Source organism: Barbus barbus (assembly GCF_936440315.1).
Source record: "Barbus barbus genome assembly, chromosome: 28".
Taxonomy (NCBI): Eukaryota; Metazoa; Chordata; class Actinopteri; order Cypriniformes; family Cyprinidae; genus Barbus; species Barbus barbus.
In genome coordinates this window covers 18681136-18788379 of record NC_136756.1, presented here as the reverse complement: position 1 = coordinate 18788379, position 107244 = coordinate 18681136, and the positions used below count along the sequence as shown (strand labels likewise).

Below are 107244 nucleotides of genomic sequence, written 5' to 3'. Positions count from 1 at the left end.
AATATGGTTTATAACACTACACCTGCTGTCATTGGACACATCTATTCTACATGTGGCAGCAAGAAACTGAAGCTGTTGTTTTTCCATCTGGGAGAATTCAATTTTAGAAACCAGCTAACTGCAACATGTTCATACAGAACTTGAAGGTGTTAGTCGCAAAAAAAAATGAGTTTTTTTTGCACACTTCTAATGCCCCCCCCCCCCCCCCCCATTTCTGTTGCGAATCACAGAAATGTTGCGTAGATTTAATAGGAGATTTTTGGTCAAAAATAAATTTGTTTTAGAAACCGTGACCTATATCAAACACAATTTAAACAATTATCCAAACCAGTTTTGAAGGGCAGTTTGTTAGAAAATAATTTGTAATACTTGCTGTATTAGCTATATGTCGAAAGCCTCTGTATTAGGCCTACTTCTGAAGACTGAATTTGATATAACGTTACATTGACCAGACCTCCATGTCACAACATGCTGATGCTTATGTAAAATGTGTATTCAGATATGACAATTGGCTGGAAGCAATAGTTTATAATTAAAATATGACATATTAAATATATATTTTTTCATATATATAATTTTACTTAGGCCTACATATAATTTCACTTTAGAAGACATTGATTTATCCACTGGGGTTATGGGTTATACTTGCATTATGGACTGACAGAGACTGATTACTTTTCTAAAGTTTTTTTTTTTTATCTAAACAAAGAAATGTACATATCTGGTAGAACATGGGGATGCGTAAACGAGGGGAGATGTTTTTTGAGTATCGTTTTAACTTTGAACAACTTTTAACTTTAACATTCTAGGCTGCTCAAAAATGCAAGCATAATTGGGAATAGATATAGGGTGCATAGGTAGGCTATATTAAGATTAATTTCCAAAAGCACAGACATAAATCAACATTTGAAAAGTTAAAATTATTTTAAAATAAAAAGCAAACAAAAAGTGTCCCCAGTTTTTGCAACTGAGATTTCAATGATATTTTGAACACTGAAATAGGATATTTCCCGGTTTCCATTATACAAAATCTGGTCACCTGTATTTTTTGGTAAGTGACTTTATTAAACTTTACACAACGCGTTTTGGTATGATGCGGAAGCACACAAATTTGAAAACTACATTAAAAGGTAAGAATTTCAGTGAGAAGATATCGCTTAAGGGATCGTGTGCGCGCGTTCTGACTGGTGCTGCCTTTCGCTTAATGTTATTTATTTGGGTGAATCTTATACAGTCTATGGTTCCCATTATTGCCTTTCGTCTATAAGAATATTTCGGGGCCGTAGACTTTGCTCACTAACCCCACATTTGTTTCTAAACAGAAACACGAGCTAAAAACAGCAAACAGTCTCCGCTGCAAGAGCTTCATGAGCGCTGCTCTAGTCTCACCCGCGCGACAAGGTTACTCCGCACAAAGGTGAACACGTGCACACACAAGTTTGGGTACAGGCTCGTTCTTGGAAGCGTTTCAAGCTGTTCTGTTTGTTTCGGTATTCCCAGAGTGTTTGGAAACAGTAAAATAGGAACAGAGTTTCCAGTTAGCATGATTAGCAATCCCATATGTAATCCTCTTTATCATTTCAAAATTTTTCTTTCTTTCTTTTTTATTTTGACACTTATTTGTAATATGCGTATTTATACTGATAACATGCTATTTTGTCCTTTCTATTATTTTATCTGCTGACATGTTTGCTTATACTGCCCTTGTTGTTACATTCATGAATGAACGCACACCTCATATGTGGATAAATATCACCATGCAAATATTTACTGCGGTCAGGCCAGCCTGCACTTTGAAAAACACGGTCATTCTAGCCGCCACGTTATTTTGTGGTCCGCGCATATATTACGCGTTACGGTAATAGCGTGTAAATAAATAAATAAATAGACCAATTAATGTGAAAAAACTGTCTGATGAGAAATAAAAAAATAAAAGCCATTTACAACGTGCATATAACTATTTTGTATCTGTAAATTCACATAGTTATACAAAAAAAAAAACTGTCTCCACAAAAAAACTCCCTGTTTCCACACAACACTTTTAATTCAGATTAGTAGTTCACAACCCCAGGGTGTCACTCAGACAGTTTTAGGACTGTCTGATGTAGCATTACATAATAAAAGCCCTACAAAATCCTCATATATGACCAGGTTGTCTTTAAATTTAGATATTTCTAGAAAATAAACTCCCTGTTTCCACAGAACAGTTTTAATTCAGACTGACAGCCCACTACCCCAGGGTTTTACTTAGCCAATTTCAGGATGGTCTGGTGTAGCATTGCATAATAAAAGCCCTCCCACCAGTTTTGTCTTTAAATTAAGATAGCTCTAAAAAAAGGAAACTCCCTGTTTTCACAGACCAGTTTAAATTAAGATTAATAGTCCACTGCCCCAGGGTGTCACTCAACCAATTTCAAGACGATCTGATGTTGCATTACAAAATAAAAGCCCAGTTTACTTAGCTAATCATATAAATCAACTGGTAATTTTGTATGGGCATATTTTTTTTAAAACCTATTTTGTATCCAGAAAAATGTACTACAAGCCTACTTAATAACAGTATTTTATAATACAGATTTCTGAAGCAAAGTAAAATAAATGGCACAATAAATGCAACCAAATAACATTGTGACACTGTTTTGTAAAACAAGACTGTAATGATATTTCAACACATTCAAAGCTGAGATGAAAACTGAAAAGCAGATGAATTACTTAAAAGAAAACAGACGGCATGAAAGTATGCAAGGCCTAGATTATAACAGTTTTTAACTCCTCCTTTCTGATTTGTAGCCCCGCTGCTGAAGACTGAATGATTGGGTGTCTGATTGCAGACCACACTCCAGAGATGTCAATCATCAAGCAGCTGTCACCTCCCTGAATGTCCTGAACACTGTCAGTTTTCCGATTAGTCTGGCCAGGCAAGTCTAGAGTGTTCTCAATTCTATTTCTGCTCACCACGCACGCACCCATAACATGAACACGTTGTGGCAACACTCGTGTTACTGAGTTTGAATGTTTCAGCAGTAGCAACAATTAGCTGGGTGTGTTGCATCTTCATGTGTGTTTTTGTACATACAATATAAATAGTCCATAGTCATCTAACCCATGAATGTCAATTTAATTTTTTTCATGAAATGCACATTCTGTCTGGTGTAATGACTAGTGTATTTCTGTGGTTTTAAAGCATTTGGAGGATCAGTTAGCTTCTACTTATGAATCAACTGCATTGTGCCAACTGAGAACTGCAGTGGAAAGTTTTTAGATATTGTGAAATGACCTGCGTCCACAAGAACTGGTCAAACTCGTTCTGTTCCAGATGTTGTGTACTCTCTCTCTTACATTCAAGAATTTGTTTGCAGTAGAGAGATTTAAATGGGTCATATCATTATAAATCCTTGATTTCACTGTACTATAAAAAAACACTAACTTTCAAAGCTCACCTTCCAGTCCCTACTAAAAAACAGATCATTTATTGAAATTATTATCATTTCTCATGCAAAAATGAATTTATTATATTATATACATACCATTAATTTAAAATTCAGAGTGCAGATCTAGTGAAAGGAAGTTATTTTTGTAGTACAAGGGTAAAACCTGTTTATAATGAACATAAAACTGATTTTATTAAGTCCATGTGATCCATTCGGAAACTTATCCTTCTCCAAAAAATAATCTTCAGTATCAGCTGGTATTATCCAAGTAGATTTGAGGAAGGCTTGATTACATTAAATGTGAATAATTCACACATGAAATTAGAAAATAAGCACACAAAAAGTGAAAGTGCGTGAATACTGTAAAAAGGGGTGAAATGAGTGGAATGGTGTTTAGATGCATGAACAACTATCCCATTCATTTGTCTTTGCATGGCACTGTTAACTGATGCCTTCTGCTGGATCTGATGTGCTATTGCAGCTCTCAAAGGTCAACTCCATAAATCGCTCACTGGAGTTCTCGAGGAGCCTTTTCAGTTCATTGAAATCTGGTCTTTGGTGAGCTGAGTCTTTCCAACACATCAGCATTATGTCATAGATGTGTGGCGGGCACTTAGGGGGGGAAGGCATTCTGTACCCAGAGGTGATCATATTGTACACCTCTTGATTTGAGAAAGCTGTAAGAATATACACAAAAGAGATGTACTTTAACCTTTCTCAGATCGGCATGAAAAAGAAGATACATAAGTGGTGTACAAACCTGGATACGGGACTCCGCCATAAGTGAACATTTCGTATAGGAGGACCCCAAATGACCAAACATCAGATTTGTTGGAGAACCTTCCATGGCTAATGGCTTCAGGAGCACACCACTTATATGGAATTGTTTTATCTTCAGATGAATAAAACGGGTCCTGTGAAACACATATTGTATCTTAAGCAAATTTTAAGAGTGAATATTTTACACACGTCTTTGATTTACTTGAAGGTAATCCTCACCTTGACGATGCGAGCTAGACCGAAGTCGGCCACTTTACAGATGTAATTGGGCCCCACTAGAACATTCCGGGCTGCCAGGTCTCTGTGGATGCTGTTCTGCTCCTCAAGGTACGCCATCCCATCAGCCACATGACTCGCCATTTCTATCAGTTCCTGCGGTTTCAGGGTCTGCCCCTCCTCACCTGTGAAGGGAAAACTGAAGGAATCATGTCTGTCTGCTTTAAGACTTTGGTTTTTGTACAAAAACAAAACTAGACTCATTTTAAGGAGAGGTATTATTGTATATGTGAGTTGCAGTAATTTCTGAAAAATGTGATTCTAAGCAAAAAAAGAAACAAACTTGAATTTGAATTTTTTTAAATTACTGAAATATATCTGTAAAACAGCTTGTAAAGATGTCACGTAAAGCTACATTTACCTCAGTAAAGTCATTCATATCCTTAGCTCATTACCAATACATAGCTAAAAAAAGAACTTTGTAGAAGAGCATATCGCTAACATTTTAAATAAACTGTTTTTTATAAACTGTGCGCACTAATATATTTTAAAAGCATTACATTTCTTACCTAACATTGATTTCTCATTTAATGTATGTTTGAATAAATCTCGTAATTCTGAAAATCATTTGGCATCTTTAGAGGCCCTTATCTTGAAAACAAGTTTTTGTTATATATCTTATATCAACAACTGTTTAGAGTAAAAACAATAATATCGTTAGAAAATACCAAGGATGATTTTAATTATATGAGAATAGGGAACTCCACCTAAAAGCTATTACGATAACAACTATAAAAAGATACATTTGGAAGCACTTTCAAAATGTTTTTTTTTTTTCAGCTGATATGACAAAAAAACAAAAAAACTTTAAGAGCCAATCAGAATCAATACAACTGTACAGAGCAGGTCACAGAACTGCAGTGTGCACATGCGTTGGTGTGGACAAATTAATTATGGTTATCGTTATAGTTATTGCTTTTGGTGTGACCAGGTCTTTAGATTTTACTTTTTCATTCAGTGAGACATACAACTCAAGAAAATGTTTGTGGTCAAAACAGCTCAAAATGACGCACTAGGTCACATTACCCTTATCGACAGATTACAGTATTACAGTAAATATGCTGATGTCGAAAAAAACTATTATATTTACTGTGTTGATGTCAGATAATAAAGAGGTTGTGACCTCGGAGGAAACTGAGCAGGTTGCCTTTTTCCATAAGCTCAGTGATGATGTAGAAGGGGGTGGAGCTTGTGCAGATAGCAAAGAGTGTGATAAGATGTCTGTGTCTCAGCTTTTTCAGTATTTGAGTCTCCATTAGGAAGTCCCTGTGATTGAGAGATTCTAGAGGAAGAGCAGGAAACACAGTAGAGCACTTATCAGCTAAGCATCAGTATAACAGTGTGTTGGAGCAATAGAGTATGTATTAATACATCAGTCAAAATATAAAAATGTACTATTCACACGGTATCAGGAAAAGAAAACAAATAGGCGACAAGGAAGTAGCCCATTCTATATAAAATATCCATCAGACTCATTCCATCATTTAGCCTTCAGATGTTTCTTTCCTATTTACATGCACCAACCCTACCGTTGTTTTTGAGGATCTTGATGGCCACATTGACCATGCCTTTCCATTTTCCACGGTAAACATCAGCAAAGTATCCTTTACCAAGCTGCTCTTCCAGAGTGAATTCCTCCTTAGGTAACTCCCAGTCATCTACTGTTTGATGGGAAAGATCCTGTGGTTTTGGTTCTGGCTGTTAGTATAAGAAGAAACAGAGAGAAACTCTGTAGGGGAAGTATGCAGTAATACAGACAATTGCATTTTGTTACATATACATATTGTAGATTCAGTTGCGGTAATAACTCAGTTTGCTGATATAGGGGAATCTCTCTCTATATATATAATAAATAGGCAGAATATGTAGGGGTTGCACAAAGTAATTTGACCATGTAGGCCTTAAACATCCTCCAACCTTCTTAGAATAGATTCATACAACTTTTGAATAGTCTTCGGTTGTATGAATCTATAAAAATATCTGCCAGTTGATAAATAAGGCAATCTTAGTTTTTTCCCACTGTAGTCTACACAAATTAGATTAACCCCGTAATAATGGGGTTGACATTATCTTGTCCAACCCCTGTATGTGTGAAATATTACCTGCGAGGAAATTCAACATCACTAGTTATTTAATCTAACTGACAAAATCTCTTCTATGTCAAAAGACAATTTGCATCAGATTAGTATGATAATTGGCTGAGATCCTGTCTTTCTTTTGACCGTCTTTTTATAGTTTACCCATATAGTTCACTCAAAACCGATTTTACATACCCTCATGTCAAATCAAATCCGGTAACAAAAGCTTTCAAGTTTCAAAATGGATGCAAAAGCATCATAGTGTGAAAGAATCATTCAAACCAGTTTTGTGAATCAGATGATTCATTGATTAGAATGAAAAAAGGGATTTGTCCATGAATTGAATTGAAGAGAACTGCCCTTATGAACTTGCGAATGACAGGATGGCCTTTTGGAAGACTTGAAATATAGTACGGAGATCATGTGGCTCACTTTTATAATACTTTATTTTGTCATTTTGAAGCTTGATAGCATCAATCCTACTATAACTTTCGTTCAAGAGTGGCCAGTATATTCTTCAGAAAATGATGTTTGAAAAGACATGACGTATGTAAACAATGTCAAAATTTACTTTATGGGTTTTTCTTTCACTCACCCGTGCACATGGCCGTGTGAGACAGATACCACAGCTCATGATGTTCCTCTTGTAGTACTCCACCAGATTCTCCAGGCTCTGAAATGCCGGAGTCTGATTCAAATAGAAACTTACGTTCTGATTCTGATGGACCTTAATGTGTTTCACTTCCTTGTCACTGATTAACACTGATGGAATGACACACAAAGAGAAAGGATACAGATAGTAGAGGAGCACTGTTAACAGATTATCTGATTAACTGCATGCAGCATGAATTAACCCAGTGTTTCCCAACCCTGTTCCTTGAGGCACACCAACACTATACATTATTGAACTTTTCCCAATAACACACACTTTAATCATCTCATTACGTGAAACTCCAAAACCTGAAATAGATTGGTCAGATAAGGGAAACATCCAAAATATGTACTGTTGGTGAGCCTACAGGAACAGGGTTGGAAAACAGTGAATAAATCGAACAGGAGAGAAGAACATGTTTGGACTAAATAAGCAAGTCTAATTATGACCTGATTGACTACATTTGCAGTGTAACAAAAAGCAAATGTCTCACAGATTAATCTACTACATTATAACAATGATGTTGGGAATGTTGTGTTACTTGTATATGGCGGAACTGGATGTAAAATGCTCAATAGACACAACAATTACATACCTGATAATACACAACCTATCTGATCTCTTTCACTGTCACGCAACAAGAAAGCACCAACTCCATTCCCTGGAGCCAAGAGCAAATTCTGGGCCTCAAATCGGTTCAGCGTCCCAAAAGACCAGCTAAAGAAGAGCACATTGTTCAGATGTTGCACACACGTCTCAAACCACATTCATGTGCACCAGAGTTGGGACAGGAATGAATTTGTCTAAACCTGGATGAATGCATTTAATTAAGTGACAATAATTTGACTCTTATTGAAAAGTATTTGCACTCTGTAGGCTACTCTGAACAGGCATTGTTTTTAGTCATAAAGGTGTTCATAATTTTGTTATTAGGTAAGTACAGAGAAAACTTGTTTATTTGTATTTTAATTATTTATCAGATGTTATTTTTAAAGCCAACCCAGAGTGTCTGTGGATTATTTTTGCTGACAGAGCAAGTGGATTATTAAAAAAAGGTAGCCTACTCACGGTTGCTCTTTCGCCGTCATCTTTCTCGCTAGGTAGTTTTGAGGAACGACGCCCTTGGCTGTCACCCTACCGTTTCTGTCCAGCTTAAAGGCAGTCCACCAGTCACCCTGACACTCAAAGATTTGGAACTGCTCGCCCTCCTGGAAGGACAGTTCCTCGTCCGCGCGAGCCTGGAAGGGCCACAACGCCGTGTAGATTTCACCGGCGGGCTCAGAAGAGGGCGGATTCGGGGCATTTTGTGTCTGAAGTTTGCTGGTATTCGCTGGTTTTTCAACTTCGGTCTTAGACGACCTGAACAGTCTCTCACAAAGCGCTCCGAAACCGGGGCACGAGCAGCGCCCGTCCTTGGACATTTCATTTGAATGTGAATCGATGACTATAACAGGTTCCGGACTGATGGGACGTGGAAGCTGAGTCCTCCACCGGTAAATGACTAAACTCGAGTGAAAGAGCTGGGAGGAGCACACACAAAGGTTGTGCCTCAACTGCCGTCAACCTGGACAGCATTTCTGACAGCGCCTGTACCCAAGAATGCGGTTTAGGTGTTATGAAACACATTCAGATTTGAGACACGACCACGGTTTAAACAGGTACGAAACTCAGCGAGCTATACACTTGAACTTCAGATCCAGAGCAGTATGTACTAGCCTATGCATATATGACAGAAACAATTCATTTCCTACATTAATCAAAAAGTGAGCAAGATTAGACAGATATTTGTAGATTTTTATAATATGTGACCCTGGACCACAAAACTAGTCTTAAGTCGCTGGGGTATATTTGTAGCAATAGCCAAAAATACATTGTATGGGTCAAAATTATTGATTTTTCTTTTACGCCAAAAATCATTAGGACATTAAGTAGGCAGATCATGTTTCATGAAGATATTTTGTAAATTTCTTACTGTAAATAAATCAAAACTTAATTTTTGATTAGTAGCTAATATGCATGGCTAAGAACTTCATTTTGACAACTTTAAAGGCGATTTTCTCAATATTTTGATTTGGCACCCTCAGCTTCCAGATTTTCAAATAGTTATCTCAGCCAAATATTGTCCTATCCTAACAAATCATACATCAATGGAAAGCTTATTTTTTCAGCTTTCAAATGATATATAAATCTCAATTTCGAAAAATTGAATTGATTGGTTTTGTGGTCCTGGGTCATATATGTAGAATGAATTTAGGTAAATTGGGATATTGCTCTAGTTTGCCTTTGAGATGACATTATCTTTGCCATAATGTAATGCATTTTGTACACTTGCATGCAGTATAGTATGAGGCCTCTTTTCATTGCATAATAATAAAGGCTGCAGTTTTTAACACTTTGCGGAAAAAAAAAAAAAGATATGCGAGCCAGCATATGGGGTTTCACAGATTTGAGACGCTGCCCTAACCCTCTGCAGAATTTCTAGGCTCTTTTCAAAAAGGGCAGTTTTCAAAACAGTGAAAGTTCCTGCAAAAACTCTAAAGACTGACCACAGTTCTTCCAGTAATGCCATCATAAAAAAAAAAAAAAGTTTTAGGCTCCAATTAAACGGCCTAGAGTTTCTCCAATGGTAGCACCACTGTGGCAATAAACTCCAAATAGTGCTTCAATTTTTACATTGCATACTGCTTAGGAAAAAAAAAAACAGACTAAGCTACAAAAACACCTGCTCTTCATGCCACTGACATAGGATTCACAAGTTTATCCTTACATCTAATCTGATAGCAAATAGTACACTGTAAAAAATGGAATGGGCTATTTGCTTAAAAAAATTATGGTAACAATATTACACTTAATATTTTTTAGTAGTTTTTACAACTTGATTTTTTAATGGAATCTACCTGAAAAAATCATGTAAAATCTCCTAAATTAATTAATCTATGACACAATGAATTTATTATAATTAGTGAAATGTGCTCATTTATTTTAAGTTGATTCTCAAAATTTGAGTTATTGTTGACTGAGTTATTTTGTACATTTAAAAGACTGTATACAGCCAAACAGCTCAAGTAGGAAAATACTTGAGAAATACTGGAAAGTACTGCGCTAGCACTAGCAAAGCTACTGCTCATTGAACGAGGTCTGATGCCCTAGAGGTGTAGTATCCAGAACCATATGCGCTACTCTTCTGCACAATGGTAACTATTGCACTGTACAATGGAATCTTCAATCAGAAACTCTTTCAAATGTCAAACATAACTGAACATTAAACATTAATAGATGTTTCCCTTCACTCAAAAACACATAAAATAGCATTTAATTTCAAAATTCACTCTCCATCCAGCTATATGCAAAGCATGCTGGGAACTAACAATCACCTCTAAAATAAAACTGCAAAATTGAGCTAATTCTCTTAAAATAAACAGGTAGCCTTTCCTTTTTTTTTTAGTTTAATCAGTTCCTCAATTGAAGCCTCAAAACGGCTGAAGATTCCTTTAAAAAAATGAGGAAAACACATCTCTTGGTTTTATTAGTAAAAAGTCCTCAATATTTTCTACACAACACTGAATCACAATTTCTTTAATGAAATATACACACTATTTTAAAGTATCACCTTAATTTTTTTAATGAAAATTACAAGACCCATGATTAATTTTTTACAGTGTAAGCATATTTTGGCGTCCTGTTCTGGGGGAAGGCTCCGAGCCCAGAATATGGCCCGAACCCAGAGAACTCCCCCTATCCCTAATATGTGATAAAATAGATTAGGGGTGAGGAGTTGGGGTGGAGGAGGGATGCCGGAAAAATGTCCTTGGACAGAGATAGGCAGGCTGCATATTTATACGCATTGTGCTCGTTAGGATAGTCAGCTAAATGAGTTGCACCAAATTAGTTGATTATCTGATCGTGCTCCTCCCGAACCTTGTTAATAAAACATCATCAAGAATTTAGTGATCATAGCCACTGAAAGAAAGGCAGACTGCAATGTGACTTCAGTTCACAGATTTTATTCAGACAGCTCTGGAGGAAAGAGCAACTCGGGTTGCAGGTGTTTTCTCTGTCCACAGCGATGACACCACACCGAAAACTTTAAAATGTCTTAGAATGAGTCTCTCGGCAAAGTGATATGTAAAAGGCAGGAAATTCACCCACCTGTGCTTTTTTATTTTTTTTTTCTTTTCTTTGTTTTTACATTAAACAAACAGAAATGAATTTCACCTGCCATATTCTCCATCTTTTAGGCGCTTCACATATATTTATATATATATATTTATGTTTATCAACACTTTTCTAAAGAATTCAAATATTCAGCCACATGTACTGGATTCAAAATCACAATAAATATATATATATATATAAAAACAAACAAAACACATACATAGCAAATCCAATATAATTGGGTTGATATTGGAGAGAGGGAGGACTCGTCAGCACAGACGCACAGACCTGGTTAAAAAAAAGTAACACAGATCCAAAGGGTTCCTGAGGTTTGCATGTTTCCCGTACATAAGAACAGTGTAAAGGGAATGGCTTTCTGACTCACTGAGAGGCTTCTGACTGAGGTCAAAGAGCACAGGTCAGTTGGTTTATGAGTTGGGTGGATCTGCCCCGTCCCAAACACGATGCCCCTATCTATATTCCCAATAATATAAAAAAGAAAATGACATGACATCAAGAGTTTTGTCTTTTGCTTTTTCTTTAGAACAAGCATAGATAACTAAGGGACTACTGTAAGGGGGCAATTTACTCCCACATTTGTGGAGAAGAAAATTAGTGGTGCCCTTTGAGCTGATGATAAGTCCCACCTCTCTCTCGTCCTCGGCATCTACCATCAGTAGTGACAACCATGTCTAAAGGCCCTTACACAGACAACGTTTTGCACTGGATGTGAAACTGAAGCTTGACAAAGGAAAATACAAAAACATAGCTAATAACTCACAATTCACACAATGTCTTAAAAATTAAAGGATTAAAGCAACAACTTGAGAAAATAAATATACAAAGATTGATGCACAAGAGTGTGCAAAGGCCTTTACTGTGGTTTAAGTTCAGCATGTCCATGTTCTCCTCCATTCAGATTTGATTTAAAGTAAAAAGTACATTGTGGGGTCACGACAGGACGATAGGCGGGGCTTTACTAGGACAAACAAAATCAACAAGAGCAATTAAAGAAACAACAATTTTTTTTTAAAATTCTGTACATGTAAACATCACACACTTCCACTGAGTCAAAAAACCAGAAAGAAATCATACAAAGCTTCACATTGGTATACAAAGAGAAACTGAGCTTCAGCTTACAGTTTCTAGTAAGTACAGGAGTAAAAACAAATAAAATACCATAATCATAATAATATTACAAAGCACCACAAAATTAAAATATATCACAGGCAATGGTTGTTACCACATTTGATTGCAGAGTTTAGCTGCATGGTTTAAAAAAAATAAAAAGCTGTAGAATTTCTTGCCTTTTCCTTTTCCTGTGTCGTGTGTTCACCAACCTCAGATGTCCAGACAGCTTCCTAAAAATCTTACACTTCTAATGTCATTTAGAAACAAAATCCAGGCCAAATCAATGGCCTGGTACAACTTTTGAACTCTCAATACACCAACATATTTATGGTGTAGGTAAATTCAAATGCTCGCTTTCTTGCAATCACCATATACTTTTTATACACCGTATTTTTCTTTTCTCAACTTAAAGCCCAATGCTTGACGGGTTCACATTCTCCTGCATGGTGTAAGGGAACAAATGATTACAATGCAGAGCAAATAAAGACAGAACATTATGGCTTGAGAATGATCAGCTGCATTTCATAATTTAGGATCATTTAGGTGGTTTTAAGGCTCCATCCCATAAACATTTTTTCCTTCACGGATTGTAAAGTGCTACTATGTTAACCAATTTAATCCTTTATAAAGTGTGACATCTGAATATAAATTAACTATTGATCCTGCACATATCATTTTATCTGTTCATCAATGAATCTATGTCAATGAGTAACAAGAGGTAATAAGCAGGCTTTGAGCCTAAGTTGAAGACAACTTAGAGTTTTTTCTCTTTAGAAGTTGTGTCATTTGGATGTCGTATTCAGTCATTTGGAGACCAATCTGAGATGCATGTTTTACAGTAGGAATGTTGAGTCTCGCAACATTGATTCCCTTCAGACTGTCAGTGTCCTACAACCAGTTTTTAAAGAAAAAATGAAAAAAAATATATATATTTAATTTACTAAATTAAAACGTTAACACAAAACAACAAAGCACAACTGGAATGGCAAGACAGAAATAAATATATCCAGATAATAAAAAAAGATGTTTGCAGCTAAACAGAGGAAAATGCTCTGTTGCGCATAATCATGTTGCAGAGTGAGGACACGGTTCAAGCTATGGCTACAAGACTTGAAGGCCCTGTATTGTCACCACTCCACTAAAGGCTAGAGAGTCAGAGTGAGATCTCACACAACGCTATGCCGTTTTCCGAGGGATCAAGTCACAATTGTTTAGGATTGTCTTTTGCTTTTTTTTTTTAAATACAGTTTTTTAACAATGGCATTTGTGAACATGAGAAAATGCAGGCAGGAGGAAGAGTGGCAATGCATCGTCAATGTTCTACACACGGTTCCTGTGGATGATGCTACCTTAGTCCACCAATCAATGCCTCTCAAGCTCTTGTGTTGCTGACTGAAAGGAAAGGATGTCACCATTGTTTCCCTTCTGCTAATATTAGGTCCTTTCTCTCAAACTCAGTATGCATATACAGTATGTGTGCCAATAGGATGTTAAGTCCCTCTGTTTTGACTGGTCCCCGTGAAGATGAAAGTGTTTCAGTCATGAGGTTAGAAAAAAAGAGCAGCATTCACAACTTAACAGAATGTGTTTGCGACGCAATGCAGCATGGGAAATGCAGTCCTTGTTCTTTTTTTTTTATTTATTTTGAATTTTTTTAACAAGTCCATCTACGGCCCTCCGGTCTGGGAGGTCGATGTCGCTCGTGTTCCTGTGAGACATTTTCCTACAGTGCATGGATGTACTGAGGATGGAGGTTTGCCAAGGCAATTGAGCATGTAGGAAAGGGTTCAAAGCGTTCCACTCAGCACAGCTTCATTTGCATAATGTCCAACATTCCCAGCCAATAGAATTTCAGCATCTTCTTTTTTGCACTCACTAATCACGGTTTCTTTTCATAGATTTTTAAGTGTGCATGTGTAAGCTAGGATGAAATGTATTATACTTAAATGAGGAATATATATATATATGTACAAAAGACATCTGGTAATGCGTTTATAATTGAAAATGATAGATTTTCAGACACTGACACACTATAACGATTATCATCTACATTGCACCTTCTCCCCAAACCTCATTAGCATTGAACAGAAGAAGAAAGATCTTACAAAAACCCTTTTCTCTTAGATCTGTTCTATATCTAAAATGGCTAAATCTGGAGCAAAGCTGCTGCATGGTAAGAGATATGTCTATGGTAAGAAAACAACTTAAACATCTGAGGAATTTTCAAATTCTATAAAAAAAGATGCCGTTGACATAGGAATCTAATCTGACAGTAATATTTTCTGCCATAGCGTAAACTTTAGGCAGGAGAGGACATCATTTTGTGTATGTTTTGGGCATCACTCCTAAAATAAAATTACAGCTATTTTTGTGTGTGTGTGTGTGTGTGTGTGTGTCTCAAAAGTCTGGACTCTCTGGGGTGGACTGATAGCTCTCACTGTGTGATTGTGCTCTGTGCAAGGTGCTTGCAATGCTGCTGTGAGTACAGACACCTTTTGCTTTGTGTTCTGATCATCTCATCATAAAACAACGTTTAACAAGTCATCTCAGCCCTCCGAGAAGGATTAAGGTAAGGAAATTTGATAAAGACACTATCATGGACATAAAGCTGTCATGAGCAATGTGTGATAGGTAGGTTTATAGAAAGAGCATAGGCAGAGTTTGGGGGGGGGGGGGGGGGTGTTGGGGGGTGTTTCGAGTGTCTGAAACTTTGCTTTTGTAAAGCTAAATTATAGAAAATGGTTTTTAAAAATTGTATTAACAAATATATGATCTTTTTATTAATTATATTGTTGTGGGCAAAATGAGCTTTTTCTTGTTCTGTGTCAATAAATTTAGCTTGCTTTGTGCACAAGAATCAACAAGATACTTCAAGTGTCTTAAACATTGATTCTAGTGACTCCAATTTCTGTTTGAGTTTATTTATTCCCTCTATGTGCATTAACAAGTCTGTGTAAAGCACCTTATATATTATCAGCCAAAAAATAATACTTTAAATGTTAAATAAAGTTAAATTTGGCTGGTAATTTTATTTAGAATGGTAACATAATGCATGGTTCTTATTTTAATATTTTATTGCACTGTAGTAAAATGTTAAAATAAAATCCATGTATTATGTTGCCATTCCGAATGAACTTACCAGTTATTCATGGTTAAACTGCAAGAAAGACCTCAAGGTTTTTATCTAAGAACCCCATAATTACTTTAAAGTTTTTATGAGAGGTAGCGTTTCATATAAAAGTTGGCCAATATATGGTGCAGCAAGGGAAACTGACCTGTGCTTTGCTTTTTACTAAAAATATACAATAGTAATAATAATAAATAATGTACATTTAAATAAAATGTTATGTTATGTTTAAAAAAAATATGCAAAATACAGGTTCATGGCTGGTGAACCTGAGATTATTATGGCTGGTAAATGTTCTCAATTTTGTACCCTGTATGTGCGCTTCAGATACAACTTCTTCTTATCCCCCATTTTACTCCCCCTAAGTGGTGTCAAACTCCGCCTACGGGCTTTAGGTGTATATGTTTGTAACTGCGCATAGCTACATGTATCTTTCCTGTCATAGTGTGCATTTATGTGTGTGCTAATGAGAGAGACGGGCAGTACCAGCCTGTGTGCAGTTCTCAGTTCTGCTGCAGTATGAGGTTCTCAAGCTCGTCAGCAGAGCGAAGCAGGAAGGCCGCAGACTCACGGTAACCTGCAATCAGTTGCCGAACAGCCGTGACCTCAGGAGGGCTGAGCTGGGCAGATGCCCCTCCGCCCCCTCCACCCTGACCATGACTGTTTGAACTAGAGGAGGAAGTGCTGTTGGATGCCAAAGATTTCATACTGAGATCAGTGGGACCTAAAAAAAAAAGAAAAAGACATTTATGTAAAATAATTATCTAGTAGATCTACAGAAAAGACTAGAATAGGGTTACTACAATATGCATTTCACCCACCATTGGTTTGTGATGTGCCATTGTTTTGGAGGCTGTTTCCAATGGTCCCGTATCCACGGAAACTGTAATTAAGTCCACCATTGGTGTAGAGTTGGTCCTGGGAGTAGGCCGAGGCGGCCAGTGTGAAGCCTGAGTGCGCCAGAGCAGCCGGATCTCTGGAGTTAGGCTTGTCTGCTGCAACTGACTCATCCTGTATGGACAAAATGGAAGGATAAAGGGATGTGATAAGGCAAAGGAAGACACGGATATCTCACTAAGTAATCTAAAAACCAATCAACATTTTCTGGAATGCATTCGATTTGATTAAAGATCTAGAGATCAATGCGCACATGCACTCACATGGGCCTGATATATGTCAAGGCGCATCCTCTTAGCAGCATTCCGTGTTTCGCTCTCACATGCTGCTGCAAGGATGTTCTCAGCCATGGCGGAGGTGAGGTGAGGGGGGGTGGGCCGTGTCTGACACCATCGGAAAGGGCAGAAAAATGTCAAAGTCAACCTTATGAATTTCTTACAATATTCTAATCTTGGAGGATGGTGTTTTTAAGCCATATATAATTTAAACTGTTACCAATTACTGTAGTAAAAACCTGTATTATTTTAGCCTTTCTCTGGAACTGAACTCATTGAAATGGATATTCTATTAAAGAGTAAACAAAAGATCCGTTAAAAGGGGAAAATAACAGTATACATAAACCCTTCTGGTTGCAACTGCTCATATACATTCAAGTTTGATTTCTGTAGTTTCTAGAAATGCCTGTCTGACTACATTTAATTCCACTGAGATGCAGAAAATAAAATATGGATTGGCTAAACATTGAACCCTTCTTTAAGAGCAGTAATTCTCAATCATGTTTTTTTTCAATCATGACAGCACAACACACTCTCAGAAAAAAGATACAAACTGTTACGGGGGCACATTTTGGAACTTTTTTACCCCTAGATCGTAAAAATTCGTAACATAAAGGTGCATATTAATACTTTAAAAGTACATATTAGTACCTAAATATGTACCTAAATATCCACCCTCAATACCACGACTGAGGTGAGACCCTTGAGCAAGGCACCGAACCGCCAACTGCCCGGGCGCTGCAGCATTGGCTGCCCACTGCTCCGGGTGTATGTTCACTACTGTGTGTACACTTGCATGGGTTAAATGCAGAGCACAAATTCCAAGTATGGGTCACCATACTTGGCCACACACCACTTCCCTTTCCTTTTCCTTTCCTAAAGTGTATGAGTAACTTATGTAAGGGTACCACCTAACTGACATTTATGTGTCTTTTTTTCTGAGAGTGCACATTTTGGATGTTTCTCCCATCTAGCACACTAAGTTGAGGTCATGGAGCTAATAAGTTGAATTAGGCTTGTTAAATAATAAAGTTCAGTACTGTGATCCTCAAGTACCAGGGTTCAAAATTGACTGGCTGTGACCGTATCAGCCACTAGAGGGCAGTAGTTTGCCTTCGAATGGTGTGTAGCACAAAAATGTTTAAGCTTGAATTTCATGTGGTATTTGGATTTTCTGTGGTATTGTCATTGCACAGATAATTACGGCAGATGTGCATGTTTGTTTGTCAGTACATGTGCAAATTCCCATGTTTTCCTACCTCAAAGCCACCCTTCTTCATGCGGCGACAGGATTTGAGGTAGGTTCGGATACGTTTGCGAGCACGTTCTTGAAACTCTGGGAACTGGCGGCTGCAAGACTCAATGATGGCCTGGATTTTCTCTTTGGGCTGCTTTGAGATTGGAACCATCCGGTCTAAGTTCTCATCCACAAACAACCGCACAAACATCTGAAAACATAAAGAAATATTAGAGCAGTCCAAAAAAGGAAATGGAAAAGGATAGAGCATATAACAAGAAAAGGAAAATTGTATATAACTGAATCTGATGTTGTCATTAAGATGTAAGCATGAAGGGGGAAGAGAAATGTAACTGGAGAAACTTCTGCTTTAGCATTGAGAGGAAAATAATCATTAGGGTTCAGCAGGTCACTAAAATGCTTCTATTTTTATTAAAATTAGTTTTTTTCCTCAGTATCATTTATATGACCAGCATAACAATTTAAGAGAAAGGTGGAAATTAAAAAGTCAATATGAATTTCCGTATGTCTTCATACTTGCTTTCTCAAGCTGCATGTACTCCACCAGTCTGTGTAAAACCTGACAATCATATTAATTAGACCAGATTAGAATATTAGAATATATATATGTGTGTGTGTGTACTGTATATTTATATATATATATATACAGTAGTCAACAACATTTGAAGTGGATAAAAAAAGTGTTAATCAAGAACACATTTTGGTTTTAGGACAACTTTGACGAAAGGTTTTGATTCACTTCAAATGTTGACTACTATATGTGTGTGTGTGTGTGTGACCCTGGACCACAAAACCAGTCATAACAAAATCCTCCGAAAGCTGAATAAATAAGCTTTCCATTGATGTATGGTTTGATAGGACAGGACAGCATTTGGCCGAGATGCGTTATTCTGTCTCTCACTGTTCAAATAAACCTAACCTACCATTAGAATTATATACTGATCATTTCTTTCAGTTGGCAAACATACAAAATCAGCAGAGGATCAAATATTTTTTTTTCCCCCTGTATGTCAAGGTTCTGTCACTTTGGTCTAGTTTATTCATGGTTTTGTGACGGAGCCCTGACACTCCCTTCTTGTCTTGTTTTCTCTCTTGTGCTCTGTTTCAGCTCGTTGGGGCGTGGTGTTCGGGTCCCGGCACTCCTGTCTTGTTCAGGCTTGGTTCTGGTTTTGTGTCGGGGTTCGGACACTCACTCTCCAGGTTTGTTCTCGCTGTTGGAGCGTGCGATTTCGAGTTCGCTCGGGCCGTGCGCTCCTCTGTCCTCTGTGTGTGTGTTTTGTTCGGCACGCGGTTCGATTTCGGCCGCGTGCTTTTTTTCTCTTGTATTTTGTCTTGTTCTGTGTGGCACGCAGCTTGTGTTTTTTCACTGGATGCGAGCTTTCATGTTTGTCATGTTTTGTGAACGCGCGGCTTATAAGTCTCCTCAATAGCTGTGTGTTCGTGTCCTGTTTTGCACATGGCTAGTGATTTTGTTTTGCTGGCCATGTGCTTGTGTTTTTGTTTTGTGTGAGCACATGGCTTGTCTTGTTTGGTTCTATGTGCCATGTGCTCTCATGTCAATTGTCTTGACCCCACCCACCTTGTTTCCTGATTATTGGTTAATTTGCCCCACCTGTCACCTCATTACCCTCCTCATTTGCTCCCTTTATAATCTCCTTGTGTTTGCAGTCCTGTGCTGGTTCGTTGTCGATTTTACACTGTGTGAAGTCTTGTCCTGCCTTGTCTTGTTGACTATATATATATATATATATATATAAATAATATTGCTAATTAGGTTTAAATTAGTTTTTCTGTTTTAAGTCCTTACTTATTTCCAGTAAGTAATTTTAGTACTTCAACCCAAACATATGTCAGTTAGTTGCCACAGCAACATTTAAAACTTTTTTTCATCAAATATTTGTATTTTATTTTATTTGTGATTAATTTCAATTAACAAAAATGTTTTAAATAGTTTTAGCTTCAGTCCCAATCCAGACCACCATGATTTAAGAATAGCTCAAAATAAATTAATAATTCTTATTCATTTTACGTAAATTACATTTCTTTGATTTACATTTTCAAAAAGATTACTCTACTACACTGTACCTCCAAACATAAGCAATGTAGGTAATTGAAGCAAGAAAATACAAAATCTAATGTCCATCTATGAAATATGAGTGACAAAGTGGCTAAGGAACTCACATTAAAAGCTTTAAGTCGTTCAGGGTCCAGTCCCTCAGCATCATTTATCTTGTCGCTGTCGTCATGGTCATCGTGATCGTCGTCATCATCGTCTATGACCTGTGAGCGGCCTGGGGTCATGTCCTCCCCGCATGTGCTCAGCTCCGTCTTCACAGAGTCATAGCTTCCTGAGCTGTACTGAGGGGACTGTATAACATAGTGTGTCAAAATCTGAACACCATTTTGCATACTATTACTTTACATTTTAACATATAAAAATTCTTAGAATAATGTGGAAAAATTTAGTCTTCATACCTTGTTACCATACTCAGTTTTGACAGGGAATTTTCTGTTGGGGTCAGATGCGTAGGATCCGAGCGCGAGTCTGTCGCTCAGGTTGACAGGCTGCTGTCCCTCCTGCGAGGAAGAGGATGATGAAGTGGTGCTGAAGTCTAGCGGCGCTGCGGCACCATTACCGTTCACCTCACCGTATGGAACCACCCCCTCAGATGCAGGAACTCCTCCTGTCGCCATGGCAGCACCGCTAGGCGGAGTCAGTGCAGGCAGACCGTTAGCTGTGCTGCCATTCTCTGAAGAGGAATCATCTGAGATACAAACACAGAAAGAAGTGTTTGAACGCGTGTTCATAAAGTCAGACACGTGCGGATGTAGGGTCTAGCTGTATGTGTGTCAGTGTGTGTCTAACGGAGAAAGGAGAGTGTGCTGTGTGAAGGTGTTTGTGTGAACATTGTCAAAGCAACTGTCAAAGCAGTGGAAGGAGGCAGAGGTGAAGAGAGAGACGGCTGGGATGAGGGGAATGAGATGGGTGTGGGGTTCTGCCAGAGTGTCAGACTGGACAAGAGGAATTATTCAGAAAAACAGAGCTTCCATGGTTTGGGGTTGGTTAAGATTTTTAATGTTTATGAAACAAGCCGTTTATGCTCACCAAGGCTGCATTTATTTATTAAAAATAAAGTAATACAGTTTAAAATAACTCTTGTTCTGCATATCTTTGTGGAAACTGGTACATTTTTGTCAGGATTTGTTTGATGAACAGAAGAAAAGCAATTATTTAAATCTTTTGTAACATTATAAAGTCTTTAATGTCACTTTGCATTCTGAATAGAAGTATTAATTTATTACAAATCTTACTCACCCAAAAGTTTTGAACAGTAGAATAAACATTCCTAAACAAGGTTCACTTACTCTAGAAACAATATATATCAAATGATAAGGTTTTAATAATAAGTTCAGTTTTCTTACGCACTGGGAAATTTCAATCATATATGTGATGCTGGACCACAAAACCAGTTATATAGGTCAAACTGAGATTTATCATCTGAAAGCTGAATAAATAAGCATTCCATTGATGTATGGTTTGTTATTTGACAATATTTGCCTGACATATAACTATTTGAAAATCTGGAATCTGAAGGTGCAAAAAAAAAATCGAAATATTGAGAAAATCGTTTTTAAAGTTGTCCAAATTAAGTTCTTAGCGATGCATATTACTAATCAAAAATTAAGTTTTGATATATTTACAGTAGGAAATTTATTAAATATCTTCCTGGAACATAACCTTTACTTAAAATTCTAATGATTTTTGGCATAAAAGAACAATAAATCATTTTGACCCATGCAATGTTTTGCTGGCTATTGCTACAAATATACCTGTGCTACTTAAGACTGGTTTTGTGCTCCAGGGTCACATATATATATTTTGAAGATGCTTGAAGCAAGAAAAAAATTATAATTCAAATTTGAATGAATAAAAATACATTTAATTCAACATACATTCTCTAAAAAACATATTTTACACAATTATGATTACTAAATTGACTTTGTAAAAAGTATAAATATTCACTTACTTAAAGGAACTATTTCTATATGTCCTTTAAAGTTACTTTCAATAATGTACTTGTTTAAATTTAGTCATATTTTAGGCTACGTATTAGCTAATCGAATGAGACATTGAGGCCCACTATGTGGACAAAGAGAGTGGTCTAAATGAACAATGCAGTATGTCAGGAACTAATGACATGACCAACGAAAAGGACCAGATGGTTCTCACTGCAGAACACAAGATCCAGGGGGCGAGGTTGGATGCAGATCCAACTCCTCCCATCTTTCATATACCTAAACCTACCCATCTCCACCCCCTGACCCCTAAAGCCACCCATCTCCACCCCTAAACCTACCCATCTCCACCTCTAAACCTACCAATCTCCACCCCCTAGATGTGGATCCAGCCCCACCCCCTGGATCTTTGTTCTGCAGTGAGGGGCTACTGAAAAGGATGGCTCCTCTCTGATGATGGAGTGAGGGTTAAATCATCATCCTCTTGCCCTGTGTGGCTCTAAACAACACACTAGTCTGCTGTGAGTCAAGGGAGGGATCCATTAGTGTATGGTTACATTTATATAAAGTACAGGATGGGGAAAAGGCTTATTTTGCGAAACACAGGCTGTGGATCATAAACACATCCCATAACAACCACACCAGACACTGCAGCCATTGAAATTACAAAGCAGATTTGAGCAATCAAAGGCAGTACTGGTAGCCTACAAAAGTGTGTCTGTGGGAAAACACACATGATAACAACAAGAACAAAAGCTATATCTAAACCAGTCCCAGACAGTCTGGATGTGTTTGCTCTACCTAAACAGTGTTGTCAAGGGTCAAATACTCTTTTTTTTCACCTGTTGATATTTCTTATTGAAACAATAAGTTTGGAAGGGACAAATCACTGGCCCTCATTATAGGCTGCATTTAAGTTGGCGAAGAACAGTATGTGAAAAGTGTATGTCTGAATTCACAGTATGAACTAGTAAGTATCTGATTGGACAAAACTCTATGTAGTAAAGGATAAATTGGCAGTACTTTTAGTCCTTATGTCAGGAAGAGAAACCATCAGTTTTATGTTTAAATATATTTTAGGAATTTAGTGATGGCAAAGCTTATTTTTCAGCAAGCATTACTCCAGTCTTCAGTGTCACATTATCCTTGAGGAATCATTCTTATATTCAGATTTGGTACTTAAAAAAAAAAATTAACACAATTAAAATGCTTGTACTACTTAATATTTTTGTGGAAACCATGATATATTTTTTCAGGATAATTTGATGCATAGAAAGTTCAAAACAGCATTTAGTTTTTTGTTTTTTTTATGTTTCTACTGTCTCTTTTAATCAATTTGATCCATCCTTGCTGAATAAGTAATAATTTATTTTGAAAAAATAATAATAATAATAATTAATGACCCCAACTACTTCTAACAGATTCAACCTTAAAAAGACAGATCATATTATCATTTAAATGATAATTTCCAAAATCAATGAGTATATTTGTATGCAATCACAAACAGTATTTCTACTTTGATTCTGAGAACGCGATAAGTCAAACATGATAAAACCAGACAAGCTTACAATGTCAAGAGGGGTAACCTTTATGATCACAGCCCTGACCGCCATTCCTAAAATACTATCATCCCTCTTTAGGATAATTCCCCAAGGGTAAGGTGCACTGAGCATGTGCACAGCCCTTTAGTCACTTTCTCTCTCCTTATGATGGAGTAAGCGGACACGCGTTAGTGTGTGTGGCCGAGCCATTCCCTGCAGCCCCTTCAGAGCAAGATTACACAGGATTAGCCCAAAAAGAAGCGACCCAGGCTGCTTCCTCCCTCTCTACCACCCAATAAGACCCTTGACTGTCCCAGCAGCCATTTTAAAAAACATTTCCACGTCCCCCTCCCCCTGCCCTCATATTCTTCTTTCCTGCCCCATTCATACACCACCCCAGCCCCCCTGCACTCAGCTGAATTAGAGACAAGACAGAGGGAGCGAGTGCTGGTGAAAAGAAGGAAGTGTTTTAAATTCAAAATAGGGGGCAGGGTCAACTACCCTGAAGCCTTGCAGTTGTTTACCCTCATCTACAAATATGGGAGCCTTGGCCAAAGGTTACGCCATAAATTTTTTATTTAGAGATTAGAGATTATTATATTATTTATAACGATTGTTATCTTATCTATAGATATAGATTAGAATTTGTAGAATTTTGGTTACATAAACAATAACAATGTGCATTACAATAATGTTTACGCTTTCTAATTTTTTGTATTGATTGTAATATTGTATCTATCCATCTATCTATCTATCACAGAAGCCCAGACAATTGAGAATGGCATACATTATAGAAATTCACACTGAAGATTTTCACATACAGACCAAAATGAAAAAACAAGGCTGTGTTGGCATGGCTCCGCATACCCCAGACATCCATTTAATCGGCATATGTCCAGAGCGTAATGGAAGAGAGCGAGAGAGGCTGGAGTGCTGGGAAAAGGGCTATAATGGGCCTTCAGGCACCTCTTGAACATCAGCTTTACAAGACACTTACCAGACTCTCACCAGCAAAAAGTCTTCACTGATAAATGCTGACAAACATCGGTAAAAGGTGGCTGTTATTTCAATGAAATGTACAGCGACGTAAACACAGTGTGAGTGAGAGAGAGAGACATCATACCTTCTTCCTCTTTAATGCTGGGCTTTGGGGGTGTAGGCATCCTCTCTGTGTATGGGGCGGTGGGGCTGCTGGGCTCTGCGGCTGGAGCACGCTCAGTAGAGACCCACGCGGGCTCAGCCATATCCAAATCCTCACTGCTTACCGAACTCTCATCCTGTATGTGTGTGAGAGAGAAAGAGAGGGGGGAGGAGGAGGAAGTCAGAGAGCTCAGGATATTCTGTGCACAAAATGAAGCTCACCCACCCCACTATCGCCTAGACATCACTAGAATCTCCCATATCACCTCCACAGCATCTCAACTCAGCCAGAGTCCTCAAACCTGGGTCAAAATAAACATTCTTTTTTCTGCACTTCCTGTTTGGTTCAACCATGCTGCTATATGTAAGATGGAAATTAAGCAACACCTCACTTTACAAATTGTTTTCTTTTTTACATCAGTCTACTATCATCATAGCATGTCCTTTCTTGAGGAAACTCCACATTCTGGGATGGGGGTGGAAAGTGACAGAAGGAGGAGACTCTTAAATAATGAGTGACTATGAGGGGAGCTATTTTTAACCCTGTTGGAACCAAAACCCAAAAGATGCACACACACAGCTTGAGAAGAGCATAAGAGATGTATTGTTTTCTTCAGGAATCACACAATGATTGGGAATTGCAGAGCAACTTGTAGTACAAACAGTTCACTGCATGAAATTTTTGTCTTTAGAGTTTGGAACTGTGTGAAAATCCACATAATATATATATACAGTGGGGAAAAAAAATTATTTGATCCCCTGCTGATTTTGTATGTTTGCCAACTGACAAAGAAATGTTCAGTCTATAATTTTAATGGTAGGTTTATTTGAACAGTGAGAGACAGAATAACAACAAAAAAAGAAAAACGCATTTAAAAAAGATATGAATTGATTTGTATTTTAAAGAGTTAAATAAGAATTTTTAACCCCTATCAATCAGCAAGATTTCTGACTCCCAGGTGTCTTTTATACAGGTAAAGAGCTGAGATTAGGAGCACTCTCTTTTAAAGGGACTGCTCCTAATCTCAGTTTGTTACCTGTATAAAAGACATCTGTCCACAGAAGCAATCAATGAATCAGATTCCAAACTCTCCACCATGGCCAAGATCAAAGAGCTGTCCAAGGATGTCAGGGACAAGATTGTAGATACACAAGGCTGGAATGGGCTACAAGACCATCGCCAAGCACCTTGGTGAGAAGGTGACAACAGTTAGTGTGATTATTCGCAAATAAAAGAAACAAAATAACTGTCAATCTCTGTCAGATTGGGGCTCCATGCAAGATCTCACCTTGTGGAGTTTCAGAGATCATGAGAATGGTGAGGAATCAGCCCAGAACTACACAGGAGGATCTTGTCAATGATCTCAAGGCAGCTGGGACCATAGTCACCAAGAAAACAATTGGTAACACACTACGCCGTGAAGGAATGAAATCCTGCAGTGCCTGCACGGTTCCCCTGCTCAAGAAAGCACATGTACAGGCCCATCTGAAGTTTGCCAATGATTCAGAGGAGAACTGGGTGAAAGTGTTGTGGTCAGATGAGTCCAAAATCCAGCTCTTTGGAAACAACTCAACTTGCCGTGTTTGGAGGAGGAGGAATGCTGCCTATGACCCCAAGAAAACCAACCCCACTGCCAAACGTGGAGGTGGAAACATTATGCTTTGGGGGTGTTTTCTGCTAAGGGGACAAGACAACTGCACCGCATCAAAGGGACGATGGACGGGACGGGACCATATGCCGTCAGGGCCAGGGCATTGAAGCCAACCAGGGCACTGAAAACGGGTCGTGGATGGGTATTTCAGCATGACAATGACCCACAATACACAGCCATGGCAACAAAGGAGTGGCTCAAAAAGAAGCACATTAAGGTCCTGGAGTGGTCTAGCCAGTCTCGAGATCTTAATCCCATAGAAAATCTGTGGAGGGAGCTGAAGGTTCGAGTTGCCAAACGTCAGCCGCGAAGCTTTATTGACTTGGGGAGGATCTGCAAAGAGGAGTGGGACAAAATCCCTCCTGAGATGTGTGCAAATCTGGTGGCCAACTACAAGAAACGTCTGAACTCTGGGATTGCCAACAATGGTTTTGCCACAAAGTACTAAGTCATGTTTTGCCAAGGGGTCAAATACTTATTTCACTCATTAAAACGCAAATCAAATTATAACTTTTTTGAAATACGCTTTTCTGCATATTTTTTTTTTTTTGTTATTCTGTCTCTCACTGTTCAAATAAACCTATTAAAATTATAGACTAACCATTTCTTTGTCAGTGGGCAAATGTACAAAATCAGCAGGGGATCATTAATTTTTTTCCCCCATTGTGTGCTTTCACAGCAGTGTTCATTTTTCGGGGTGTTAACTAAAACTAAAATCTATTACAAGATTTTTGGCAATTCAAATAAAGCTTAAAAATAAAATTTAAATATTAGAGGAAAAACTTAAAATGAAAAGTAACTGGACAGAAATTTGTAGTTCAAGTTGTAGAACTAAAATTACTAAAACTAAAACATTTAAAGCAATATATATATATAACTAAAGAGCAAATAAAATCCTAAAAATGTAAAATTTATTTTTTTAACAATACTATACAGAAAGCACAAAATACGTCAAACCATAATAGCCTGTAGTATTTATTAATATAAAACAGCATGTGAAAACTGTATATATGCATAGTAAGAGTATGTACTGACTGCATAGTAAGAGTATGTACTAGTAAGTACTGACTGTTCTTTAGAAACTGATTTCATTATAACGCTGTTACAGCACACCATATTCTGACTATCAAGCTACTTACTTCAAGTTTAAATTGTGAATGGAAAAACAGTCCGTTTTACCAGTATGCAGCTCTTACAGCACAAGTCATTCCTGGATTCTTTTCTTCTAATAATATTGTTAATGCACTGCTGATTATCTTTTTCCAGCATATATTTCTCATCAGTGTGTTCTAATCAAAACTAATTATCATCAAAGACCAAATATTTTTTCAGCATAAATTTCTTTTAAATATGATCACCAATGCTGACACATTGTGTATGTCAGAATAAGCGCTGGACCATGTTTAGCAGGCTGAAGGCATAGCAAATCACGTCATGACCCTTGCCTTCACCTACGCTATAGGCGTGAACACACCTCTCTACCTCCGCTGTTGTCATGACAATGAAGCTATGAGAAAGTTCACTGTGATTTACAGCAGATTCTAGTGTTTCTGGTAAAGTTAGCACCAACGTTTTCTTCATCGCCTCCCCTCCCCAACCGGTCCAGAAAAACCCATAATACACCCTGTGCCACCCATCTGCTCAGATCAAACCCTCACAATACCAATGCTAATCCTGACACGCTGCGTTAAAGACTTGCATTTTTAGCACAAACAAAACCCTCATTTCACTATCCAACCATACCCCTCCGCACTAATACACCTTGAACATGTAATTTAATTCATCTCCTTGTTTCTCTGAAAGACCCTCAGGCACCTGGGCATTAAACTCCATTCTCAGCTTTATTTAAAAAAATACTTGAAATTGCCCTTACAATTAAAAGTACATTCCTAATAAGCTCAATTTATTTAGCATCACATTACCAAGAATCTTTCTCTCCCCGCACACGCACATACAAACAAACAAACAAATCCAGACTCCACACTACAGGATGTGTCCCCGATTCCATGTTTATTGTTTCCATGGTAGCCTGAAGAGTAGAGCTGGCTGGAAGAATGTAATCATCAGTGGGGCTCAAGAGAAGGTGAGAAATGCAGGTGTGTAGATGGAGACGTGTGTGAGAGAGAAGAACTGTCACTGAATTGTCTCTCCATGTAAAACACTCACAGGATCACTTCCCTTTTTCAGCACTGCACTGCTAACAGGAAAGAGGTCTGACACAAAATATCCTGGGACCACACAGAGGAGTTAATGGTCACAAACGAACGGATTTAACAACAGATTCATCGAGCATGACAGGTGTTCATTCGTAAATGTGATTTGATGCTGTCCTGTACAGCTGTGAACCAAAACACTATATGCAAACATATACATATGAGCATACTGTAAACATGGATACATGTGATTCATAGATTAGTCTTGTGAGAAATTTGGTTCCTCTGAGGTTTGTTTAGAGGGTTGATGTGTGCGGTGCTGACTCCATTAGGTACCAAGTGGAGCATCAGTAACACGAACAATGAGAGAGAGAGGGAAAAAAGACAGGGACAAGAAAAGATCAATGCAGACGCAGGTATAAAGGCACAAAAGAGAAAGAGAATCCCATTCAATCGTTTGGGATCAGTAAGTTTTTTTTTAAATGAGAAATTAATACTTGTATTTAGCAAGGACGGATTAAATTGATCAAAAGTAACAGAAAGACTTTTACATTGTTACAAAAATGCTGTTCTTTTGAAATTCTTATTCATCAAAGAATCTTGAAGAAAAATTATCATGGCAGCACAACTGTTATTAATAAAAGAAGAAGAAATGTTTCTTGAGCAGCAAATCAGCATATTAGAATGATTTCTGAAGGATCATGTGATAGTAAAGACTGGAGTTATGGCTGGTGAAAATTCAGCTTGGCATAACAGGAATAAAATATATCAAAATAGAAATCAGTTATTTTAAATTGTAATAATATTTTTCACAATATTACAATTTTTACTGTATTTTTGATCAAATAAATGCAGCTTTGAGGAGCATAAGAGACTTATTTCAAAAACATAAAAGAAATCTTACCAAGCACAAACTTTTGAATGGTAGTGTAGCTCTGAAAACAAATAATACAATAACATACAATTGTGCTCTATGAGAATATCTAGTTTACTTGTTACAAAGTGCCTCAAACAAACCTCTGAGTATCTTTTACAAATTTTATGTCACTGACCTTGAAAACTTTGACAAATCCAGTGATTATTTTATCCTCAACAGCATTCATTGTATCAGCACGGCACATTTGTTTCCTGAAGGACTAACAAAAAAAATCCAGTGTGCCCAGACTCCAGAAGTTGTGTAAATCCAGCCCATTAAAACTGAGCATGCCAGATGGAGAAAGTGCAATATGCATCAGCCAGTCACTGAACAACAGACGGCCTGTTCTTATGCTGTCAGAAGGTAAGACTTCTCTAACCATAACCTACCTTATAATCTGAGAGAAATTATTTGTTGTTTGAGCCCATACTGCAGCCCTAATCCTAATTTTAGCCCTGAAATCTGATTGGTTGATAGGAATGTTTATCCCAGAACACATCCAATAGTTTGGTGAACTACATAAAAAAAAGAAGCAATAAAATAGAATAACACTCTAAACTATCTTCAGTCTGTGCTATCTGATTGGTTGACACGTGACATGAAGAGAAATAATAGTGCTGTCAGTTTTTACATCTCATTTTTACATACTTATTTTAATGTTTACATATTTTACATCAAATTGTGTCGTATTTTGAACATGGAGGACAGATAGCTTTCAACAAATATAACAATCCAAGATAAAGTCACATGTTGTTCAGCTGACCTCCCAGAAATGTCTTGTCTTTTCCTGCTCTGGAAAATCATCCAACTCCATGCAACAAATTGTACAGATTATTTTTATTTCATAGAGAGTGGTTGAAGAGCGCCCCCTACCCACAGGCCTGTAGGATACCTACTGGTATATACTGTACCTACCCACCTATACCTAGGAGGGTTTACTGCCATTATCAGGCTTGGTTCATAAAAAAAAAGAAAAAAAAAAAGAACTGCTTATTCACACACATTTAAATGATAAACAGCATGTTATATTAAATTAAAATATTCCTTAATGTATTTATAATATTCCTTAAAAATAAAATAAAATTAAAAAAATATTAATATATTAAAAATATTAATTCAGGTCCGCTGTGAAGGCTTTTCTGTTTCTCCAGCTCGCTTGATGTCTCTAACCTAAGGTCAGATTCAGTGAAGCTGGACAAGGGTAATGTAAGAGGTAAGTCTAAAGGGCATTTTATAAGCATGTACCTGTGACATGCTTATAAAATACACATTAGGCTTACTTCTGTACATTTCACGCATTGCATGCAATATTAGCAAGCTTTCTTAACTGCACTGTCATTTATACTATGTTGTGTTATGAGATGCAGACATGAGTTAAAGTGATCCTGGAAAATAAAAATCTTGACAGCTTTTCAGGGAGCTGTAAATGCATTTGACCCAGTGATGTGCCGGTGTATCTTTAGCTATTCTAAAGATATTCTACATACATGCTTTTTACATTCAGCCATACACTTACATCCATGTACTTCAGTGTATTTTTAGTGCTATAAGGAACTGTCTTTCACAATGATGGGAGTTGTGTATTTACCATCACCCCATTTACCACAGTGACCCACAGACACATCCAGCTCTTACTATTCCAGGCATCACATATACTGTTGCTGAGGCAACCATCTATAAGAGTTTACCTTGACAACCACACATCGCACCATAAGGCCTTGTCGCAGTTCCATTGAGCTGGGTGACTTTTACATTAAATTCTTTGCCCAGATACTGAGGCATATTTAGCATCATATATTGTCTCTAAAAGTCAAGTTTAGGAGCTGTCAGCAAACTCACAGACTGGAAGCAACACTTCAACACAAAATTATTTTAACTTCAAAGTATATGATTACAAAACCAAAGTGACATTTTTAAGGATTATAAAACAAAGCAGCTCCATGCTCTTGTACCTCTCACTCTCTTGCTTGGCTTCTACCTACCTGCTCATTGGTGTTCATGCACTGTAGTTTCATCTGTTTTAGATAGGTGGCAGTGAGAGGCATGTTGTAATCAATGAGGTCTGGGACCAGAGAGGTGGGCCGGTCGTTCTCTGTGGGTGAAAAATAACAAATGAAAGTTCATATTGATTGATTGATTACACTACTGTTCAAGATTTTTTTAATGCTTTTGAAAGCCATCTCTTATGCTCACTGAGGCTTAAGTGAAGTGACATTCAGGCAAGTATGGTGACCCATACTCGGAATTCGTGCTCTGCATTTAACCCATCCAACATGCACACACACACAGCAGTGAACACACACACACCGTGAACATACACCCGGAGCAGTGGGCAGCCATTTTATGCTGCAGCGCCCGGGGAGCAGTTGGGGGTTCGGTGCCTTGCTCAAGGGCACCTCAGTCGTGGTATCGAGGGTGGAGAGAGCGCTGTACATTCACTCCCCCCACCTACAATCCCTGCCGGCCCGAGACTCGAACCCGCAACCTTTGGATCACGAGTCCAACTCTCTAACCATTAGGCCACGACTTCCCTTCCCTTTAATTTATTTGAAGAAAAATGCATGTTAAAACAGAAATATTATAAAATAGTATTAAAATTAGGGATGCACGATATTTATCGACCGATATGAGAGAAAATGACGTCATTATTATTGCTCCGATAAATAAATTAACTCCGTTAACTAGATCCGATAAAGTATGCTTGCTGGTAAATAATCAGTCTGATTTATCTGAGATTCATCTTCTTTCCGAGTGCAAGTGATTGCAGCTTTAAACTGCAGTGACTCTCAGCATGTGTAACGTCATCATTTGCGAACATGTCTTCGCCGGTCTGGAAGTTTTTCTCGTGGCAGAGGAGGACAATGCCATTGCTATTTCCAACGTATGTTCAGCAAGGATTCCGAAAGGAGGAAAAAAGGCATCAAGTAGGGTTGTGACAGTGAGGAAATTTTCCCACTGGTTAATCGACGTGTGTCAACACCTTACCGGTATCACCTCGGTGAATGGGAGGTGGACGTCATTTGAGTCTTCTCTCTTTTCCTCGCTTTCCTTCGGTTTTAAATAGCTTGTAAGTTCTGTGCGTGTTTTATTTTCACTTTTAAATTAGTGGCAATTTGGCTTCAAGCAGTTGTTTGTTTTTAGTTTGCTTGAGTTTTCTCACTTTCCTTTGCTTAAATAGCTTGTAAAAGCACTGTGCGTATTTTATTTTCACTTTTAAATTAACGGCAATTTGGCATCAATTGCTTGAATTCAATTCAAGCAACAACAAAATACAACATAAAACATATAGCTAACTTTTATTAACAAAACGAATAAAAATACACCATGCTATATGCCTAATATAAAATAACAGATAACTTACAAATTTTAAATATGCATGGTAGGCCTATACAAAACTGAAAATCAGTAAAGACTGAGGAACAAATAATTATAAAACGTAGAACGTTTATTAGTGAGATGGAAAGTTTTGAGGCACGGACTGCATACACCTTGATGTAAAATAATGGGAAAAATATCACAGTTTAAATAAAATAAAAATCAGCAAATACTGTGGAACCAAATAGGCTAAATGAGAAACGAATGTTTAAAAAATAAATAAATAAATAGACCTTCCAATATCACCTTAGATAAATGGCAGGTCAACAGGCTTTTCAAAATCCAAAAATATTTTTGTTTCAAAACGCTTTTACATTTCATTTTGAAACTCTTCTGCCATCGTCTTGTCTTTTTCACCTCACTCTTGTCAGTCAGCTCGACTCACTCAAGCGCTCCTATTCAAGACGGCAGAAAGGGCATCATGTTTGTTTTCTTTGTTTTATAAAAGAACTACCTTTTGTTGATATTGTGAGTGCACACAAATACAAGTACACCCTTTACAGGTCCGAATGATATATTACTCTTACCTTTATCAAAAAAATAAATAAAAAATGACGGCGTAGGCTATTTTAATTTGTTTCCACTGAAAAAAAATCCAAGTGTTTGCGCTGGTGCCTCCATGTCCTGCAGAGCGCGCTTTAGCTTCCACTCTCCGCACAAACTTAGATATAGGCTAGGGCACATTATTATTATAGCGCAGGTTTAACGTTTAAACATTGTTATATACTTGAACTGTTTTAGTATAGCTATAGATTTTATTTTAGGCAATTTGTGATGATACGAGAAGGCTAAATTGATCAAACATAGGCTATGATCGGCTCATGCCACTGGCCGCTTGGTCGTTACTTTAAAAAAAAAAAAACTTATAGGCTATTTAACGAACAAAAATGCTCCAAACGTTTTTCTAAATTAACTTAATAAAAAAACAAAACGAAATATAATAATTTTGCCATTACACACTACTGTTTCGGCTATTAAAATAGTTCAGTTTTGTATAAACTGTTTTAGGAGAAGGGAAAAAAAAATATGGGCTCGGGTCGGACTCGGGCCGTAATGCTGATAAGCTGTCGGACGTGGGCCTAAATTTTAGGCCCGTGCAGGGCTCTACTTATCGGTATCGGCATCGGCCATGAGAAGGACTTAATTATCGGTTATTGGTATCGGTTAAAATTTTTCATATCGTGCATCCCTAATTAAAATTTATAATACCTGTTTTCTGTTTTAAAATGTAATTTATTCCAGTGATACAAACATGCATTTACATCTGCCATTTCTCAAGCCTTTAGTGTCACATGATCCTACAGAAATATTCTAACATGCTGATTTATTGCTAAAGAAACATTTATTTATATTTCTTCTTATTCATGTTCATATTTTTGTGGAAACGTTCAAAAGAATGGTATTTATTTTAAATAGAATATAAATCTTTTAAAACATTCTACATGTATTAACTGTCATTTCTGATCAATTTAATGCATTCTAGCTTGATATAAGTATTAATTATTTTTTTTTAAAAACAAGAAAAACAAAACCTTACTAACCCTAAAATTAAATGGTAAAAAGCTTATTTCTTGTGAAGATTTGTCTAATTCATAAGTCTCCTTTTATACATGTCCTACAAACATGTCCTACAAGTAATTGTTTAATTTGAAGGCCAATATAGTTTCATTCAATCCTATTCTCAGTTGTGTGCACAGTAGTGTGCATGACTCAGTTTGGTCCTCTAGAAGGCGCTCTTGAGATAAAGCTCCAAAAGGCCCTGCTGAAACCCCCTTGGGTCTTTGTTAAAATCAAACACAATACACGCAGACAGGCTTTTGTTTGGACACAGATCTTCTGACTCTGCAGGGTTCCCAGCCGCTATATAGCATGAACAGCTCAATAGCAAATTTTTATTCTATAAACTGCTTTAGAAAGCAGGGATGACGCAACGCTTCAAAACCCCTGCAGGCAGGAGATGATCAGCTAATTCACTATTCAAAGTTTGTTTAACATTCATTCTCTCTAAACGCAGTTTTGCATTTGCAAATCATATTTTGTAAACATGAATTAAGTTATGAGTTTGTGAATTGCTGTTTGCAAATACAAAAACTTTTTAGTGAATGTGAATTAGCTTGATTATCGAAAAATGATAAATTATATTTTTCCCAGCTCATTTCTGTTATATTTGTAGAATATATAGAAATCAAGCTCATCTGTGGCAGTGTGAATTAGTCACATCAGCCTGTGACTAATGGCAGACCGACGTCACGTCTGAGCAGATAGCTGATTTACAGCATATATCTCAGCTGTAGGAAAATACAAATCCCTTCTGATTCATGTTCAAGTAAAGGTGCTTACTGCTGTGCTGCTGATTTAATAAGTCATAAAACACTATGATAATAATAAGGCAGTTTCACTTGTAACAGCACTACAGTCTCTGAATTAAATAATGATGCAAATATCCAGACAGAATGCATATTTGAAGGTCATCACATGAGCGTCTGCTATGTCATGTCTTGAAGGATTGCTTGTGTTTTTTCCTTTAGCATTATTTTTCATTCTTTTTTTGTTAATCTGATGTTTACTGTAGGAAGTGAGTGGGTCGGATTATCCATGCATTAATTACGAGGGGCCCGTAGAAGCGCAGAATTTTAGTCTTGCCTCTGTGGCTCATCAAAAAGAGTCTGACTTTAATGAAGATTTTGGAAATCTTGTCTTCCTAATTACCGCTAAAGGGCAATGCACTCCCAAAACTTTAATTAATGATAAAATTAACAAAAACAAGCAATTTACTAAGCGGTACATATTCGTGTGCACCGTTCAAAACCATTAAAAATGTCAAATTTAGACATGAAATTGCAATGATGGAATCTGACCTTTGAACTCTGCTGTGGTGGGGTTGATGTGCATCCTTTTCTGGCATTCTCCACAACTCATCAAGAAACGGGTCACCGCCTCACGTGGAAGAAATGCGTAGGTCTCTGCAATCTGACAACCAAAAGAGAGAGTGGAAAGGAGTCAGCAAACATTTTGGGGGAGATTAAACAAACTGAGAAGCTGAAACGAGGAAGCATACTGACAAAAATAGTTTATTGTGTTCTGAGCTGCCTACTGAGGATACATTTAAATACATAATAAGTGTGCCTGCAACATGAAGGCTGTTCACTTAGAAGGCAGCTGCTTTTGTAGGGTGTAGAGAGCAAGGCAGCATACTAGTTTTCAGGAACATTCATTTCCCTACAAGGGACAACATAAATGCTACACAAAAATATACAAACTCATGTCTCTTTTGCAAAGCCTCCTTTTTCTTTTCCCTTCCCTCTTTTTTCTGGTCTCTTTCTGTCGCTGTTTCATCTCTCTTTTGCTCTTGCTTTCTTCTCCTGCAGGCTTTCTGTGTGCGACCTTCACACAGAGAGGATGATGGAGCAGTAGGAATGGCAGGCCCACCACCCTCCCCCCCTTAGGCAGCACAGAGGGAAAAGGCCACACAGGGAAAACCGCACCTCCCAGAATGCCATGCTCCCAGACTGCCCCCTCCTTCTAGGCTGGCAGGGTTGGTCTCTGTGGGCTGCTCGTGCTATGAGACCTGACAGCAGGGCTCTCCAGGGCACTGGCTGAGGAGAGGAGGTGAACATTGCCCCAAGGACATTGTGCAGCCCCTGCCACCCCCGCACGCACATACACAAACATCTTTTGCATCTTTAGTAATGGGGGTGCTCCTTTTTTTGTGTGTGGCCAAACCAATGAATGCCCCCCCCCCCCCCCCCCCCCCCCCACTTCGAGAGAACAAGCTGAGATCCAGTATGACAACACTGTTTATACACAAAAAGGAACATTTCAAAGCCACAGAAATGCATTTAATTTTATAATAAAAAGACAAAAAAAGTAATGCATAGAATTTCAGGTAATGGTGTCATAGGTTCAGTGGTCTCAATCTCAATACAATATCATTGCAGTCCTGTAATGCAACCACTAGATGGCAGCATGCAGACAGCAGCATTATGAAAGGGTAGTGGGTCAGAACAGGAAGGGTGATCTTGAATTCTCTTTTTTTTTTGTCTTTTCTGTAGTCACAGTAATTATCTAGAGCTAATTTATATTCATATCTGAAAGTGCATAATGGGTTACCTACACCATATTAAATATTATTATTATTGTTGTTGTTAATACTAATACTGATACTAATACTACTAATCATTTATACTATGGTTTTAGATTGTATTACAATATAGAACCAAACTAATACATTTTCCATTAATTAATCATGTGTTTATATTATTATAATTATCAGTCCCCTCTTAAAATATTACAATCAATTTAATAAATATTATTAATTAATAATTCATAAGATGTATTATTAATTTAGATTATATGGTAATATATAATCAAATTAATTCATATCAATTAATTAATATTTAATTTAATTTAAATAATTGATTATTATTATTATTATTATTATCAGTAGTAGTAGTAGTAGTAGTAGTAGTAAAATCCCCCTAAAAATAAATATTACAATAAATATAATAAATAATTTGTATGATTATTTTAGGTTGTATAATATTTTATTAAATCAAAATAATGAATATGATATATTAATCTGTAAAAACTTTGGACAATCTTGAGTCAAAGGCATTTGGGACAGGGCAAAGGATGTAAAACTGTAGCATGATTCTGGACACCACCAATCAGAGTCCGTCATAGCCGGATACAGCCAATGAAAGTCAGTTCAACCAGAGCAAATCAAGCCAATCACAGCTGATTTCTGAAGGTCACAGCCAATCGGGTGAGAATTTAGAGTGCACTGATCTTTACTTGTCTGACAGTCCAGCAGTTTTGGAGAGGTTCAATGTGTGCCAAATGTCAACAACATGGCTATCAGACAGTTAATTGCTTTAATTAGGTGATTAGCACAGAGCTTAGTGGGGGCTGGAACCCGACACCTGCTTTCACACACCAAGGAATCACAGCACAGGGGAGCATAATCAAGCATACTCGGTACACACTTACACCCCTACCTACTTCTAGAGGAATATATGTTAAGTCTAGACTGTGTGTTCTGATTTAATTGGATCAGATTCTAAATTCTGCATTATGTTGTACTTCATATTGACTTTCTCCCTCCCTCATTATCAAATAATAAGCAACACAATAACTCAATAACACCTATGCTGAATGTATGTGCTAAGAAACATAATAGCCTTTTTTAATTACACACTACATAAAACACTCCAGTGAAGCCTCATAGAGAAATTACACTGCACAAGAATAAAGGCATGTGATATGAAATCCCTCTCACAGCGTTGCATGACAGTTCAGTGTGAGTGTATTTGGTCCCTCAGATTCAGTCACTAACTCATTTATGTTTGTTCCTCCTACTTCATTCACCAGTGTCTCAGATAAAGGAGAGGTGAGTCACACACACACACACGCACAGACACAACTCTCTTTACACCTAAAACTAGTGGTTGAGAAGCACTCGTTATTATGGGTACCAGTAGAAAAGAAATTGGACAGACTTGTTTTGAAGTGAACCAAAAATGGTCAGTGCTTTTTCTCCACTAAATATCATACAAAAACTATGTCTGACACTTACGTATTCCAGACCTCTCAGACTTCGCAGACAGTCAGAGAAAGAAAGAATATGACGGAAAATAGAGAGGTACACTGGAGACAAAAGGTTTGCCAAGGTGATGCACAGGTTGACTCATACCTGCAGTTTGGGCAACTTAAAACGCAGCTGGATTTCAGTCCAAAATGAAATCCACTGTCTGTGGCTATGATAATTTTTTAGTCCTACCATAGCGACGAAAAATCACAAACGAGATCTCAGCAATATTAAATAAATTGCTTTTCATATACAGTAAATTAAGGATCTTCTGCTTCTCCTGAAAAATCATATCACATGAATCAGAAAAGATCTCTGCAAAGATAGAAACTGTGTACAGATTTCCTAAGTCTGCTATCAAAGTTATAGATTTCAATATGAAGAGGATTCAATATCTCAATATTGATTTTTCCTGATAAAAACTATGATTTCGGTAAAAAAAAGAAAAAAAAAAGAAGTCCTGATTCACGAAAGGGCAAACTCTGAGCAATACAATTTTCCTCTGGGCTTGGCGAGCCAGGCAGCTTTATATAAGTCCCATGATGCAATACTTGTCACTTGGGTCTTGTCATGTTTGACAGTTTGAGAGGTAGTGATGTTGACTTATATCGGTGGGTCAGACAAGTTCAGGTTTAAAAAGATTTGAGATTGCATTGGTTTGTTTTTCAAATACGTGGGTGGGTGCGAGTCGGAAAAAGCTGGCCAGCATCGCTAGCATGCATTAGTGCATTACTGCATTAAAAAAAAACCCAAAGAGTAAATCCACAAAATGTGTTATTTATCTAAAGTTTAGACGTTGCTGTATAGTCTATAATGGCTCAACAGGTGTTTCAAAATGGCTGCTGTTTCCCCAGCAACAGCCTCCACTCATTATAGTTATTCAGATGTTCTATTTTAGAGTTGCTTGTGTGTTCGTAAGAATAAATAGAGGGGAGTTTTGCACATTGCTGCACACGAAACCTATGCTGCATGTTCTTTTATAGCAAGAGTAAAGCGCTTCGCTTAAGTGTGTCTTGACTATTTTTTTATGCACTGAATGATTGCTCACCGCCTTATAGGTCTTTTTCTGGCCGGCGTGTTTGGGTGCTCTTCCGGGATCTGCCCCCATCTCGACGTGCATGGCATAGATGATATCAAAAAAATCCTCCACCACAGCAACCCGCTTCAAAGAGCTGTCCTGGACCGCCCCTCCATCTGAACACTGCAGAGAGACAGTGAGAAAATGTGATTATGAAAAAGAGAAGAAAGGTCAACATTTAAAAAGTATGGCTACGTTTAGAATGCAGGCAAAAATGTCCTTTTGAAGAGTGAAGAGTGAACTACACAAACCACATGGAATCTTATCTTTCTGATTCTGATTTGGGCCAGTTTTCTGAGTGCCATCTTTGTTATTGGTCTTTTGCACATGCGGGTTATTTCAGTTCACCAGTTCACACTCAAATGTGATATTGGCCATATTTAAAAAATAAAAGCCAAACTGACCTGAGCTATAAATCAGAATTGAGCACCAAGGGGCCTTTCACAAAGAACATGTTTTTGCTTCGAAAAACACGAGATGCAGGCAGTGGAATGGGGAAATATATTCAAGGTGCGTTTTTTAAAAGTTGAACTTACTTTAACTTGAGCACCACGACGTAAGCGCAATGGTGAAACACATCTGTCTAGTATGTTTACATAGACACACAATGGAAAAGAAGCGTAGAGGAATGGAAAAACGCATTCTGTGTGAACGGGCCCCTAAGGCTTGCAGTGTGAACATGGCCTATCACTCATACTTTATTAGGCTTTTCACAACCACCGCAAATGGGTATTACTGGGTTTCAATTCAGGTTTCTAGATTTCCCACTACACATTTGCAGACCCTGGGTTAATGTTCCTATTTGCATATTCATGAGGTCAGTAACACTGATTGTTCAAATAACAGCTCTGTACAAAAACAAATAACATTCTCATCCTCACTCCCGTTGCATTTGTTCGACATTTGAATTTTTCTCTCAAACAACGCCACTAAACAGCATGTGAAGTTTCTGTGACTGTACAAAGCTCATGAATATTTAATGAGGTAAGTGCTGTTTAGTTTATGATTGTTTGTCTCTTGTGAAGCAGCTCGCAATATTAGCCCTGATGTAAAATGACAATAAGTGTAAAAGCCTACAATCCGTGAAAGTCCTAAACCATAAATTTGCTCTAAAAAAATCCCCATTACACCATTCCAGCTGCAAAGCAATTCTGTCTGTGTTTTGGCAGAATTAGACTTCTGGAGTAAGAATGACTCTGACAGGCTCAAAGGCCTCTGAAAGCAGTAATGACACAGCAACCAGCTGAACTCCGCCTGCACCAGTCCACAGACTGGCATCTTTATGGGCACAAATCTTTTCAGCTCATACATTATTTGGATTTCTGAGTTGCATTCTCCACATTCATGCTGATCCCAGTCACTTAAACAGCGCTTGTGCTACAGGGCTTTATGAGTACCGCCCCGAGGTTATGGTGGCTATGTATAAGGCTAAGAGAGTCATTTTGTGTAGTGTATTATTCAGACGTTCATTGATCTGAATCTAATATTAATTCATTCACAGCTCAAGGGGTTTCTTACAGAATATCTCCACTGTTTAGATTTGTGTGTGAGAGAAATCCGGTGTGGTTTTTGAACACTTTCCTACAGCATTTTAAAAATAACTGATTTCTTCACCACAGACACACACACAACCAGTCCCACCTCCCACCATCGCCACCTTCAACCCTGCTTTCCATAAAGCTGACCCTGTCGCTATGGCAACTGGCAGCGCACTCGGGCAGGTGTGCAGGGCAGTGGGTCATGTGACACCTGCCGGAACTCTGCTCACCGAGACAACCTTCTTATTCCCCCCGTTCCCACACAGGCCCGATGTCACCTGTTCCTTGTTGCTTTCACACCATTTTCTCTTATAATTTCTTTCTTGGCCTTACTTCAGGATGACACATCGTTTTCCATAATAGCTGTAACTTATTTAACTTCTTTTAAATGCAAAATGTGTAATTGTTGTGCCACTAGCATCAACAAAATGGAACAGCAAAAGTACTGTTTTCAAACAGGTTTCTGGAACACTCCTCTTCTCTTTCATTGCTCAAACAAGCAGGTAGCCCCACCCCAAAATCACACCATTGGTTCAGCTGCTCTTGCTTTGCCAGGATATTCTTGATGAAGTCCCAGAGGGCTACAATACAATACAATTTTTTTTTTTTTTTTACTAATAGCTCACCTCTGAATAATAAACTTGATTATTTTAATATAAAATTTTATTTTATTTTGGTTATTAGATTCAAAACTAGATTCTATACCTGGCACAAATTAAGTGTGCTTGTATTGCCTTCCTCTTCGCTTAATTTCTTTCCCTCGTTCATTAACTACACATTTCTACTTTGATTCCCAGAGGGCCTAACGTTTTCTTTCCCTCTTTTCTCCACTTGTTTTGCTTTCTCTGCCACCTTTCCCCCAAGACATCTTCCTTTTTTTCTCTATCTGCTGCTCTCCTTTCCTTTTTTCTCCTGTCCCGCTCCATCTTCCCTCTCTCCCTCTTTCTCTCACTCCCCCTTTCCCAAGTGCCAGGTAATGAAAGTTGCCATGGCAACTAAAACCAGCGCATAGAGCGGGCTCGCTTTAATCCGGCCCTCTCCAGCCGTCCGGCTCATGCATGCGTTCCCCCCTCTCGTCATAATTATCACTCTTATTATGCCACGATCAGTCAAACATGCACCAACCTGGTTTTCATGATCTCGGTCACGAGGTGACCGCACCACAACTATGCAGAAATCCTCCTGCTCTCTGTCTACCAGAGATTATTCTAGAAATGGTCCCTCTAGGACACCAGACACAGGCTCCTGCAATACCTTTGAGAAGAAAGCCTCGTCTATAGCCGTGGGGGGAAGACAGTGTGTGTTTGACTCTCTCTGTCCTACAAACATCTCCATCTCAGCTCGATTGCTCCATTCCGGTTGCCTTCACACATGCGCTCACAGACACAAACATTTCCTCTACCCCCCACCCCTTTCCCCAATCAGAGGGCACATCACAGTCTGGGACACAAGTGTGTGGGTGACTAAAGTAGGCCAGCAGGATCAGGGTGATCTGTTCAGCTCTACCCAAGGCCTAGCTTGGGCCAAAACCGACACACGGTGATGCCGTACTGCACCCACATAGATTCAAATATGGGCCAGTTCAGTGTAAAGTTCACTGAATTGCTGTGTGTGCAATAGAAACAACACATCACATTTAAATTGGATTGCAAAATAAATCCCAGCAGGATCTGATATTACTCTAAAGTGGTTTATTTTGCAATAATGACTGACTAACTGTACATCATCTGTTTTATTACAAGGCTACTTTGCAAAGACATTAATAAATGGATATGAAATATTGTATTTCATTGACTTGTACGCAGCACAATAACAATAAAGTTGAATCTAATGTAATTTGAGTTGAATTGTTATTATATGAGAAAAGAGCCTGCAGAGTGAATGGCTGAGTATTTATTAACTGTGAACAGGAACAGTTCCTCCCCAAAAAGTTTATTTACTCACCCTTGCCATTTCCAATCCAAATAACTCCAACTCACTACTAGATGATAGAAATGATCACCTGCTTCATCTACCGTTTTAATTCACAAGCGTAAAAAGGTGGATTTCCCCGACACAATAGGTGCCCGACACAATTAATTGACTGTGACAACAGTGAATAATAAAATTTAGTGTTAAAGTATATCGACAGAATGCAACGATTGACCAATCAGAATCAAGTATTAAAAATATTTAAAAAATACATTTTTAAATTTGAAAGTGGCAGAACATTACTAATACAATAAACAGTAACCAATTGTGACAGCAGAAAGTATGACTCACACAATGAGTGTTTTAGCTTCAGTTATTAACCCTGATCAGGTGAACGCACTCTTTTCTCACTCTTCCTCAAAGCACAAAAGCGCAGTGTTTAGATTCGCAGGTAGAGCTGACTGTTTGTTCCCGACGTGGAGCAACAGCGTATGTGTTTAATCATTAAACTGCTGTAGAGCTGAACTGGCGTGTGTGAGATGCTGCTTTCTGGGGCCTGAAAGTGCATGGTTTCATCATCCTCTCATCATTTTAAAGAAGCACTGTGAATTGTCAGCAGCAGCAATCAGCATTTCCTCTTCTAAAACTCTATCTGTCTCTCTCTTTTCTCAAGACCCTGCAAGCCTTGGCTTTTTCCAGATGTGGCATATTTTTCTATCCCCCTCTCCTCTTCTCTATCCCTCCTATTCTCTTTCTCTCTGCTTTTCTCTCTCTTTCTTTTCCTCTCTCACCCGTCCCGCTCCAAACAGCTCTGTTGCTAGGAGACTGGAGGGGCTGATTCGGCAAGCGGCCACCCCGACCCCCCACCCCCTCTGGCAGTCTCACACACACACACACACACACACAAACACACAGAGACAGACAGACAGAGAGTCTCTGAACAGTCGTACACACACAGGGGCAGTGAAGGGAGGGGGCAAGAGAAAGGAGGCAGCTGGGTCACACACACACACGTATGCATGGGCCGATGGAGAAAGGAGCCCTAGCAAATATTTACAGTGAAAAAGGTACAGAAGACCTGATAGACTAGAGCAACGTAACCGAACATGAGTGTTATGGCACCAAACAGGACACATTAGATACGTATACGTCTGGCACCAGAACAGCCAGACACAAGAACAGTTTTTTCCCCCAGGCCGTATCCCACCTGAACAACACATAACACACCCCGGTACTGTACATCTGTAAATAACCCATCAAACCTTCATCTGCACATAGGACACATGCACATTCACAGTTCTGTCTATGGTCATGTCTCTTTTCTGTATATTTTTATTTTTATTACTATTGTTATTCTTAATTATTGTATATTCTCTTCATTAGTGTTCTTTATCACCTTAATTATATGTTGTCTGCACTATGTTTGTACTTTCTGTACTGGAAGCTTATAACACCAAGACAAATTCCTTGTGTGTGCAAACACACTTGGCAATAAAGCTCTTTCTGATTCTGATTCTGATTCTGATAAGATGCTTCTTGAAAACAAAACACTTAATAGCTTGAACCTTATAGCTTGAGTGGTCAGTGGAACATTACTGTGATCATGTGACCACATTGATCTAGACTTTTCCTCAGTGCTGCCCCACACATAAACTTTATAAGCATTTAGATCAACCAAATGTGAATGAACAGCTATCAAGAGTATATGTTCATCATTCCAAAGTAGAAACCAAAACAAGTATATACGGGATATATGCAGATATACGCAACGTAAAGCGCTTACTTGCCACTTTGAATATCAATTATGTTGATAACTTCATTTTAAGTGACTCATGTTTTTATGAAAATATTCACATATTGGAGTGCTTGGGTTAAAGATCACAAAACATCAGAACAGCCTTCTGTCTGTGCCTCCTTCATTTACTTGCACGTTTTCATCACTTTCGCTTTAATTCTCAAGGACTGACTCCTTTGCTAAACTGAGCATCCAATCAGAGTTCTCACTCACAACGAAGGCCCCCGATGTTGAATAGGGCAAACTGCTGCCAACGCGTTGAACACACCAGACAAACTAGCCCGACAGATGCTCGCCGACGGCCGACTGTCGGCTTGGTGTGTCCCGGCCTTTAGTGTTTTTAGTGTGTTGCTAGGGCTTTAAAAAGTGGCTTTTAGTGCTATTGCTAGGAGATTGCCTTCAGTGTAAGCTTACTGGATTTGTTTCTCACCCTTCTTTATCCTCCACAATGGAAACACTGTAAGATTCCTATAAAAAGTAATATTGCACCGCTTCTGCAAAAACCACACATTTTGAGATATCATTCATGTCCACAGCACAAACAATGCAGGATGACTTATGCACCAAATTTTAATTCTAAGCCGATAGAGTGCTTCTAGCCTTAGCCAACATCGCTAATTTTATTATATTGAGAGCGAACTGAGTGTTGTCTGGTATCAGACACCTAGACACTTAATATCCAGCAGTATATTTATGAATTGCTTTGTTTGTTAAAGCTGCCATAACACATTACAGTGATATAGTGCTTGAGGGAAAATGGGGGAAATATTTGTATTACAGTGGAAGAGCCAGAAATATGTGTGTGTGTGTGTGTGTGTGTGCATGTTTATGTGGTTTATGAGGACACCACTTTGTATAATGACATGGGTATGACAGAGGTATTACAATATGAAGGTGGTTTATGAGGACACGGCCTATGTCCCTGTAATTCAAAAGGCTTAAAAAACATACTAAATTGTGTTTTTTTGAAAAAATCTAAAAATGCACAAAGTCTCCTGTGAGGGTTTAGGTGTAGGGCAATAGCACAGTTTGTTCAATATAAAAACCATTACGCCTATGGAGAGTCCCCATAAACCACAAAAACCAACATGTGTGAGTGTGTGTGTGTGTGTGTGTGTGTGAGGAACTGTTTCAACAATGCAGGCGATTCAGATCAGCCTGCTGCAAATCTGATAACAGGTCACCTCTTAAAGTCCCATCCCCACCTTGTGAGGTCAGCAGAAGGTACGAACCTACAAATCGTTGAGACCCGTTCTCTCAGCAGGAGGTGAAGGATTTAGAAGAGAGTTACGGGGCAGGGGAGCTGCGTGTGAATCTTTGTGCATGAAGGTCAAGGATAGATGAAGTGAAATCCCTCCGTTCCTTTCCTCTCCTCTTTCCAATCCTCCGACCCAGTCTCTCCACCTTCCTGCCACTGTAAGTTCACGATGCTCTTCCATTAAATCCATATTACGCTTTTCTCTCTCTCCTCATTCCTAACCCTCCCTCTCATTCAGCCACTCGTTTTTTTTCTCCCCTCCTCTCTCTCTCTCTCTCTGACAGGGTGTGACGGACGCTTTCAGCTCCTCGTACGGGCACAGCTCTTCCCTGAGGTCCATCTGACTCCCTGCACCCACATTACCCAGACACAACTGATCATTAACTGTCATACTATAACTATATAACTATAAAGCTCTGGCCTCGATCGTGCTCCCCTAAACATATTTTTGTATGTCTGATATGCAGTTTTTTATGTTTGGTAGTCAAGCAGAACATCATTTTGTAACTGCTAGAGTCAACATTAAATGAAAATTGACCCAATTTAGTATCCTAATACACATTCCCAGTGGTCATTATTCCAAAAATCTTAATCTTTACAACTTTGTCTGAAAGGAGTTTCTGCCGACATCACTTGCATGCAGGCCATGCAAGCTACTGGATAATGTTAAGCTACAGTATGCATGGACTATTTTAGCACTTGCATTCATTCTTGCTCTTCATAATCAAATCGATTCCTATCCCTTTTTCTCATTTAAAGGGTTAGTTCACCTAAAAATTAAAATTAGTCCATGTTTTAGTCACGCTAGGTGGCATCCTAGGTGTATATGACTTCCTTCTTTCAGCCGAATCCAATCAGAGTTATATTAAAAATTGTCCTGACTCTTCCAAGCTTTATAATGGGCGGGTGTTTTTTTCAACAGTCCAAAAGTCAAATAAAGCGCATCCATCCATAATAAAACATGCCTCACGCGGCTCCTGGGGGTGAATAAAGGCCTCCTGTATTGAATCGATGTGTTTTTGTAAGAAAAATATCAATATTTACAACGTTATAAACACTTTTCTCTCACTTCCGTTAACTGTCATACATACAAGCAGAAACACTCAACTCACTTTTGTTTAGCTTGGCAGAGCAAGGACAATTTTTAATATAACTTTGATTGGATTCGTCTGAAAGAATAAAGTCATATACACCTAGGATGGCTTGAGGGTGAGTAAAACATGGGCTAATTTAAATTTTTGGCTGAACTAACCCTTTAACATCAAATTTACCTCCAAGATAAGTCACATTACAAAGTAAAATGGGCTTATGAGCTATAATTCAAGTTGATTTAACTGCTGCATTAAACTAGAAAATCTACAAAAGATATCCCATATATTTATATTTATTTGAAATATCAAGCAATTTTAAAGAATAATAATTAATTATTTTCAGCATTGTTTTTTTTTTTTTTTTTGGCCCATTGTGTCCTGTTCGTCATCAGCCAAGATTTTTCATCTTGATGCATCACTAAATCTAAAGATCTAAACAATAATTCATAACTGGTGGGCACATCATATCTGATAGCCTGTGGGCAGCACTGTGACACATAGCATGGTTGCGTTTCTGGCGAGTTCGAATCCTGGCTCGTGGTCCCGTCCCCCCTCTCTCTCCCACTTTCCTTCCTGTCTGCTCTCTGTACTATAGCCACGAATGCCAAAGTAAATCTTAAAAATAAAGAAAAGATAAACATTCAGTCATGTCAAAACCCATAACAATCGACCGCTAATCTGAAGACCTCAAGCGATACGGTGGTTACGGCCTGGCATAAACTCTAAGCACAAGAAATAAAGCAGTTGTTTGCATGTGGTTATAAACGTGTTCTGTTCATGCTCTGAGGTGTCTGCTGGGTCACGTGACCCTGGTGTCATGGTGTAATTGCGTGGTGGGGAGGGGGGTGCAGACAGTGAGACAACCGGACAGGATCCCAACGCTAATGAGAGACTGCAGCAGTTAATTACAAAGGAGAGAGAGAATGAGCGAGAGAGAGAGTGGCATAGAGGGTAGGGAGGGTGAATATGAGGAGGGGGAGATGTAGTGAGACACTCTTTTGTCCCAAAGCTGCATCCTCCCAGAATAGAGATGGAGAAAGCTTTTATTCGCTAGCACACACATGCACACATCCTCCCTGATCCGCTCAGGGAGGCAGCGTGTACCAGGACCATGTCTGTGTGTGGTTATCTGTGTAGGTGTGCGAGTGTGTGTTTGTAGGAGCTCTCTCTCTCTTTCTCTCTCTGGTAGGGGGGAGGCCCTGGAGCCAGTTAAAAATGGTGTTAATTTCTTCTCCTATGGGAGATGAGAACGGTCTCTCCATGGCAACAGAGAGAAGGAGCCGAGGGGAGGAACACCAGAGCAGCACCATCCGCGACCCTCTCTCATCACACACACAAGCACATGCGGTACACACAAAAACAAGCACACACACACACACACACAATGACAATGTATACATACTCATAGATGTACATAACTTTGCACACTGCGTTTATACATTCCTCCAACATTCCTATAGATTCAGATGCAAGGGTTCACGCACGTGGACTGATTTTACTTTTGTGAATCCCAAAAAGCTCAAAAAGACAATAGTGTAAAAAATGGTAAAGAGGATACTGGATCAGATCACCTACTTCTAAATCAAACATCCATTTCAAGTAGGAGGCTTCTGACTTCTAAGAGACAGACTGAAGTGGGTCAATCAAGCGGTGTGTGTGTGTGTGTGTGTGTGTGTGTGTGGTAGCACAATCAGAACAGTTCTTAGTAAATGCAGACAGCAACATGGTAACATTTTTGTCCTCTGATATGATAGCTTGCAGCTAATAATGCAAACTTTTAATCAAATAAAATGAAAAAGAGGTGACATTGGTTTATTTAAATGCATAAGATGGACTTCATTAAGCAACGTTTCACTTAATACCACATTAACTTTTGAGATCAGTAAGTTTTTTTTAGTATTAATAATTTTATTCAGCAAGTATGCAACAGATTGTTCAAAAGTAACAGTAAATAAATTTATGTTACAAAAGATTTGTTTCAAATAAATACTGTTCTTTGGAGTTTTAATAAATACTTTTTAATTCAAGTAATCCTGAAAAGTCATGTTTTCCACAAAAATATTAAGCAGCACAACTGTTTTCAAGATTGATAATGATGATAAATGTCTGAAACACCGAATCAGCAAATAATTTTAAACTATATTAAAAATAGAAAACAGTTATTTTAAATCATAATAATATTTCACAATATTACAGTTTGTACTGTATTTTTGATCTAATGAATGCAGCCTTAGTTAGCATGAGACTTTTAAGTCTCCTTATTTGAGTTATTCAGTTTTGCAAGATAAACTTAAAGGAAAAGAACTGATTTAAGGACTTTGGGTCAGTGCTAATGAAATATATGCAATGAAGAGAGTCTTTGTGTCAGCAGACATTGTGACTGTCTTGTATGTTGTGTGTGGACAGCACAGTGCGCTCTGTGGGCTTTTCATGTCGTAACCTGCTATTGCAAATGCATCATGCAAAACTGTTAGCATTCATGCAAATGACTGGTAGATAAAAGGCCACTGTTGAGGCAGAGAGTGTCTTTGGGTTTAAAGGGGTGGGGAGGGGAGCTGAGGGAAGGTCTGTTTAGATCCCCTTTTCTCCAAGGCTCTCTGCAGATATGCTCGCTAATTAATCACTTATCATAATGAGATTTTTGCCTGATTTTTTTCCTCACTGATATGCTAATAATGGAATCGGAAAGGGGTTTGCTACAGTTTAAGTCCGTCTCTTCTTCACGCATTTGAGTGTGGATACGTGTTCTGTTGTCAACAGCAATTTGGGTGGATGTGTGTGTATTTTTGAGATCAGTCGCCAAGAGAAGCAACTCCTTCAGGACAGAGGACAGTGTCTCCTGATCCCTGCAGGCCAGACAACAGCGTCTCGTGAGAGTGTTTCTCTGCACCGATCAGCCTTCTGCTGACCTGGAGTTCTGAGCAAGAGAGGGTAGACACTAAAACACACACAAACATGCACACACTATGATGAAAATAGCTGACCGCAATGTTGCATTGGACAAGGTGTCAGTTCTTAAGCTTTTTTCCCCCTCACTGTCTCTGATGCAAAGAATTATTAGAGAAGAGAAAAGCGCATATATAGGTAGTGACATCTTATTTTTACAACAATCTGTAATGTAGCTACCATCTTGCTTTTCTTACAACACATATTTTGCATAAATTATTACCTAGTTATCGTATTACCGTGGGTGCAAATGTGTAATTTTCTTTTTTCTTTACATTTCTACTTGTCCTACAATTCACTCTTCTTTTCGACAGATAAGTGAAGTGAGTGAAGTGAAGTGACATACTGCCAAGTATGGTGACCCATACTCGGAATTCGTGCTCTGCATTTAACCCATCCAACGTGCACACACACAGCAGTGAACACACACACACCGTGAACACACACCCGGAGCAGTGGGCAGCCATTTATGCTGCGGCGCCCGGGGAGCAGTTGGGGGTTCGGTGCCTTGCTCAAGAGCACCTCAGTCGTGGTATTGAGGGTGGAGAGAGCGCTGGACATTCACTCCCCCCCACCTACAATCCCTGCCGGCCCGAGACTCGAACCCACAACCTTTGGATTACGAGTCCGACTCTCTAACCATTAGGCCACGACTTCCCCTCGTGTCACATTAGGTTACAAATATGATGTAAGACACCAGAGGTTTTCTGAAAGACCTGCTTTTAAAGAACCTCTATCATCCCTCAGTAGATATGATGGAATGAGCGAGTCTCAAATGCTTGACCAGAAGATTTCCCCCAGCTCAGAGAGTCAGAATATGCTCACGGTTGTCTTGCCATAGGCCCATACTGCAGAACACTGACTAAACCTTCACTCTGCCACACACACATACACGGCAATGAGGATATTTCTGTTTCCGTTGGCATAGCAACAGAAAGCAATCATTTCTCTCACTTAAAATCTTGCAGCATCCTTTTTTCTCCTTTGCCCCCTTAATAAGAAAAATCTTTAAAAAGTCTCCCTCTTGCTGGACTCTTCATCAGTTTTTGAAAATCAACAGAGACATAGATGAAGGAAAAACATGAGTATGTGAGTGTTAGGAGAGCAGTGTGAAGTCTTACAGTGAGCTGTAGAATATATGTTATTGTCAGCATTTGCTGCAAATGCAGTATACTGTGGGATGTGTTTTAAAGAATGTTTCAATAAATGCTTAATAATAAACCATGGCTAGAGTGAGAGATTTTCTGAATTGTCGATGGGCCATTACTGAGTTGGTGGTGACCATATCAGGCTTTATCAAAATTACAAGAATGAACATAAATCTGTAATGTTTTGTCCATTATGCAGTTGTTTTAAAATGCATTTGAACAGAGTGACATTATAGCTAGTAGTATAATTTATAATCTCTATAATATAAAATATAAAATATTTTTAATAATGTATTAGGTTTTAAGCTCACTATTGTGATCAGTCATTGCTTAAATATATATGCATATTTAACAGAAAAATACACTAATAACATTAATAACTTGGTGAGAATAAGCATACCACTCAAAAGTTTGGGTTGAGTCAGTTTTAATCTTTTTTAAGTCTCTCATTCTCAGCACATAAGGCTGCATTTATTTAATCAAAAATACATTTAAAAAGTAATATTGTGCATATTATTATAATTAAAAACAACTGTTTTCTATTTTCATATATTTAAAAATGTTATTTATTCCTGTGATGCAAAGCTGAATTTTCTCCAGTCTTCAGTGTCACATGATCCTTCAGAAATCATTCTAATATGCTGATCTAATGCTCAAGAACCATCTCTTATTATTATCAATATTGAAAATAGTTGTGCTGCTTCATATTGTTTCATGATTCATTTATGAATAGGAAGTTCAAAAGAACAACAAATTAATCTGTTCTTGCTGAACTATTAATTTATTTTTTTTAAATCTTACTGACCCTAAAAATTCAAATGACAGTGTATAAAATATGCTACTAAAAATAAAATTGATAAATTTTTGTGATATAGGGCCAGTATAAATGCCCATGTCCACCAAGAACGATAACTATAAAGATAATGATAAAGCTATAGTTCTAAAAATCATTCTCAATATTAAATGAACACTCCACTTTTTTTGGAAATAGGCTCATTTTACAACTCCCCTAGAGATTAACAGTTGAGTTTTACCGTTTTTTAATCCATTCAGCTGATCTCCAGGTCTGGCGGTAGCACTTTTAGTTTAGCTTAGCATAGATCATTGAATCGGATTAGACCATTAACATTTGGTCATCAAAAATGACTAAAGAGTTTCTATAATTTTCCTATTTAAAACTTGACTCTTCTGTAGTTACATCGTGTACTAAGACCGACGGAAAATGAAAAGTTGCGATTTTCTAGGCTGATATGGCTAGGAACTATACTCTCATTCCGGCGTAATAATCAAGGAAAATCGCAACTTTTCATTTTCCGTCGGTCTTAGAGCACGATGTAACTACAGAAGAGTCAAGTTTAAAATAGTTATCGAAACTCTTTAGTCATTTTTGATGACCAAATGCTAATGGTCTAATCCGATTCAATGATCTATGCTAAGCTAAGCTAAAAGTGCTACCGCCAGACCCAGAGATCGGCTGAATGGATTCTAAAACGGTAACTCAACTGTTTATCTCTAGGGGAGTTGTAAAATGAGCCTATTTCCAAAAAAGTGGAGTGTTCCTTTAAAGAATAGCCTTTCAGAAGGATTTTTTCCAGCTGATGAATGATAAAAACATTGACAGCCAATCAGAATCAATCCTGCTACAATGAGCTTGAGAATTTTAAGGGGCAGACGAACGTGCACTTAGAATAAACAGACGATATCGTGTGAGTAAAACCATGAATGACTGGTGAGTAAAACCATGAATGACTGACCTGATTTTGGCAACAGAAAAATATTTAATTTTAAACACCTGTGAACCTGTGGTCACAACTAAATATGACATTTCTTATTTGACTGCGTGTGAGTGTGTTTTTGCTCTCAGTGTTAGCCACAGGACATAACAGGTGATAAATGAAGTTACTCCCCCTCACTAGAAAGACAGCAACAAAGAGAAAAAGCAGAAACAGATCAAGAGAGAGAGAGAGAGAGAATATTAAAGCGATATAGAGAAAGACTTTGACAGACAGAGAGCAGAGCGAGCTTGTGATGCCCTGCAGCTGAATCGAGTACCACTCTCATGAAACAAAGTCTACAGTGGGCCTGTGACACAACAGATACATATTTAATAGCTTTATGAATGATATGTGCGCTGTGAGCCCAGTCAGCGCTGACAGAATAGCACAGGCTGCTCGACTTATATGCTATTAGTGGCCTTTTTGCTTCTCTTTCTCTCTCTTTTTTCCACAATGACAGTGTGACTCTTTTAAAACCACACAGGATAAAGTGCCCCTGCTCTATCAGGTCCCCCTCCTTCTCGCCCCCACACACTGAAACTTGGCACACCCATGGTGTTGCTGCATCAGAGAGGCCCACCGCCACTCTTCTGCATCCCACACTGCACTGGGGCTCAACCCACACCAAGGCACCCTGCAGCCCTGCCACCCAGGGGAAGGTGAAAAGGAAGACACTGTTCGCACTGGGGGCTTGGGGGGGGGGGGGGGGGGGGGGGGTAACAGACTAGGAAGATGGGGAAGAGAATGTTCAAATGGGAGCTGGCAGGGAACACCCTGGGCCAAGTCAATTTTGTGGTTATTGCTGATGATAAAGAGAAAAGCCGGAGAGAGTGACTGATAAGAGGCAGTGTACACTATCTGTCTTCACACACAAAAATAGAATCAGGAAATAAAAGTAGACTCAATAAACACACCAGTCCTTGGTCAAATACTCTCGTCTCAACATGCTGCTTTTAAAAAAAATGAACTTTTACATGATTAAAACGATTAGAATTGTGCTAAGTGGAAGCATATAGATATCATGCCACACTTTCTCTGTATCCTATTACTGAAAAAAAAGGTCCCCGGTTGCCTCTGTTCCTCTTATTATTCTGCTCTGTTTTGTTTGTTCTTCTTTCTTTGTTTGTTGTCTAATTTGCGTAGAGCAGGTTGGGAAGGATCCCCTACTGTTCCAAGCCTTAATGAGATAATAACGCTGATGTGAACATCTCGTTCACTTAGTGTGTAAGTGTGTGAATGGTTGCGCTTCCTTGTTCTTGGACACTTTGTGGCATGCTGGTTGGGTATGAACATGGCAAGGTGGGTATGAAAGGAAGTGACCTCAGCTGCTTGGATTCTTTACCCTGCATGAGAAAGCCATCATGTTCTATATTTTGGTTACAATGCGAGGCCACAAAATAATAAGTAGTTTAGAAGAATTCATGTTACCAAATTATTATATATATTAATATTTTAGTAATTTTATGAACATTGTACACATTTTATGGACATTGTACATACATACATACATATATATGTGTATATATATATATATATATATATATATGGAACATTTCTTAATATAAATAGCACATTGTGCCTTATTTAAAAAATGTTAAAATTGTATTAATGAATAAGTAATGATTTTTTTTATTTAATAATTAAATTATTAAAAGTAAAGTAATTTAATTAATAAATGATTTACAAAATAAAATCTTCAATCTTGATGCAGCAACAGGCTCAACCAATGGCATGAGTTGGGCAGGGAATTTTTTTTAGTCATAACCAATGGGGGGAGTGTTTAAAAAAAACCTGTCTGAAAATAGTCATTAAACTACATTTTACCAACAGATGCTAAAAAAAAGCTTTAACAAAGATTGAGCAATGATGGGCCATTCAACAATTTTCTATGTTCTTCCATATGTATATATATATGGCCACAGATCAGATAACCTCTTCCATATGACAGAACTGGTCATCTGTGTGACTGACAGATTGTTTGTGAGATGTAGTGTATCTGTACAGTATGTCATGCAGTGACAGGAGACTGTATTAGGATGCACAGAGTCTCCACAGAGGGACAGAATGACTGATGAAGGGTAAAACAAATACGGCATTAGGGAACTGTTAAATAATGATAGTGAATGCCAGTGTATACAGACCCCAGATCAGGCACATGTCCAAAGAGAAAGAGAGAGAAAGGTGAGTGGAGAAATGTACGTGTATGCTGGGGGGAGGGCCGTATTTCTCAACATGTAATACATATGTGTAATCATGAACTTCAGTTTCACATCTGACTTGCACATTCATTCCATTACAGGAGCAATTTATGGATAGAGAATCTGTAATTGCCACAGGCTCACTGGATGTCCTTTGGGTAGTTTAACCCACACATCTGTGAGAAGGGTTAACTGTGGTGGGAGAAGTTATGTTCGGAGTTCTGCCTCATTTCTTCTTAACACAGTCTTATAAATGAAAAGCACGCTGGGAGCTGCCTGTTAGGAGCTGTCAAATGGTTGCATAGCAATTATCTGCTAACGAGGATTAATCGATGCTAATTTAGCTTTGGTTATCCCCCCCCCCTAAAAAAAGCATGTAAAATGATACTTTTTTGTACAAAGTGCTCACTTGGTGGCTCCCGTTGGCATGATTACTGATCCTTGTTGCGTTTTTAAATGCATAGTCAAACACCTGGGATTTTATGTCAATAGTGAAACAAGTATGAACAGCCATTAAAATACTCATAAAAAACAGTCATGTCACCATTGTTTCTAATTTGAGTGCTTATTTTTCTCAGGCTGAGGTGTGCCAGTCTCAGGAGAGTCGGTCACTCCTGGATGGCATACAAAGGTCTGTTGGTGGGACCCCTTGAGGGCAATACTCAAAATGGTGTCTATTCATGACACCCTGAATGGCATAATGCACCAGTGGTAGTCGAGGACCTCCTAGTGTTCAAGAAAACAGTCACTTGCATGTATTTCAGCCTTTACAGTACATTAAATGTAATTACATTTTTATATTCTAAATTAAAAAAAAGATAAACACCCACTGTAATAACTATTTCGTGATAACTATTTCTGTCCAATGAACTATTATTAAAACTATTACTGTCCAGACCGGGTCTTTAAATAAGTTTCGTGACCAAATGCCTTTATGCATCGAACAAATTAAATATCGCGCATGCTCGGAGTATAGAATTTTTGTCCATGCCTTGGACATCAAACTGATTCTAAACGAGCCCTTTCTTTGGCTGTCTTTCTGATGATGGATTCTATCATAGTCCTGGGATGTGTGAAAAAACGCGAGCATTGTAGAGCAGAACAGGTAGGTTACCAGAGCAACGGGTGCCAACCGTCCGCTCCGCCCTCATCCGGTACAGAACAATGCAAGAGCATGCTTTCCCTCTCCAGAATAAAAACGTACAAGGCACGATGTTGAAATAGTTTAGCATTACATTTGATCAAAGTACGCTGTTTTTATTCACCGTTTAATGTTTGTTAAATGTCGCCCTAAATGACACATTGATCGGCGAGCGCGCGAGCGTCAGTGCCTGAGATGCCCACAGGAGGAGCAGACCCTCAAGTGGTCCACGAAAGCAGCTGAAGTCCTCCAAACACTCATTTCTCAGAACATACTGATTCACTTAGAGCAATATAGCGGTATTTTAACGTCATCCATATCGTTAGCCCCTTAGGTAAACTCTACGTGCGCGCCCCGGCATCCCAAAAAATTGGGGTACACAAGATCACCACACACGCGCTCCCGCCTCTAAACACGTCCAGTGACATATAGCGAAGTGAATAAGATAACGCTCTCTCAATCAAAATTATCATGATTTGCAGGGATAAAAAAACGGGCCACGTTGTGATTTTCTGTGACATCCCGATCCCGTCAGCAGGACAACGTCATGCCAATTCGTCAGATACCATTACTACACCGCCGTTATTGCTAAGAGGGACTGGCGTTGCTATGGCAGCCAGCTCTCAGAGTAAGACTGTTCTGCCCGGTTGGGGTGAGGGATGAATATGCTCGGTCAACCCGAGGAGTAAGACTGAAAAGTTGCGCACAGCAATGTGGGTTGCGCGTAGGTGGAATCAAACGAGCGCTGTCCCGAAGCATATTGAGAAAGGGCTCCAGCATCAGCCGAACCATATTGAGAGTTAAAGTCTCACAGTCACATACACACACAGACACGATTCACTCACATATAGTCGACTGGAAATAAAGCACTTTACCGTAGACTTGACAGGGACGTACAGGACGGGCTTCCCCAATGTCTCTTTCTTGTTGTGCTCGCCCAAGATGTTGCTGCCGACCTGAAAGCCTTTGGACTTCACCCAGAATTTAAATTTGGCGTTGATGTGGCTGTTGTCGACATAGACAGCGTCCGAATCCTCGTTCTGTAGCAGGGTCTGCATGATTTTGTTGTATTTTCGGCGTGTCACGGTCTTTGTTTTACCCGAATCTCCGTAAGTCCGGAGACACCAGTCCTGAAATTCGCTGAACATCTCTGCCTCCAGCACGACGGGACTTCGGCTCCTTTTTGTTAAATCCGCGCATGGTTTCTTAGTTGCCATCCCTTCCTCTTTGTGAGCCACGAGCCCCTTTTCGCAACGATCAAATGCAACTACAAAGCCTGAAAACGATAGTAGACTCCCCCTCCTCTCCCTGTCCCGCTACGAGGATGATCGCTTCGACACCGGTGCTGGAGGTCCACCTCCACCAAACAAGGCGAAAAAAAGTCGTATTATGTGTGCCTGTTTTGGGCAGTCGCACACCTGTTTGCAGAGACGCCTCGCCTACTGTCCCAAACCGCAACGGCAAATGTCACTTGCACACATCATCCGCTGAGGAACTGAGAGAGGGGGCTGTCCTACCAAGCGGGTATCTCCCACCTGTGCGTAAACGGCTCGAGGACCAGAGCAAGTGGGAAAAACCCCAAGGGTCGATGCCGTAAATGTAAAAAAACAAAAACACACACACAACCTTTCTGGCTCCAGGAAGAGGTAAAAAGAGCTCGGCGTGTAACAGACTTTAACGGCCCACTTTTCAAACGACCGGCGCGAGACACCGTTCTAAAACTGGATGTGGCACAAGCCTGTTGATGTCATCCGGGCGAAAGAATCTTCAGCAAACACGACTCCAATTATTTTAATAGGAGTGTTTCAAGCAAAAAACGCTATGCGGGTTAAAACAGACCGCCTTCACTAGCCGCCGTCACGCGATAGGACTGTCCCACTCTTTCCACCTGTTTGAATCGGACCTGCGCGTGCAATGCTGCCGCCACCACGCTAGAGACCGTCCCAAATTGACATTTCTCGTTTAGAATCCTCAGGATTTAATAGCTACTGGCAGTTTTGTGACAGAAACGTCTTCCGTGGCTTACAATGAAATAAAAAGCAGCCGTAACGAAGTACTATGTTTTCTTTGTATGTCAGTCTTTTTTTTTTTCAGGAAGTAGACGGTGCAGCGCGTGGACGCAGTGGTTACAAAGCGGGTAGGCAGAGAAGTATCTGGTGTCGCAATAAAGAGAAAAATTTCCGATACAAACAAAAGAGGAAAAGGATTTTATATTTCTATTGATCAACAAAGTGAGAATATTCCTATTGCGTAGGCTATATGAAATATATCGAATGAAATAATCCGCATAGGCTATACACCAACATGGTTCAGATGTTTTTCTTCTCTTGTAAAATGACAATGATTACAAAACAACAATAGTAATGGGTTTTAGATCATAATTTTTTGAGCAGTATAGTGATTTGGGGGTATGTTAAATTAGGCTACCCCGTTCTTAACAATTTTAAAATAATACACAAAAAGGTTCAAATAAAACCTATAGGCCATAACAATGTTTACATAAGTAAACAAAAGCCACTAATTTGCCCCATTTATAATCATGCACTTTATAAATACAGTGAATGTACAGTGAAAAATGACCAGAACAGAAAATAGTTGACTATCCTTTAAATATAAAAACGTGTTGAGTAAACTAGTTTAAACAGACTGGACCACACACACACACACACACACACACACACACACAACAGCAACAACAACAACCTAAGCGATGCCAAGAATGATCTATTAGCTAACTTTACAAGTATACCCATACATATAGGTGTGCATGAAGAGTGTATTTGCAAAAACTGGCAACTCCGTTTTTATTAATTTTCATAGAGCATGTTTTTATTGTGTTAATTAGCTGTTTTGTTTAGTTATTATTATTTAATCAAAACAACCCAACTGCAGTTTGATTGATATTAATTGGAACGCAGGATAAAAACATGATTTTTGAATTAGAAAGCTTATTTGCAAATGAAATCTTCATATATATTTCATATAATTCTGAAAATTATCAACTTGGAAATTTACAGTGACTATTTTCACTATTTATCTTTTATTGTTATCATAAACATCAATATATAATCTATCATATTCACAAGTGGGCAGAGTGGTGCTGAGCTAATTACAATGTTACTTTGACAACAGAACTCAGCTCAGTTTACCTGAACATGAGTTGGACCAACAGAATCCTTCTTCATGTAAGTTAATAAACCATCAAAATAAGGAAAGTAATAATTTGAATGTGTTCTCTGATGTCAGGTTCTGTGTGTGCATTTGGCCTGTTAATTTCTAATACGCTCTGTGACGGCGTGCTCATGTTTTGTCATGTATGTGTATATTAGTTGCGTTGTGTTAGTGCGTGTCCCCATATGTGAGTGCTGGTATGTGAGCATCCTCTCTTTCTCTGTGTAGTGCGAGTGCTCCGGGGCTGTGTCGAGGACCATGCTGGGACTGCTGGTGATGTCGGCTGCTGTTGCTATGATACAGGCCGCCTGTATCTGCCCCATCCAGACTGCATTGCCTCACTCCAGAATCTTCTCTCAGTCCTAGAACCTGTTTTGAGTTCTAACAGGTTTCCCTGGGTCTGGAATCACTTCAGCATTTCGGAATACTCCCTGAGCTCAGGAATTCTGTCGAAAGGTCTGGGATTTGATGGATGAAGCTGACAGGAATGTGTCCCTTTGATGTTCTCCGATTCTTAAAGGGGTATTGCACCTTGTTTAAATACCATGTTCATTTTGCCCAGCAGCTAGTATTGACTAGTCAGTTCCAATAAAATGTTTTCTGACAGCACTAAATCCTCTTTGATTGGCACAACCCTGCATATCTGTCCCAGATGTGACTCCTTTAGTTTGAAAAGATATTAACAAACCAATTACCATCACACGGCAAGGCTATATTTAGATGAAATTGATTTTGGTAGAAAATGTGTTTAATTCAATCTTTTTTAACCTTAATGAGAGTAATCTCATTATTTTTAATAATATATTTCACAGAAGAAATATTATTTTTGATGTTTTAAATGGCTTGATAATACAGAGAAATTGTGCAGAGGTGTTTGAGAAAATCTTTTTTCATTGGTCTTGTAACTGTATTGCATTAACCTGTGTAAAAGGATAAACAATGTTAGAATATAGCAACGTGTGGGCACATATTAAACTAATTACTTGATCTTTCCAACACCTTGAAGTGCCATAAAATATACATAATTTAAAGTTGGCTAATTAGTAACTACCAATATAGCTAAGTTTGAGTGATTTAGTAAGACAATGGCCCTTGAAATTAGGCATTTAATTGCTAAAAATAATTCAAGCTATATTCTTATAGTATTTTATGTGATTATATGAATTATAATCATTAGTATAGAATAGTGGGGTCATTATGGGGCATGGCTTTTTCATAGAATACTGTATTATAACAGACAGAAAAAAAAAATGTGTGCCAATTTTGCAGGTAAAAAATTGCATGAATGAGGGACAACCAAAACATTTTCTGAATATGTTTGGTCACAAATATCTGCCTTTTGAAAAAAATACAAAATAAATACAAAATAATAATAATAATAATATATATATATATATATATATATATATATATATATATATATATATATAAAGTTGTTCCACAGGTATGACAGGCATTATTGCATAGTTTGAGCTTAAGTCAGCGTCAAACATAATTTTTCATTTTATTGTATTTTTAAGAGACAATTAGAATATAATTAAAAACATCTAATTTGATTTTTCTTTTGCTGATGATCATTCAGATATACAGAATACATTCTATGTGTTTTTGGTAGTCATTTCCCACTTGAAATACATTTTTTTTTTTTAAATGTATAATAAGCCAAAATTAAGCTTACATATCTGTAACCACACTGGTGTACACCTCTCGCAAACTCTTGCTGCAATGTGCTATTCAGGTGTGAATTTCTATAAGTTTCATCATTTTGACCGAACTCTGGACAGAGATGTGCATATTTCAGGTCCGGCCTGTGATTGGTCTGTTTTGGGCCTGAGCATTCTTTCTGAGTTAGCAGATCAGCTCACATGACTAATTGCTGACAGGCAGGGAGCTTAAAAGCAAAGCTTACCCTAACATTTCTACATCATGCCTTCTGGCTATGATTAAACGTACTGGCACTGAAGCGAAAACTCTTATTTTTGTCCTATTGCAGGTGTTTCTATGAGTTTATGTTCCCCGTGTCATTCCCTTTCTATGTTTCTCTCTTCGTTTTGGCCACACGCACAGTTCGCACCACCATCCTTTGACTTCAGCATGCCAGGTTTCTGTTACAGCAAAAAAGGGTGTATCTCACTCCCATTGAGAGCGTGTGTGTGCAGAAGTGAATGGGAGAGAAGGGATTACGGTGCCAGTGCCGTTTTGTATGTATGTGTGTGTGCACTCTACTGCTTATATTTGCCGGCTCAGGGTGGGTGTAACTAAAGCTGCGCATTATCTTAGAACTTAGCTTAGGAAAAAAAACAGTCACCCTTTTTCTTTTAATCTCTCCCTCTCTTCTCTTCATTTCTCTCTCTCTTTTCCTTCTTTTTTTGTCCTCCTTTACCTCGGTTTCTTCCCATCCTTCTCTTCCTTTCTGTTGATCGCTTCAATTTTCTCTCTGTACATCCACAACATCTCGTATCCAGTCACATCTGCGTGAATATTTACGTATAAAATAAACAAGCTATGGAAACAGCAATAAAATAAGATGTTAACAAGAGATATGTGATTCCTCGTGTGTCATGTGGTTATAATAATGACAGTATGTGTGCGGCACAAAATCTCTCTTCTGTCCCTTATGAGACTTTTTGACTTTCTTGACCTTTGCCCCTTTAGATTGGTGCCGGAACACCCTGCGGCCCGAATTACATCAGGATCAGCTGGTGGGATGAAAAGGAGGAGGGGGGTGTGTGTATTTGCGTAGGGAGTGGGTTTATCATTTCACATTGTTAATAAGCCCCTCGCTTCATAATTAAACCCCCCTTAATACTCTCCCCTTCCCCCTTCACAGGAGGACAATGATGAACCTTCAGCGATCGTCTCCATAACCCTGTCATTTAGAACTGGAGGAGGGAAGGAGGCTGGGGAGAAGCAATCTCTCCTCCTTTCAGGTCCCTCAAAGGGTCACATGACTCATCTCAGCCTTACAACGGCAAGCCTTGCTCTCTAACTGTGGTGATTAGTGTCAAGCAGATGTAGTCTCATCCTGGTTCTGAGATGTTTAGTGGGATGCACTCTGACTTTGTGTATAAATTAAAGAGAAGCCTTGAAGACTTCTGTCATCATTTACTCAGCCTGCCGTTCCATTCTGAACATACCTGTATGAAGATGATGTTGTATTGGACAACACTGACTTGGATATCCTAGTGAAAAATAAAAATGTATTTAAAATACATTTATTTCATGCTAAGTAAACTAAAAACAGATTTTCATATTTATGTGCTTAATAAAATGCCCTGCAATTGTACTTTTAGTATACTAAACTGGTATACTTAAAGTCTGCTAAACTGGAACAACTAATTTTGTACTTAATGCAATTTAATTGTGTGGACGTAATGATGAAGTACAATTAAAGATATGCTTAGTATATTTAATTGTACTGAAGTGGAACTATTGCAAGTACACTTCAGGTACACTTTAAATATTTTGCATTTAAAGACTATTATTTATTATTTAAAGATCATACAATTCTTATCAAAAGTGACATTAAAACACATTTTAGACTTAGTATTAAAAAATGTGCATTGTGCACAATTAGTACGCAGAATAAAGTTTAATAATAATTTTTTATATCAGCTGATAAATTCTTCAGAATATCTTTCTTTGTGCTCCACGGAAGAAAGAAAGTTTGCAACAACATGATAAAATTGTCATTTTTGGGTGAACTATGCCTTTAATATAACTTGAAGTCCTTGCTCCATTCATCACATCCAGTGCCTGGTCTGGTCTGGCTTTCACATAAAAATGAACATTTTACCAATCTAAGGAGACCTAAAAGAATGAAATATTGAGAAAGGAAAGCAGAGAGATTAAGCGAGAATATATGGGTAGTGCTGAATCAGTTGAAGTTTAAATGCTGACGACGAACAGTAATATTTCTTACTTGATGACTGATGAGAAGTTGACTGATGATCTATTCGCTGCTGCCACCTTAAGCTCGGCCATGGAACTTCACTCACAATGCAGTATGTTTTTGTCTAAAAGCTGCTGAACTAGATAGATACAAAGAGTTTATTCTATACATTTACTGTTAATGGCAACACTTTCAGAATAATGACCAAGCTGACTTTTTATTTATTTACTAAACGGTGTAATAAACAAGTCCATCAGAAAAGCACAGAATGACTCTCCTGTGCTCTATTCTGAACAGTTTACAACATCATCATCAACAAAATCAAACTCAAAAGCATCATTTGTGATTTATTCAATTCAGGCCATGGAGGACTCCCAGAATTGCACATTTCATTCAGTACTGGATCAAAATTCGGATAGGCTGTTTTAAATGACTACAAACTTGTTTCCAGTTATGCATTTCACTCAGTCTTTGTCTCTCTACCTCTGTCTTTCTATGCAAATAAGCCATGAATTCTTCAGCAGTTGTTAAATTGCTTGTACATGGAGGTAATCGGTGTGTTTGTCATCCAAACTGAGGAAGTGGGGGGAGGGAGTGAGCACACGAATGCACGCAAGCAAACACACACAGTCTTGTGGGACATCAGCATAGGGTGGGCCACTGGGCGCGCAGGCTGGGGGGCAGTGGGGAATGTCAGGACAGGAGAGCCAAGAGGCTGTTGGGAAACGACAGAATGGGCATGGTCACCATGGCAACGCAATTGGCCCAAGCAGTTTGAGGCAACCGGTAACCAAGTAACAGGAAATGAGCAGTGAAAGGGGGAGAAGCAGAGACAGAAGATCGAGAAGGAGGGAGGTCTTCACTAATGGGACAGACTTGAACTCTTGATGGACAGTGTTGTTAATTGACAAAGCAACATGTTTGCATTTGGGTAAATATGTATGTTTACACATCTGTGTGCATCTTAAAGCCATAGCAGCTTCGACCTGCCTGTGTGTGGGTGTGTAGAGGGCACCATATGTGAAGACTGGCTGACAGAGACTCTGGACTACAGTACCTACAGTTCCTGACACCATAATAACCAACTGTGACAACTATGACACATGGGGTTAGAAGCAGAGAGACAGGGAAAGGTGTAAAGCTCACAGGCAATAAGATAGATAGATAGATAGATAGATAGATAGATAGATAGATAGATAGATAGATAGATAGATAGATAGATAGATAGATAGATAGATAGATAGATAGATAGATAGATAATGTTTTCAATGTAAATTATACTTGTTCTTTTTTACTTCCAAAACTTGTGCATTTACAGTGACAGTATTATACTGTAAACTAAGTCCCACCCCCTTCCTTACTGTTGCTATGTCCGACAAGTCATGCCACGCTCACGTCCTACATCATGTACTCAGGCAATGAAAAATACATAGCAGTGCCAAGAGCTAACAAAGAGCCGACAGACAAGACATAGCAGGCTATTGTAGGTATGAAAGAAAATCTCAGCTTTCCAAATTTTGTATTTTTTTTAAAGAATTGCAAACAATAATACACACCATTTTGTGGCTCTTTAATTATGTGTCGTGACTCGTGACAGATCATTGTAGAGCCTCAGTTCAAGCAGCTCGTGAACCGATCATCTCTTCCTCTTTACTAGTTATACCCTGAAATAAACATGAACATCAGTGTCACGAATCCGGGCCCTGCGCTTCTCCCTGTCGCCACCAGAGGTCACCATCTCCCTTCCTCCCGGACTCACATCACGTAATCACGTACACCTGCCACATCACATACACCTGCCACATCACATACACATGCCACACTCATTACATCCGCAGCTGTTCCCCATTACCACGGACTATATAGTCTCCCCTCTCCTACCACTCTGTCTGGTGGCATTATTTGACGTGTTTTTGGTTTCTTGTGTCTGCTCGGGTCTGGGATACGTGCACTGTGTTGCCGTTTTTGTATCCCAGTCCGTTACTACTTTGTTTTTGCCGTGTTGGCTTTTTGTTTAAATTAAAGAGCACCTTCCCTGCACTTGGACCCTGACCTGTCTTTTCGCGGCGCTCCTCTTAGCGTCCCGTGACAATCAGAAGGTATTTTGTTTCATCTACGGAAAGACGTCAATACACGCCATTTTTTTTTTTTCAAGTTCAGGTTCGCTGACGCTAATCTTATGTCTGGTTTGTTTGTCGGACATAAATGGCGGATTCGTCGTTATGTTTGGTCTGATCGCCAGTTCCCTTATACTGGGAACTCCCTGCGAAGGGTCAGTTTTGACCTGCTACAGCATTTGTACAGTAATTTACATTTAAAATTACACAGTCAGAGTTAGCAGTAGGCTATTTTTGAAGTATTAAAAACAATTGGGTATAGTCAACACATTATTTTATATTAAAAACATTTATTTTTGTAGTATAAAAAGTAAGATACGTTTTTAAAAAACGTACTAAATACAATATTTTTCATCTAATTTGTTTAGAAATGTTTCGGGGCTTTTTTGAAACTTTCTTAATGCACTTTACTAGTTGAAAACAGTTATTTAAGGATCAACCTTGTCGTCTTGACAACATGGCCTACTCCTATGTGTTTTAGAGGCAAATATAGTTCTGAACAACCACTCGCTTATGAATCATATTATACAAAGACTATTGTTAATTAGGACTGACTTCTGCTAATTAGGATGACGCACACGTATAAAAAGAACTCTATTTCTTCTGCAGGAGTAACAAGGTAACAACTTTTCCTCACACCAGATGTCACATAAACAACATGGTAGTAGTCTATTGAAATGTGAACTACTGGAACCAACAATAAATGAATGAAATGCAACAGACTGTAACATGTTTCATTTCGTCTTGAATAGCAGCATCACTTTACTCATTTAAGACTACAGCTTACAAAGCTTTGCAGCAGAATTATTGATACATGCATCAGAAATGTTATCCTGCTGTCCTAAAATGATCAGCTATAGACTCTGTTCACATCTTCCATCTATTTCTAAAAGTTTAGTTATGTTTAAATTCCATCAAATGTGTGTCTTGGTGTGGAAATGGCTGGACAAGTCTTATCAGGTCTAAGCACTCTTTACGTCATCCCTTATTAATTTGAACTGTTTTGCAGATCTCACAAAACAATATTTCTACCAGATTGAAGTTAGCAAGTAATGTTAAAGATATTTAAAACTAGATGACAAGTAATTGTAAATAGGGCAGGGCTCAGGGCTGCCCATCAGAAGATTGTTGGTTCAAGTCCCACAAACAGTGAGACTCCAGCTATCACTCGAGATCTTGATCTCACTTAACTTCAGGTTTCTTAACAGGGAATGACCTTGCAAGTCACTGTGGGAGTCTTTTAAATCACTGTTCTCTACCTTGCATAAATGTATATTATTCTCTTTGTACCATAGACTTACTATGGAGTTCATATTGTAGCCTGTGTGATAAATATACTTAACACACAAAGGTGTAAGTCTGTATATGCCTGTTTGAGTGTGTGTATGCCTGTTTACTTATGTGAAGCTTCATGTGGAGCAAAGAGGTTGCCATGGCAACTCAAGGTCAGTGCCTGCCTTGGCTGTGTGTGTGTGTGTGTGTGTGTGTGTGTGTTTGACTCCTGGGGGTGCAGCAGAGTATCGTGGCCGGAGCACAATAGGTATCATGCAGAGGAAGTGATCTAAATTACTGCTGAAATTTTTGATTTGTATTGATTTATAATGATTCATCACAACAAGAACAACAACGACAATAATAATAATGATTGTTATTAATATTACTGTTATTGTTATTGTTGTTATTATTATTAGCCTATTACGATTTTTGTTGTTGTTTTCATATTTTATTAATTGTTATTATTCATTTTAAATAAATGGTTAAATGCACTCTTATACTCATACACTTAGTATGAAGAACTTTTTTTAATTGAAGACTTTTTTCCACTAAGTAACCTTTTGTGCAGTAGAAAGGTTGCGTGAATGTTAAAGGTTCTTCAACAAACCATCAAAGCCAAAAAAGAACCTTTATTTTTCAGCGTTGGCTGCATAAGTAGGCTTTAAAAATAGATGTTGTAATGGCAATATATGTCCAATAGATGTCGCTATATGTATAGATTAACCAGGCATTCTATACATTGTGCTTTCGAAGCACATTTTTCAAGCAGGTGGAGTTGTTCTTAGGGGAAGTAACTGGCTACACAATGGCCATGTGTTTGCCACATGGCTTTAGAGAAAAAACTAAATGTCTGTCTTTGGATTTCAAATGATGAAACAGCACAAGGTCAAAAAATAAACACTAAAAAATAGATAACACTTGTGAAATGTAGCCCTGTATGGACAGGTTTTTCTTTAAAGAGGCTCTCAGTCACTGTGATAAATACTCTAAACCATAGGTGCCAAACTTAGTTCCTAGAGGGCCACAGCCCTGCAGAGTTTAGATTCAAATACACACCTGATCCAACTAATCAAGTCCATCCGGCTTATTTGAAAACTACATTTGTGTTGGAAATAAACTCTGCAGGGCTGCAGCCCTCCAGGAACTAAGTTTGAAACCCCTGCTCTAAACCTTATGGTGACCCCATTGAAGAATAACACAATGACCTCAAAGCCAAAGTGTATTTATGACCCTCTTGGCCCCAACTTACACCCTCCCACATGAACCAACTCAGTCACACATTAACAATATTCATGTCTGCTTTAACTAGAAGCTGCACTAATGTAGTACTGAAAAATACATGTATAAACACTCATGGTGTCAGAAATCAACTTTATTTATGCTACCTGGAACATTGTTTGTTCTATTTTGTGGCATAATGGATCATTTCTGATACAGCACCCTCAAATACATAAATGTTATGTTTAAAATGAAAATGTTAAATCCCACAAATAAATTTAATAAATTAAAGAGACACACAAAGTGATTTGGTCACCTTTTAGATTTTATACATGTCCAGAGCAGTATACAACACTTCTAGCTTCATTACACGCTTTGCAATTCCTTCCCTCATCCCTGTCAGTCAAACCCTAAATAAATCAAGATGATTGGCTAAAAGAGTCTAACAGTGAGGAGACACAAACACAGGCAGCGTTCATGCTGTGGCTGTGTCTGATTGGCTGTGACAAGTGCAGCATGACCCCCTGTGGCGGCTGTGAGTTCCCTTATCCTGGGAGCTTGTGATGAGTTTGATCGCACCTGTCAGGACCTGACCTCTAGTATTGTTTTCTGTCTTTTCCCTGTCTCAGTTGCTTACCGCTCTCATTCATCGTCCTTGGTCTCTCTTACAGGAATTTTATTCCAACTTCTCCCTTTAAAAACACAAACTTGCCAAAAGAACATACTTTCTCAGCGTCAAAACCTAACACTACTGCTCAATATTACCCACAGTTTAACTGCTTATCCAGTTGGTCATGTATATTTGCATTGCAGCATTGACCAACAGAAAGTTGCTTGGTTAGAAAGTGACTTATGTGTATTTGTGCTTAATACATCGTGACACTATTGACAATAAACAGTGGACCTTTTTTATGTGAAATTTCACTTATGTGACTGAAATCAACAAAACCCATTCAGCAGCTATTTTCAAGCAAATCTTCTCTTTCCTGAAGTAGGTTATAGAACCAGACTCACTCTTTCCTGTCACTCACAGGGTGTTGCTTCTTGATAACACAAAGCCTACCTTGACCCCTCTGACCCTGCTGTGGTCTAGACCAGGCTTGACTAGCACTGAGTAAGATAGGATTTGTCATTTCAATAGCGAGGTCAGTGTTGTGATGAGCTGTCTGAGATCTTAGGTTCATTTATGGCTGAGGGTGAGAGTGGAGCATTCCTGTTAGAAAGCACTTTTCGGTTTGCTGCTATTTTTAAAGCAATTGAATCTGTATTGTGTAATGTGGTGAGACGCTCCATCTAAAACTTAAAAAAATAAAATAAAGTGCTGTAAGTGCATATTAACAGACTGAAATATTTGTACTCCAAAAAAATGGTCACTTCACTATTTAAAATGAACTAAAAAAAAAAATTAAGTCACCAAAAAAGAAAAAAAACAACCTAAAGTAACCATGTCAGAGGACCTAGCCACACACTTTCTAAGGCATAATTTTTGTCATTTCAAACTTGTATTACTCTTTTTTTCAAGTGGAGATTTTTGTGAAGATATTTTTTAATGCCATTACAATAAACAAACTGAAGCTTAACCTAAAAAAAAAAAAAAAAAAACTAAACCTTCCATATGATGTGCACTTGGTGTTGACTTAAATTTGACATCTGCACTAGTCCTCCTCATTCATGAGAGAAGCACAATGTCTAATTCCTGAATGATTCAAGAGAAAAGCAGTCTTCAGGATATTTCCTTGTGTGTTCTACAGATAAAAGAAGTCATACAGGTTGGAGAAACATGAGGGTGAGTAAACAACGACAACTTTCATTTCACTATTGCTTTAACATGAAAGACCCAGGTTTTCAGTTCTTAAAAAAATTGGTTCTTCACAAACAGTTAATTCCATGAGAAACAGTATGCTTCAAACATCAGTTAATTCGTCATTTTCTGTGGCGTGCCAAGAGACGTTGTGAAATATGCATTAGATTTATGTGTGGGTTTAAGGTATGTCGTAGTGAAACCATTATTTTCAGTTTCAAACAGCACACATCTGGAGGGGACAGGAAGGAGAGAAGATAAAGACCACTGTTGTTTTGTCGAGCAGCGAGCATGATAGGGATCGCAGACTACCTCTTTCACTTCTGATAAGGAACTCACTTCAGTTTATGTTTCCGTATTCCACTGGACAGTCAACGTCAATAATTTAGCATAAACATTAAAACACATAGCCTATGTTTCTTCTACATTCCGTTCTCTCTTATTCAGCTTATTCAATTTGCTCATTTCCAATCTGTTGTTTTACCAAGAGGATTATAGATTCTCATTGCTCTTGCCATTTAGAAAGAATAGAGAAGTGATCGGTAAAGCATTTTCTAAACCCTCTGACAATTTCTTATTACAATTCTTATCTGAATTCATCTCATTATGTATTTCACACCTCAGCTGTAATCACTAAACAGAACTGCAAAAATAGTTGTTTTCAAACAGGTTTCCCAAACTCTACCATTGGTTAGAAAGGCAGATAGCCTCACCCCAAACTCAGTGTTGATTGTGTCAATATTGCTCTTTTAGGCTGGTTGTAATGCTTAGAGTAATGTTTTGACACTGCCACAAAGATTCATTGTAAAATTGGACAAGTGCAGCTCTGTAGGGAGAAGACACAATTACACAAAACGGCTTGTATTCATGAAAGAAAATGTAAAAAAAGGATGAAGATTGAATGAAAGAAAGAGTGAGTAAGTGAAAGAATAAACAATTCATGGAGTGTTTGTCATGGGTGGAGGCTCACCTGTCTAGTTTGTCCAGCTGCTTTGCCTTTAAACAAATTAAAACAAAAATACAATTGCCTTTTAAAGGGAATATCTCCAAGCCAAACTAATTTTTCTGTCAAATTTGGTATATCATAACTACTTTTCTCACTTTCTTTTTAAATTTACGTATTTTAAGTATTAACATGCTAATGACTTTGTCAAACAAAGAGATGCTTTCCTTTTATCACTTCTCAAACATTTAAGCTATTTCTCTTAAAGCCCAATATGCTTTACTTACATAACTATATTTATTATAAAAAGCGGTTTGCCCGAGATTGGTTTAACTGTCTCCCGGAATAGAAGGGAAAACAGCAATCATGTGTTGATGTGTGGCTGAATGTGAAGAGATTGGTCGCAAACATGGACTAAATTGAGATTTATACATTTACATTAAAGCGTTCTTTTGTTTCGCAAATATGGAACCAAATCACGGCCTTAAAGTATATAAAAACCACACATTCGCGACAACAGACTGCAGAAGAACCAATTCAAATTGCCCCGCCATTTTGGGTGAAAAACAAGCCCCTTTCCCAAAGCTTTTTCTGGCGCCGTATCAACTCAGGGCGCGCCGCCATTTCAGTGCCACTAACCTCTCTTTGTTTGATCATGAAGCCATACTTGACGTTATTTAAACACTTTAACCGTAAGCTTTATGTGCGTTTGACAATAAAAAAACAACGAAGTTACTCAAATGTATGTTTAATCACGAATGCTATTGATATACACAATAATCCAGAATGTACGAATATAAATTCTTTCAATTATTTAACTACCATTCACCAACATTTGCGCGTGATTGTCACGTGGCTTTCGTTTGTGTTCAATCTATGAGTATGCAGCACTTCCGGTGTTAATATTGATAGTTCATTTAATAAGATGAAGTAAAAAGTGAATCATTATGTTCTGCGTTAAAAAAGCCTTCCAAATGAACATGGTAAGTTACATGCTACCCAAAAACTCAAAAAGCACTTGTATAACTTTGTGTTACATTTATTATTTATTCAATTTTAATTTTTTTTTCACGTATAATTTAATCGAAATTTTCTAATAGGATTATGTATTTTTAACAGAACACTATATAAAATAACTGATATGGGTATTTTTAAACTGTGGAAAAAAAATCGCGATTTCCCGTTCTTGGCTTTAGAGTCATCGCTAACGGTAAGGACTGGACACACGTTAAATCAGTTCAAATTTATTTCACATCGATATCTTCACGTGAAAATACCGAAAAACAACACGCTACTTCGTACGAGAGAAATCTTAGCTAGCTAGCTAATGCAGTATAGGACCTCCTACTTTGGATCGTACAGGCCAATCCTTGTAGCACAATGCATATGTTGGGGGAAGGCGCTGGGGTAGATTGGGGATTACGTTGTAGACTGGGGAGTAGCGAAGTCTCCGGGACCAAGGTACAAATAAGGTAAGACATATTTGATGTTTTTAAAAGCACGTTTCGATTTGTCATATTTTGTGAGGAGTTACGATCATACTGAAACAGAAACCATTCGTATGTTTCACAGTCCCATAGTTTCGCTGTCTGAGCGACCATTACAGCTACACAAAGGCACACTAACAAAGGCAACCGGTCTTAATAAAATGAGAACACGGTTAAGGTTGATAAATGAAAAAGGATTTACTGAATTGTCGAACATGTTTTGTACTGCATGTTAGCCGATTACATCTAGATTAAGGGACTTGCAAAGTTAAAAGCACACAATTAAATAACATTTCAGTTTCAGTTAATCCACTTGTTTTGAAAAGGTCCAAAAAAGACAGTAAGGGTCACTGACAAGATTATTATCGCATACTATACAGTTGGATTATGCCACCCCACCAATAAATCAACCGCTAAATATATGTTTCTTATACAAGTTTATTTCATTACTTTCATTAGATTTCGTGTGCTCATTGTTTGAGATCCATGGTGTTGTCACCGGTTAAACCTGTAGAACTGAAAGCTACTTTTAAGCGTGCAGGATTCGCGGCAAAAATTACCCCGCGAGATTTTCGTGAACCGGGGAGGAGTTGTTTAACTCTGCACACTGACGCAAGAGAGAGGCTGTAGTCTTTTTAGTTTTGAGGAAGTGCAACATGAACCAGATTAGGCTCAGCAGACTACAGAATACTAAATATTTCTTAAACATTATGCCTTTTAGATTAACCTCTTAACGTATCTCACATCACTTTACATGATATAATTCATATGCTTCTGAGATTAACTTCACATTATACACTGCCCTCCAAAAGTTTGGAAACACCCCTGGCAAAGTGTGGTTTTGGACGATAGCAGCATAAATCCATATATTTTTTTGGTGCAAATACATTAAAGTAACTTGACATTATCATTTTAGACCAGCAATAAAACATAATAATGGCAATATATACATGTCAATGTCAGACATTCCCCTTTGCCAGCTGTGATGGCTGGTTACTGGTTTAAACTTGGCCCAGGTTTTTAAAAGATTTTTGGGTCAGCACACCTTAACACTGTAGCTTCAACAATTGATTGCCAATTCAAAGTCAATGTTTGAATAAACTATGCCCAGATTATGCAGAACTGTAATAGCTGCTAATGGTGGATATTTTGATGAATGAAGTTTTTTTTTCTATGTATTAACTGTTTATGTAATATGTTTTCATAGTTTGTGTTGTCCCTTATCAGTGCAAAATTATCAGAAATTAAAAAGGACTCATGCCAATATTGTCCAAAACCCCACTTTTCTAGGACGTTTCCAAACTTTTTGAGGCCAGTGTACATCTCATAAATCTAAGAGTAACTTTAATTAATTACAATTCAAAGAGTAACTTAGTAACATAAGTATATGTATGTGTGCAAAGTTCCCTAGTAACTGGTTTACTGTTGTTGTTTTGTGTGTGTGTGTGTGTTTCCAAATGTGCAATGCAATTACTTTGGTTATGATTTATTGCTTCTAATTGCTGTCTGAAATGCATTATTATTTTGCTTATGAAAGCATAAGATGGCTATGAATGTTAGTCTGGACTCCAATAACCCTGATGACAAGTGCAGTCGCTATGAAGTTTTGTCCTGGATCAATGAAACATTACAGACTAATTTTACTCAAGTGGAGCAATGTCGTTCAGGTACTGTTTAAATTTTATTTTGTTAATCTACACATTGCCAACAGCTTCAAACTGAACTCACACAATTTTTTTTTTTTTTTTAAATATATAAAGGCGCATGTTTTTGCCAGCTTATGGACTTGCTCTTCCCAGGGTCCATTGACATGAGCAAAGTAAAGTTTGAATCCCAAAAGAACTCTGATTTTAAACAGAACTACAGTCTTCTGCAGACGGCTTTCCGAAAATCAGGCATAAAACAGGTCAGATTAACCTTAATCTAATTTTTTAAATCTCCTGAATCTTCCTGCATATAAAAATATAAATGTTGAAGTTGATATGTGTAAGTTTGGTTACATTTCTTAGGATGTTGTTTTTTTGATTGGTTCTGTTGTCCTCATTTGTAAGTCGCTTTGGATAAAAGCCTCTGCTAAATGACTAAATGTAAATGTTGTTATTCTGTTTAGTCCAGCAAGTTCTACAGAAACTACATGCTAGATATTTAAGTGTGAATCTTGTATAATTTGAGAAGTTTGTCAAACTCTTCACATTCCTTTTTTTTTCTCAATTTTTGATGCCTCTTTCAGCCAGTCCCTGTGAAGCAGCTTCTCACAGGAAAGTTTAGACCCAATTTCACCTTTCTGAAATGGTTCAGGAAATTTTTCTTTGCTAATGAGAGGCAAGGGAGAGAGTACAACCCAGTTGAGGCTCGTAATGGTCAGGATATTGTACAGGTAGATGAACCTGTTAAGTCTCCAAGATCCTGGAAAAATCCACATGAATCTGGTGAGCCTCCATTTTTGTCCATTCAGTTTATATTTTTAATTTAAAAAAATGTATTTATTTTTTTTATAAGTTTGGCGAATTTGACTTATTTGATTCATATTCCCCACAATCATGGAAAATGTTAAAATATGCCACAATACATCAATAGTACTGGGAAATTAGTTAATAAATGTATAGTAATAATATAGAAATAAATATAATATTCCATCACAACACTGATGTAACTTGTTTTCCATTTTATACAGGCAGTGTAAGAGACGAGTCTGACAAAGACATGGAATTGAATGGAAGGAGACAACCTTTGACTTACGATTCTAAATGGGAAAGAACCTTCAAGTGGATCAGAGCCAGCCATATGGGAGACAACTGTGCTTATTGCACTTTGTGTGACTACAATATCATTCTACACGCAGGTTTTTTCGATCTGAAGCGACACCAGCAGACTTCGAAGCATATGAAGCATGAGATGGGAGGATTAAATTCATCTGGCAGACAAAAGATTGAAAACTCTCTCTCCTGTAATGAAACCATGCTTCTTTTCATTCAAAACCATTGCCTCTCCAGTTTACCCTCAAGGATCAACAAGGTCTCCCAACGTACTGCAAGGTGCATCCTAGGCCTAAACTATCCAAATGATATTGTTTCTGCTTGTAAGATGAATCCGTACTGTATATACACATATGGGCAGGTGCCGCTTGATGCAAAGAGCAGAGAAAAGACCTTCTGCCATGTGGTGCTAGTGGGCTTTTTTGAGGAGAAGCGAGCAAGGTATTGTATCCGTCTCCTTGATGTCCTTCAGGCTGAAGATGGTAGCTCTGTATCTGGATGTTTACTCGGTGTCCTCCAAAAGTTTGAGCTTCCTGCTGGCAACATGGTAGCTTTCTACGTTAATGACCAGGAACAGACCTCAGGAAGTGTTGTGTCGCAGATTCAGGAGCTCAACCCACAGGTGCTTGATCTTGGAGGACTTTACAGCGTACCTGACTCTGCCTGCAGTGCTGGCCTACAAACTCAGTCCAGTCAGGTTCAAGAACTTATTGCCAACATCTATGAACACTACTCAACTTGTTCCACCAGCAACGACAACCTCAAGATGCTGTTTGCAGGCATTGCAGGACTAAAAGAAACCAGCGCTCCCCTCTCACACAGTTGTGAGGAGTTTTGTGTGCTCGTTCAAAGGATGCTTGAAATGTGGCGTGATTTGGTATCATACTTCACTTCCTGCGATGAAAATAATGATAAAGCTAAGCAAATTTGTTCGCAGTTGGAGAATCCTAAAATTAGGGCCACCTTGATGTTTCTGGATCATGCTCTTGGACCACTCCGTGCCTTTGAGCAGCACCTGCAACAAAGCAAAGGCTCTGTTCGTGCCGATCTTGTCCAGATTCTTCGAGAAGCAAGTGGACTCCTTCGTTCGTATGCCTCTAGCTTTCTTTGCCCTCAAGCGGTCATAAGCTACCTGAAGGAACGAGACCCAGCCATCCTGGAGAACTCAACATTCTGCCTTCCTGCTCCTGAGCTCAATCTGGGTGGTGTGGTAGAAGACTTCATCTCTGCCAGAGAAGAAGAGCTAGCAGATTCCATTAATGTGTTTTATGATGAGTGTTTAGCTTTCTACAAAACTCTTACGACCTCCATTGCTGACAGTCTACCTCTGAGCGATAGTGTCCTGAGGGCCATTTCACAGCTCCTCAGCCCAGCAGGAAGATTGAAGGTCACAGGAAAGAGTATAGTTGACCTTGCTGTACAATTTGGCATCTGCTCCAAACCTGAGGATTCTGCTAAGCTCACGGATGAGTTCTTGGAGTACCAGCTTGTAGAGGATGAAGAAGACACATCTTCAACCCTTACTCTAGAGCGATACTGGTGTAATGTGCTCAAGACTTTTCCACCAGAATCCATCTTCAAGAGACTTGTCCTCTGTTTTTTGGTTTTGCCCTGTCCATCTCTTGAAGCAGAAAAGATATTTGCACAGGTATAAAGTACAAGCTATTTATCTATCTGTCTTATTTATCTTTCGTTCTATCTCAATTCATTTTGTTATGTGTTTAAATTTTACTTGCTCACAGGCTGTTGAAAATGGAGATGTTGCTCATTGGGATGATAGTTCAGAGGAAAGTGACACAGATTTGACAAAAGAGCTGGATTCCAATGATGACTCCTCTTTAGATCACACTGAAGTCAAGATTTCACCTATCAGAAATGGGCAAATGAAAAAAAACAGAGGTAGCACATCAGGTAAGTTATCCTAAAGGCATGCTTGCTTTTTTACATTAAAATGGCAGCAGCAATCACTGGTAAAATATTTGCACCAAAATTCACATTGACAATGACCTATATCCTCAGCCTCCAACAATAGCAAACCTGAAAAAACATCAACCTACACAGCAGAAAAATGTTGACACACCCTCTAATAAATATGTAACTTGTGGTATTTAGGACACACAGGTAATGCCAAATTGTGCTTTCAAGGAAAGGGCTTCTACAATGAGCATTTGTGAGGAAGAACTAAAAACTTTGACTAATTGGGCTTTGTGAGGTTAATGACATTGTTTCAATGATATTCAAAGTTGCATTGCTGAGGAAAAACTTTGGATCAGATAATGTCAGAGCAGGATGACAATGGCTTTCCCTTTTTCATTGTGAGAAGCAGCTAATTGGTCACTGCCAAGACAATAAGAGGCTTCAATATTTTCATAATTTCTGGGTGTATTGGTGATTTGATATATTGTGCCTATGTGGGCGGATCTTTACCAGAAAAAGCTGTAAAGTGATGCCAACTGCCAGATGTCTAGCTCTGCCAGACTAATATCTGGATTAAAGTGTATGAAGATGTAAAAATATCTTCTGGCTTGCACGTTATTACCATTGGTGCTAAAGGGTTCTCCTCATAATACTATATCACTTTCCCAATTAATTGTCATGGATTAATTTAGTGCTGTCATATACTTTACATAGTAAGAACAATAAAATTATCAAATTGTAATTTTTATTATTTTTTTGCATAGCTGTATAGTGCAGATTAAGTTCTATCCAGTCAGATCCAGCAGAGGCTGGTTAGATTGATGTAAACCATGTGCTGTTTTCCAGAGATGGTTCAACACTCAGACACAGTGAAGCCGTGTGTGGTGCGACTGGAGAAGATCACCAGTCAGAGAGGTGTGAATGAAATGCTTAAAATGAGATTAAGAGGTTCTAGAGCAGCTACAGAATAATGCTTTATGATCTTCTGGTGGCAAATGTCTGTTGGTCTGAACTCTCTTCCTTTGCTTCCACCCTAAATGTTTAAGAAAGTTGATCCATTGCATTGAAATTACAAATGTAAATGCTTTGTTTGTCTGGGCTCAAAGTAATGTTAATTATTGCTATCTGTGCTCTTTGTTTATACACCTCAAAATAGATAAAAGCATACTTGATTGTTCAATTTAACTATTTAAAACATGTTATTTACCTACAGAAATGGACTTAAGGAAAGATGGAGCCGATGATGATATCTGGACTAGTAGCACGACACACGAGGTAATAAAAGATGGAAAACAACTGTGGCCAAGAAAAAAAAAATTACATGTTTTTTGATTTGTTTTTAACCAAGAATTCATTCCTGTGTGTCAATAGATACTGAGAATGGGATGACTGTTTATATACTAATACAACCATATATATATTTCAGTGTATTCAGTGATTTATTTAAATATATATGCATGCATGTATTTAGATATATCATTCTAATATGCTGATTTAGTGCTAAAGAAACATTTCTTCTTATTATTATTGATAGTGAAAACGGATATGCTGCTTTATATTTTTGTGATACAATTTTTTCAGGATTCTTTGATAGAAAGCCTAAAATAACATAACTTATTTCAAATAGAAATCTTTTGTAACAAATCTTCATTTTTGATCTATTTAATGTGCCCTTGCTGAATAAAAGTAACAAATGGTTATTGGCAATACTGATAATCTGGCCTGGTCAACATATCAGTTTAACTAATTATAGTCTAAATTTCAGGCTTTTGGCAATGAATACTTTTGCTGAATAGTATTTCACATTGTATTGAGATGATGAAGCAAACGATGACTGATTAGATCAACTTGTTTTCACAGGAAAAAAATCACTGGCACACACACAAACCAACCATATCATCACACTAACCTCTCTTGATTTAACATCTTCCTTTCCTTTTCTACATATCTGCAATTTGGCACCCTGATACTGATTTCTTCCATGTAGGAGTCATGTGACCTGAGTGACAGCGTACTTGTGTAATTTGTGTGCATATGTATGGGTCTATAGGGCTCCGTTAGGGGAATTTATGGTTGGGAGAGCAGCTTACGGCAGAAACCACAGGAACGCACAGTCTTTCAGGCTGGTACAGGCACCTGGAGCAAACCGGTGAACCCAGACAAGGACAGCAAACCAGATTTGGTATGTACCTGTCCAGGTCAAGATTCAGTGCTCTGTCTGGCTTATCAAAGATGTAGAGGGTCTGCCTCAGTTTTGTCACGCTCTTTCACGCTCTCTGTATTACATTGAGCTGTTTTCATAAGCGATGGATGCCGCTTTACAAATTTGTGCATGAGTCCTGTGGTTTCCTTTCCGGATGGTAGATTAGTCTTTGGAATCTTCATTTTCATCTGATGTTCCTCCTGTAGCTATGTCCATGTCTGTTTTTCCTCTGTAATTGCTTTGCTAACATTCTGCATCTGCTTCCCCATGGTGTTTTTTTTTTTTTTTTTTTTTTTTTTTTTTTTTAATGCTGCTTTAGAGCAATATGTGTTGTAAAAAGTGCTTAAAAAAAATTTTTATTGTTTGCCGAGTCATGCATGCTGTACTGATACACTAACATACATGATAAAAAAAATAAAAAATCTTTTTGTGGTAGTGTTTACATTTGTGGTAGTGTTTACAAATGAATTAATTTAATCACTTTACGCTTCAACAAGGCTTTCTCAGTTGTTTGCATTGTGAAAGCTAGCAAAGACGGATCAGCAGGAGACTTCATTAGAATTGGGTGATATGTGTGTGCTTTCTACATGAAATGCTTACTGTCTAATTCAAAAGCATTCACTTTAGATTTTGTATTCTTCCTTTGTGTATGTTTGTTTCTCACTAATGTAGGTTAAGGACAATGCTCGTTCATCTGCATCAAATTCAACATCAAGCCCCAGATCTGGAAAGAGTGAACAACCGTACCACGTAAGTCTTGAAGGTTTTTCGAAACCTTTCTTTAATCTCACTGCAAACCTGACTGTTTGTGTGTGTTTCTTTGTTTCACTAATCTAAGACATCCATGTTAGGAACGTAGCATGTAGTATTGACCGTCTGTCTCTCTCTGTGCAGGATGGAAAAGGTTATGCCATTGGAGAGCTTGTATGGGGAAAAGTAAAGGGATTCTCTTGGTGGCCTGGACTGGTGGTGGCGTGGAAGGGCAGGGCACTTCCTGTCTCAATGAGGCGTGTGGAGTGGTTTGGAGATGGCATGTTTTCAGAGGTTAGGAGTTTTTACTTGATTTCTTTCTCCTGATTCTCATCTGAGAGATAATTTCCCCCTTATTCTTCAAAGGATCTGTTTCATGTTGAAGCATGTTTCTCTTGTTGATCTTAGATTCATACAGAGGGACTGCTGCCCTTCGCTGCATTTGCAAAGTGCTTTTGTAGTAAATCCTATGAAGGTCTGCCTACCTACAAGAATGCCATCTACCAAATCCTAGAGGTACAGTGAAAAGATACTTGACCGTTCTTTTGAAAACTAGGGTTAGGAATCAAGGACCAGTTCTTATTTTATTCATATATTAATATTGCATTATATTGTTGTGTCCTTGTGTAGTTGGCAGCGGAGCGCTGTGGGAAGAATTTTCCCCCCTCTGAGAAGAAAGGGGAAGAGGTGAAGGCCATGCTGGATTGGGCATTTGGAGGCTTCCAGCCCATGGGTCCTGCTGGATTTTTGCCTCCTGTGGGTATGTAAAAAAAAACCCCAAAAATATCTGTAATTTAAAAAACAGTAGGTGATTGACAGCAACTTTGAAGTTCATAATAACGGAGAGTACCAGAGTGACACCTGACTTCAATTGCATGACTTCACATTGGTCCGAAAATTAGGTCTATACACAGACATGTCAAAAATAGCAAAAGCTCTTCAGTGAATAAAATCTTGATCTGGACTGATTAACAACTCTGCTTTTCCATTTCACAGAGAGCTCTACCAGTAAAACGGAGTCGGATTCCTCTGTGTCTGATTATCAGCCTCCAGCCAAGAGGAAGTATGTCAACAAGAACAGACCGTCAGTTCAGGATTACACCAGAGGTGAGATACATTAAGCTGCGTAAAGGGTGTTTAAGGATCATAAAACACTGAACTGTAGATTATTGATGTTTTAGGTTTTTACAGATTTTTTTTTTTTGTAAGAAAACATACCCCTATGTTTTGTCTTCCTCTTTTCAGATCAAATGGTCTATGAGGTAACCGTTAAAGGCAGAAACATTGAAGGTAAGTCACTTGAAATTCATAATTTGAGTTTATTAATGAAATTATTCTAGGCCTTAACAATAATTGAAATTCCAGTTTTTTTCCTGCTGGGCCAATAAGAAAACCTGAAGATATTGGGAAATGTTAAAATTGTGGCCTAAATATCCCAGCTTGGAAAAATGTAAATTAAGCAGCTGTAAATAAAATTAAAATAAATTAATTTACATACAGGGCAAGCGGGCCGTGTGGGTGGGCCAGGTCCCTGACCTGGGCTGCACTACATGTCTCACTTTTTTAATGCATCACAAACTAGCTGAGACATATACACATCTACACATTAAAAACATAAATATATAAGTGTGGCATGTAGGTAGTGGCCAAAGATGGCTGATGTTTGTGGAGAAGGGGGGGGGGGGGGGGTTGCCCAGCAGCATCATTCCCTGGCCCGTGGCATGGGCTAGATGCCACGGGCCAATTATTAAGCATCAATTTATAATTCACAACTAATATTATTAATATTATTTTTACTTGCCCTCTTCATTGTCCTCCACCCTCTCCCAGTTTTGATGAAATCATTATTATTATCACTATGATTAATATTATTATGGCTATTATTGTTGCTAATAACATTTGTCGTCTTTATTATTATTATTATTATTATTATTCTTTATTTATTTATTTTTTACACTACTTATCTGTTATCAATCTATTATGATGCTATTTCAGTTGTATGCTTCCTTCCCCAACCCTAGACACAATGACAGACACATGCACGCGCACACACACACACACACACACGTATGCTCACAGACATATGAATGCAAATACAGGAGTTCATCAGAACGGACTTGTCATGCTGGCCATCAGTATATTTGTTTATTTGTCTGTGTTTCTGCATTTTGGCACATGTAAATATTGTCACCTTTACTTAGTGTTTTGTTTTGTTTTTTCTTCTCTTATATGTTTGATCTATGGGGTTCTGTATTTGGTACATGTAAACATTGTCACATTCTTTACTTGCATAATAAAAATATAAAAAAAAAATGATTTCAAGCAATGCTGAAATTGAAAAAAAAAAAAAAGATAAAATGTTTACTATTTTCACAGCTGTCACCATGAAATCACACCTTTTTAGATCATTTTATTTTTAGCAACTTATTTTTGCCTTAAGGACATTCTCATTGCTCAGTCATGTATTTTAATTCATTACAAGGTAATTATTCTCTTTCCTCAGATTTCTGCCTGTCCTGTGGAACTGCCAACATTGAAATTTTCCATCCTCTTTTTGAGGGAAGCCTTTGTTTTAAGTGCAAGGTGTGAATCGATTCTTGTCTTATCTGTTTTGTGCAAAATCATAAAATTAATATGCTACTTCCTATTTGGTGCCCAGTGTCGTCTTTTTTTTTTTATGTGCATGTTTTGTATTTGTGTAGGCGAACTTTACAGAAACACTGTACAGGTATGATGCTGATGGCTATCAGTCATACTGCACTGTGTGCTGCGCCGGACAAGAGGTCATTCTCTGTGGAAATGCCAACTGCTGCAGGTTTGAACTCCAACTTATGCAAACTTAAACCTTAATGTGATGTTAACCATCATAACAGGTTGTTTTACAGTCTTTCTTTTTTCCCCCCCACTGTTTAGGTGTTTCTGTAAAGACTGTTTGAATATGCTGGCGGGACCAGGGACGTTTGATAAGCTGAAGGAGGTTGACCCATGGAGCTGTTACATTTGCCTGCCCTCTAAGTGCTGTGGCGTGCTGAAGCTCAGGCCTGACTGGAGTGTTCGTGTCCAGGAGTATTTTGGCAATAACAGTGCCTTTGAATTTGTGAGTGTCATTCTTATACTCCTTGTGTTAGATATGTACCTGGTCATATTCAGAAAAATACGCTACCATTTAAAAGTTTGGGTTTAATAGGACTTTTTTTTTTTTATTTATTAAAGAAGTCTCTTCTGCTGATCAAGGCTGCATTAATTTACTTATAAATACAGTAAAAACATTATTATTGTTAAATAATGCTATTACATTTTTAAATAACCATTTTATGTTTGAATATGTTTCTGTTTGAATATTGAATGTATGCGGTTTGAATACGTTTGTCAAAGCTGTATTTTCATCAGCCATTACTCCAGTTATCTGTCACATAATGCTCCAAAAAATCATAAGATGCTGATTACGCAAGTATGGAAAAACCAGAATTATGTTTTAATATGAAGAACATTGTTTTTGTCCTTATTTTAGGAGCCACACCGAGTGTATCCTTCTATTCCAGCTCATAAGCGTCGTCCAATCAGAGTCCTCTCCCTGTTTGATGGGATTGCAACAGGTATGCTCATTTGTTTTTTCAATAATTAATTTTTGTGTTCCCCAAAAGAAAGTAAGTCAGACAGGTGTGGAACAAGATAAGGGGGAGTAAATAATAAGATAATTTAAATTTTTGGCAGAACTATTCACTTAAATCAAAGGAAATACTGAAACAATGGCATTTATTATTTTTGTCGTCATTTATCTTGCAGTTTGTGCAATAGCAGTTAATTATACCAGGGTGATTTTTATTTTTTTTGTAGGCTATGTAGTCTTAAAAGACTTGGGCTTTAAGTTGGAGCGCTACATCGCCTCTGAGATCTGTGAAGACTCCATTGCTGTTGGGATGATCAAACATGAGGGCCAGATTGAATATGTGAAAGATGTGCGCACCATCACACGGAAACATGTACGTATAGAGCTTTTTTGCAAGAAATATTAATATACTTCACAGACATTCTTCAAGTAGTATACAGATTTTAACAGTTATCTAGATTTAATGGCTAAACATTCTTCCTCATATCTATAAGAACCCTGTTGAAAAAAAACAGCATATCCTGGTTAGGTATGTTTTGAAGCATGGCTGCTGGTTTAAGCTGGTCCTTAGCTGGTCATGAGCTGGTCTTAAGCTGGTCCTCTGCAGGAGCAGCCATGCTTCAGAACATACCTAACCAGTATATGCTGTTTTTTTCAACAGGGAACCAGGGCAAGTCACTGTGGAAAGAACATTTTTAAACTTCCCTTTTGTCACACCATTTTGTAGCTGGCCGAGTGGGGGCCATTTGACCTCTTGATTGGTGGAAGTCCATGTAATGACCTGTCCATGGTGAATCCAGCCAGAAAAGGTCTTTTTGGTAAGATATTTATAATTTTCTTATACTTTATGCTACCTATTCAATAGAATTGTGAAGATTTAGGTAGATCTGAGCATGGTCTTTAGTATTACAAGAGATTTATGTAACTCAGTTTTAAAAAGTAATATTCCAGCGTTCTATATTATTACTTCTCATGTTCTTTCAGAAGGCACTGGTCGACTGTTCTTTGAATATTACCGTATGTTAACCATGATGAGGCCGAGAGAGGATGACGATCGCCCCTTTTTCTGGCTCTTTGAGAATGTTGTAGCCATGAGTGCCCACGACAAGGCTGATATCTGTCGTTTCCTGGAGGTAAAAAGACTTTCTCTTTATTTTTCCCACCAGGCTAGAGGTGCTGTCACATCAGCAGAAATGTTGCAAAAATTAGCACATCTCACACAGAACAGAAGTCACTTATTATTGTTATTATTACACATTGTCAAATAGGAAAATCTTTTGCCCTCACAAGATCCCAATTCCCAATTACATGGACTCCTGTTAAAAAGACTGGATTTCACCAGCCAAAAATGGCCAAACAATGCTAAATGTGAAAGCACCTTTATACATGCTGTTTACCAAAGGTGTTCCCATCTTACTCACATGAGCATGTTATTGTTGTCGTTGTAGATGGCTATGAATTATCGTGCATTTATCTGTTTCCAGTGTAATCCTGTCTTGATTGATGCTGTGAAAGTAAGCCCAGCCCACAGGGCTCGCTACTTCTGGGGAAATTTACCTGGAATGAACCGGTATAAATGCAGGGACACATAAACAATATCACACATATCTGTAAACATAAAGTGTAACATCATGGACATGTATGCATGTTCAGTAATAGATGTATGCACATTAATGTGAATTTGTGTTTATAGACCACTTGCGACTTCACCCACTGATAAAGTAGAACTGCAGGACTGCCTGGAGGTCGGACGAACTGCAATGGTAAACAGGTTTATTGTACCTTCTGACAGAAAAGTTGATATTTCATGTATGAAATTCATTTCATTTGTAGTTTTAGTTTGCAGCAGTCCTAGAAAATATACATTTTAGTGCCCGGAATCTAGGCTCAACTATGGTAGAATGTCAAATACAATTACATCTTATTTCTTCCTTTAGCAAAACTGATTTAACAATTTTCTTTTTTTTACTGTATCATCAGTTCAACAAAGTTCGCACTATCACCACCAAGTCCAACTCCATCAAACAAGGGAAGATGGGGCCTCTGCCAGTCACCATGAATGGAAAAGAGGACTATCTTTGGTGCACTGAAATGGAGAGGTCAGATATATTTATATTAACTGAATTTTACTCAGAGTTTTGCCTTATTAGGTTTGCATACAGTAAGTCAGTGGGTTTGTTTAAAAAGTGGCATAATGTGGCTCTAAACAAAATTACTGACATTTATTTTTCTGCACTCAGAATATTTGGGTTTCCAAAGCATTACACAGATGTGAATAATATGGGGCGAGGACAGAGGCAGAAGTTGCTTGGGCGGTCCTGGAGCGTTCCCGTGATCCGACACCTCTTTGCCCCTCTGAAGGATTACTTTGCTTGCGAGTAAAGCCAATGTCTGGTCCAGGCAGCACTGGCACTGGAGGTCCAAATTAAGTCTCTCAGATAAATGAATTTGTTTTTTTTGTTTTTTTTCCTGCAGATTCTGACCTCACAGAATATTATCAAATTTTAATGTTGCATTTGTTCTTAAGTTCAGAAAGCATGTTATCCTGATGATTTATCCTTGGAATGCACAGCCACTTTTAGATTGGATTTTGAACATCTTAAGTACTGTCATTTTTAACTTTTAAATGATTTTAATGCTGGAGAGAGCCACATGATACTCCACCCACTACCTCAGTGCCATTCTGTGATTTGTTCATTTTCTGGAGGAATGCCGCTTTATGCCTATTTATAATTTAATAAGTTAATATTAGCTTGGTTTAGTTTATCAGTTTTACACTTATGTCAGCTTTTTATCTCACATTTTTACATTAAATCTTTTCCGTGTTAAACGGGATAAACGTCCTGTTGTTAAATATTGCATTTCAGAATTTTTGAAATGATGGTAATGTTATCATTCAACGGTGCTGTTTTACAATACAGTATGTTTGGCATCATGACAACTGTATTAAGTCAACATTTAAATGTTTTCTTATTTAGGAGCTGAAATGAAATTTAACTGAAATTAATGTTAATATACACCGTAGATGACTTGGGTTTCAATTAAACTGCGTATTGTTTATAGGAATACATGCAATCGTGTAGTGCTCCATGTACAAATGTTGTCTGTGCCATTAAATTTTACTCAAAGCCTTGGGCTGATGATAGATTTGAGTTGACAGTAGCCTTCCAAAGCTTTACCTTTTTTTTCAAATTGTAATCTTGATCATTTTTAATTAATTTGAGCTAGCATTTTAGTCCACACTATCATCATTTTACAAGAAACAGATCATCAACCCTTAGGATTAAGTAATTTTTTTGCATTTTTCCCCATTTGTTACCTGTACGCACTTCCGATTTTTAACTTGGCTGAAACTGTGGTCACTGCAGCATTAACTTGTGTTGTTTTTGGTGAGGATTTAGCATACTAAAATATATAAGTGAGAGTTAACTGAAGCCTTTTGTTAGAACATGCTGCAATGTGATCAAGGGCTTAAACTGAATAAGTGCCTACAAACTGATAGGCTATTTTTTTTATGTAGAAAAAAATTGTGAACTGATTGTAATTGGCATGACTTCAGACTACTTTAAAGGGAATAATTTTGGCTACTTTGTCTAATCTTACCTTTGAAATGTCTCGTTATCAATTGTGGTCCACTGTCAGTGTGAAATTAGGTGCTTCAGAATGTGTGTATAAATACTATGCGTTTTCTTTGTAGTTGTTTAGCATGTCTTTGTTTTTTTTAGCATTATGCGGATCATGGTGATATGTGGTTCGGACTGTCACAGGTCAAAGCTAGTGTGGCCATACATCCTCCATACATCCTCCACATGACACATTCTGACATGGATTTCTATCAATCGATTATGTACTATACCTGCATGCTGTTGGTCAGATTTCTTTTCAGTCATTACCTTCAAGTATAAAGACCATAGGAAAACAAATCCATTTCAGGTAATTTAGAAATCCCATCCAGGACATGTCTGGGGAGAAAAGAGGTTATATGGTCACCCAAATCAAAGTTTATCTTCAGCTTTTGGTAGTTTTCTAAAACTTTAGCAGCTTCCTCAAACTAAGCTTAATTAAACCAGTTTTAGTGAGGCATGGGCCATCTTAAGGTGTATGTGTGCTTTGGTGAAATATCATTAACTGGATTACATGTTTTGATGCCTTTTGGATGTCTTATGTCTTGTAGCAAAGCTTTAGAAATTAAGAACTGTGTTGGTGCTGTGTTACATGTGATTCTTGTACAATGATGGTCCATGTGTAATTTGGAGGTGCAGTATTGTTATAAAGAATAACTTCCTCAGGTCTTTTCAACACCAGCAGGCCTCATAGGACCGTGATCTTCAATGTCACACTTGATTATTTTTATTCAATTCTTTGTGAACAGAATATACTATATATTTGTACCCTTGAAATTGCCCTTAATACCTCTTTTTTTTTTTTCATTCGAAATCTTGATGTGTTTGGTGCTAAATGATATGCTAATAATGTATGTAGATCTAGAATGTTTTTCCTGAACTGATGATTGACAAGACTGGTTATGTTTTAATCTTTCAATATTTGATATAGTCTGCTTACCTAGCTTTAATACTCCATGCTTGTACTAACATCAGTAAAGAAAAATAAATTGCACCAACCTTGTTTTTTCTGTCTTTTTAAAATTAATATGCTATTGTAAGTGTTTTATCAACCCACAAAACAAAACATTCTTCAGACCAATGCATCAGATTTCTGCTTGCTTCGACTTAAAACTCTTTTTGTTTTTTTTATTGCTGGTTTAGTAATGTGCTAAGCATGAGATGGATTACTCTTAGATTAAAATTTAGTTCAGTAAAAATAATATTTAATAGATGAGATAAGGTAATAGAATAGGTAACTCAATGATAGAAACATAACCAATAGCAAATGGAAAATGTGTGATTAATTTAGATCAGTAAAATACAGCTTACATAACATAACGTATTTTTTATATTTGCATTACTATTACATTTAACAAAACTTTTGATTTCTTTAAACTTTAGTTTTTGTTTTATGCGTTTAATGCTGACTTTTTTTGTTGGTGATTATTACCTTTATTTTGACAATTTGAAGTAGTTAGCGAAATTAGTATAGGCGAATGCTGACTTTTATTTTGACATCTGTGATTAGTTAGTAAGCGTCTGCTGTGGTTTCAGTCTGAGTCTCAGTCTGCTGCAGAAGCGGCACGTTACGAACGACACGCCGGTGAAACTGCAGCCCGGTTCACTCACATCCAGAACCAAATGTAAGATAAAGGTGTTGATTTGATCTGTGACACGCACAACATAAATACTTTGCTTTACAGAAAATCAATACTTTATTGATAGTTTTGGTCATTTGGACGATAAATGTCATTAATGTTATGATTTAAATGTTCAGCAGTTAAAGACAACGGTTAAAACGTAGCAAACTCTTTGTATGATTACCCTATAAAACAATCTGACAGATTAACGTTAGTTGAAAACTTTGACTGAATGCGAAAAAGTTAACCAGAGGCAAACGTTTTAAAATAAAGATTAGATTTTTATCCCGTAAGTAATGTACTTGATTTAGACCTTAAAACACGTAAATATACAGCGACACTGAAGTGACATTAAAGTAGGAAGTAAAGATGATGTAGCTGGGCTGAAGGGTGTGAATGTGTGTTTAAGGAAATTAGGCTTTAACTCTTTTCCCACAACCTGTCTGTCCAGCAGCTTCAGCGGAAAAGTGTCTCCATCAGCTTCAAATCATCGGTTTTGTCCCAGCCATGGCCGTGAACGTGTACTCGACTTCAGTGACAAGTGAAAACCTCAGCCGCCATGACATGCTCACATGGATAAACGAGTCTTTACAGATGAGCCATGCCAAGATCGAGCAACTGTGCTCAGGTCAGTGACCAACTGTCACTTCACACACCCGACTTGAGAGTTTGAGATAAACATAAAGCCTAGTTTGCATTTTGACCATAAAGATTACATATAATATTAGTGGGTCATAGAGTGGCTGCCATTTGCATGCTGAATTTGTCGATGTCTGAGTCAGCAGTTAGTGAGGGAATGGACAAAAATAGTACGGTGAAGGGGGGTGTTTGTTTGGGTTGGGACCTGCATGGCCTTTTTCTCTTTTAATTCTGAAATATTTTATATTATTTACTGACCATGTCTTTAATAACGTGTTTTAAGGTGCTGCTTACTGTCAATTCATGGACATGCTGTTCCCATCATGTATTCCACTGAAGAAAGTCAAATTCCAAGGCAAACTTGAGCACGAATACATCCATAACTTCAAACTCCTTCAAGCCAGCTTCAAAAAGATGGGAGTTAGCAAAGTATGTCAACCAGTTAAATGCATTAGCACATAAATCATGCTTTCCATTTTGCTACACAAAATATATTCATAATGTATAATATGTTTAGTGTTACTAATTTGTTACGTTTTACGTCTCTGTGCAGATTATTCCTGTTGACAAGCTTGTGAAGGGCAAGTTCCAGGATAACTTTGAGTTTGTGCAATGGTTTAAGAAGTTTTTTGATGCAAATTATGATGGGAAAGAATATGATCCAGTGGCAGCTCGACAGGGACAAGAAATGCCCACCAATCAGAGTCCAGCAGCAGCTACGGCTAACAAACCAAAGAAACCCAGCTCAGGTATGGAGAAAGTCCAAACAGGAAGTTCTCAGTACCATTTCAGCCTTTTTAGGCGTATCCTAATGGTTAAAATAACATACATAAATGTCCATCTAACATTCATAATGAATGATTTATCATTTAAAAAAAATAATTATCAACATGTTTTGTTTTTTTGGTTCCTAAATTCCTAGTTCATGTAGAGACTAGCATTATTATCGGAAGCTAGCTGTCCTAATGCTAACAGGTGCATGACAGCTGCAGCTGTTATGGATTACGAGGCCAAAATGTGGGTGTGACCCAGTCATGCACCAGTGGGCCAGTCCTACATGCTTTAGCTGTTTTTACATTTGTGAGAATGACTGGAGCCTTACAATGCCTGTGCATGGATTTCTGTTCACTTCAGACACAGGCATCACACCTGCATTCAAGCCAATGGCCCCTGTTGGTAAGATATTGAGAACTGCAAGTTTTAGTTCAAGCACATTGTTTACAAGGTTGCTTCACCTCTGGGTATTTTTCCTCCCATTACGGTGATTCCTACATTTCCAAGTACTGCATATTTTAAAAGAACAAGTCATGCAGTTCTCTTTTGGGTCTGTGGCACTTGTTGGTGGAATTATTCTAAAACAGCTTGAATTTTTCTTTGCGTTTATTTTTTTAATTTTGGCTTCAATATATGAAATAAAACCATTTAATAGTTTATTCAGTTAGTCAATTTGAGGCTAGAATTGACCCTTTTTCTCAATGCAGGTTGATGAGTATGTATAACAAGGTGATGGATGTGTTCTTGATGTTAAGCTCCACAGCGTTCAGCCTCCGCACCTAAATCTGCTCCAAAAACAGCACCAGCTGCAACACGAGGCACAGGATCAGGCGGCGGTGATGAAGAGAAGGGAGCACTTACTCAGATGGTAAGACTTTACAAAAAACAGTAAATGAAAAGGATAACTGCATTTACTGTAGCATAATTTTCACTGTGTTCAGATGCTTTAATTTGAAACTTAAAAAAAAAAATCAGCTTACCAAAAACAGGCTACAGTTGGTTATTTTTTGCGTAGTTTAAAAAACAAACTATATTCATATTATATAAAATCATCTATATATTTTTTATATTTCCATAAATAATATTTTTATTAATATATTTTAATAATAATGATAGTTAGTAGTTATTGTTGTTGCTATCATTATTGTGTTATAACATTTGTTGGAAGTTTTTTTATTTATTTTTTTTTTTTTTATGCTCATCTGGGCAGATAAATGACCTGAAGGCCACTATTGCTGACATGGAAAAGGAAAGGGATTTCTACTTTGGCAAACTGAGAAACATCGAGCTCATCTGCCAAGAGAAAGAGGGTGAGGGTGATCCTACACTGCAAAGGATTGTGGATATTCTGTACGCCACAGATGTAAGTGTATATCGCAGTGTTTAAATTAAGTCTCATACTAAACTGTCTTCAGCCTGCTGAGTTCTGTGGTTTTCTGTCTTTCAACAGGAAGGTTTTGTAATTCCAGAGGATGAGGTGGGAGAACCAGAGGAGTTTTGACCAATCCAGGGGTGACCGTTTTTTTTTTTAAAATGACCCTGCTGGACACACAAATGTACATACTGCCTGATTCCTGCTGTTGTGCTGCACTTGCCTTTGGTCCATCATTTTGGACTTTGACTTTTGAATGTCTTTTTATTCAGGGAACTTCTATACCTTGAATTTTCAGCTTTTATATTGACCATCAAAACAAAATTATTTTTGTGAATGAAAAATAAAGTACTTATCAAAGGCTGTATGTATAAAGCAGTCCACTGAGTTCTGACTTGCCAGTGACTAAACGTATCCAAGGTATTTTATTCAAACATGAGCAAGCTATTCTGATCCATTCATTCTGTAGTTAAAAAAAAAACCATACAGCCATCAGGTATGCTTGGTTGTTATCTAATTTCTGATCTGTACATTTGACTGCTAGTTGACCAGTTGTGAGTGAAATTCACTTCCTCTAATAAGTTCTGAAGCAGGATGTGTGTTAACCTTTTGCATTTCCCTTTCACAAGCACATGAGACCATGAGGAACCACTTGACAGTCATGAGAGGCATTGGGTTTGTCTTAACGGGCCAAAGCTGTTGAGCTGCAAATTCCATCTTCAGGCAGCTTTTGATGCAAAACCATGAGAAAGTTAGGCAGTTTTTTTGTTGCATGCTTTATTTTAAATTCAGCATCCCTCTTTTGCTAAGTATTAAAATCATATACTGCAAAAAAGTGCTTAATTTGTGACTTTTGCATACAAGCAAAATGTGTTGTAAATCAGTCCACATTAATTAGGAAGCAATCATTTTCCCCATGGTTTTGGCTTTCTGGGCATTTGATAAACCATGGGCTGCTCATGACAAGGTTTGATGTCCAGCCTTTGGAGTCCAGGAACCTCCTCCCCTGCTTGAATCATGCGGAACACCTGGAAAAGAGAGGGACGGCGGAATCGCATCTGCTGCATCTGACTCCCTCTGCTGCTCCATTGGGGTTTTTGTCGATCTCGCCACAGCCCTGTTTAAGACGGTTCAAAGCAATTCGTGATTTAAGATTCATGATATCGGAGATATAGTGATCAAATGTGATGTCACGTTAATGTACCCGTTACTGAAGAAAACTGTTCAGTAGCCTAAATTGTGTTGAGGCTACTGTGCAAAAACGTTTCACTTCTAAAATTGCAGCGTTACATTTTGCGTAAATTACTAGCATGTGCTTATTTATCAGATGTAAGTTATTATTCGGAAATGCTCAATTTTAAGGCATTGTGCCTTCTGTCGCCCGACTTCCGGATATGTCTCCAACCCGTCCTCCAATCACTGATTTCAATATAAAAATCCCACACTACAAGTCGCATCTCGATAAAACTTTCTTTTTTTTTAATCTTTTGTATTTTACACACACACACACATACATATATATATACTTATTATTCAAAATATTACTACTAAAAGTTCAGCGCACTTAAAGTTAAAGCCGGTATTTTGTTTATTTTTATGGTTTTTATTTGTGTCAGACTCCTTTTCTGACTTTAATTCAAAGTATGACGCAAACTATATCAGCCTTTAAGTATGCATCATGTTAATTAGTAGTTATTTTCCAGTAAAATTGTTAAAAAATATATAGAAATGTGTACCCAGCTAGGGATGGCTAAGGGGGCTGCAGCTCCGAATGTTTTTATTTCCATGTCTTGTGCGCATCAAGATGGTGTTTTCATGAGCATTACAATCCTTTCTTTAAAACCAGCGCTTAAACAGAAAAATGCAGCTGCTTCAGGTATCTGTAGGCTACCATAGGCCTACTATATAAATTCATAATACCCATGTCACCATCTGTCAAAATTAGATTGTTACTGTAGGGCTTCAGCAACAAATATCGATTTTTAAGGCCTTACGCAGACTTTCTAGGACACACGCACGAATTTAGTGCCATTATTTGAAGGCACTGGTTAGCATTTCGCATACAGCGGTGTTTCGTAACTAAATTAACTTTTTAATGAGTTCTTTAATCAGCCATTCACGATCCATTCCAAAAAAAGTAAAGGTTTCCACTTTCTTCCTTCCTGAATCAGCTGTTTTGAACGCATCTATTGAATAGATGACTCAACGAATCAGTCATTAAGACAGAAGCTTGCTGCCTGGCAATTTTAGTCTCATTTTAAAGGTATTCTATTTGTTTTTTTCTAGCATTTCTTATTTCTGCTAAATTTTATATTTAAAACATTCATCTTATAATATTATTTATGCAGTTTGTAAGTAGGGCTACAAATTATAACTAATTATACTATACATGCCTCTTAAAAAACCTTAAGCCACTTAGCCAATGTAGCGTTTATTTTATTTGAAGTGTATTCTGACACATTAATGTCTTGGGGCTAAGCCCTGGATATCCACTCACCCTAGAACCGCCCTGTCAAATAACATTAAACAATAACTGGTAAATTATAAAATTGCAAAATCACTTTTTATTGGCAGATAATGGTTTGCTACATATTTTATCGTTCCTTCAAGTAGTTTTTTTTTTTTATAAATAACTGTATTAGAAATGCTTACACATTTCCCATGTACTTTATTCCAAGCATAAAAGAAGAGGTTGTCTAGATAGTACAGACCTGTGGGAAGATGGACTTGGCCCTCTACCTGTCACCCTACCTGTGTTTAAGTCAATCATTAATAAGTGAGCTTAGAAGGACATGGGCAATAGGAAGCCACCTTGGTATAGATTTGTCAAAACTCTTTATACACAATTGCCTATTTATCCTATTTATCTAAGCAACTGGGTTTTGCACCTGAACTGATAACAGATACGTGGGTATTAACTTATTTTGATCTTGACATCTAAGCGCTCCTAATCGAAATTCTTGTGTTTCGTGTTTTTCTGATTTCTCTGAACAATGGGGAAAGCAGACAACTGCACATTCATGGGGGGTGGGATTCCTCTGTCATCTGAGTTCTTTAAAGGTAAGAGATTTAACACACCGTGATGAAAGGTGCAGATGAATCAAGCCGAATAATGTCTGCTGTGTGCTGCTTATGGAGTCTGTCTTACAATGCTGAAAGTAATTTTCCCTGGATAATGACAGGAATGACAGTATGTTGCAAAACATGGATGATTATATGTAAAATGTATATATGCAGTGAAACAGATGAAACTGCTCATCATTCAACAATATCCACAAGCTATTTGAGTCAGCTAGCATTGTTTCCCCATTTTACAAACTTTTACCTTAATTTTCACTTGTTTTCAGGATTATTACCCCATGGCCTATTTATAGAAATACAGGCTGATGGTCGGCCTGCTGGGCATTGCTGCCTGACGCACCTCCACCGGTGCCTTTTGTGCAGGTGTGCTCCTCTGAGCACCTCTCTGGGCATAAACGGATCATCAGCTGTGGACCAGCAGTCATGGATGTTTCGCTCCTTTAACCCCAGTACATCTCCTGGTGGCGGAGCGATGGCAGGGATCACTCCCTGCCATCCCCTGCTGATGCCCTAGGTGTTATTTAGCCCCCGCCCCCTATGCCTAAAATGTGGCCAGATTGACCAGATGTCTTATTTTAGATACATGAATTGGAACGAGGTTGGGAAATGATGTCTGTCTGAGCCCTTTTTAGGTTCTATATTGGCACTGATGGCTCCACGAATAACTTTTAACATCCATGGAACCTTTCCATTGTTCTTAAAGTTTTATTGTAGTGGAAATAGGTTCTTTAGATTATTAAAATATTCCTCTAAAAATAATTCTAGTAAGAACTGTTCATTGAAAAATTATTTTGGAAACCTTATATTGCATTGCTGCAAACGCCCCTGAAGCTTTATTTTAAAGAGTTTTGTTTCTTCTGCTTATAGTGATCAAGAATGATCTCTGGCTGTTCCTCATTCCTGCTGTGTTTGCCGTGCTTCTTCTTGCCCTCTTCATGGAGGAGATTGGCTTCTTTCTGCGTCATGTCCCCTCTCAGCGGCGTAGACGTCTCAGCCTGTGGATCCTGGGAATATATCCAGTAAAGCAGTTCCTTCTCATTCAATTCATTCATTTCATTATTTTAGTTATCCTTTGGTGACATTTTGTTTCTTTGACAGGTTTTCGGGATGACGTCTATCATTGCGCTATAAGTTCCACGCTCCTCATCTCTGTGCAACTTCATTGCATCTCTGTAAGTGACTTTTGACTTCCACTGTTGTAATCAAATTGCACAATAGTGATCCGAATGGTCAGTCATATCTGTATGCATTGTTTTGTATTTCTTGGCAGTTATCACTCCATTACGCTCCTGAAGTTCATGGGTCTTATCAAAGACTTCTTTGGTGGAAAGACTCGCATGCTGGAGATTTTAGCAGGGGAGCAGGTGTCTCCAAACCCCTTCCCCTGTTGTTGCTGCTGCTGTCTTCCTCTCTTCAACATCAACAAGTACTTCACAAACACCTGCATAAATGTTTAAGTTGAAGTAAATTTATAATAATTGGTGTGTTTCATTATAACAGTGAAATCTTAGCTTTTGTATTCCATTAGGACCAGCGTGGGCTGGATGATGGCTGCTGTTCTTCAGCTCTCTGTGGTCAGAACAGTCCTGTTCTTCCTCGCTCTTGTCCTCTGGACTGATGAGCAATACGACTATGGGGATGTGAGCACAATACACTATTGTTCTATGCTTACTATTAGTGCAATATTTTTATGATAGATCTATAAAGTGAGAAGTTTTGATTCAACTAAAATTAATTTATCTCTTCTTTAAGATCACAAAATATTTCTTGAATACTTAGTTCCATTCATAAGGTGCTTAAGCATTACATTTATTTGGAGTACACTACAGGTCTGCATTTATTTGATCAAAAATACAGTAAAATGCTCCTGTTACTCACGTAACCTTGGTTCCCTGAGATAAGGGAACGAGCGTTGCGTCGTCGTATTTTATTGCACCTGTTTACTCTGTTACTGAAGCCAGAATGGTTAACGTTTGAGTACTGCACAAACCAATGGAGCTTGAGTGGCGACTTGCTATATAAGTCGGCCCAGAGCGTCATTTCATCAGAATCAATGACTGAAGCGACAGCCATTGATTCGTGTGCAGCTATAGCACGGCCAGTTACGCAACGCTCGTTCCCTTATCTCAGGGAACCAAGTTTACGTGAGTAATCGGAGCGCATCCAGTAGTCTATAAGCAGAAGCAGAACTAAGCCTGCTCCGTGAGCTCAGCTTAGGCACACTCAGAGTGGGCCTCGTGAGGCCAAGCTATAAAAGAGACTCGAGAAGTATCTGGGGTCTGCTTGTCATAAGCCTTGTCCGCACGAAGGGAGAAAAGTAGCAATAAGCAGATAGCACCCGTTCCTAAAGGGCAGGGACGTCCAAACTGTAGAATCTGATAAAGGTCGACGGCGACAACCATCTGGCGGCCGCACAAATCTCCCCAATAGAGATTCCGTCGGACCACGTCCAGGAGGAGGCCATTCCTCTCGGGGAGTGGGCCTTCACACCTATAGGGCACTGTACGCCCACTGAGGTATAGGCCAGGGCGATAGCCTCTACTATCCAATGGGATAGCCTTTGCTTTGTGACCGGCAGCCCTTTAGAGCGGCCTCCAAAGCACACAAAGATATGTTCAGACTGTCTAAAAGACTTAGAACACTCAAAGTACACTCGCATTGCCTGGACTGGGCATAGCAAGTTGGGACCCTGCTCACTGTCCGATGCGGGGAGTGCTAGAAGGGAGATAACCTGGGCTCTGAACGGAGTTGTGAGCACCTTCGGTACATAGCCACTGCGTGGCCGCAGAATACCCTTACAGTCGCTGGGTCCGAACTCAAGACGGGAAGCACTGACAGATAGGGCTTGCAAGTCACCCACTCGACAGACGCTAGGGCCAAAAGCAGAGTGGTTTTGAGTGTCATGACCCTTAAGCCAGCTGTTTGAAGCGGCTCAAAGGGAGGGCCCTTGAGAGCCCCGAGGATTATAGATAAGTCCCAGGTCGGTACAGTCTTAGGGCGAGGAGGATTCAACCGCCGAGTGCCTCTAAGAAATTTAACAACCAACTCATGTCTGCCAATAGTCTGGCCCACCTTGTGAGAATGATTCGCCACGATAGCTGCCACATAGACCTTAAGCGTGGAAGGGGTGTGCCCCTTATCCAGCAACTCTTGTAGAGAAATAAGCACGTGGGACACGTCACATGAAATCGGATCCTGATTATGTGCTGAACACTAGTCGCTGAAGACTGACCACTTAAGGGCATAGAGACGCTGTGTGGACGGAGCTCTAGCCTCTAAAATTGTATTGGAGACTCCAGTTGGGAGTCGATCAACCTCCCGTCGAGCGGCCAGACATGAAGTCTCCACAGTTCCGGCTGGGGATGCCAAATCTTGCCCTGCGCTTGAGAGATAAGATCTCTCCTTAGTGGAATTGGCCACGGTGCTGCAGCCAGCAGCTGGATCATCTCTGGGAACCAAACTTGGTTCCTCCAGAGGGGGGTCACGAGAAGGAGAGAGCACTTTGTTTCTCTGATCCGCCTGATAACCTCGGATAGCAGGGCGATCGGTGGGAATGTGTACAGGCGGGTGCTGGTCCAGTCGTGGGCCAGAGCATCCGGCTGCTTCAAGAAATAAATTAGGCAGTGACAGTTGTCTTCGGAGGCGAAGAGGTCGACTTCTGCCTGGCCAAAAACTGACCAGATCAATTGAACCGTCTGAGGATATGGCCTCCATTCCAGGACATGGACCAGGACATGATGCCCTCTTAAGGCTGCCAGGAAGGTCTTCAGGGCCAGACAAACAGCCATCATTTCGAGGCAGTTGATACAGGCTTCGCTCAAGGGTCATCCAGGAGCCGTACGCCGGATTTCCCTCGTGCAGAGCACCCCAGCCCGAGATGAAAGCGTATGTCGTGACCATCTTCCTCCTGGAGGTCGTCCCCAATTGAACGCCTGACTGAAACAGGCGAGAAGTTGTCCAAGGGGCCATAGCTTTGAAGCAGCGGTGGGTTACCTTGACGTGAGCGTGGCCCAGGCGCCAGGCATAGGATGGAACGCGAGCTTTTAGCCAATATTGGAGGGGCCTCATATGCAGCAGGCCTAGAGGAATGACTGAGGAGGCAGCGGCCATGAGGCCGAGCATCCTCTGAAAGGCCTTGAGGGGACGCAAAGTCCAAACAGGAGGACTGTATACTGATAGGCCATCCCCTCGAATGCGAATCTCAAGAACGGTCTGTGATGGGGCGCTATTTGGATGTGAAAGTAATAATTTTTCAGATCCACAGACAGGAGCCAGTCCTCTGGCCGAATTTGCGCGAGGATGTGCTTTAAAGTTAACATTCTGAACGGCCATCGCATGAGTGCTCGATTTAGAAGTCTAAGATCGAGAATCGGTCTGAGCCCACCATCTTTTTTGGGAACTAGGAAGTAGTGGCTGTAAAAGCCTGACTCGCTGTCTGCTAAGGGGACCGTTTCCACGGCACCCTTTGCAAGCATTGTGCGTATTTCGCCTCGGAGAACGTGAGATTCGTTTTACTGCACAAAGGTCTGCACCACGCCGCTGAATGCAGGTGGCCTGCGAGGGAAGTGGAGTGAGTAGCCTCGTTCTATGGTCTCTAGAACCCAACTCGACACACCTGGGATGGCTTTCCAAGCCGATAGCCGGGAGGCGAGAGGTTTTATTTTTATTAATGACATATCGCCGGCCGCGGGGGAGAACTGATATTTGTGGACATTTTCACCAAGGGCAGCTTGTCTTGCGGGGAGCTGGTCCTCGTGAGTAATTTTGCCTTTAGTAATGACTGTTCGCTGCCTGAAGGGAGAGAACAGACATGTACGAGAGACTTTAGTTATGACAGTTTGTCGCCAACAGGGGAAGAACTGACATGTGTGAGTGTAGTGAGAGGAAATTTGCTCTTTATTGTATGTGGGTCCGTTATCACAGTGGTAGCTAGGGGCACACACTGAATTGACGGGACTTGCCCTGTTACAACACCTCCACCACTCAGAGGCATTCGAAGGGGTGGGGAATAACTGCAAGCTGTCTTCGAGGAGATAACCCTCTCCTCTTCCTCTCCACACGCATATCAGGATGGCTTCTGAGGCCAAGGGGTCTAGCACACGAGGGTGGGGGCCCTGACGTTTGGAGAAGTGATACCTCTTCACCGATCTAGAACACCTTGGAAGCCCCGGCTCTGGCTTTTGCGAGAGCTGAGGCTGCGCCGGTTTTGCAGGCTGCTGAGTGGACGCTGGCTTGGGGCAGCTTGAAACAGTCGCTGTGCTGGAGCGCTTGGTTAGGAAATGATGCAGCGTTTTAGTGAGCTCCTCGTGGACCTCTGGCATGAACGAAGCTGGTCGCTGTCGACAGGAAGGCTGACGGCGATCCTTCAGGAACCACTCGTTCAGGCCGGGGGGGGGGGGCTCTTCCGGGGCCATCCAAGCCAGGCCTAGTTCCTCCACAGCGCGTGTGAGAACACGAATCAGCTCCGAGTCCACGCTGGGCCGCGCAGACTGAGATGGAGGGGGGGCTTTGGGCTCTTCACCGGAACACGCCCACTCGTCAGCATCAGATGCTGTCAAAGACATGGTTTCGTCGATGGCTATCTCCTCCTCAGATGTGCCGAAGGAAACCAGGCCACTCGCATCCAATGAGGGGCGCTGCTCCTTCCGTTTGAAGCACACCGGCGTGAGGCGCTGTGGGGAGAGCAGAGTGCACGGGCAGTGGGCAACGCAGCACCGCTCGTGCTCGAGAGAGAACTTCCGCTCTTCCTCTGGTTTTTCCTACGAGGAGTCTGGGGAACGGAGCGGGGAGGATCGCCTTCACGAAAAAAAGGCAATCCGCGAGCGAAGGCGAGCAAGGTTCATGTCCTCACAGTGAGGACACGAAGCCCCTGCGAGTGCAGCCTCTGTGTGGGCGACGCCCAGACACACTCGTCATGCTCGTCTGCGTCGTGCAGGGACCCCTGCGTCGTGGATTCGACGGCGGGAGCGGTGAAGAGCAGCGTAGAGCAGGTAAGCTTCCTAGCTTTTTCTTCAGCTTCTTGTAGAGTCAGCGAAGAGATGGTCTCGTTGCTGAAGGAGAGGATTCTGATGAAATGGCGGTCTGGGCTGATTTATTAGCAAATCGGCTCCCCCCCTTTGGCGTGCTCAAGCGCCATTGGTTTTTGCAGTACACAAACGTTAACCAATCTGGCTTCAGTAACAGAGTAAACAGGAGTTTCCCCCATTAGCAGTCATCAATAAAATATCACGACGCAATGGGAGTTCCCTTTCGACAGGGAACATCTGTTTGTTTATTTTTTTGCTTAAAATTTTCTGGAAACTGTGATATATTTTATTTACGATTTACACAATAATATTATACAAAAATGTTTAATACACCAAATCAGTGTATTAAATGATTTTTGAAAGATCATGTGACACTGATGACTGGAGAAAAGATCAGGAAAAATTCTGCAGGAATAAATGACATTTTAAAATCTATTATTTTACATAAAAAAAATTGTGATTGACATGACCAGTGATATTTTTAGAATTGGCTGTGTGACAGGGTTTTCACTGGTTTAGGAAAAAAAATTATCTTTGGTTTATTTTCTGAACTGCATTATTTGGCCCTTCATAATTTGTTTCTCTTAGGTGAGTTCAGTTAATCTCAACATGTATGTCAATGCCATCATCGCCATATCCACGTGTCTGTCTTTCTATGGCTACTTGCTGTTTTATAAAGCCACAAAAAGGGCATTGCCTGGATACGGTCTTCGAGCCAAGTTTATTTGCATCATTGTCATCCTGGTCCTTTGTGGACTACAGAGTGGGATTCTGGAGACCATGGGTACACTGAATGTCATCCCCTGCACTCCTCCCTTCTCTGACCTGTTTCGGTCTCAATGTAAGATTTATAAAACATTATTATTGATTTCCCAAAAGTTTTTGGATCTGGAATCTGGTAAACATCCAATTTCATTCTTTCATTTGGTCTCTCTTTCCTGTGGTCTCTTTAAGTAATGTACCACTATTCTGTAATTGTGGAAATGTTCTGCATCAGCCTCTTTGCACATCACACATTCCGAAAAGTTGAACCCTGTCATGAAGAGGGTGAAGAAATAGAAATTCATGTCATAAGAGCTCTCAGTGATAAGGCAATTCAGACAGAAGATGAGCTGCCAATTGCTGTGCAGCTCTCCTCTCAAGAAGACGATCCATGCCATTCTAACCTCGGATACAATAGTGACAGTGAAGACAGCCTCTGTAAAATTGAACACGCACCACTGGACCGCTTCCCCTTCCCCTTACAGCACAGACTGCAAACTGTGGCAAACACTACATCACCTGAGGACTCCATGAGTGTGGACCGGCCAAAAATGACTGTCAGTGCTGAAATTAACCATGTTAACAATGGTGATGTTACTGTTGTATAGAAGAAAAAGAGAGAAAAAATTTATATATTTGTATAGTCTTTAGTACATTAGTTGTGACATTATTCCATTTTATATGTCTGTGACTCCACTGGGGCCAGGATACAAAATTAAAGTATTTAAAAGTGCAGTGTAATGAAATGTAAATCTTAACAGCATAACAAGATTTTAGTACTTGTAATCTCTAATCTAGTACCTTAAGTGTACTGTTACGTTTACTATTTAAATGTACAGTTTAGTAAATTTTTAGAAAAAGTACACAATAATTTACGATTCCCAATTCTTAAGTCTAAAGACTAGGTCCCAGATAGACTATGTAAAAAAAAAAAAAAAAAAATGTAGTCTTCATGGTTAAATTGTGGATGTTATAGAGTTATATTTGAACCTATAAATCTAAAGAGGAACCAGGGTAGAATCAATACTGAATTTACTCTGGGAAAAAATTAAATATGACACAACCCTGGCGATTTCTTTGCCGATTTAATTTTTATGCAGACAACTTCACGACTTGTTCATTAAAATTGTAATGTTTTTGTATTACATTGTCATCTTAAATAAAATAAATAATAAAATAATAAATAATACAAAAACAAAAAAATAGTGATTTTCAGTTGTTGACACTAGACGACCTTATTAAACACGTTACGCACAATGCAGTGGGATTGACCAATAAGCGTTAGGTATTCTTTTCTATAGAATACCTAACTACAGCTCGACCAATCATCAACGTCAATGCCGTATCGCGTTTTTCCGGCATTGGGAGTCCACCCAGCCAAGATGGTCCTCACTGCAGAACACTAGATCCAGGGGGCGTGGTTGGATCTAACCCTAACCTTATCCCTAACCCAACTCCTCCCACCTTACATTTACCTAAACCTACCCGTCTCCACCCCCTGATCCCTAAACCCACCCCATCTCCACCCCTAAACCTATCATCTCCACCCCCTAGATGTGGATCCAACCCCGCCCCCTGGATCTTTGTTCTGCAGTGAGGGGCTACTGACCCAGCCTGCTCGAGGCGACCATGGCGCAATATTTGAAATGTAGGATTTCTTTTGCTTTCTTTAAATGGCAAATAGTGCATGCCCCAAATAAATAGTTAATAACATTACTCGTGTAAGTACAGCAAGTGACACTATCGTGTTTAAGGTTACAGTAGTTTAGGAATAAACATTATGGAGCCCCTTACATATGGTTTAAGATTGCAGGGTGTCTTGTAAACTTTCATGGGTGGACCTCCAGGCTCTGTGCCACGGAGAAAGAGTTGTTTGCAAGCAGCTGAGTGTGACAAAGAACAACTTTAATGACTATGAAGTGGAGTATCTGTGTAACTACAAAAAACACAAGGTGAGCTATTAATTATGTATTGTATGTGATCTAGTCAATTGTGGTAGCAACTGTTTCCCCTCATATCATATTCCCAATTTAAATTATTCATATCACTGTAACCTTTAAAATATCCCTGTTCAGGGTCGAGAGTTCTTCCTGGTCAAGTGGAAAGGCTACACAGAGTCAGAAAACACATGGGAGCCTCTCAAAAATCATAAATGCCTCATACTCTTACACCAGTTCCAACAAGACATGAAGGCGGCTCTGCTTCAGGCCAACAAACTGCTTGATTCAGAGTCTTTAAGTGCCCCTATTGTCTCCTTCCTTCTCCAAAAGGCCAAGCAACGTATTAAGCTTCAGAAATGGGAAGACCTCATGAACCGGACCTGCAAGCAGAAGGGCCACATATTCGTCTGTAATGAGGTCGGCCTGGACGGGCCTCCTAAGAACTTCACATTTATGAGAATAAGTTAGGGAAAGGAGTGGATGTGAATCCAGTTATAGTGGGCTGTGAGTGTGATAATTGCTTCTCTCAGCTGGTTGACGGCTGCTGTCCATGGCTGTTGAAGCATCGGAGGGCATATAATGACAGCAGACAGGTAAAAGTGATGCCTGGTGTGCCCATCTGCGAGTGTAACTCCAAGTGCAGATGTGGGACAGACTGTGCAAACAGCGTTGTGCAAAAAGGTATTCAGTATGATCTATGCATTTTTAAAACAGCCAATGGCAGAGGTTGGGGAGTGCAGATGCTGCAGAGGATTTACAAAATCTGCAGGATGTACTCAGACATTTTTGCAATGTTTAGAAACATTTAAAGGGGTCATCGGATGCAAAATTCACTTTTACATAGGGTGACCATACATGCCATTTTTCCCTTTCTCATATCAAGCCATTCTCAGATGCCTGTCTGTGTGACGTCACACAGACACAGGCCCCTCCCATGATTGTTGATTGACATTAGCGTTTTACCTTAGACCAGCCCTGAGTGAGCTGTCATTAGTCCGCCATTGTTTCGATACCAGAGCAGTAGACAAGAATGGCTCTTAAGCGATTGAGGTGTTCTGTTGTTGGATGTAATAATGAACATAACAGTCGTCATTAGAATACTATGAAATATGTTGCGTGCCTTACTCTGTGTAAGAAGCCACATCATCTCACAGAAGGATTTATTTCAAACACTCGGCTGACATCATGAAGTGTGTTTGGAGTACAAACATGTTATTAAATGTGATATTTTCACATGCTTTCAGACAGAGCAGCATTTACTACACAGAGCCATAGTTCACTGAGAAGCAAAGCAAATAGCCGTCATTATTGCGAATGATTTCTTCGATTTCATAATCGTGCAATAATATATCTGATTATATAATAATAAAGTCTCTGATTTTTTTTGCATTACCTGTCAGGGAAGTACGACTCTATGTAGTAAATGCTGCTCCATCTGAAAGCAGGTAATGAAGATTTACTGAGATGGTCCTCACTGCAGAACACAAGATCCAGGGGGTGTGGTTGGATCTAGATCCAACTCCTCCCACCTTACATATACCTAAACATACCCATCTCCACCCACTGATCCCTAAACCCACCCATCCCCACCCTTAAACCTACCCATCTTCACCCCCTGGATGTGGATCCAACCCTGCCCACTGGATCTTTGTTCTGCAGTGAGGGGCTACTGGATTTACTGCTGATTACAGAACCGGCTTTACTGACAAAATGTGCATGGAAATCGATTTAATCGTGCAGCCCTATAAGTTTTTAAAAATTTTTATGAATCTTTGCAAATCGCCTTTCCTAATAATGTGCTAGTTAGCTAGTTTCACGATGATTAATGCAGCTAAAGTTTACAGTCTCCCAGAGAGCGGCTCGGAAGAGAGGGGCGGGGTGAGCAGAGCTCATTTGCATTTAAAGGAATGTGCAACATAACAGCTTATTAAGAAATACGAACCAAAACGGTCCTTGAGGTCAGCTGACCAGCTGGTTTTAACGACTCCAAGAACAAAGCGGAGAAGTGGAGATCGAGCTTTTGTAGCGATAGCTCCAAAACTCTGGAATGATCTACCCCTTTCTATTAGATTGGAACGTACATTCATTGTTTTTAAACATAAGCTTAAAGAATACCTCTTAGCTCTAGCATTTCATGGGGTATAGTAGTTGCTTTTGTAGGTTTATCAAACTGAGGGGTTTATTTTATTTTATTGTTATTTTATGTGGTGTTAATGATGTATGTTGCTATGATTGCTTGTGTTTGTACAGCACTTTGTTCAATGACAAATTGTGTAAAAGTGCTTAATAAATAAAATAAAGAAAGAAAGCTTACTGTAAACACAGCTGTTTTTGACAGGGTAAAAAGGGTGTTGTTTTACACTACCATTAAGAATTTTTTTTATCTTAATTTACCATTAAGAAAGTTTGTTATAGACTTTTCATTAAGACCCTAAAGAATCATATCAAACTGTGGAAAATGGGAATACGATGACCCATTTAATGGGGGGGGGGGGGGGGGGGGGGGGGTCTATATTATTTTTGAATTACCTTTTGGGGTGAGTAAGGTCTTTCAAAAAAGTTCAAATAATTATTCTGAACTTTCTGTTAATCAAAGAGTCCTGAAAAAAAGGTATCACAATTTTAACACTTAGTACCCAGAAAAACAGAAAAGACAAATTGCAAAACATCCTTGCATATATATTTAAAAAAAAATTCTGCAGAGAATAAGTTTCCAACATCCTGTTCAAACATTAAAAATGTACCTTTTATGTCAAACAAAGAAAAATATACTTTGTCAATGGAATATGAAGAAAATAGCATTAATAAAGAAGAATAAATAAAAATTTTGAGTATACGAGTAACATAAAACAGTAATATGAAAAATATGAATATGTAATATGAGTATAACAATACAATAATCATAAAGGATAACTCATAAGAAATATACTGTATGAATGAATATGATAAATAAGAAACATAAAAACACTGGACATTTACATACACCAGGTATTAAACAGCAATATTGATAATAATAATAAATGTTTCTTTAGCACCAAATCATGATTTCTGAATGCTCATGTGACACTGAAGACTGGAGCAATGCCTACTAAAAATTAATCTTTGCCATGACAGGAATAAATTAAAATCTTTTAAATAGAAAAGAGTTGCTTACCTCTATAGATGTCTGTGTATACCACCAGATGGTGCTATTGTATTCATAACACTTTACGTTTGACGTAAAGCAAATTTCTACAGATAAAATGCCATCAAGGGAGTAATAAACACCAAAATAATTCTACACCCCAAAAGGTCTAAAGTGTCAGAGTTGCAGATTATTAGAAATATAGGTGAAAACAGTATGTACGTATTTTTTTTAAGTTACAGCAGGATTTTGTGAGTGGGATTTTGCATAATTGTTCCATAAGTGTGAACTGTAGACACAAGACTTTTGTAACACATACAGCTGTTTCTATCCATGTAATATACAGTATGCATACAGCTATAAAGCCACAAGATAAAACAGCTACAATGTGTGCAGTGAATATGGGAGAGGCTGCAGCAGAACCTTACAGATAGAGTCATCTGGCCTCGCTTGATCTGTAGCCTGAATCCCCAGCTTGGGTCAGACAGACAGTCAGCTCATCTCAGCTTTAACTTCCCACAAGGAGGTGAGATTCCTCCAGGCCAGCGCTTTTTCTTGCTTATCTTCTCCCTATAGAACCTACATATATGTTACTCTATACATCCAGATATTCTCCTCTTTCTTTCCACCATGAGTCTGAGGGCGAGTGGTTGCCTTTATTGGATTTGCTGTGGATCAAATCTTACTAAGTGCAGATTGGCAAACATTAAACAGTTGACCTCACACATATGGTCTGAGCATCTAACCATGGCCAATCTCACACCGAGTGGACTAATGTTCACCCACCGCATGCTGCTCATCACTTCACTGTTGAACTGCCG

The 107244-nt window shown here is 38.7% G+C and overlaps 4 protein-coding genes and 2 pseudogenes across 8 annotated transcripts; 4 read left to right on the top strand and 2 right to left on the bottom strand.

The window, feature by feature from the left end:
• Positions 1–2548: 2548 nt before the first annotated feature.
• On the bottom strand, positions 2549–8725 carry LOC306848391 (protein-tyrosine kinase 6-like). The gene is made up of 8 exons (XM_079382905.1): positions 8286–8725; positions 7813–7934; positions 7161–7327; positions 6017–6185; positions 5611–5769; positions 4431–4612; positions 4192–4345; positions 2549–4108 (listed from the first exon to the last, which is right to left on the bottom strand). The coding sequence occupies exons 1-8, from the start codon at positions 8636–8638 to the stop codon at positions 3873–3875; spliced, it is 1542 nt and encodes a 513-aa protein (XP_079239031.1). The 5' UTR covers positions 8639–8725; the 3' UTR covers positions 2549–3872.
• A 5435-nt stretch (positions 8726–14160) lies between these two features.
• Positions 14161–57537, bottom strand: LOC306848536 (nucleolar protein 4-like; the record flags this gene model as incomplete). Its single annotated transcript, XM_079383145.1, has 11 exons — positions 14161–16354; positions 16452–16641; positions 16791–16910; positions 18062–18250; positions 20242–20427; positions 20536–20825; positions 24742–24895; positions 31462–31571; positions 35713–35824; positions 39490–39642; positions 57196–57537. The coding sequence occupies 11 exons, from the start codon at positions 57535–57537 to the stop codon at positions 16134–16136; spliced, it is 2067 nt and encodes a 688-aa protein (XP_079239271.1). The 3' UTR covers positions 14161–16133.
• A 14580-nt stretch (positions 57538–72117) lies between these two features.
• On the top strand, positions 72118–88088 carry LOC306848532 (uncharacterized protein). The gene is made up of 27 exons (XM_079383140.1): positions 72118–72209; positions 73762–73891; positions 73985–74130; positions 74455–74653; positions 74899–76628; positions 76723–76891; positions 77744–77812; positions 78111–78172; positions 78948–79079; positions 79773–79850; positions 79995–80144; positions 80259–80366; positions 80481–80610; positions 80847–80957; positions 81096–81140; positions 82354–82433; positions 82553–82665; positions 82764–82947; positions 83362–83446; positions 83688–83833; positions 84188–84278; positions 84445–84593; positions 84945–85030; positions 85154–85223; positions 85441–85559; positions 85701–86632; positions 86685–88088. Exons 2-26 carry the CDS (start codon positions 73768–73770, stop codon positions 85840–85842), a joined length of 4518 nt encoding a protein of 1505 aa, XP_079239266.1. The 5' UTR covers positions 72118–72209; positions 73762–73767; the 3' UTR covers positions 85843–86632; positions 86685–88088.
• A 493-nt stretch (positions 88089–88581) lies between these two features.
• Positions 88582–92319, top strand: LOC306848543 (microtubule-associated protein RP/EB family member 1-like). 3 transcript variants are annotated; one of them, XM_079383157.1, is made up of 7 exons: positions 88582–88708; positions 89160–89333; positions 89628–89773; positions 89898–90093; positions 90874–90986; positions 91329–91481; positions 91569–92319. In XM_079383157.1, the coding sequence occupies exons 2-7, from the start codon at positions 89213–89215 to the stop codon at positions 91617–91619; spliced, it is 780 nt and encodes a 259-aa protein (XP_079239283.1). In that variant the 5' UTR covers positions 88582–88708; positions 89160–89212; the 3' UTR covers positions 91620–92319. The 3 variants fall into 3 exon arrangements, with proteins under 3 accessions (XP_079239283.1, XP_079239282.1, XP_079239284.1); XM_079383156.1 differs by having other exon boundaries at positions 89157–89333; XM_079383158.1 differs by having other exon boundaries at positions 88623–88719.
• A 2164-nt stretch (positions 92320–94483) lies between these two features.
• Positions 94484–101967, top strand: LOC306848815 (organic solute transporter subunit alpha-like; annotated as a pseudogene). The gene is made up of 7 exons: positions 94484–94550; positions 95439–95590; positions 95670–95743; positions 95842–95997; positions 96100–96211; positions 101186–101438; positions 101552–101967. The product of its transcript is annotated as an organic solute transporter subunit alpha-like (transcript).
• A 1021-nt stretch (positions 101968–102988) lies between these two features.
• LOC306848814 (histone-lysine N-methyltransferase SUV39H1-A-like) lies at positions 102989–104108 on the top strand (annotated as a pseudogene). The gene is made up of 3 exons: positions 102989–103007; positions 103166–103311; positions 103435–104108. The product of its transcript is annotated as a histone-lysine N-methyltransferase SUV39H1-A-like (transcript).
• Positions 104109–107244: the final 3136 nt, after the last annotated feature.

Excerpts from the sequence above, each read along its gene's own strand:
- LOC306848391 (XM_079382905.1), bottom strand. The coding sequence starts at position 8,638 with ATGTCCAAGGACGGGCGCTGCTCGTGCCCCGGTTTCGGAGCGCTTTGT. Across the intron at positions 7,935-8,285 it reads ATGACGGCGAAAGAGCAACC|CTGGTCTTTTGGGACGCTGA; the intron begins GTGAGTAGGCTA and ends GCTCTTCTTTAG. Across the intron at positions 7,328-7,812 it reads GATAGGTTGTGTATTATCAG|TGTTAATCAGTGACAAGGAA; the intron begins GTATGTAATTGT and ends TCATTCCATCAG.
- LOC306848532 (XM_079383140.1), top strand. The coding sequence starts at position 73,768 with ATGGCTATGAATGTTAGTCTGGACTCCAATAACCCTGATGACAAGTGC. Across the intron at positions 78,173-78,947 it reads CTAGTAGCACGACACACGAG|GGCTCCGTTAGGGGAATTTA; the intron begins GTAATAAAAGAT and ends ATGGGTCTATAG. Across the intron at positions 85,560-85,700 it reads TGGTGCACTGAAATGGAGAG|AATATTTGGGTTTCCAAAGC; the intron begins GTCAGATATATT and ends TTCTGCACTCAG.
- LOC306848543 (XM_079383157.1), top strand. The coding sequence starts at position 89,213 with ATGGCCGTGAACGTGTACTCGACTTCAGTGACAAGTGAAAACCTCAGC. Across the intron at positions 90,094-90,873 it reads ACCAAAGAAACCCAGCTCAG|CTCCACAGCGTTCAGCCTCC; the intron begins GTATGGAGAAAG and ends CTTGATGTTAAG. Across the intron at positions 90,987-91,328 it reads AGGGAGCACTTACTCAGATG|ATAAATGACCTGAAGGCCAC; the intron begins GTAAGACTTTAC and ends TCATCTGGGCAG.